General features: G+C 37.2%; 1 protein-coding gene across 7 annotated transcripts; it reads left to right on the top strand.

Moving 5' to 3' along the window:
- Positions 1-31536: 31536 nt before the first annotated feature.
- On the top strand, positions 31537-106641 carry LOC131027408 (BTB/POZ domain-containing protein At1g67900). 7 transcript variants are annotated; one of them, XM_057957457.2, is made up of 8 exons: positions 31539-31994; positions 32081-32195; positions 93072-93141; positions 96067-96515; positions 102091-103353; positions 103502-104748; positions 105367-105429; positions 105837-106641. In XM_057957457.2, the coding sequence occupies exons 4-6, from the start codon at positions 96513-96515 to the stop codon at positions 103988-103990; spliced, it is 1755 nt and encodes a 584-aa protein (XP_057813440.1). In that variant the 5' UTR covers positions 31539-31994; positions 32081-32195; positions 93072-93141; positions 96067-96512; the 3' UTR covers positions 103991-104748; positions 105367-105429; positions 105837-106641. The 7 variants fall into 7 exon arrangements, with proteins under 7 accessions (XP_057813434.2, XP_057813433.2, XP_057813435.2 ...); XM_057957451.2 differs by lacking the exons at positions 32081-32195; positions 96067-96515 and adding an exon at positions 95640-95750 and having other exon boundaries at positions 31537-31994; positions 105842-106641; XM_057957450.2 differs by lacking the exons at positions 32081-32195; positions 96067-96515 and adding an exon at positions 95640-95750 and having other exon boundaries at positions 31537-31994.
- Positions 106642-144179: the final 37538 nt, after the last annotated feature.

Here is a 144179-nt window from a genome sequence, read left to right as displayed (position 1 = left end):
CCGTTGAATCATACTGCATTAAATGCAACAATCTTGAATCGATCTCAAGACATTCTCCATTGTCCATTTTCCACCGATTTCATGGCGGCTGATAACCCATCACGCATTATCACCGTTTGACAAACTTCGCACATTCCCGAGGTAGATAGGAATAGTCTTCTTCATGCAAGATCCTTCACACGCACAGAGCTTACGTGGCAACATGATCTGTTCTCCATTATACTACTAACTCATCACACAAAGATCACCGATTGAGTCACATAGGCTTGAGGTACTCCAACTAGAAATCCTGAAGTGGAAACTACCTACCAACTAATAGTCACGCAATGCTTCCATGTGCCGGTTCCCATAACGACATGTCGTTTCATCTTGAACAAATATGCCGCTTCACTTTGGCATATATATCGGTTCATACATATGTCGGTTCTCTCTTCTCACCTATCACTCACCTATCACATGTGCTAGTTCACATCATGTCACATATTGACATCAATGACAACATACAATATCATTATGTCTTCATGCCGGTTCACATAATGCCAACAATCTCCCCCTTTGGCATTGATGGCAATATACAAAGATATCTTCTCCGCTTCACATCTTCTCCCCCATTTGCTACAGATATCTTTTCCACTTCACTCCTTCTCCCCCTTTGACAACAATGCCAAAGTGGAGGCACAAGCATCTCTATTCCATTATGCTGCTCCCCCTGAGGAGTAGCATCCTTCAACACATCAATCAACAAAAAATTGACTTTGCAATACCTGACTGATGTGGAACAATTACTTTTAGATCACCTCCTAAAGGGGCAATACCCCTAATTCACCTCTTAAGTGCACAAATGTAGTCTTTGGGAGAGGCTTGGTGAATATGTCTGCTAACTGCTCCTTACTAGAAACATGTTCCAATACAATCTCTTTATTCTGAATCTTTTCCCTCAAGAAATGATACTTAAGCTCAAAATGCTTGGTTCTAGAATGTAAAATCGGATTCTTTGATATATTGATAGCACTTGTGTTATCACAGAATATACTTACCGGTTCAGATATAGGGATCTTGAAGCCTTCCAGTACATGCTTCATCCAAATTGTCTGAGTGCAGTTCATGAAGGCAAAACATACTCCACTTCCGTTGTAGACTGAGAGATACAACTCTGCTTTTTACTCATCCATGAGACCAGTCTACCACCGAGAAAGAATGCACCACCGGTTGTGCTTTTCCGGTCATCCACATTACCTGCCCAATCAGCATCTGTGAACACTTTCAGATTGAAATCATTGTTGTATGGGTACCACAATCCATAGTCAATTGTTCCCTTCAAATACCTAAGAATCCGCTTGACTGCAATCAAGTGGGATTCTCTTAGACTCTTTTGGAACCTTGCAGTAATGCCAACTACATGTGCAATATCCGGTCTGCTATGCACTACATAATGTAACTTACCAATCATTGATCGATATTCCTTCTCATCAACAAGTGTAGAATCATCCTCTTTTGTCAATTTGCAACTGGTCACCATCGGTGTACCAACCGGTTTGCTATCTTCCATGCCAAAAGTCTTCAACACCTCTTTGACATATTTGGACCAAGTGATAAAGATTCCATCTTTCATCTACTCGATCTGCAGTCCAATGAAGAACTTAATCTCCCCTATGAGTGACATCTCAAACTCTTTCTTCATCTCATCAGCAAACTCATGACTCATCTTGTCATCTCCTCCAAAGATAATGTCATCAACAAAAACCTCACTAATCAGGATCTAATTTCCTTCAGACTTCAAGTAGATATTGCTATCTTCACTTGTTCTCTCAAATCCAATCTTCACAAGATGGGAATGTAGGCGCTCATACCATGCCCTAGGTGCTTGCTTTAGACCATATAAGGCTTTATGTAGCCTGCACACCATATCACTGTCTTCAAATAGGGAAAACCCATATGGTTGCTCTATATATACCTCCTCTTCAAGTACACCATTTAGGAATGCAGATTTTACATCCATTTGATATACTTTGAACCCTTTAAAAGTTGCATATGCAAGAAGCATACGAACTCCTTCCAATCTAGCTACAGGAGCAAAGGTTTCTCCATAGTCTTCTCCTTCTTCTTGAGCATATCCTTTGCACACCAATCTGGCTTTATTCCTAATCACTGTGCCATCCTCATTCAGCTTGTTTCTAAACACCCATTTGGTGCCAATGACATTTTTATGCTCTGGTCTGGGTACCAAGGACCATGTACCATTTTTCTCTATCTGTTCAAGTTCCTCTTCCATTTCCTTGATCCAGTCTTCATCTTTATGAGCCTCTTTGAATGATTTAGGCTCAAATTCAGAGATCATACATGAGTTTTCTCTGATCTTTCTTCTTGTAAGGATTCCTACATCCTTATCTCCTATGATCTTCTTAGGATCATGATTCAACTTGACATACCGAGGAATGGTCTTAACTAGTTCTTCTTGTTTTTCCTCTTCATCCTCATCTTCATCAGTATCAGTGTTTACCGATTCAAGAACACCGTTACTGGTACTTGGTTGACTAACAACAGGTTCCCAGAAGGTTGCAACCGGTTCATTTATAGCTTTCTCGCTGCCGGTTTCCTCAATTTTCTCAGAGAATTCATCAACTCTTACATTGATACTTTCCATAATTCTCTGAGTCCTATTGTTGTAGCACTTGAAAGCTCTACTCTTGGTGGAATATCCTAGAAATATTCCCTCATCACATTTAGCTTCAAATTTGCCCTGATGTTCATTCCTCTTGATGTGACATTTGCTACCAAATACCCTAAAGTAGCTAACCACAGGTGTCTTACTTGTCCAATACTCATAAGGAGTTTTGTCCTTACCTTTCTTGATGAGTACCCGGTTCATAGTGTAGACTGCAGTGCTCACCGCTTCTCTTCAAAAGGTGTGAGCTACCTTTCCTTGAATCAACATGGTTCTAGCTGCTTCAACCATAGTCCGGTTATTCCTCTCTGCTAGGCCATTCTACTATGGAGTCCGGGGGGCAGACAGCTGTCTCTTGATGCCAAATTCCTCACAGTACTTATTGAATTCATCGGAAGTGAATTCCCCTCCTTGATCAGTTCTGAGACACTTGATCCTTTTACCGCTTTCCTTCTCCACTAATGCTCTGAAAGCTTTGAATTCCTCAAAAGCTTCAGACTTGTCTTTCAAGAATGTGACCCACATCATTCTTGAGCAGTCATAAGTGAGAATCATGAAGTACCTATCACCCTGCACACTTCTAGTTTTCAGAGGACCACACAAGTCAGTATGCACAAGATCAAGCAAGTTGTCAGCAGTGAAAGATTTACCTTTAAAGGTTGAGGAAGACATTTTCCCCAATTGACATTCTCTACACAAGGTATTATCCGGTTTGCTTAGCACCGGCAACCCTCTAACTGCCTTGATCTTCCTAGCCTTCACAATGTTATCAAAGTTTACATGGCAGAGTCTCCTATGCCATATCCAACTATCATCAAGCTTAGCCATAAGACATGTACTTACATTTGCATTCAGATGAAATAGGTTACCTTTGGTCTACATGCCGGTGGCCACCAGTTTATCATCTTTTCCTTTGATTCTGCAAACTCCATTCTTGAATTCCAGAGTGAGGCCACTGTCATTTAGTTGGGCAACACTTAGAAGGTTGTGTCTGAGACCATCAACCCAGTATACATTGTCAGCACTACTCTTTCCATTCAGAGAGATGGACCCTCTGCCTTTGACCATGCATGGTACATCATTGCCAAAGCGAACCAGACCACCATCATACTCCTCCAAGGATAGAAACTTGCTCCGGTCACCAGTCATATGGTGAGAACAGCCACTGTCAATGATCCACTCATTGGAATTATCAAACTGGGAGACAAGAGCCTTCTTTTCTACCACATCTTCCTTTACAACAACAAACACAATGTCTTCATTCTCTTCATCTTTTGATTCCTCATCTGTGACACCTTCATCAACTGCTACAAAATAGTTTCTCCGGTTTCCTTCTTTGAATTTCCTGAACCTTTCTGGTTTGTCCTTGTTTTTTCCATTAGGACAGTTTATAGCAATATGTCCTATTCGGTTACAAGAAAAGCATTTCAAAGGTAGCTTACCTTTGTATTTATCAGTTCCTTTAGGAAGCTTCCTGGCAAGGAGAGCTTCAAATGCCATCAGAATCTCCTCATCATTCATTTCTCTGCTCTGACTAGGTTCCCCACTAGTGCTAGCCTCTTTTCCTTTTCTGGATGGTATAGCAGAGGCTTTAAATACTGATTCAGTCTTTTGAACATTGCCATCAAAACTATTTAGCTCATAGGCTGTTAACTTGGCTATGATGGAGTCCAAGGATACTTTAGACTTGTCTATTGATCTCAGCTCCTGAATAGCAGCAACCCTTATTGCATAGACCGGCAACAGGGATCTCAGGACTTTGCTTACTACAGTGGAATCCTCTATTTTACCACCTACACTCTTGATTTCTCCAACAGCCGTTTTGATTTTTATTCCATACTGCTGAATGGTTTCACCTTCAACCATCCGCATGTCTTCAAACTTCCCTCTCAAGCTTTCTTCCTTAGCCTGTTTTACATGTTCATCACCACCATAGATATTTTCAAGAGCATCCCATACCTCTTTGGGATTTGCCTTGTCCTAAACATCAATAAACTCAATGTCAGATAGACTACTAATGAGGGCTTCCATGACTTGCCCATTTTCTTGTATCTCTCTCTTTTGGTCATCGGTGAGAAACCGGTAGGAACAACATATACATTTTCAACATAACTCCAGTGTTGAACACCCATGCTTCTGATGAATATCTTCATCCTGTCTTTCCATATACCAAAATTTTCCCTGTTAAACGTTGGACCTTCCCTCTTCATCATTTGACTAGGATATTTTCCTCAAGTGGTTAAGCTTACAACACAAAGGACCTGGAGGCGCTCTGATACCAATTGATAACTCAATGATGAACCACTAGTACCAAACCGGTACCGAGAGGGGGGGGTGAATCAATACAAGCACAAATACAGTCCAAAACCGGTTTGACAGCAAATACTCCAACTGACTAGTAAACAGGGATACCAGTTAAAACAGAGTGCAACCGGTAACGCCTAGAACAACTCAAACAATCATAAACCGATCACTCACTAAGCTTTCCTCTTAGCTCAATACTATAGTACCATTTCACTCTCATGCATGAACAGGTAAACTAACATCAGAACTTCATAACAGTAAGTTCAATATGTTTTATAGACAGGCATAAAACATAGAACCATCATATGCTCAATAGGTAATAACAATGCACCACAAGATAAAAGCATTACACATGACACACATATTTTTCACGTGGAAACCCAACTGGGAAAAACCACAGTGGGGATGAATACCCACAAGATGCTTTTGAACTCTTTTGAAGTCTGCTCTGTTAGGAGCCTTGTCCGGTTAAAGACATTACAATAGGTTCTGCTAGGAACCGATCCTGTTAGGGATCACCCGGTTAAGGGATGGCTATAACACCCGATTAAGGGTTAAACCCGGTTATGGTTACCTTGTTAGAGGATTTCAATAACTCAATAGCTAAAGGATCTCCAGAGCTCTATAGCTTCTCAGAACTCATTAACCTCGAGTTACCCTATTAAGGGATTTGAATCAAGCCGGTTAAGACTACCCTGTTAAGGGATTTTGCATCAAGCCCAGTTAAGGCTACCCTGTTAAGGGATTTCACAACTGTTGAAGTGGTTAAAGATCAATAGGAATTACAATGATCTGGTAACAACACTCAATGCTAATGCAGATCCATTTTGGCTCCTCTTCTCCTTCTGCACATTCACTTTGCAGGTATCTCTTCTTTCCTTTGGTCTGGCAAGTATCACGTATCACTTCCCTTGGATACACACTCACAACTTTTTCCAACAACCTTAGAAAGAAACACAACATCGACCTTATAGGAAACATACAGGTCGATAGCAAAAACCCTAAACCCTAAACCTGTCAGGTTAAGCAATTCAAGCGGTTCAATCCTGACCATTGAATCATACTGCATTAAATGCAACAATCTTGAATCAATCTCAAGACATTCTCCATCGTCCATTTTCCACCGATTTCATGGTGGCTGATAACCCATCACGCGTTATCACCGTTTGACAGACTTCGCACATTCTCGAGGTAGATAGGAATAGTCTTCTTCATGCAAGATCCTTCATGTGCACAGAGCTTACGTGGCAACACGATTTGTTCTTCATTATACTGCTAACTCATCACACAAAGATCACCGATTGAGTCACACAGGCTTGAGGTACTCCAACCGGAAATCCTGAAGTAGAAACTACCTACCAATCGGTAGTCACACAATGCTTCCATGTGTCGGTTCCCATAACGACATGTCGGTTCATCTTGAACAAATATGCCGCTTCACTTTGGCATATATACTGGTTCATACATATGCCGGTTCTCTCTTCTCACCAATCACTCACCTATTAAATGTGCCAGTTCACATCATGTCATATATTGACATCAATGACAACATACAATATCATTATGTCTTCATGCCGGTTCACATAATGCCAACATACATACTATATGTTATGGTTGTGGAAACTTGGGATAAAATATTAGCAAAAACTAATTTCCATGGATACTTGTATATGATCTTCATTTTCATTCTCTCTTTTAGGGAGGGATTTTTTCTGAGTGAGTTTTCTCATTTTCTTCATTTATGAGAGAGAATTTGCAAATGAATACCTCACATGGCCTATTAGTTAGGACCCATCTTTACATATTGCATCATTTGCATAATAATTTCATCTCCCTAAGTTGCACTTAAGGGGAGGGGTGTTAGAGTGAATATTGTCCAATACTTAGTAAAGGTATTTGTACCTTGTAATTGCCTAGTGAGGGGAAATAATCAAATGTTAAGTTAACTAAAGTCCTAGGTGTCATTCCAGAAGTTAGTTATGATGGGGTCATGTTTGCCTCATTTACTTTTAGTTACCTAGGCATTTAATATTTTCATTAGCCATTTAATGTTTGTATCAAGGTAGTTGGTCATTTAATATCTCACCTTGCATATATAAGAAAGAATCTTGTACATTTACATAATATATGCCATATTTCATATCTCAATATTCAAGAAAGCTCATTATCTTGCATACTCTCTTGTGGAAGACATCATTGTTTTTTAGGTGATTGTGGAGTTTGCAAAGTTCCTATAACAACAACTCATATTCATGCTAACAAAAAGACAAGCTCAATAATAGATATAAAAATCCATTATAATAGTGAAATTTTTACAAGAGTACTATATCTAGATAAGATATTTATAAGGATTCGACACCTAGATATGTGTAGTATCGTAAATTATATCTGCATACAATTTTATTCTCACCAAGGCCTCACCTTGGTGTTCTATCTTTTAGTTCTCATTGCCCACTTTGATTCTGCTCACACCCTCTAGTATTTTGCATTTTCAACTCCTCTTCTAGCCCTTGTTCAAATTTGAGTCCTGTTTAATAATACTAGGGCACTAGGGGCACCTTGGTCGTCCTAATCAAGACCCAAATTTGGTCCCATCAACAGTCATCTCCAATGGGCAAGAAACAAGGCTCCATGTCGACCTACCTTGAAAATTCAAACATTAAATGCACAATTAGGTATGAATGGAATCCTACCCCCCTCATTTGGTAGTAAAAATAGAACTAGATGGACCTCTTAAGTTGGAAATCAATTACAATCTAGAAAATTCAATTCAAATTCAAGTGAGTAAGCAATCAAGCATTCATCAAGCATTGAAGGAGAGGCCAAGTCAAGTTCAAGAATTCAAGATGACATCCATGCTCAATCTTCCATGAATATATTCTACATGACATCCTAAACCCTTTGCATGAGGATTCAAGATAGCTTCATCCAGGTATCAAATTCAATTACAAGTATTTAAATTCATATCCAACCTTTCCCTCAAAAGGAAAGCAATTCAATTCAATTCAATTTTATTTCCATTTTGATTTCAAGTTTAATTCTTAAATTGGGGTTTGACCCAAGGCAAACACCTATCCAAAACCCTTTCCTCTGTGTGTGTAGGAAATTGATTCAAGTGTTGTGATTGAAGATTCTGACAGAGCAGAAAATGACAAATGAGTTCATATTTTACAGGCACGAAAAGTGGAGGACTAGGTAGCTCCCATCGTCTTGGTCCTAGAAATTCAACTTGATCTTTTGATAGTGGATTCTATGCATCTTCTTGATTTAAAAAACATCCCACTTGTCTACGCTAGAATCTGCAGGACCAAGTTGCTCCCACCATCCTAGTCCTAACACTTTGGCCCAGATTTTTCAGCGACGGGTTCTAATCCACTTTCCCTTCTTAGATTTCTATCTACAACTCTTTTTGAAATCTGGAACATTCTACCATTAATATTTTGGTCCAATTTCTCATTGTTTTCCCTAGAATTCAAATATAATTTTAACTCTTTAAAAAGGGAAACAAAAAATAGTAAATCTAATTAGCATCTCAACTCTCTTCTCTAATTTAAGTGTGGCTAGATCTATTGGGTTTACCTTCATCTTTTAAATGTAAGGTCGAGCTTGTGAAATTGGTGGTTTTACTATCCTAATTGGTGAAACCCTAATTTCACCACCTTACAATTTGGTGAACTCGTCATAATTAAATTTACATTATTTTTATTTATAGTCTCATATCTAATTTGTGTGCGCTTAAAAATTCATATTTGCACTCGTAGATCATATATGCACTTTAATTACATAAATTTAAAGGTTAAATTCATAAAAATCGTAATTTATTCTTCTAAAATTGACTTTTGGGTTGCATAATTTTTCAATTGTATTCTCAAATCTAATTGCTATAACATGTTATGTTTAGGTTTAGATTCATCCAGTGTTCAATATCACAATTCATAGTTCTTAATTCATTAGTTAATCTGCCATTTTATAGAGAAATTGCATTATTTAATCATAGTTTTTACACTCAATATTTCCTCCATTGTGCATTAGTTTTGTTACCCTCGGTTCTACATTCAATATTATAGTGAGAAGAAGTTATAGACTTAAGGCTTCCCAAGGTTTAAATACTAAGGATATGGAGCCTCAGTTGAATAATCTATTCCATATGAATATTGATGCTTCCTCTAATCCCACATATGACATACCCCACAACATGAAGACTCATTACCCTCATACTTCTCATGATGAAGATGACTCACTAACTAGGGTTACTATTGTCCAATTGAAGAATATTGATAATGAGTTTGAAAATCTTCAATAATGGATGGGTTGACAATACTCGTATAGTGAGGCAATCCCCTTGATTGAAGGATTGAAAACAATGGTTCAAAGTGATAAGGTGAGACCTATGGTCGTTGATACCAATATTATGCCAATCAAGGGTTGTGTCTAAGTCCTTGGTTACTCTCAACCTACTAACCAAGTTAACCATTCCATTCCCATGCCTACATCATTGCTTAGTGTGCATACATTTACATATTATATCATGACTAATTCCATACAAAATGTTAATCCTACACATGTTATTCATGGGGGAAATCATATTAATTAATATTCTTACATATCTCCTTTCGTGAATCTTCCATTAGTTTCACAACCATCTCCCATACCAAAATACCATAATGTTCCTCCTCCTTATTCTCAACCTCCACTTACTTATAACAACATTACTCCTCCATAACTATCCAATATCTCCAATTCTAATCCATCCATCAAATCCGCCATCAATAACCTAGCTCAAATTGTTTCATCCTTACCACACCAATTGGTTTCTTTAACTCAATCCAAGTTCAATGTTCCCACATTTGATGTAGTGAGGACATTATCTAATAAGATTGTCTGTGTAGTTCCTCCTAAAAATGTGTAAATTCCTCAATTAGAGTTATACAATGGAAAAGGTGACCCATTGACTCATGTGAAGACATTTCAAACCTTGTATAGGGATTTCTCTCATGATCAAAAACTCATAGCAAAATTATTTACTCAAACTTTTAGAGATAAAGCCTTGAAATGGTATTGTTCATTGTATCCATATTTTATAACTTTTTTTCAACAATTGGCTAATGCTTTCATTCAACAATTTCAAAATAACATTGGTCCTAAGATTACTTTGACTGATTTGATTCATTGTAAGCAAGGAGTTAAAGAAAAAGTGACTGATTTTATTGGTAGATATAAACATTCACATTCACAAATTGTTTATCTTGTGCTTGATCATGATGTTTGAAGAATTTGTATTGCTAATTTACATAAGGATATTAAAGATAAGCTTCTATTTTTTTAGTGAACTTCTTTCACACAATTATGTGTAATGCTTCATAATGATCAGCTTCAAGTGAGCTAGTTTGAATCATCTTCTTTGATTACTCTAGTTGATAAGAATGAGAGTGCTCAACAATTGTTTATGAAGTTCAAACATAACAAAGGTTTCATCAAGATAATTGATATCATCAACACTCAAGTTCTAGTCACAACACCAAGTGTGGTCCCTTTATCTAAATACTTTAGAAAATAATTAACTTCTCTTTTTGAATCTTTGCATACAATGTAATATTGAGGTTGATTAATGCTAATGTGTTGCAACTTCCTCCCATAAAACCAATTGACCCTTCTAAACTATTACCATCATTCCATGATCCTGAGGCCTTTTGTCAATACCATCGACAACTAGGTCATGACACTGAGAACTGCTACTAGTAGATGCATAAGATTCAAGACCTTACTGATAACAATACTATATCCATATATGGTGTGAATGACAAAGGGAATAAATCTGTAGCTCCTCCTAACCAAAATCTCCAAATCATCACCAACCTTTTGCCTTCTCACTCCACTAATTTTGTTGAATCTGAGTCACTTGCCTTATTCCCTAATGACCTTGGTGTAGAATCTAAAAATGTTGTGAACCTCATTGACAAACCTAAACCTACAAAGGACCTATGCATTACCTTCGATCCCAATGAGACTATTGTTGCACCTAATGGCCCATTATATATTACTACGAAGATTAAAGACCAAATCTCATGAGGGATTCTCATTGATCTGATATGTATGGTGAATTCTATTATTGACGAACATATTTTTACTCAACAATGCATTAAGTAACATATGATAAATCTGATGTTATGGTTAAGGTGTATGATGGTTTTTCTTTTCCTACTATTAGTTCTCTTATTCTTCCCATTGAGGCTGGTACTAAGTGCTTAGATGTCAACTTTTCTATTATTCCTACATCAAATCAATGTCATGTGAATTTGGGACATCCTCTCTTCCATGAAACTTATCCCTTCTACAATTCATAAATATTTGAAGTTTACTCATAATAGCATTAGTATAATGATTAATCATAGCCTTTACAAACCCACAACGAAGTGTGGAAATTTTACTCTTGATTACTTTTGGCCTAAACAACCTAAGTCTTTAAAGCCTCAAAATGATATCCTTTTCTTGTCTTACTAAAAATGGAAAAATGAGATGATATCAGCCTTGAGTAAACCTAGAGCCCCTACACCCCATGGATATTCCTCTTCTTCATCTCGGACTTGGTCTTCTTCCTAATCCTATCCCTCCAATATATGTCATGGACCCACCTCCTACATCTCATAAAGGAAAATACTCAACATAATGTATTTCTCAACCTATTGGGGTTTCTTCCATTCCTCCCCCTATAGGGAAGAAAATAAGTCTATGTTGATTGATACTTAACCTTCGAAAGTCTCAAGTAAAACTAAAAGGAATTGTTGTGTGATATAATACTGACGAAGATGTCATGCTAAGGCTTGCGAGATTGCTTCCCAAACCATTTCATTTCCTCCTCGAAGATACCAAATTTTGACTTGGTCCCATTTGTCTATCCTTCACCTAACCCTAGGGAGGAAGTTCAGTTCAAATCACCTAAGTTAAAAATGCTTAAGAAAAATGATGGTTCAGCTTCTTTTCATGTTAAAGATCCTATTATGATTAATTTGGATGATGATATAGATTATGATAATAATATTGATGATGTTAACAATGTTGATCCTAATGATTTTGATGGTATGTATGAGCTTGTTGAGATTAATCACGAGTTATCTTCACATTTTTCACAAGAATTAATCTTGGCTCCTAGTGACAAACAAAGTGACTCATCATTAGAGCATGGCCCTTGTATGGAACTTGCAGTAGCTCCATCTATCATTCTTGTTGTTTCTCCTCTTGCATCTTGTCTATCATCCCTATATGATGTTATGTAAGATTGGGAGGTGGATGATTTGCTTGACTAGCTTCATTTGTGACATGGATTCTCTTTTATGTATTTGATTGCTCGTAATGTGCTTCCCCCGTGATGTGTTTCTTGATATGTCTTTATGTTATATTAGGTTCTCTTGTGATGACCATTGTTACTTAGTTAGTGCAAGGTAATAAAGAGGTTGAAATCATTGTGACAGTTAGGTCCCAAAGACAACTAAGAGGGGGGGGAGCGGGGGGGGTGAATCAGTTGTCAAATAAATTCAAACCAAAACAACTTAACCAACCTTAATGCTTAATACCGGTAAACCAAACTTTATGTCGGTAGACAGTTTATCAATTAATTACAATACCGATAAATATTAATGTATGAAACATAAAGACAATAACATCCACAACACATAACACCAATATTTGTACGTGGAAACCCTGTAAGGGGAAAAACCACGGTGGGAAACCTTACCCACAATCAGATGATACTACTGCAGATTGTATGTGTATACAAATGGGGTCTGCACATGCAGAAAGGCCAAGTGCCTAGAGTTCACTGCTCAAACACAAATAGGAGTCACACTGACTACAATTGGATGGTTAAATCCAATAATGATGTACTGCTCAAAATAGCATCTTCATATGCTGGATTCAGTACCGGTGTAGTTCTGATATGCCTTCACAAAAATCTTGATTCACCTTCAAATGATGTCTGTGTGTATAGCTCTGCTTATTCTCGCATTTACCTTCTTACAATTCCTTTTCCCAATCGCATATCGATCTTACAAATAAGATCTTACATATATACCATAACCTAAGACCAATTTTAGTAGGTCGGCTCTAAAAGATATTACAATAAAATTAATTACAAGTAAATTAATAACCGATTCAATATTCGATTCAACATGTCGGCTTAATACATTTACAATAACAACAAAATCATCTCCAAAGCGTGTCGTGTTGATCTGGAATAGATAAGCCTGTCGGTGCTTATTCTAGACCTATTTGTCGGTAACAACAAATATGCAAATACAAATATATCAATGAACAAATCTCCAAGACAAAGTGTCTAAATGATGTCTTCAACATAACCAAGTGTTTTCTATGTCATTCCAAGTGCCGGTGAACAATATATCCTACCGATGAACCAGATACCGGTGACTGTGCATAAAGTCACTTGCTTGCCGGTGAACATTACCAATCCTCCAAAGTGCTAGAGTTGATAAGTGTTAATAGGTGTTGACATCAATGACAAAACCATATCAACATAACCAAAATACCAACAATCTCCCCCTTTGGCATTGATGGCAACACAAGATGGAAAAAACATCAAAGTGCCAAAATAGAAATGCCAAATACCAAAAACCAACAATCTCCCAAAAGAGATCATAACCAGAAATCAAAATTAAGATACAGAGAGTAATCAATCTCTCCCAAAGTAACAATCTCTCCCCCTGAGAGTAACATGTGTTTTCCTTGTGTTTTTCCATATCAATCTCTCCCCCTTTGACATCAAATGGCAAAGCCAATACAAAAGCCAGGTTCAAGTACAAAATACCAACCAATTCAGTATACCAACTACTCCCCTTGAGAAGTAGCTCTCCTCATCAAAGCCGAAGTAAAATATTTCTCTATTAATTATGTCGGTTGATGACAAACATCAACTATCTAAGTCTCTACCGGTGGGGATATGACCCCAAGCCGATCTCTGAGATATTCAAAAGTCTCCTTAGGCAAAGGCTTAGTGAAAATATCTGCAATCTGTTCTTTAGTATTCACATAAACCAGTTTTACTTCTTTTGCTTCAATAGTCTCTTTTAGAAAATTCAGTTTGATAGAAACATGTTTAGTTTTAGAATTTAGTACTGGATTCTTAGATATATTAATTGCTATAGTGTTATCACAATAGATAGTTATAGGTTCCTTGCATTTTACCTTTATGTCCTTCAACATTTGCTTAAGCCATAATACCTGTGTACAGTTAGTTGCTACTGCAACATATTATGATTCTGCTGTTGATAAAGATGTGCAACTTTGTTTCTTACTCAACTAAGAAATTAATCTGCTTCCAAGAAAAAATGTTCTACCGGTGGTGCTTTTTCTTTCATCTACATCTCCTGCCCAATTTGCATCTGTGTATGCACATAATTCAAAGTTTTCATCTCTAAGGTACCATAAACCAAGATTTGTAGTGCCTTGTAAGTACCGGAAAATCCTTTTTACTGCTGATTCATGATTTTCTCTAGGATTAATCTGAAATCTTGAAACAATACATACTGCATTCATAATATCAGGTCTTGTTTGTGTCAAATACAATAGGCCTCCTATCATAGATTTGTACCTAGTTGGGTTAATAGGTGTAGATTCATCCCTTAGTGATAATTTGTCATTTGTAGTCATAGGTGTGCTTACCGGTTTAGAGTTCTTCATCCCAAATTTCTTTAGTAACTCCTTCAAGTACTTGGATTGACTCAAGAATATACCTTTATCAGTCTGTGAAATCTGCAATCCTAAAAAGAATTTTATCTCTCCAATCATAGACATTCCAAATTCTTTTTTGCATTTCAATAGAAAAGTCTTTACATAATCCATCTTCTCCTCCAAAGATTATATCATCAACAAAAACTTCTATAACCAAGATGTCATCATTAGTCACTTTATAGTATAAGTTGTTGTTAGCATTACCTTTAGAAAATCCAATATTCAAAAGATATTTATCCAATCTAGCATACCAAGCTCTTGGAGCTTGCTTCAACCCATACAAAGCTTTCCTTAACTTGCAAACCATATCTTTGTTATCTGTCAGAGAAAATCCATCAGGTTGCTCAATGTAAACTTCTTCTTCAAGATCTCCATTCAAAAATGCACATTTAATATCCATTTGATATACTTTGTAGTTCGTGTGTGCTGCAAAAGCCAAGAATAATCTGACTACCTCAATTCTAGCTACTGGTGCAAAGGTTTCATTATAATCAATTCCTTCTTTCTGAGAATATCTCTTACACACTAATCTTGCTTTATTTCTGATTACCTTACCATCTTCATTAAGTTTGTTTCTGAATATCCATTTTGTTCCAATCACATTTTTGTCTTTAGGTCGGGGAACTAATGTCCATGTGTTATTCTTCTCAATTTGTTCTAGTTCCTCTTCCATAGCTTTAATCCAATGTTTATCTTCACATGCCTCATTAATTGATGATTGTTCAATTTGAGAAATAAGACATACCTCTTCATTTTCCAGTCTTCCTCTTGTCATAACTCCTTGATACTTGTTCCCAATTATCTGATTTTATGAATGGTTCAATCTTACATACCGGGGTGTCTTCGTTTGCTGTTGTTCCTCAGTTATAGTGGAATTTTCAGATGATACCGGTGTAACTGGATCTTCATTCTGTACTGGTGGAATCAATGTAGGTTCATTTGTCAGTATCTATGTTGCTGGTTCAGAGTCTATATACCTTGAAGTTCCTCTAAATTGTTCATCAATCTTCACATTTGTACTCTCGACAATTTTTTGTAGTCTCTTGTTAAAACATCTATATGCTTTGCTCTTAGATGAATAGCCAAGAAATATTCCTTCATCACTTCTAGGATCAAATTTGCCAATATACTCATCTCTCTTAATATAGCATTTACTTCCAAATATTCTGAAATATTTAAGAGTAAGGGTAATGCCAAACCATAGTTCATGAGGGGTCTTACCGGTTTCACCTTTGATGTGAACTTTGTTGAATGTATAGACCGTTGTGCTTACTGCCTCTCTCTAATATACATGTGGTAGATTTGCTTCTGATAACATACTTCTAGCTACATCCAAGATAGTTTTGTTTTTCCTTTCTACAATTCCATTTTGTTGTGGTGTTCGGGGTGCTAATAGTTGTCTTCTGATTCCATTCACTTCATAGAATGTATTAAATTCCTTAGATGTGACTTCACCTCCTTGATCTAATCTCAGACATTTGATTTTCTTACCGGTTTCATTTTCTACCATTACCTTGAATAGTTTGAACTTCCCAAGTGCTTCTGATTTTTCTCTGAGAAAAGTAACCCAACAAATTCTAGAATAGTCATCAATGATTAGCATGAAATATCTATCACCTTGTAAGCTTTTAGTTCTAGCTGGACCACATAAATTAGTGTGAATTAAGTGAAGAGCATTATTGGATTTTTCTGGAATACTTTTAAAAGATGCTCTAACTTGTTTTCCAAATTGACATTCCTTACATACCGGATTGTGAGGTTTAACAATCTTAGGTAAGTCTCTAACTGCCTTAGTAGTACTGATTTTTACCATGCAATCAAAATTTACATGACAGAGTCTCTTATGCCATAGTCAACTTTCATCAATATGTGCAATCAAGCATGTCTTTTCATTGTTATTCAAATGAAAGATATTACCTCTAGTTTGATTACCGGTTGCAATTTCCAAACCAGTTCTGTTCATAATTTTGCATTTTCCATTCTTGAACTGTAACTGAAATCCTTTCTCAACTAATTGACCAACACTCAAAAGGTTATGCTTTAAACCTTCTACATAGTAAACATTGTTAGTATTATGCTTACCATCAAGAGATACAGTACCTTTTCCTTTGATCAAACAAGCTTTATCATCTCCAAATCTTACCAGACCTCCATTATACTCATGAAAGTTGAAGAATTTACCTTTATCACCAGTCATATGATGTGAACATCCTGAATCAATTATCCATTCATCCTTAACTTCAACTTTAGCTGCTAGGGTCTGCTCTACTAGTTGAATAGTAGGTGTCAGTTGATCTTCTGTTATAGCAAAAAAAACCCGTCCATTGTCTGTCGAATCCTCATCAAAATATTCAGTGACTCCTTCATCAGCAAGATAACAAGATTTATCTTTATTCTTCTTAAATTTGTATCTCTGATATTCAGGGTTAGGCTTGTATGTTCTTCTAGCTTCTTCTCTTAGTCTAGCATGTCTATCAGGGCATCTTGAAGCCATATGACCAATCTTATTATAGTTAAAACATTTAAAGGGTGCTTTACCTTCATACTTACTTCCAACTGGACCTTTAAGCATTTTCCTTGCAAATAGTGCTTCAAGTTCTTCATTTTCTCTCCTGCTTTCTTCAAGTTCTCTTGCATAAAAGGCTTTCCAATCAAATTTGTCAAATGATGGTGTAGATGATGTTGATGCCTTAAAAGCTAAATATGTCCTTATAGTAGCAACAGGACCAAATTCCTCAATTTCAAAAGCTGAAAGTTTTCCAATCAGTGTGTCCCTAGTTACTGATGTTTTAGGCATTGTTCTTAACTCATTTATAGCGATAACTTTCATTTTATATGCTGGTGGCAGTCCTCTTAAAACTTTTGAAACAATTTCATCTTCACTTAAGGTTCCTCCATAACATTTAATACCCAAAACAATTTCATTAACTCTTTCCATAAAAGTAGAAATCCTTTCATCTTCTTCCATTTTCATATTTTCATACCTGACCCAGAAGCTTTCAAGTTTTGCAATTTTGACTGTGGAATCTCCTTCATTCAATGTTTCCAAAAGATGCCAAATAGCTTTAGTAGTAGACCTATCTGATAATCCCATGATTTACTGATCTGATAATGCGCTCAAAAGTGTTTCTCTTGCTTTGCAATCATTTTCCTCATCTTTTCCTAAGGTAGGTGGATTAGGCTGACTTTGAGTAGGAGCAATATAGCCATTCTTTGTAACATCCTAGATGTCCTTTCCAATGCAATTTAGATGTGTCTCCATTCTGATCTTCCATATGCCATAGTTGGTTCCATCAAGTTTAGGTCTGTCCTTCCTAAAATAGTTAGTAGACATTGGATCTCCTCAAGCTGTTAAACTTTTGCAAAAAGAGGACTAAGCTTTGATACCAATTGTTAGGTCCCAGAGACAATTGAGAGGGGGGGGGGGTGAATCAGTTGTCAAATAAATTCAAACCAAAACAACTTAACCAATCTTAATGCTTAATATCGGTAAACCAAACTTTATGTCAGTAGACAGTTTATCAGTTAATTACAGTACCGGTAAAGAATAATGTATGAAACAGAAAGACAATAACATCCACAACACTTAACACCAATATTTGTATGTGGAAACCCTGTAAGGGGAAAAACCACGGTGGGAAACCTTACCCACAATCAGATGATACTACTGCAGATAGTATGTGTATACAAATGGGGTCTGCACATGCAGAAAGGCCAAGCGCCTAGAGCTCACTGCTCAAACACAAATAGGAGTCACACTGACTACAATTGGATGGTTAAATCCAATAATGATGTACTGCTCAAAATATCATCTTCATATGCTGGATTTAGTACTAGTGTAGTTCTAATATGCCTTCACAAAAACCTTGCTTCACCTTCAAATGATGTCTGCGTGTATAGCTCTGCTTATTCTCGCATATACCTTCTTACAATTCCTTTTCCCTATCACATATCGATCTTACAGATAAGATCTTACATATATACCATAACCTAAGATCAATTTTAGTAGGTCGGCTCTAAAAGATATTACAATAAAATTAATTACAAGTAAATTAATAACCGATTCAATATCTGATTCAACATGTCGGCTTAATGCATTTACAATAACAACAAAATCATCTCCAAAACATGTCGTGCTGATCTGGAATAGATAAGCCTGCCAGTGCTTATTCTAGACCTATTTGTCGGTAACAACAAATATGCAAATATGAATATATCAATGAACAAATCTCCAAGACAAAGTGTACAAACGATGTCTTCAACATAACCAAGTGTTTTCTATGTCATTCCAAGTGCCGGTGAACAATATATCCTGCCGGTGAACCAGATACTAGTGACTGTGCATAAAGTCACTTGCTTACCAGTGAACATTGCCAATCCTCCAAAGTGCTAGAGTTGATAAGTGTTAATAGGTGTTGACATCAATGACAAAACCATATCAACATAACCAAAATACCAACAGTGACATTCCTCTATTTATATCTTAATTCTTCTATATGTTCTTCTCTTTGTGCCTTTGTGTTGTCTAATTGGGTATGATGCAAAGTGTTGAGATATCCTTTTGTTCTCTTCCATGTTGACCCTAAAAGACATTTATTTGTTCATCTTATGTGCTCTTCTTCCATTGTGTTCGTAGTTACACTACTATCATAACCCTCTTTCTCAACCTTGATAAAACTTGCTACTATTATTATTGTTATTATTAATATTATTTTTATGAGTAATGTTAGTTAGAAAAGATAAATTGAATATGGTTGGAATTTTAAAATAAAAAGAATTAAATAATAGTGACACATTCATGAAGACGTAAATCTATTTGGAAATTACCTTTTACTCAATATATTAATTAAGCGCATGTTGTAGGAGAAAATGAGAAGATTCTAGAAGAGAATTTCAATTTCAAATTTCTTGCATGTAACCCCCACTATGAGAACAATCATTTTGCATGGAATTAATTTTGGAAAAGAATCTCTAAATCAACTAATTTCTTTTGTAGTGGAAAATGACTCTTTTCTATAAATTGAATTCTAGATTTTTGAAAAGGGGGGGGGGGGGAGTTCATTGTTTTTTCTTGATAAGTAGTTTTTGAATTCTCGCAAGTCATATTAGTTGTAGGAGGAATTTGGTAGACATATTGTATTGTAGGAGATAGGATTCTCTTTCAGGGGTTTTGGAGGAGATCTATACCAGGTTGCAGGACAACGATCGAAGGAAGATAGTTGGGCAACAAAGAGTTGATCTTCAACAACATTGAGTTCACTCATCTAGCAGGTCCAGGTTCCCTCCTTTATTATTGCATGTTTTCTTTTGAAAACAAATGAGGGTGGGGATTCATATTTGCATGCGTGTTACTTTTGATATTTTGTTTAAATCTAAAAAAGGGTGGGATTAATACGTAGGAATTGCATTTTTTTTAATGTAAATACCTCTTCAAATGAATCTCCTTCTCTATTCCATATTTTTTATTAAGAAACCATGTATGCATGTATTCTACTTGTTTCAGATTTTGATTAAAGAAATGTTCCTACATGTTTTCAGATTTTGATAGAATAAGTTTGTACATCTTGCCTTCTTTGGATTATTTAGCCAGTAATTTTCCTTTCAATTAAATGCATAAATGTCTTCATTTTATAAATTTTCTTTGTGAAATTCTCCTCTTGTTTAAACCAGTTATTTTCTATTTTCAAAAAAAAAATTCAATTTGAAAGAAAATACTTTTTCTCCTTATAAATTTCCCATTTTTCTTTATGCTCATATATAATCAAATAAAATCGGATTTAATTAACTTATGAATAAATATATTAAAATAATAATAATAATAATAATTATATATATATATATATATATAATGAAATAATATTAAATAAATAATAATATGCGGGAGGTAAGTGTGGATGAAATCCCTTCCTCGGTTTTGGAATATTTGAAGTAAAGAAGGGCATAGTTGTAGTCTTCATCAACCTCCTTATTTGGTGTGGCTTTTCTTTGGTGTGGGTTCTGCTATGCTTGATCACAATGTTTATTTTGATAGGGTCTTTGATTATGGTTTCATTTCTGCTATGTGGTATCATTCTAACCAGTGGTTTGAAGAATTGTGTTTCATAGATAGGGGTGGTTCAGACTAGTGTTTTTTGGCAACAATAGATATGCATCCTTCGGTGATCATACTTTAATCTTCCTTCTATATGCTTCTGTTGGCGACTTCCTTTATATCTAATGTGGCTTATGTAATTGGGATGGGTTTTTTGATGTACTATGCCAATGGGCATTTGGTATTGGGTAGAATAGGCTTGTGTTAAGCAATACTGAAGGGTTTTCTTACTGGTTCTTTCCCTTCAGTGCTTTTTGAACTAGACACTGTAAAAAACTTTAAAAATTTAATATAGTTCAGTGGTTCTGGGGGGGGGGTTACCCCCCTGCGGACCCTTGCAAGTGCAAGTCCGAGGGCCGCACTTACAAGTGGTCTGCAGGGAGTGGGGCTCATGGACCCCTCCCACCTTACGGTTTCACCAAGCAAAAAAATATATAATATGTCTTTTTTTTTATATTGTTATTAATAATTAAAATTTGAGTAAATATTTATAAATGAAATTTAATTTATTAAAATTTATATATATATATATATATATATATATATATATATATATATATAAAGTTCATTTATATTATTAGAATTAAATTTATATTTTAAGTTTATCAAAAAAATTAAAATTTATTTCTATAAAATTTGGTTTATACTGTTGGAAATTAAAGATTTATTTTAATTTGTTAATTAAAAATTTATTTACTAATTTATATTGTTGAAGGAATAATTTTTAATTTAAAGTTGAATTTAAAATTTACATTCATTACAGAATTGACCAATGCATTAGAAGGACTTTACCAAAGGGGGGTGAAATAAATTAATTTGATTTAATTACTGAATTCTTTAAAATCCATTGTTGTGGAGATTATTAAATGGGAATTTAATTTACAAATTTAGACTATCTTTTCAAAACAAATATTTGCTAAAAGTTTATATGTCTCTTCATGACGAAAAATGAATCCTTTTGGGATTAAAAATAATATATATTTCAATGATACATATAGCTTCAAATGGATAATTAAACATTAAGTAATCCATTACCTTGAATTAACTATTTTTAGGATTTTGAAATAATAGTTAGATCCCATTATGAAATATTAAGAAAATAAAAGAAAAGAAGTGATAATTTGCATCGATTATACACCTTAAAATTGGATAACGCTTTTGCACAAACCAAACTAGAAGTCTTACCCATAGTAGTGGTTCATTTTCAACATACCGCACACATTGTGCTCCTTATACCTTTTAGAATACTTCACTTAATTTAAATTTTAAGAAATAAAAGGGAATTATCTTCCAAGTAAATATGTCTAGATTCTTAGTTTCCATCTCAAAACATTTTATATTTTTTTTAAAGCAATGTGAAATTAATGTATTGTTAAAGATTTCCTTAATAATGTAGTTGAGTATTTGTTTTATTTTCAAAAAGTTAGACTTAATAGCCTTTCTCTTTCAAGAAATATTAATCTCCTAGTAGCAGATTGTTACTTACATTATCAAGCAAGTGATCATTTTCAGTTTTGTAGAATTAAAATCTTAGTTAACTTTTGAATATTTAATCTTTGCATGTAATAGTTTCATTTCCATAGTTGCATTAGAATAATGCTTTCCATTAGTTTTATAGTTGAAATTATTAGTTAGACAACTAAAAAGGAGGAGTTGAAACCAAAAACCTTAGCAGTGTTTGGTATCTATGGTGCCTCTAGGTCAAGCTTACGGGTAATGTTGTCGTGTTGAACTAATGCACTTAACGTCTAATAAAGCTGCAAAAACGACGTCTATGGCATCGTCAGGGATAAATAAGGGTCATTTGGAAGTTAAAATCCAAGGGGTGGGTAATCCCCCTTGGATCGATAATCTAAAAAGATAAATTTTAAAATGAATTTACATCCACTCAGTTAAACCTTAGAAAACCCCATTAGGATTTGGTTGCGTGTGATGGTTTGAAATTTATTTATCTTGATAATTTCGACGGATGATAATGGGTCAATGGTGACGCATATGATAGGAAATAGGACTTAATTGTTTTAGGCCACAAGCAAAGGGCCGCCTTGAGCCTTATTGCTATAGAGCTACCATCATGGGTAGCAACCACAGAGAAAATGTCTGGGACATTAACCCTAGAAAGGGTTGCATACGCACCAAACAATTTATATTAAACCATAGTTAGAAACTAGAACTACATACTTTATGCCTTGATCCAGTGCTGAAATAGGTATGTAGGCAGTTTAGGGATGGAGTTGTCCCTAGTACTCAGACGTTCGGGGATGGGGATTAGGATTTTGGCTAAGGATGAGTAGTTGATTTTCAAAACTCCTTGGCCTTTTAAATCAAAGGGTATAGAAACACTAGTTGGAAGATTAAAAGTATTTCAATGCATACTTGGAAGGAATCCCGTATGGATTTGCTTGACTTATCGAGGCTTTAGGACAAATTACGAGGCATAACTCATGCTTATTTTATTTACTCCTAAGGACGGTGACCTTAGTGCACTCCTAGTAGAGGAGTGTAGTCCTTAGAGAGTGACTCAGGACCCAGATGGTCCTGATGAGTCCAAAGTCTCTGGCTAGAGCATTTCCTATTCTTATGAATAGATGCCTATCCTGAATTGGATAGATGCCTATCCCGAATTGGATAGATGAAACCCCCTATCTCATATGAACAGAATGTCTAACCCGTGTGTTTATATGCCTAACTCGTATGGTTAGATGTCTAGTTTCGTATGGTGAGATGCCCATCCCGGTTGGATGGATGCTTATCCCATTTGGATAGATGAATCTGAGTATGCGATTGAATCAAACACAATTGAATTTAAAAAAAAATAGTCAAAATTTTGGGTTAAGTCAAGTGGGTCATGACAACTACCTTTGGGGAATTAGGTCAATTCAATACAATTATTCATGATATACATTATTTATCAGAATTTCATATTGACTCCAGTTAGTGAATCCCTTATATTCTCTTTTATTCCTATATATTTTGTGAATATTATCCTTTGATTTGTCCTTTCTTGGAGGAATCTCATTGTGGTAACATAGTCGTCTTTTGGATGCATGTATACTACCTTAAATTCATTGCTCCTGATAAGGTGTGCACAATCACTTCAATATGGGTCATACACTCCACTCAATTTTACACTTTATGCATACACCATGACATGTTTTTAATTCGATTCAATATTCAAGCTACTTTGCAAAATGAGCCTTTTGCTTTGTAATTTTGTACGTCAATTTTTTAATTTCAAATTTTTTTCATGACTCATAGTAATCACAAATCTTACCAGGCTAGTATAGTCATACTCTTTCTTCTTCATGTGTTGTTCCTTTATCTCAATATTAGAGTGGTAAGATCCTAAAGTCCCTGGGGGCTTGGTGTGTCTTGTCTCTTTAGCATCTTGGTGAAATTTTTTCAATGCGACTTTGTACTTTACCGTGAGAATGGGCGTATTCTCATACTCCTGCTAAAGTGGGGGCTAAATGTATCACCATAAATTATATCCACATATAATTTCATCCTCACTTAAACCCCACCTTGGAGTTTTGTCTTCCAGTGCTCAATGTCTACTTTGACGCTGTTCACACTCTTTGAGATTCTACATTTTCAACTCCCCTTTTGGCCCTTGTTCAAATCCGAGTCTTGATTAACAGGACCAAGGTGTTGGGGGTGCCCTGGTCATGGCTCATGACTAGGACGCCCCCACAACCCTACTCCTCTTATCAAGACCCAAATTGGGTCCCATCAATGATCATCTCCAATGGGTGGGAAATAAGGCTCTATGTTGGCCTAATCCAAAAATTAAAATATTAAATGCATGGTTAGGTATAAAAGGAAGTCTACCCCCCTCATTTGGTAACGAGAAATAGAACTAGAACTAGATGGACCTCTCAAGCTGGAAATAAATTACACTCAAGCAAATTTAATTTAAATTCAAGTGAGCAAGCAATCAAGTATTCATCAAGTATTGAAGGAGATGTCAAGTCAAGTTCAAGAATTCAAGATGACATCCATGATCACTTTTCATGAATATATTATACATGACATCCTAAACCCTTTGCATGAGGATTCAAGCAAGCTTCATCAAGGATCCAACTTTTCCCTCAAAAGGAAAGCATTTTACTTCAATTAAATTCTATTTCCATTTCAATTTCAAGGTTGATTCCTGAATCAAGGTTTGACCTAAGGAAAACCCCTATCCACAACCCTTTTCTCTCTCTCCATGTGCAAGAAATTGATTTAGGTGTTGTGACTAAAGATTCTGATAGAGCAGACGATGACGAACATGTTTAGATTTTACAAGCACGAAAAGTGAAGGGCTAAGTAGCTCCCACCATCCTAGTTCCAAATTTTTAGCCCTATCTTTTGGTAGTGGATTTTGCACGTCTTCCTGATCCAAAAAATATCCCACTTGTTTGCCCTTGAATTAGCAGGACTAGGTCACTCCCACCCTCCTGGTCTTGACATTTTTAACTACAAGTTCTAATCCATTTTCCCTTCTCATATCTCTATCTACAACTCTGTATGTTTGGAAGATTTTGTCATTACTACTTTGGTCCAATTTCTCATTGTTTTCCCTAGATCTAACATTACAATTCAAATACAATTTCAACTCTCTAAAAGGGGAAATAAAAAACAGTAAATCCAATAAGCAATTCAACCCTCTTCTCTAATTGAATTATGGCTAGATATATTGGGTTTACCTTCCTTTTTTAAATGTAAGGTTGATTTTGTGAAATTGGTGGTTTTACTATCCGAATTGGTGAAACCCTGATTTCACCACCTTACGATATGTAAATAAATCTTTTTTGATACATGCGTTAAATATTTATACAAAAAAAATTGGCTAGTATCTCTCCTAGATTTTAAAACAAATATTACATTAATGAATACTAAACATTAACATGATATTTTAACACAATTTTAGATTAAACATCAAAATCTATTACAAAAAATTACACCTAAAGACTTAGATCTCTACCCAACAACATACACATAAGATTATAAGATATTTTAGATAGTTTACCATTGTAAACATAACATTTATAGCTCAAAATTATTTTTTCACATGGTATACCACACTAATCCAACACCTATAATAAATACAGCAAACCAACAAACTTTAGACTCTACACCTGAGCTTCCTAACCACCAACAAACATAGATTAACTCCATGATACTTGCTACATATAAATCGTCTCTTATTTACAAACAACATTAATAAGTTTTCCTCCTCTAATTAGTATGTCAAAATCAAGAATACAAGTATGACTAAAGTGTAACCCCTACACCCAAGGGTTTTTCATTCACTAACTAATAATATAGCTAGGCGAGATGCCCTCCACACATGTGGTAGACACTCTTCTATAACTCTTCTTACAACCAACTAATAATAGATCAAGTATGGTGCTTTTCTTCTAAGAGCATAGACACTTTTTAAAGATGCCTTTTGAATGTAACTCCTCATATATGACACATAATAGATGCTTTTACGTATCATAAAATGTTGCCATATGTGACACCTATTGAAGAAACCATCATGAATTGTCATTAACCAATTTACAAGTGGAAATAAAGGATCTCCATGATTCTATCAGTGATACATCCCAAAATACATAAGAAATAATATATTAATTTAATCCATATTGAAATCCTTGAGATTTCCTACACCATATGATCCTAAGGTATTTAGTCATGAATAAAATACAAAGAACTTTATTTTTGGTTGATGTTGATTGCTCAAGCCCTAATATTGTCCTGCCTCACTTCCTAACTAAGGTTCCTTGACTATTTAATTGGCTTGGAAAGAGAGATGACATAAAAACAAATCAAGATAATTTAAATATATAAACAAAAATCCTCAAATGAATTAGTGAAATAATTATTTCAACAATTATTTTGTCAATTTTTTTAAAAAAATTTCAAAACCTTATTTACTTGTGTAGACAACAAATCAATTGATTTTTAGATTTAATGAAATCAACAAGCTTTGTTAGATTTTCCTACATTGGAATTTCATGAGCCTAGTTATAATTGCAAACATGACCATGCACATATCTTATGCCATTGCACAACGAGAATTATGATATTACGAAATTATACTATTTAGAAATTAGATTAATCTTTTATTACACAACTCATTTTTTTATCCCACTTGATTTTCTCATGAATCTCTATCTTTTAGTTTTGTTGTGTATCTTATGTAAACTAATTAATAATTTTTAGTTTTAAAACCATAATTTTCATCTTAAACCGTATAATATTATTTAAGTGTTCACAACATTAGAATTATAATAAGATAATCATTAAAATTATTATCTTTTGGAAGGTTTTGTAATACCTTTTTTTCCAATATTTTAACATAGGTCTACATGATAAGAGTGTCATTTCATCATGTATGATCCAAAATTTTAATCATTTATCAATCTTTGTCTAGTATTTTGTACACAAATATTTAATAAGTAGGATTTTTGGGCAATGATAGAAATCTATATTATTTTAGATTTCCCAACTTGTGTTTGTCTAGTATATTTCATTTTAATAATTTAAATTTTAGCATACATTATTCTAAGGCTCCTCTTTTAATGGATAACATATCTTGAGAAGGATAGGGTGAGTGTACTGTACTTTTAGTTTTATAATTATGAATAATTAATTGTTTTAAATTATATTTTTAATTTATTTTAAGTTTTTTATGTGTGAACATTTCTATATTAAAATTCATAATCATAGAGAATCATTATATGTGACATCACTAGAATAGTTTTTAAAATTGAAATGAATTTTTTATTTTTTAAAATATTATTTTTAATACTAAAATTACACTATAATTTGATTAAGAACAATATTTTAATATTTGTAATTCATAGATATAATTATTAAAAAAAATTGCATGCTAAATTTATTTTATATATATATATATATATGAGTTCATTCTCAAGATTATTAAAATATATTTTGTCTTTATTAATATTGTGAACCTCCAAGACCCACAAACTTGAATCTTCATCATCAAATTCCACACAACCTCATTATTCTTAACTTAATATTCCTCTCATCATCATATGGGTAATCATTTACTACATTATTTCTCCCTCCAAACATAAAACACATGTAAACATTTTCTCAATATTGTATAAGTCCTTTGCAAATATTTTAATTCTTTATTATGCAGTTCTTTCATTGTAAAGTATTGTATTATATAATACCTATGGACACCTTGTAATGAACTTGGGAATGCTAGTTTGAGGAGACCTAGAATCTAATAAAAACTTCATAAGACCTCATTAAAATCATCTTTATTTTAAATGCTATAATTTTGACAATACTAGTTTTATGTAGTATAGAACACGTGATCTTCATTTTGGCATACATATTTGTGTTCCTATTTATCTCTATCAAAGAAAAACTATGTTCTTGGGGTACTTCATTTTTTATTAAGGAGGAGTGCATATCCCATATTAACATTAAGGAGGAGTGTTAGAATACAATGTTATTAAGGGTCACACACACACACAACTTTATGTTCATTATGTGCTTTATAAATCATAAATCATAAATCACACACCATTTAATCATTAATAAACTACAAAATTATCAAAATATTAATTATTTTCGAATAGTAGTTTTGAATAGGTACAAAAATCACCCTTTTTGATTATTTTTTCATCCCTCATCTTATAGTTAAGGAGCTTCTCTCTTATTGAGAAGATGTTCAAGTTTTGGAGATTATAGTGAATTGCTATCATTATGCACAAGAGGTATATTCGACCATGTGGAAGTGAGGAGAAGTGAACTTTTCCAAATTCATTCTATTGATTTATAAACATAAATGTAATTATATTTTATAATAGAATAATGTTTTATGTAATTTTTTATTTGTAAAGGTCTTCCCATGCATACATTGTGTTATGGGTTGATTTTGTGCATCATGTAATTCTCATTTTAATTGTAATGATTAGTAACATAAGGTATTAATTTCTAACATCCCTTTCATACCATTTTGTGCTTACACACCTTATCACATTCTTAGAGCTATCCTATTATATTAGAGGTACCATGTCTTTCCCATCCTATTGTGTGCTCACATGCCTTATCATGTTCTTGGAGCCACATTAGGGACACCATGCCTTCCCCATATTATATATTATGTCTCTAGTGCCACCTTATCTTTTTATTTTCCTACACTGGGATAAATTTTATATTAAACACCTTAATGATTATCTCTAGTTTATGTGCTTTACATGCCTATCATTAATATCCTCCTACTTATTTGTTACATAATTTTATATGACACTTATTACTTGACGTGATTTATGTGCTTCTATTCCTACATCTCATTAGATTACCTTAACTATTCATGCATTATTTTCTTCTATCCTCTAATTCCTTACACACTTTGTATGCAATCAGTTGTAGTCTAGCATATATTATCACTAATATTCCTATGTTGAGATCTTTGGTACTAACACATTGAAACCTATCACTCTACCTAGCTCAACCACATTAAATGGTCATGCTTGAAGTGCCATACCATTGGACCATTTTCTATTAGTTGTTGGAAGCCAACTTCATACTACTTTGTGAGACTATTTGTCATGTCTTGTTATTTAAACACATTTATTTGTGTAATTAAACATATAAGTGAACCATTCTAGATCATTTGGAAACAAGAAGAATAAAAGAGTATTCATTTAACATAAATGTCAATTTAGAGCACTAAAATAACACATTAATGCATTCAAAATAGATTATAGATCTTTGTGCTCTTAGTTATTATTTTCAAACATTTGCTTAAGGCTATAAGGTTGGTTTGACAAGGGGGTGATTGATGAGAACTTGACCTTCACAATTTGATAGCTTTCCCGAAGGCATTTCTAAATACTACTTGTTATATAAAAAACTGAGATGAAATAGGTTTTAAAAGTGTATAGTCTACTAGATTGATCTTGGGAATTACATGATAGTTTTGTGCATCAAATCATTTCCATGAAGCTTACATTCAACCTAGAGGGGCTTAGATTCAACCTTTGAAGTATCATGGGACCCTCTTCATTCCAAGTCAATGTGCATCTTGAGAGCATCAAATTTTTAATATTAGTAAAATAACTATGTATATCTCCAACATCTATATTTCATCATCAATTTGAGAGCTAAGTACACATATGTTTTATATTTAATTTCTAAACATAACATCCCAATTTATCATTCATAACTCATTCAATTTACCTAAATTAATTATATCCTTTATTATTCACATTATTTTAATTAACCTAATTTAACTCATAAAGAGATTGATTCCATTACAAAAATATTTGAAAAAAATATTAAAAAAACTTGTAAAATAGTTTTAATTTTTTAAAGGAAACAATTAGATGACATAGGCATCAACATCTTTGTCCTTCAAATAGTTGGATTACAACATGATGCGTAAGTGTAAATCTAAACTACAAGTTGTCCTTTAGCTACATGGATGCAGTTTGCCAAAGTCACTACTTAAGGGGTTGAACCTAGGTTAATTATGTCTCCAAAAATTTGAACTATGGTGGATAAAATAATCAAGAAAACATATCGTTGCCATAAGTAGGGAGATCTAGTTTCTTAAAGTCATCTAGGGATTGAACCTAAACTAATTATATCTCCAAGAATTTGAACCTTATCAAATAGTTGCAAAAACCGATACTTAATATTTTCCAATCGCTTGTGATATTTGCCATCTTCTTCCAACTGGAAACATAAAGAAACAAACTGTAATATAATGCCAAAGTAAAACTTAAGAATTTAAGTTTTCCAATGCAAAATATGATTAGAAAACATGGCCAAACATCTACTTTTCTATATATTAAGTAAGATAGTCTCTCTCATAGTGTCAACAATAACATTATTATGAAGTCCATTGCCCAACAAAGCTTTCTCTTATTTGTAGCTCCTTTTGGATTGCTATTCTTTATGTATTTTATTCAAATTTGTTCAATAATAATAATAATAAATAAAAAAAAAAAAATAAAAAATAAAAAAAATAAAATAAAAATTGAACCTTGGTAAATGACATAATAAAAAAAATACCATTATCCTTACCAATTATACTCAGTCAATTAGATGACAACTTTTCAATGATAATTATAATTCAACTAAGATTTATAATTAACCAAAATCCACCTCAAAGTTAATAAAGAATTAGAATTTGAACCTTGGTAAATCACATAATCAAGAAACATACCATATGACAACTTTTCAATGATAATTATAATTTGACCAACACTTATAATTTATCAAACTCAATCTCAAAATTAATAATAATAATAATAATAAAAGTAAAAAGATTAAATCTATAAACATCAAGCTTCATTATCACTTTCCACACAATCACCAACGTTGCATTGTGCAGCATCCTTTACTCCAAAGGTACACAACCCACAAAAACATAATACATTAGGTATACCAAAAGGTTAAGCCGAATTCTAGATTTTACCCATAGGACCATAAATAAGCCCCGTCCATGGGACCACGCCCTGAGTGAGCAGAGAGTGCATCAGCGCTGGTGAAAAGAGGTGACATGAAAGAAAGGTCAGAAAAAAACTGGCAAAAGTTTTGCGGCGATGATTCCGGCAAGGCGTAGACAGCAGGTACCTATCTTGGCATCCCTGTCGGTTGGGCTTCCGACAAAAGTGGGGCCTATATTACCCACCTCTAGTTAAGCTGCCTTCCCACTCCGAGTTAAAATGTAACACCATTCCGTTACGCTTCATCATCGAACAACATTTCTCCAAAACCGCTCAACCAAAATACGTCGGTTAGTAACAAGCGGTTTTGAGGTCGCTGGAGGCGGTTTGGCGTTTTAAAGGCTCTAGACAACCAAAATGGTTTCATAGGAACCAGAAATGTTAACGGCTTCGCTTTATGCTCATTTAAAATTGGATATGTGTGGGGATGAGGATTTTGAATTTAGCAAAGAATTACAGGGTGAATTTGGCTGTACCACGATTTTTGCCGCTACCGTTGTGCCCAAAAATACAAGCTGATGAGAATCGCTCGCAATTTATTTCCGAGAAATTTGGAGCCGATGAGATTTCTATGTATAAAGAAGAATTTTGAGCATTTGTAATGGCGGAGAGTTGACGAGGAGGAGATATTTTTGGTTGCAAGCATGAAGTTCATGAAGCTTGGATCGAAGCCGGACACCTTTTATACTGAGGATGGTGTCAGGTACGAGGAAATGAATCTTTGAATGTTTTGAATTTTGAAGAAAGTGCCTCGTGATGCTAGACTTTTGTTGTCGTTGTTTTTTTTAGGCTGCTGCTGTTAAAATTGTGGAAATGTTTCTGTATGTATTTATGTTCGCTGCGTGAGTAAATGCTTTTGTTTTGGAAGTGTTGATGCAAAATGACGATAGTACGAGATTGACAGGTCCGTGAAGAGATTTGAAACTTTTTAGGTTTCTATTTCTCGGTGTTATTGTTGAATTTGTGGAACATTTTGCAGTATTTATGTGACAAGCGGCATCAGAAATGATTTGTTGTGTTTGTTTTTGAGGCACACCGCACGTTCGAACTCAAATAGTTTTCTGTATTTGTATGGATTGCTGCATTTCCGAAAATACGAAGAAATCATAATATGCACCATGCGTTTGGACAAATGTTGAGGTGATTCGTTGCCGTATTTATTTTTTCAATTGTTTTAAGGTAGGACATGCAGTTTAGGCGTTTTCAAACGCTATTCTTTTTCGTTATGGCTTTTAATTTTAAAATTCTGACAACTTTTTAAAGGTTAGTTGTTTCTTATAATAAAGATTTAGGCTTAAATTATGGTAATTCTTTAATCGCAATGGATGGAATTGCGATTGCTCTAGTTTTTCTTGTTTAGGAAGAAAGCTTTTCTGTCTTTTAGCACGCTGAGACGCCAACGTCAGACACAAATAAGGGTGGTTTCATGCAGATTGATATGATCTGAAATAGGAAAAGTTAAATTTATATAAATGTCACACAGAATCTTATTTTTCCGTTTTCTCAAGTATGTTTAAGGGATCTATTCAAAACAATCCTTCCTTTCCTGAGTTTGTTTGAGGAATCTTCCGAGTGCTAGGACTCCGTACAATTCGGTAACTCCAGGATTTATTTGGAGTCTCTTTGCAGTAGTCGAGTTGTAAAGAAAGGGCTTTACCATAGCTGATCGCAGGATTTAGTTGTCCTTTCCATTGGTAGTTGACTCCTCCGTGGACCCTGCCTTCTCAGGTTTCATACCTCCCTCACCCATAAAAAACTGATTAATTAACACACGCCGGCCTTCCCCCCGCTCCCCGCCACATCGAAAACAAACCTCTAGGGTATATTCGAGATAACTGATTTGTCGAAGGTCTACTTTATCAGAAGCAGGAAAGGATTAATGTGAAGGATGACGACTCTAATGACTTATCTAAGAAATGCAGATATAATCCAAAACATTGGAAGTGAAGCAAAAAAGAAAGAACATCTCAGAAGGGGTCTCACAGCTTTATAAAACGATAGACCGAAAAAACTGGAATGTAGCTGCAGATCATGATTGCATTCGGAATCCGATCTCATGTACAGGATGCTTTTTAACAATATCTTTTCTCTCGGTGCACATTTTCTTGACAAGGTTCCCTGTTAGGGACTTCTATTAGTGAACAATTGTGCAATCATGAGAGAAACGAAATCAAACTCAAGAGCGTGGAGAATTGAAAGGAGGTTCAATACTTAGTTTGGCAAACTGCCTCTGTTGCTTAGTGGAATTTGTACGGATAAAATTATGTTGCAGGAGTGTACAAATAACAATTAGTGACTTTGTCTAATTAGATGCTCTATCAACAAATGGATACGATGTAAACATGCAACTCAAAAAGTTTCCTTATATTTAATTAATTTATGGAAGGAATGAAAAGAATCATTGAAAGAATATAGAGCACGAGAACTTAAAGCCTAATTCTAAATCCTGTTTGCAAAGCTTAACTTTTTAAATTGTCCTTTAATGAGAAAATTAATCCGCTAACCTTGATAACATCAGAACTGCTTATGTAGACAAGTACAGCAGATTTATGAACTATTACACAAAGTAAAATGATCAAGTGCTTTAGCTACAATATTTTTCCCGTAATAATTGCTGGTGCAGGTGCTAGGCAAGAATTGTGGTACCATATTACAGTGCAGCACTGTGCTGTGGGAGTATTTTAATTGCCGAACAGGTACTAGGCAAGAATTGCTGGTTAAATAAGCCCTGTCCTTTGTTTTTGTATTAATGTTGTGAAGTGCATATATCATCTCTCCATGGTTGCCACATCTCCTATGGCAGCTACCATCGAAGGCATAGTTTTAGTGATGCAATTCTTGTGGACTGCATTGTCGCTTGAACACAATTTTCTCATGGTGGACTCAAAGTTGCCTTGCAGAAGTAGAGTCACATTGATACGAACAACAACATTGCCACCATTCCTTCAGTTGTCTCTATTTGAAAGGGTATGCCAAAATGAGGCATGAACAACATTGTTGTAGTAGTAGCCTTGAAGCTGCAACCACCAAGATCTCTTGCATAGAAAAGAACAATAAAGTAAGGGGCTGACTGTTGATCATTTGTCAGGTAAAATTCTTGTAGCCTCTTGCATGACCAAATGGGGACACCTCACCAAACTTACGGGACTCATTTAAATATAGAGGTAAATTTTTTTCGTTATGAAGGTCTAAGCAATATCACTTTTTCTGCCACTTTTATAGCTGAACAAGATATTTGATTCCGATCCTTTTAAACATTGACAATGAGTGCTTCCCCTTCCTTAGCTGATATTTGTTCTTATTCTATTTGAAATTCCAAACACAACAGATTGTCAATGTACTTAACTGAAAGAGCAAAGGTGATTTTGCTTCTAATGAATTCAAAATTTGAATCCTTATTCAACCATCACAATCAATATGGTCAAGTGTTATATATTCCCAATCCAAGCCTATGCATCAACTCTTAAGCAAACAAATAACTTTGTAAACTAAAATAGAAAATTGCATTGGTTTTTCTTTCTTTCACATTTTGGTATTGTAAGCCTTTCTATCCTCCATTTAATTGTTGTTGCTTTGGCTGCTACTGCTGTCCCCTTTAATGATGAACATGTCACTTATCCATCCATATTGGAAGTATTACCTAGCTCCTTGGATTGGTTTGTTCTTCCTTTTCTTTCCTATGCTACTTTGGCTAAAGTCCATATGTAAATTTTAGCCTTTCATATGACCTTTGATTTCACAAGTGTGCAATATTGCATTTCTGTAAGGAATCTTCTTTCCTTTTCTTGAAGTGAGTTCATCTGGCCTTTTTCTCTCCTTGCTTCCCCTTCTTGTTTGGTTTGATGTAAAGGGCCTTTTTTTCTTTCCCTCATCAACGTTTTCAACATTATGAGAGCTGCAATTGCTTTTGAATATGAGTATGAACCTTCCAATATTCTTCACAACCACCTAGGGTTCATTGGTAGAGAGTACTAACAATATTGGGTTGGTTACACAAATTTGGATGTATACTTTTGGACACTTTGTCTATCCTATATATTGACATTTTATGAGACGCTCTTCCTCTTAGACTATTGGGTAGAACTATGACTTGATTCCTTTATGTGCTTTCATTTTTTATTATTTTAACCATCAGCTTCTTTCTATTTCTTAGGCATCTACATAACTCTCGGCATGTTCTCTTCTAGCAAGAAAACAGTTTCTCTTTCTCATTGAGCTTATGCACGTAATGTATACCTCCAATTTTTTCAACTAATTGTTTAATTTTTTAGGACCACATTTTTCTTCGTTTTAGCTTCAATGTTGAATGATGGACATGATGCTGTCTAATTCAATTGTTCTTCTTTTTCTTTGGAGCTCTAGTTCCCATTCTCTTGGCCACACATCTTTTCTTTTTCATAATTGTAAGTGAATCTCTTTGTTGAACTTTCCATTTCAATTCCTACTTCAATCTTTCCTACTTTTTACTTGTTGGGATAATAAAGTTGAAGTACTACAGAAGTTTGCAATCTGAAATCAAGTACACTTGTTCATGAAAAACCATTCAATTAAGTGTATTTAATTGCAGAATACCATTAATAGCTATAGGAACTGAAATCAGCAGCATAAGAAATCATCAAACCACATGTGAACATCACATTATGCAATATTTACGTGGAATAAACCCTTGCGGCAAGAAAACTCCTCCAAGAAGAGAGCCCAAGTATGTATCAATATTGATTTCTTTAAACAGGATTACAATGCAAAACATTTTCTTCACTCCTTTGTCTTGAATCTAACAACACTTTGTACCCATCAACTCTCAACGAAAAGTATTCAACAAAAGCATATTAGGAAGGCTTATTTGGCATATCTTACCACCATCCCAAGGCTCCAGTTTATAGAGATATAAACCTCTTATAGAAACCAAACATCCCACTCCTTATAATTCCCCTCAAAATGTGTAAAGTCACTCATTTTTGCATTTGAAAGACATCTTTTCCCTCCTTTCCAAGCACCCAACTTGGGGAAGCTAAGAGTCACTTGCATGGAACACTAAAGACACCTTTCTCTCCTTTTTCAATCAACCAACTTGAGGAGTTTATTAATTTTGTCACAAGTAATTATTTTTTGCTATCAATGGACCCCTTCATCCCTAACACCCTAGGCACTTAAAGACACCTTGAGAAGGATGTTGGAACAAATTAAATAACATAAGATTTATAAGGTTAATGGCATCTTAATCCTAACATTCTCCCACTTGAGACATCATAAATTGTAAATACATCCAAAGGATTAACCAACAAAGAAAAAAAACATCCCTGAGTGAATCAAGTGCCACTTGATTCTTCAATATGCTCTTGCGCTCCAACAAAATACCAATTGCTATAGGTCCCAATGTACAACTCCAAATAACCATCTCTTTGTCTCACTATAATATACATACCAAACAATGTGACCAAGAAAGGGAAAGCAAATAGAATCTACATCAAATAATTTACAAGATTTGCACACATGCAACATCTCAAAGGAGTAAAACATGACCAATACTCCAATCTCAAATAATTGACTAAATAGATCAACATTAGATCAAGAACATGCATAATAGAGGCAACCAAAGATAATATGTAGATTTCCAAGACCTAGACCCTAGATCAACATTAGACCTGATTTGCCAAACAATTCTGCACTAGAGTAACCATGCAGATCTGCACCAATCTATACATGAACATAAGCATCAAATCCAAATGGTAACAAATGGCTTCGAGTGGCCACCTTGCTCATACCAGTTGGAATAGCAACCACAACAAGTTGCTAGCTCAAATAGCCTATTCGTACCTCAAGCCAGGGTAGGCAATCCAACATAGGTAGAACTCCATGCCATCAACATATCAACTCAATCCACAATCAAGTCCACCACCCTACAAAAATAATATTCCAAGGCTACTTTATGATGTAGAAAAGAGCGACCTAATCAATTATGAAACAATTAGATCAATCTTTCTAATCACATATTGGAACAAGCCACCAATGACTTGAATTCTTGGTTGTTGTCTCTCAAGAAGAGCCAAGTTGGGTTTGGTGGGGACTTCGTTCCTTTGTTGTAAAGATTGATTCAAATATTGGCAAGATCTAGGGTAACAAGTGATCAAATGGACTAAATGAACAACATGCATGTGTTATGGAACAAATTTACAAAAACAAAAAGCATATTTGGGAAGGTAACAAACAGAGGAACCTGGCACTGAAAATTAGAGCAAAATGTCAAGGACACTAGAGCATTGCTCTAGCATCCAAGCAATCATATAGGATTTATAGAATAGATGTGCAAGAACTAAAAGCAAATCTAGGAAGCCAACAGAGAGAGGAACTTGCCATTGAAAAGGGGGGCCGAATGTTGGAGACACTAGTGTGTTACACTAGCATCCAAATGCCCAAAAAATTGAAACTATTCACTTGTGTAGATCTTATATGACCTAAATGTTTGGGGGATGTCGCACCTTCCTTCTATTACAACCATTTGAGACTTGTTAAATGAAAGGGCAAAAATTGTTGTGTTGTATAAAGGCTTGCCTCAATCAAACCCTGTGTCAGTGTTCCCGTTTCCACAACAACCATGATAATGATAATAGAGAGTGTGTGTTCGCAATGAATAGAGGAAAAACAAATGGTAAGGACTGTAATAAACAAATACCATGAAATAGAGTTACCATAAGTGTGAAATTGTTGTTTGATTGATATTCCAACATGAATCGCCCACAAGGAGTTGATGGAGAAGGAAGAAGCTTCCTTTAATACTTGCAAGAGTTAGTGCATAAAATAATAATATTTCACAACTAGAGAGGTTCAAGATTGTAGATAAGAATAGAGAGCTTGTTTATAGATAGACTTTGTCCCTTTACAATGAGGGAAAAAGGTTTGTTTATATATGCATCCCAAATACTTTTTGAGGGCCTATTTGGGTGAGGTCTACAAGGTGCGTCATACAATGTAATAAGGCTGACATCCAAATTCAAATTCTTTCAGCACTAGTGGATAGGATGCTAGCATGGGGTACTAGTGTCTTGGTGAAATTTGTCCTCAAAAGGCCTTTTAACAAGGGACTAAACCAAGTTTCTTAGAAAAATAGTGAAATATGCACATTATAAGTAGAGACAAACATACATGCTAAACTGAATGCCAAACCTAGCATAAAATTGTAAGCAGCAACAATTTATGACACTACAACTACACATATAGACATGTGACAAAAACCTTCGAAGCATGTACATTTTAGTAAAGTGTAACTAGTCTAAGAGAGGCCCCTAGCACCTTGTAGCTCCATACATAATGTATACATTTTGGGACTCCAACTACATGGGTAATGTCAAGTCTGAAAACTAGATCAAGACATTAACGAGACCACTTATAGCTCTTGCATAGAGTATGTGGATAACTCTATCATATAGTGTCAAGGAAACATATCATGATATGCAAAATACATTGTCTTAAAATATCTCTCATTAAAAATCTTCAAAAAAATCTTCCATGTTCTCCACACCAAATGATAAAAGAGATCAAGGGGTTATTGAACTGTTGCCAAAAATAAAAATGAATTACAAACAACAATTGACTCCATACAAATGTAATGTCCCCTATTTGAATCACCTTATATATTGCCACAAGAGATAAGAGTATCATGGTTCAGGTCTCATCTGATTGCTTAATGAGAACTCCTACTATGCTTCCATTTCCTCATCAAATGAAACCTTCTCCATTTATATCTTCCAATGTGAGGGAGGGTCACACCTCTTCATCATGTCTGCCCTTTGTAATGGTCACAAGCTTTCACAATCACCACCCTTCGAAAGAGTCACAACCCTTCATCATTTATGCTCGTTGAAAGAGTTACAATCTTCCATAATTATGCCCTTTGAAGGAGTCACAACCTTTCATAATTACCACCCTTTCGAAAGAGTCACAACCTTTCATAATTTTCACTCTTTCAAAAGAGTCACAACCCTTCATCATTTTATACCCTTTGAAAGAGTCACAACCTTTCATAATTTCTGCCCTTCTTTGGAAGAGTCACTTACTTATTTACTTCCCATTCCTTCCTTCTTCCATCTATTCGTCCTCGATTCACATGCTCCATCTTTCTTCTCCTCCTCCCTTACAAATGAGGTTCTCTTCTCACTTTTATATCTTATGTTTGAGTTTTCATTTCAGGCCTTTTGACCATTCATTAACTTAATTAAATTTTAATTATATTTAATTTTATTCTTTTTATTTTAATCTAAATTTTATTTTCATTCTTTTGTATTTTAATTTTATTTTTAAATCCCATTTCAAACTGGAAACATTACAACAAACGTCAACTTTATAGACATAAGAACCTTAATGAAGAAGGGAGAAAACAATTTACGAGGGAGGAGATAACTTGCAAATCAAGCCATGTGCTTATAACGACATTAACATGTTGCAAGCTGTGTAAAATAAAATCTCCTTAAACACTCCCAAATTGAAAGGATATCAACATCCAACTATTCAACTCAAAGTGAAAACATGGCAGCAATAGATGTAAAACTTAAACTGAAGGTAAATCAAACAAACAAATTGTTCCCATAACAACTGGTATATGTCCAACACCACAAACCATATCCTATACCTCTCCAAACAAGTCCTTAGAGCTATTACCATGGCTTATTTCCCAAGCACAAGGAAAGCAATTGAAATTCTTTGAACCATGCACCCACTTCTCAACAAGCCCTAAAAAATACAAAGATCAAGACTAATGCACATGAGAAGACATGACACAAATAAAGCACGCATTGGATAACTAGGTGGGCAACACTTCTTAGATCATTTACCTTCCAAGTAGACCAAGAGTGGGATACAAGATTGTCTTGTGCATACAACACCAAGGAATAAAAGCTTTCAATAAATTAGGTTCATAATGGGCTCATGTCCATATCCAGGTGTAGCATCCTTGGTCTATTTGTTGAAACCTCAATAGTGAGTAATCGTTCCAACAGATATCCAACCTCACCCAAGTCTCTCTAGTATCCATGAGCTTCCAATTGATCAATCCATGCCAACTTCAAATGTGAATTACAAAATCATGAATCTCCAAGCAAATGATCTATACTCAAAACCAAAGAGAACTACATCCTTAAAAATTGAAAAGGAAGATCATAAACAACACCTTAATCAAAGACGTCAAGAATCCTCCATGGCAACCATGATGTTAACATTACCAAACAACCCACATGTAGATGAATGAGCAAGGTTGTCTTTAAGCTTTTAGGTCACAAAATGGAACAACTCCATAAACCACATGTAACTATTGGCTAATCATCTAGTGCTTCCATGTTCTCCCATGTGACTAGGGGCTTAAAAGCAACCACCCAACATGAACAATCTTTCATTGCAAATGACCAAATGGTAAAGGAACACAACCACCATGGAAGAGGATAGGTCTTTCCGCTGAACACAATGAAATGAGTGCGATGGATATGGATGTATAGGGACCAGGAATCAGTTGTTGGGCAGTAGGGTGGGATAACAAAATGTAGGGGGTGATTTGTGATTGAATTACCCTACTATTCTAAGGGCCACATCATCACATCAATCAAATAGATCTATTGTATACGTAACACGAATCACTCACTTTGAATATGGATATAGAGCAAGCAGAAATCGATCACTACAAGATAGAGATAGGGGGGCATCGACCTCCTCCCCCTCGGCCTCTAGTCAAGATTGTATATGGTTTAGTCTACAAATATTGCCAAATAGTAGCTCTAGGTCACCATGCAAGAAGTAAACACATGACCAACTTTATAAAATTAAAGATCCACAATCATGAGCTTCTAGTGCCCAACATAGATTCCATTGACAATATCCATCCAAGAAGAATTTTCCCAAAGTTATACCTTCCCACCATCATATGCTTGATATTAGGAGAACCACTCCTTAGAGGAGTCATGTGTTACGAGCATATTGAGTCAACCAAACAATAATCATTAGACATAATATTACAAGAAAGAATTAGGACTTTAGTATCTTCATTTGATGAATTTTCCATGGAGGAATCCCATTGCTTCTTATTTCGCATTCCTTCTTCACGTGTCCCCTTTTATTGCAATTCAAACACTCTGCTCTCTTCTTTCCAAGAGTTTTAGGTTGTCCTCGAGATAGACTTCTATTTAGACCCCGTATTGTCTCCCTTTGATCTTTCTCTTTGCTTGGACTTTCCCTTGACACAAGGAGTATTTGTAACACTATCCATGGTTGATTCTTTCTCATTTCTTATGCCAACCTAGTTGCAATCCAACTTGGGATTTGTTAGATTAGCACTAAAAATGAGAATCATACTCTCCCATCGCTTAGGCAAAGAACATAAAAACATCTATGTTACCCAGGGACGCGTCCTCGGTATTTTTTTTAGGCGTCCCCATCTCGGGGACATCTCGGGGATAGGGGACATCTCGGGGATAGGGGACGTCCCCATAAATTATCCATATTGACAGTGAATTTTGACAATGAATTCTATAAGCAATTTGACTTTCACTCTCAATTTAACACAAATTTGGCATAAGAACTCTGCTAGTTCTGATATGTTAAGGTTCTATAATGTATATGTGCATGCTTTATCCATGTTTTCAAATGAATATTTAAAATTTCCCTATATTTTAATTTTCCCTATTTTTATATAGCTGTCCCCTTTGTCGTCCCCTAGCTGTCCCCAAAATTGGCTAAAAAAACCAGTCCCAGAAACTCATATCGCCGTCCCTTGCCGTCCTCGTCCTGGAAACTCGGGGTAACATAGAAAAACATAAAATAGTTATCTTTTTTTATCTATCTTAACATCTACAAAGGCTAATTGACTCAAAAGTAAATTAAATGAATTTAAATGCTTAGCTATTGATTCACCTTCCTTCATTTTTAAAGAAAACAGCTATATATCCTTTTCCATAAGGAATAAGCGGTAGGCTCTTTTGATACATTTAAAAGGGCAAAGTTTGCAAGATAAAGCTGGATTGCTCCCATGCTTTCTTATCCATCTTGTTCCACAAGTCTTGATCAATACTTTTGGGTTTAAATTCCTTTGTTTTTACAATCCATTGCTCTTTCTCTTCTTGAAGATCTTCTAGCTTCAGCTTCATAATGTCTATTTGAGATGTACATGCAGCCATGTTTCCACACAAATCTATAGCCCAAAAATCCTGTTGAACCATAGGAACCAAAGCTGGCCAAGCTTTGATACCAAATGTTGGGATAAGAAGGGTAAACTACTACAATATGGAAATCTGAAATCAAGTTTGCAAAGTTGACATTAAGAATACTTGTTCATGAAAACCATTCAATTAAGCATGCTTAATTAAAAGACCATGAATATATTAAAGAATTGAAATCAGAAACATAAGAAATCATCAAACCACTTGAGAACATCACATTACACAATATTTACATGGAGAAACCCTTGTGGAAAAGAACTCCACCAAGGAGAGAGTCCAAGTATGTATCGACACACTTCTTCACTCCCTTGTCTCCAGTTCGACAACTTTTGTGTACCTATGAATTCTCAAGAAAAAGCATTCAACAAAAGTATAGTTAGGAAATCATATTTATCATATCTTACCACCATCCCAAGACCTCAATTTATAGAGATATAAAACTTTTGTAGAGACCAAATGTCCCACTCCTTGGAATTCCTCCCAAAATGTGTAAAGTCAATCATTTTGGCATCCCATAAGACATCTTTTTTCTCTTTTTTGTGCCTAACTTGAGGAAACTAAGAGTCACTTGCATGGATAACAAGGAGACACACCTTTCCCTCCCTTTGAAGTGCCCAACTTGAGGAGTTAATTAGTCTTCTCAAAAGTAATTGTTTTCTTATTGATGGATCTCTTCATCCTTTATGAATGCATTTATAAACTATAGGTGGAGTAATATTTCAAATATTTTCCACTAACATCCTAGACACCTAGAGATGCCTTGTCATGCCTTGATCTTGTCATGGCCAATCGAACTATAAGATTGAATAGGGAATTGTCTTACCACAATAAGACTTCACAATTTCCTTGTTCCATCGTTAGCCATGGCACTATGTTCGCAGAACGATAAGCAAACGGGAAAGGTGGAAATCGTTTTTCATAACAAATCGGGGTTTCCTATTTTGTATCACCCTCACTCTCTTGTGGCAGCGATCTCACAAGTGATTAATTAAATAAAGGATTGAGGAGGAAGGACTTTAATGGAATGAGGTGACCATGATCAATGGCTCTAACAATGATGACTATTAAGGTATTTAACGGGGTCATTAATATCCTAACACAACCACATGCATGTAAACATAATTAATAATAATAATAAAGATTACTGTTTAAGAGGGCAGTGATTGAAGGGATGTGCCCATTCATGGAAAGATGGCTACTTCCTAAAGACACCACACTTCATACTTAAGCTATATAGAGGAGACCACGAACAGGGGAAAAGAAAATCAGAAGTGAATATATATAATCTGCAACCATCAAAAGGATCAGAAATTATTATATATAATCTGTGCTCATAAAAGGAGATCGGGTTGCACCATTGGCAATCAATGTCTATAACAGCAGATTGTTATGCTGTATCTACTTGTGAACTAGTGCTTATTTATGTTATGTTACGTCTGCATCCTATTAGGAATAAATGAGAAAATATACATAATAATTAAGTTATTATATTTATTCTGGTATAAATACATAAAAAGGAGTATTGTCAATAAGATTTGCATTTGTGAATAAGAGGGAGATCAGATTTATACTTAATTTCATTTATGTACATATACATCCATAATACATGAAAGACTATTATATTGATGACCTAGTCTTTAATCATTCACTATTGCCTTTGAGAGGATAGGTTGGTGTGTGTAGGGAGAGGCGAGTAATTCCTCACAAGATAGGTAAGCCCAAGATGGGGTATGGACGGAGTCCTGAAACCTTGAGGGAGCCTACTTATAGATTGGTTTCTAAGTGCTTAATGACCGTAAATCACCGTTCTTCGTTAGGGTTAGGAGAGGAGTAAGGATGGGGCCTAAATATAATAATTATTGATTGTATTATGAATAATTAATTGTTCTCTAGTTTTAATAATCCATTTGAAGGCATGATAAGTGTGGTAATATATGGTTTAATTATGAGAAATAGGCTTACTCCTAGTAGGGGACATTACACGCCTTGACAAGGATGTTATAACAATTTAAATAGCATAGGGTTTACAAAGGTTGATGGCACCTTAATCCTAAAATCTCTTTTTATAAAAGTATTACATGTATTAAAAAAAATGGCATTGAGTGGGCACTAATGTCTATTGGATGGCCATGGAAAAGGTTGCAATAGTATATTTATAAACTATAGGTGGAATAATATTACAAATTATTTTCCACTAACATCCTAGACACCTAGAGATGCCTTGACAAGGATGATATAACAAATTAAATAGTATAGGATTTGCAAGGTTGATGGCACCTTAATCCTAACATCTCTTCTTATAAAAGTATTACATGTATTAAAAAAATGGCATTGAGTGGGCCCTAATGTCTATTGGGTGGCCATGGAAAAGGTTGCAATAGTGTATAGGGTAGTTGAGAGGTTGCAATTGGTAGCTTGCAAAAAATGGCGAGAGCTGTAGCAAAGAGGCGCCTTATGAGAGGTGTGAGCAGTAGCACTTGTGAGTTAATCAGCACTAAGGAAAATGTTGGAAATCTCTTGCGCAATAGTTGGAGTGTCACTAGAAATAGAGGCATCTATAAGCCATTTGAAGAGCCATAGAAGACCATAGATCTGCCTACAAGATCGTGAGTAGCAATGAAAAGGTGCAGATTGTGGCTTCCACATTACTACATTGTTTATTGTAGGTCATGAGGATATGTTGTTGTATCTTGTTACATTCTTTCTTCCCTTTGTAGTGAAGTTTAAAGAAACACAGAGAAAGTATGATTTAGGGTAAGGAAAAAGCAACATAGTATCATTCCCAAAATTGAAACAAATTTGAACTTGTTTTTGAAGTCCGCTTAATCTATGTGGTAGGTGAAGGTTGTGCGTGTGAGAGCTGATGCATAGCATGTAATGGAAGTTCTTAAAGAAAACATAGTTAATTGTTGTAGTTTTTTTATAATTTTTAAGTTTTATTAAAGCCTTTTATAGTAGCATTTCTCTTCACAAAGCTTTTTTTCTAAAATCCTTTAAAGCTAAACACAAAACTTTTGAAAGTTGCTTATATTAAAACATTTTTTCTTTTTTGAGTGGGCCCCTCCTTAAGCATAGTCACGTGGATATGGGGAGAAGAATGCTGGTCATGTGGGGATAAAATGAACTTTTTTAGCTGCTTGGTCACATGAACAGTCTTTAAGGGTAGACAAATTTGCCTAATTACTTGTATTTGTTGGACACAAGATACCACGGAGAGGGGGGTGAATCAGTGGTTTCCAATTTCTTAACCCTTAATCTTCTAAGTATGTGTATGGGTTAACAATCTAATACCTAGTGGGCCTACTGGTAAGATAAATCAAGACAATGCAATGCAAGCATACACAAGGGCACATCACATAACACTAGTATATACGAGGAAAACCCAAGATAGGAAAAACCTCGGTGAGAAATGCTGCTGGAGTCTACTGCTCCAATCTAGCCTCACAATGAAAATCTGATTACAATGTTTAGGGCACCAACCCAAGGAGCACCAACCCCTATTGTTTATGGGCACCAACCCAAAGGAGCTACAACCCCTACACGGGCACCAACTCAGTGACCACAATACATGATATCATAACAAAAGTAATAGCCCGGTTATAAAGGAGTTCTATAACCACTAATGCTTAAGTTCTTTGCCGGTTTCCTCTTTGCCGGATCACACTTTGTCCCATTCACTGCTGCCTCCTTCTGTCTCTGTTGCTCTCTTGCCGACTCAGCCTCTACTGGTTATTTATCTGACAGACTTTGCACTTGACTGTCGGTTACTCAACTTACTGGTTTACCCCTGCTGTGTTCTATGCCTGCTGAATCTTCTCTACCACACTCGCACATAGCTGCTTCATCTGAGCTACCTTCGTGCTGGCTCTAACACTATCGGTTGTCTTCATTGATGTACTTTTGCAGTTTACCGGTTGCTCTGGCCTTATCGGTTAAACCTCTGCCAAACCATTCCACCGGTTGCCTCACTCTTGCTGGTTGAACTCTTCAGCTTGATTCTCTCACACACTCAGTCTCTTCTCTGATCGACGTTGAGCACTTGAGTGAAAATGATTCTCTTCACTTCTTCACTCTCTCATACAACAGCAACAACATTCCTATCTTTGGCCTGCGTACATATACATGAGTTTTCCTGCCAAAGCTTCAGTTCAAACTCTGTGCCTTAGGGTTTCTTCTTCAACATGACATATCATATCTAATCAGATCTGATCGGATCTCATCTCCTTGATTGGTGATCTACAACTCATCAATCAGCACTGCCATTATCGTGCCTTCCAGAACACGCCTTCTATATTTAGCAATCTGCATTTAATCTGTTGGCGGATCACTAAGAAAGGTTTGGCGACTTCCTTCACCTACTTCGATCTACTCATTGTCCGTTTGATCCCGAGCCGCAAACCTCTTCTTTTCTTCCTCGAGCTTCGCACTCGCCATTAAATGTTGGACCAGTCACCAACGACCTCACCAAGAAATCTCACCGACTTGTGCAAGTATGCCACTTCACTGTCACGTGGCCCCTTTGTCGACATCCACCTTTGCTAGGTCATTTGTGTCGGTCTGGATAGGATCACCGACCAACCCCATAACCAGGTTCATCTACCGGTTCACAAACCCTACCAGTTATACCCTAACCGGTCTGTCTTCAACCTTGCACTTTTCTTCTCTTCCGATGGAACACCTTCACCGATCATCACACTTGCCAAAACACCTCATGCACATCTTCATCAGATGAGAGCCTAACACCTCTGCACCTTGTCAACTTTACCAGTGGACATAGTTACCGGTAACCACCTTGATGACACCATGTCATCAACCTTCAACAAACTCCATCTTCAATCTAGCAATGTCCTCTATCTGCAGCTGTTCCAAGTTTGCCTTCTTCATCATTTGACTAGTTTGCCAAGATGGCAAACATATCCTTCCTTCTTTGTACCGACAACTCAACATGTCTACCTTTGTAGATCCGGTACACATCTCTGATCTTAAGATCTGGAGGCTTCCTCATCATTCACATTTGTCATCCAGCCTATGCATCCAATCTCCTGCCTTTGCTTCCTCTAACTACCTTCTCTCAAAGGGATGTGATGCATTCTATGCGTATGATGAGACAAGTTACACTTACCGGTGGGAGCGGATCTATGTCACTTGCTGGTATTAATGTGACATCCCTGAGGAGTAGATGCATCTTCAACTTGACATATGACCTAGTAGCTTTCCCATATGGCATCCTTGCTTACGGAAGCAACACATTCTCTGTCAATCTTTTCTTCATCCAGTGGGAGTCCAACTGTGTGACATCCAACTCGTACTGGTGGCCTGCACATGCTTCACCTCCGGTGTTGATGTGATCCTTAGTAACATCCCCCCTCTTCATCACAATCAACAACCCGACATCTTGCCCACTTACAGATGTCATCATTTACCGGTTGTTATATCATACCGGTCTCCTGTCCATATCTTTAACACAAATCAAACACTAACCTGTGTACCGGTGACTCCAATGGCCATTATGCTAGGTGACATTCTCTCCTTTACCGGTGACCTGCTAAGCTAGGTGACATCAAAGACATCACATCCGGTATGCATCAATGACAGTACTGCACATACATCTCCCATACCGGTTGCCTTCCTATACCGGCTGACATCAATGACAACACAATGCCAACAGTATTGGAGTCAAATTTTTTAAGAGTGATATCTTTATCATTTGGAGGATCTTTTCATGCATATTTTTTTGAGGTCTACATAGTGGTGCAGTTGTAAATGAGTTTTCATGCATCCTAATATTCTTTTTACAAGGGTTTTCAGCAAGTGGTCAATTTGATGCAAACAAATGTTTGGATGTCTTTTGGTTTTGAGGATATGGACTATGTGGACATGAGAAACTTCAGATCATGTTTCTATGGGAGTTTTATGCAAGGACATAGTCAATGGTGACACACTGAATTCTAGATAGAAGGTGGTGATCATGGTGTCATGGAAGTTCTTGCATGCATTTTTGAGCTTTGGCATGACATGGTCAAGTGTGTAATTTGTCAATCATCTTCTTTCTTTGGAGATCATGGTTTTTACTTTGCCTTTTGGGAGCCCTTGGTATTGGAATCAAGTTCTTTGATTGTGCAAGGGCCAAAGCTGATCTTTAGTAATATGTTTATGCTTAATCATAATGCCATGAGTAGCACAGTGTCACTTTTTTGGGATCTTTGTTAATAATGTGGGTTTGTTGGTTGGAGATAGATGGTCTTTCTTTGAGGAGATGTAAATCATGATGTCATGGCGAGTTCCTAGGTTCTATATTGATCATGGAAAGGGAGCTTTCGTGATGATACGAGGTATTCATTTGGTATTGAATGCAATGATTTTTCTTTGGGAGGCTTTGGATGTTGCAAATGCAGTTGGAGTTTTGTTGGCGTGGGATGAATTTATTGGGTACTCCTTGTTGTTGGTGGTCTCTAGCAATTGGAGATTGTGTGTTGGAGCAATGAATCTTGATGAGGTTTGAGAAAAAAGACCGAGGATCCTTCACCTAGAGTTGGGCGTGAGTTCAATATGGACTTGTGAGGAGATTGGTATGGAGGAGCAATCTTATTCCCACTCTCGCCCCATAAGGAAAAGAATTGTTTGAGAGGTAATGACCACCTACTACTCAAATGTATTTTACTTTATGCGCTTTGTTTTCTCATGGGAATTAATCTTGAGTTATGGATGTTAGTTCTATAGGGGTTGAGGAGCACATGGCATGGTGTCATTTTCTTTTGCCTTCTCATATGCATGACTTTGTTCAAGAGGATAGCCTTTTTGAGGAGTGTATGGACGAGATTGCTGTTATTGATGTCAAAGAAATCATTAAGGATAAAGGCCACTAAATCGCCCATTCAAATGCATATACACATGCTGGCCGACCTCCTCATGATTAAATTTCACTTGGAGAAATAGCAAATAAAGTATTTATTAATGTCAAAGGTCAACTCATGAAGACATTCCTAAATCCCTGTTATTGCTGGCCGACTGCATTTGCAATGTGAATTAAATTAATAGCCAAAGTTGGTAGACTTCACTCTCATTTATCAAGGAAAAAACCATGTATATTTAACCAAAATTATTGCCCAAGAAAAAAGGATTAGAGTGAGCGATTCTATATGTAAACAAGCAGAGATTAAAATATCAGATAAGGCAGCAATCAATGCAGATTATGTGATTCCAATAAAGGTAGCGATTTAGTTGAAAGCAGCGATTACATGTTGTAAGAGGCAGTGATTACATGTTGTAAGAGGCAGTGATTAAAGTCTTCAAAAAGGAAGTGATAGAAATTTTTAAGGGAAGCATTGGAGATTGACGAAAGGTTGTGTTTTCTTGAAATGCTATCACTTTTCTAAGGGATGCCTCCCTTCATGAAGGGGCATAAGGAAGATATAAATGTATAGATAAGTTGGGAGAAAGTAAGGAGAATGAGAGATTTGAAGATTAAATAAGAAGAGGAAAGAAGTGTTTATGAGATAAAAGGATGTATCATTCAAACACAAGAAAGATTTATGAGGAATAAAGAATAAATCAGTCAAAGCAGAATTTGTGAAGGGAATATATGCAGAATTCTGAAGGGAATATATGCAGAGATTTGTAAAGGAAATATATTCAGATTTGTAAAGGAAATATATTCAGATTTGCGAAGGAACTATAATCAAATTTGAGAATAAACTATGTTCATCATTTGTTGAAGAAGCAACATCCTAAAGGTGATATTCAATTGAGCTAGAGGTTGGTGCCTCGTAAATTAAAGAGATTGGTGTCTCTTATTGAGTTGTTGCTCAGTTGTGGGGATTGGTGTCTCTAGTGGGTTGGTGCCTACAAAGATAAGAGGGGATAAGAGGGGATTGGTGTCTCTAGTAGTTTGATGCCTACAAAGTTTTTATATAAGCAAAAATTATTTTGCCACAGTTTTCTCCCGAAAGGGTTTCCACGTAAATCTTTTTCGTTCTTCTTGTGTTCTTAATTGTTGTTGTTGTGCAATTGATATTGTTGTGGTTGTTAATTTGAAAAAGTAAAAGACTAGCTTATACTGATTCAGCCCCCTCCCACCCTCTTAGTATGAATGTCCAAGATTGCTGTCAATGATGTCAACATTGGGCCAAGAAGAATGTCTTTGATGAGGAAATCATTGGTTCAAGAAGAATTTCTTTGTTGAGGAAATTATTGGTTCAAGAAAAAAATTGCTGATTGTGGTTATGGCCAAAGGCCACTAATCAATCCACTCATTGAGATCATAAATTGACTGATTTACCATCACATGGCAGTGCTTCAACTTCATTCTATTATTTGTTCATGTTGGCCAACCCATGCTTTGGCACCCTCTTTGCTTTATAAAATGTAAAATGAACTAAACGGTTAACTCATATCTGGCCGACTTCCTTTGGTGCTTATGAAGACAGCACGTACATAAATATATTTCAAATCACCCAAGAAGTGTACTAACTAATGAAAGAGGAGGAAACACTTAATGATAATGAGCAGTGATTAATATATAAAGAGAAGCGATTAAGGTGAAACAATAGGCAGCGATCTTTGAAAGTATTAAGGCAGCGCTTGAGTTCAAGAAGGTAGAAAACTCTATTTGAAAGGATATATGATAGCATTTGAAGATAAATAAAAGTATTTTAAAAGGCAATCAGCATAAAGGAATTGTTAACAAAAGGTGATGTCTTTCTAAGGAGTTATCTCAATTCAAAGAGGTGCCTCTCTTCATGGAGGCATAAGGATATAAAAAGAAATAATATTTTGTGGAGAAAGGTGTGTGTGGAGATTAAAGAGATATCACTCAAACATAAGGCAGATTTAGTGAGGAAAGATAGGAGATCATTCAAAGCAAATTTGAAGAGCAGAATAAAAGGATAGATCATTCAAACTCAAGCAGCCTTATATGAAGAAAAGAGTAATTATTTGATAGAAGGCAGATATATGAAGGGAATGCATGCAGATTTATGAAGGAAAGTATATGCAGATTTGAGAAATTATGTATGTGGATAATGTGATGTCATAGTGTGTGTTGAAATTTGATTATCATTCAAAGAAAAGCAGATTTGTGAAGGAGAATAAATGTGTGGAGAATAGAAGATATATCATATATACACCAGTAGTTTTGCATGTGAAGAAAATGATAGAAGATTGTTAGAAGGCAGATTTTTGAAAGAGGTTTATATGAATGCCATTCATTGAAGATATACATATGAGATTAAGATTTTTATAAACAAAGTTGAATTGTCCATCATCCATTGAAGACACAACATTCAGAAGGTAGAACCTTTGTTTCTTTGAAGGTCATTGCCTCCTACTAGAAGAGATTGGTGTCTATCATTGGGTTGGTGCCTACAAAGCTTGTAAGGGAATTTTGTATAGCTGATATTTTGCCATTGTTTTCTCCCAAAAGGGTTTCCATGTAATATTTGTGTTCTTGTGGTTCACGCAATATCACACAGGGTATTGCGCTTGCAAGCTGATCTATAGCAAATTGTTTGCATCCCAATCTTGCTCATCATAAAGAGATGATGGGCAAGATGCTAAAGGGACTACGAAAAATGTAGCATTAGGAGAAGCACCTAGTTCCATGCGTGAAGTGACTCACTAAAGAAAAATCATCACGTATGCCACAAAAATCTAAATTCATTGTTTTTGCAAAGACTATGGATAATTCTACATTATTGTCATCTTTGTCTTACATGCCATTAGATTCATCATATGAATACATCACAAGAGGTGGTGTAACAATGTTGTCAATGGTATCGCGAGCATTATCAACCATTGAAGGGACCTGTTGATGTGTGTTTTATGCACATAACATTCAGAATAAAATACCAAAGCACTTTACCCTCTCTTGAACAAAATCACCTCAGATGCTAAGGATAAGATCAACTAAAATGATTCCAAGGTTTCTACAGTCAAGTCTTGATGAGTGGGTAACTCAATGGTCGATGTGAATTGCTGTTTTCACTTGGGGACTTGCACAATTGTTCGAATTAACTTCATTTATCATGATATGGAATGGGTGTGCTGATAACTTAGGATATGGCAATGTAGTTCTGGACTCAAGACTTACTAAAAAAAGACAAAAGGGAATGGGGTTCAGGAAATCTATTCTAAGCCTAGGAATGTAGGAAATGATGAACAAATTTAGTGGAATCAAACTAGGCAAGGTCTCACTATCAAATTGAACAGATTTTGACACGAGCTTAGTACGATCATCTAGGGTATACTTCATAGATTTTCAGACTATTACCATCAAGCATTGAGACCATCCAAGTTGATGCATAACAATGGATATGTAATAATCGAAGTTAAGTTTGCATAAATTTCCAGTTGATCATGCAAGGTGCACTTACAATTAGCAAGAGGCTAGTGGTGTGGATTCATAGATTCCACACAAATATACTCAACAATTCTTTCATTCAATCCAACAAACATGAAAGCAAATTCTAATCTAAAATTCTAATCTAACTTGGAGGAATTGAAAACCTTGAATGCAAAACAACACTTGAAAGGCAAAATTACCATCAAGTCGAACAATGATTTATATTCAAAAGTTGCAGCATATACCAATAATTCTACAAAAACTCTCTCTTACAAATGAGAGGCAATGAGGTATATATAGAGTCTCATAAAAAATGTATGGCCAAGATTAAAACTAAATCCAAGATCATGCCAACAAAACCGTAGAGTTGCCCTAATTAGGGTTTACATAAAAAATGGAGCCACCAATAAATGGTCCAATAGAAAGACACCTAGTCATCAAATAGGGAATCTTCTAGAAGATTCCTCCCTACATCTCTCTCTCTCCTACCATACTCCAAGAATCTAGCCAATACAAAATCTAACTCCTCCATGGAAATGCTGGGTAAGGTATCCTGCTGTAAATCAATCACGTCCAATGCATTCAAGCAAGCATCCAAAGTGTTCTCCCAATCTGGCATAAGCTTCTTAGAATTTTGAACATGAATCAACAAAGAGACCAAATCATCTATCTGACTCTTCTTCAAAGAGTCCAACTGATTGAAATACATGAATTTCATTTTGTCTCTTAATTCCGCTAAGTGTAAACCACTGGCCTCACGACATTAACCCTCAATAACTCCTCAATTGAGGCAAGGATCTTCAATTGAATATCATGAATTGATCCTTCCATCTCTACACAACTTAGTTGTGCGTTCTCATAAGTTGATTTCTTCATGGCTAATGAACAATACCAACCATGGAAATTGTATCTATCTCCATTGTGCACAACATTCTCCCTGACCAATGTGGACTTAGGAATCTTCTTCAAAGCTTTGAGGCGTGGAATAGTCTTCTCCTGAATAGGTCAGATTTCTTCCCAAACTCCCTCCAAATACTGTATATTGAATATGAGCCCTGTTGTCATGTTCAATGCTTGGACAAACTGAGTAAGGAAATCATCCGCCTGTCTCTTTATATTTTCAATCCATTTCTCCACCTCCGAGAGTGTATCTCTCGCTGCCTCATAATGTGAATGTAGTCCACGATCAATTGCAATAGGGGAAATAAGGGTGGGATTCTCACGCCTTATCCCTACAATGTACTCTCTAAGTCTGATATTCTCTTCTTCGTACTTCTCTCTTTTCTCTATCTCTTCATCCAATCTCGCACTGATTACCTTGAGGTTATCACCAACCTCCTGAAATTCCTGCTCTCTTGTAGTACGACCAAGGGCAACTGAAGTAATCTGGAAATCCATGGGAGTAGCAATGTCTGTCGTCACACCTCGAATAGGAACAAGCACCTGCGCAATCATCTCTAGCTATGTGTGACAAAATCTCGGCTCTCTTAGGTTCTTTCTCCTTATTGCTCCTAGCTAAGTAGTCATCAATGTCATCAATAGGCTGTGCCTCTATCATCTTCTTAGTTTTCTCCATACTTTTCATCAGCCAATTAGGAATAGTGGCTATCTCCATACCATCATCGAGAGACATCTCTCGATCAAGCCCTCTCAATGTCGAGATAACATCATCATCATCATCATCATCATCAGGATTATCCCTGGTCAAATCATATACATTCTTTCCCAAACTAACCTCCAAAATGACAGTAGGGGATCCCAGCTGATCATATTTCTCATTAGGTGGAGCGGATGTCGCCGTGGCATGTAAATCCTGAATATTCTCTGGTAGTATCTTTGTGTTGGAACATTGCTCAGTCCCCTTGTTTTGTTCTGGCACTTCAACTTCCTTGATTGATGAGACACTGAGGGGTGATGAAAGAATGATAGGCGAAGGAATGATAGTCTTTTGCTTCTTCTTCTTAACCTCCTCAATCTTCTTCCCTTTAGCCTTAACTTCTCCTCGTGTGTTCTTCCTTCTCTTGGGAGCTTGACTCTCCTCATCCGCATGAATCCTGATATCACTGACAGTCCTCTGATCATCTTCGGAAGAGGATTCCTCCGGTTTCATCTTTTCATAAGTAAAGGTAACACCCATATCAATTAATCTATTCATCTGAATATCCACCCATGCTCGGGAGAAACTCAAGACCTCTCTCATCAATACATTCAATTCTATTTCTTCTGGTTCTGACCAATTAGGCAATAGAATCGCCTTCTTCATTTCATTTTCATATTGTGGATGCGTATGATCCCTATCATCTAACTCTTGGTCAGGAATGAGGAAAAGTCCACACTTCCTCATGAAATCCACTGACATTTTGGACCAAATTCTTCTCTTTACTGCCTGCTCGTCCATCAGGTTGGCCCAATAATCTTCTATGTCTACCTTGTGGATGAACTTTTCTCCCCTGATCCTTCCAACTTTCTTATCTGGATCAAACCTTTCTCTTCTCTTGTATGTTTCAAATCGATAGAATGCAAGTTCCTCACTTGCTGTGTTGGCTGCTAAGGCGGATTGACAAACCTCCAATGTCTTCCCAACTGAAATAGGAAATGACATGCCCGTTCTGTGCTTTTCCTTCTGGATAGAATCAAATTCCAGAAGCTATCTCACCACTTCCAACAAGATCACTCTGTCAGAGGTACCTAGGAAGCCTGTAGGGTTCGGATTGAAATCCATGAATCCTAAGGTATGTGAAAGTGGGAAACTGTATATACCATGATCCATATTTCTCTATCAGCTCTGTTGTCTCCTTGGACAACCTCCTATGGACTCAACCTTGCAACATTCACGTTATGTACATTGTGAATACATCATTCACTCTCCTATAATCTTCAATTCAATACATGTTCAGCTGTGGTTAGCATTCATAACTCTTGAATTGTCCTTGTCCATTCCCGACTCACCTCTGCATATCAATCCCTTGTAAGTAACAAATCGTGCAAGCAGGTATACCAAATAGGAAGTCATGACGAATGACCTGGATCGCTCCACATTCTTCAGCTGAAAATCCAGATTGTGACTTATGATTCTAAACCAATTTATCAATGTTCCTTTTAGACAATCCTGGATGAAATAGAACATCCATCCATCGTATATTGCACCCTGCGGCATCCCCATCACTCGGTTAAGCAAGAATACTAAATCACTATATTTTTCTTTGAAGTCTGTGCACATGAGTGTCTTGGGAGCCTTGGAATGATGAGTCCTAGGCTCAATCATCCATTCCTTGCTCACTACAGTTTTGAACGCATCCATCTTCTTCTTATATCGGTCTTCATATTCATCCTTAGTTATATCTTTCATGTCCGCTCCATGTGGAATTCCAAACACCTCAGCAATCGCATCCTCAACAAGGTAGGCAATGATGGTACCCTTAGGAATCTTGATCATTCGGGAGCGAGGATCATAACATCTTGCACACTCCAGGATAAGCTCACTGCACTGTATGGATTGCGGAAATCCAGCGGCCTGATAAATGCCACTCTTCATAATGTTCACATAAGCTGGGGAAGGAATCTGGCTCCCAATTCCGAACATCCACTTTCGCATCTGGCTCACGTTCAGGAAATGCATGTTTGTGTCTGTAATCTCCTTCCATCTAGATGACATCTTGGATTCTTGATAGAATCCAATCTCAACTATCTTCTGTTGTTCTCTCCTTTCCTTGAGTCCGGATTTCGACATCGTACCTGTACGAAGCTAGAAGTTAGAACTTTGGAAAATATTCTTGACAAAATTTCGGATTTCCTAATGATTTAGACAAATTTGTGTATGGAAATTAGGAAAATAATCCACACTCTCAATAGATTTCAACAATAGAATGCAAAATGTGACAAGGTTAGGGTATAAAATCCTCATGAAATTCATTACAATCAAAAAACATTCAGACCAAAGTCTGAAAACACCTCCTTTTACTTAGAAATTATATTCAAATTATAGCGCAAATGAGTATACCAGATCAAACAATGACTAAGGAAAGGTGTGAGGTTGTGTTTTCACACAAAACTATGTCTGAAGATACCTTCTGAGGTCAATATTGGCTGCCAACAAATCTGAAGACAACTTGCAACTTCACAAATTAATCTCTAAAAACATGTTGCAATCACCCAAATGTGCACAAACTTGATGAAAATTGACTTTAATGGTGAAAATAATCAATCTCGGGAATGTAAGTATGGCTGGTAAAAAGAATATTTTCTGAGGACAAGTCTGAAAATCAATTGTTTCAGACTTACCAGCACCTTGCAAAGTAGTAAAAATCTCTGAAACTGATAAAAAAGCGCCTTCCAAACAAGATCGCCCAAAAATGACAAGTGGCTGGAAATGGAGTTTTCTGAGGACAGCCTCCCTACAATGAAGTTTCAGACCTGCAACAACTTAGAAAAGCTCTGAAAACTGACTGAAAATGCCTCCAATCAGCCTTTAGTGTTGTTTGTAACTAGGGTTATATAGGGTTCGGATTGCCTTAAGGCAACATCCGAACCCTTTTAGGTCTGGGCCCTAAAGGGTAACGGGACCCCAAGCCTAGGCCCAGCCCTATCTCTCACGCTATCCTAAATAACTCACGCCACAATAATTTTGGCGCCAAAACTTAAAAGAGGCCGACTTGCAAACAAGGGTTAAAGGTGCATATAAATAAAGGACATTTCACAAGTCAAACACATCAATTCAATCTCAAGTAAAAAGCGAATTAGCTCTGCTGCTAAGGCGCGAATTCTAAAAGAAGAGTGCGAACTTAATTCTCAAGGAAGGGTGAGAACCTATCTAGACTTGTGCGAAATTGTCCAAGAGGACATAGGATATTTTGATGCAGCCTTGAAGCATGCAAAAGGTGCAGATCTGATATGTAAAGATCAGATTCAGAAAAGCAAGCTAAGTATTGTACTTATGATTTTAGAGGAGAATATATAATCTGATCTGTGGGTCTTTAATGCTGGGTTTTTCCTCCTTGGAGGTTTTCCTAGGGTATGTGTGTTTGTCTCCTGTTTATTTACTTCATTTATGATTTTACTGAATGTTGGCTTATTAAAATACTACAAATCTGATTACAATCTAGGGCATAATCAAACATATAAATCTGTTTAACGAACCTAGGGTAAAAATTACATGGTATCAGAGCTAAGGTGTCACTAGCTTCTGATTTTTAGCAAATCAATTGTTGCATCTAGCTGCTGTTTGTTTTCAGATTAAAAATGTCAGGTTTGAACGTTGAAGATAGACTTGAGGGAGCCATTGATTTTGCTGCTTGGAAAGTCCGTATTCTATTGATCCTTGAAGAGAATGATCTACTGAAATTTGTAGAAGAAGAAAGGCTGTCTCCTCCAGAAGATGCTGAAGAGCTGAAACTGTTCAAGAAAGATTCCTTCAAGGCTAGAAGGATCATAATTGAGTCCGTCAAGAATCATCTTGTCACTGTCATATCAAAGTTTGTATCTGCCAGAGAAATGATCAAACACTTAGAAGGGATGTATGAAGTCAACAACCTCAACAGGGCTCTTGCTCTAAGATAGCAACTTCTTCACATGAAAATGAAAGAAGACTCAATCATAGCCTACTTCATGAAGATCAATGAACTAAAGGACAAGCTAAGCACTCTTGATTGCCAAATCCTAGATAAAGATCTTGTTATGATTGCATTAAATGGTCTACCTGATGAATGGGAACCATTCATTCGTAGCATTGGTGGAAGAGCCGATCGTCCCAACTTTGAGCGTCTTCAATCTGATTGCATCGAAGAGGAATCTCGAATTGAGGTAAGAGGAAAACTCAAGAACTCTCTCAAAGATAATCATGTTCTCTTAACTAAATCTAGGAAAGGTGGTCATTGGAAGAAAGAGAAGAGAAGCAAAGATTTTAGATCCTCCTCCTATGATCCAAGGAAAAAGTCGAGATTCCTCTCACATTCGTTGCTTCAGATGTGATAAGTATGGTCACTATGCCAAAGATTGTCAGAATGACCCAAAGGAAAAGGAAGCCAATTTAAATGAAGTTGCCGAACAAAGTGAAGATTACCTTCTTATCTCTTCTCTATCCAGCAATGTTCCTACAGACAACAATACGTGGATACTTGACAGTGGTGCCTCCAGACACATCTCAGGATTTCGTGAGCATCTCTCGGATCTGATTGAAAAAGACACCAATCTTCATGTAGTAATCGGTGATGATGCTCGATACTCGGTAAAAGGCTCTGGCACTACCTCTTTAAAACTAGATTCTGGTATTTCCTTGCAACTCTGTGATATTGTCTTTGTACCTGGTATTAAAAGAAATCTTATTTCCATTTCTGCCTTAGAAGATGAGGGTTTGCAAATAGCATTTTCTGAAGGGAAAGTACTCGCTTGGTCTAAGAAATCTAATTTCAAATCTGCTCGTATTATTGGAAATAGATGTGATAGTTTATATAAGCTTGCAGCTAATCCAATTCAAGCTCTCATTCATGAGACCCCTGAATCATGCGAGCTATGGCATAGAAGATTGGGTCACCTACACTTCCAAGCTCTTCCCACTCTCGGTAAAATGGTTAAAGGTATGCCTAAACTCAGTTTATCTCATGATGATGCTTGTAAAGGTTGTGCAATGGGTAAGAATGTAAAGAATCCTTTTCATAAAAGCGATAGTAGGGCTAAAGAAAGGTTAGAGCTTATTCATTCAGATTTATGTGGCCCTATGTCTGTAGCATCTCCTAGCGGTTTCCTATATTATGTTATCTTCATAGATGATTTCTCTAGGAAAACATGGATCTATTTTCTTAAATCTAAAGAGTTTGAAGAAGTCCTAAATAGATTTAAAGAATTCAAAGCCTTAGTTGAAAATACTACAGGAAATCGAATTAAATGTTTGAGGTCTGACAATGGAGGTGAATACATCTCAGGTAGTTTCTATGACTTTTGTGTTAACGCAGGAATTAAGAGGGAGTTCTGTGTTCCTACAATCCTCAGCAAAATGAAGTTGCTGAAAGAAAGAACAAGACTTGCAGCCTTTTCTATGGGCGGAAGCATCCAAAACCGCAGTTTATATTCAGAATAGATGTCCTCATCGTGCCCTAAAGGATGTGACGCTTGAAGAAGCCTTTTTAGGAATCAAACCTGACATCAGTCATCTAAGGATATTCAGAAGCCCTGTGTATGTTCATGTGCTTAAAGAAAAACGAACCAAGTTGGATCCATCTGGAAAGAAAGTCATCTTAGTAGGATACAACGAATCTTCCAAAGCCTTCAGGATCTACATTCCAGGTCAAAGGTATGTTGAGGTAAGTAGAGATGTAACTTTTGAAGAAGATATTGCTTTCAAAAGATCTAAAGGTTCATTAACCAACAATAATGATATGGTGATTGAAAATCAAGATTCAATAGTTGATGCTAACCTTGAGATACAGGAGGAGTCTACTGACCTTCCAGATCAAGAAGTTCAGAATGACTCATCAGAACCTATGCACTCTATCGATATACCTCAGGATATTGTGGTTTGCAAGAAGAGACCACTTTGGGTTATTTGGGTTAGAAACACGATTCAAGATGCTGAAGGGTTTGCTGCTCCCAGAGGAATCTTTAGAGTTAGCAAGAGATTCCAAAATCACGCCAACTACATTTCTGTGATGTGCAATATTATTGAGTCTGAACCTCACAATATCGAAGAAGCTATGTCCCATCATGCTTGGAAATTAGCCATGGATGAAGAGTATGGGTCTATCATCAAGAATGATGTCTGGGACATTGTACCCAGACCCAAAGGTAAGTGTGTTGTTTCCTCTAAATGGTTGTTTAAAATTAAACATAATGCTGATGGTAGTATTGAAAAATATAAAGCTAGGTTTGTAGCTCGTGGTTTTTCTCAAAAGGAAGGAATAGATTATGAAGAAACCTTTGCCCCTGTTGCTAGATATACTTCTATTAGATCTATAATAGCTATTGCTGCAGCCAAAGGTTGGGAGCTGCATCAAATGGACGTTAAGACAACCTTCCTCAATGGTTTCATTGAGGAAGAAGTCTATATTGAGCAACCAGAAGGTTATGTAATCCATAAAAGAGATTCTCATGTTTGCAGGTTAAAAAAAGCCTTATATGGGCTCAAACAGGCTCCTCGTGCTTGGTATGAAAGAATTGATAAGTACTTACTAAGTTTAGGATTTTGCAAGACTGATGCTGATGCTAACATTTACTTGAAAGTTTATAATGATGAGATGCTTATTTTAGTTTTGTATGTGGATGATTTATTTCTCACTGGTGAAAGCAAGTTAATCATAAGATGTAAGAAGGAATTAGCCTCAGAATTTGAAATGAAGGACTTAGGTCTAATGCATTACTTCCTAGGGTTAGAAGTATGGCAAAGAGCTAATGAAATCTTTCTAAGTCAGGGAAAATATACTATTGATATTTTGAAAAGATTTAGAATGATAGATTGTAAACCTATGGGTACCCCTATGGAATCTAACTTAAAGAAGTTAAGTGTTTCTGCAACTAACTCTGATTTTGCAGATCCCTCTGAGTACAGGCAGTTGATTGGCTCCCTGATGTACCTAGTCAATACTAGGCCAGATATCTGTTATGCTGTGAATGCTCTCAGTCAGTTCATGAGCTTACCTAAACGTGTTCACCTGGTTGCTGCCAAGCACATTCTAAGATACCTGCGTGGCACGATTGGTTATGGGCTGAAGTATTCACTTAATACCCCAATCCTCCTGGAAGGCTACTTAGATTCAGATTGGGCGGGAAGTGTCAAGGACAGGAAAAGTACTTCAGGCATCTGCTTCAACATGGGCTTTGCAGTGATCTCTTGGGCATGTAGAAAGCAATCTTCGGTAGCATTAAGCACTGCAGAAGCTGAGTACATTGCCGCATCTGTTGCATCCTTGTTGTATTATTTGGTCAAGCTAGTGATCCTACCACCATTCATTGTGATAATCAAAGCTGTATAAAGATGTCAGTAAATCACTTATTCCATGATCGGTCCAAACATGTGGAAACACAGTATCATTTCATTCGTGACATGGTGCAAAGAGGCGCCATTCATCTAAAGTACATTAGCACAGATGAACAGATTGCGGACATCCTTACCAAACCTTTATCCAGAGTGAAGTTCGAGTACTTCAGAGACAAACTTGGTGTTGTGGAAAACGAAACCCTGATTGAGAGGGAGCTGCAATCTCAGTGACTCTATCTGCAACACTTTGAATCATCTTTTGCTTGTGTGCAAGAATGAACTATGTCCAATCTATGTTTGTGTGCTAGATGGATGATTGTAATTATGTAAAGACCCACTTGTGTATTACACTTTCTATGCTTGTGTGCTAGAACCATCCTATGCTTGTGTGCTAGGTGGAAGATGTAATTCTATGCTTGTTGTGCTAGAACCATCCTATGCTTGTGTGCTAGGTGGAAGATGTAATTCTATGCTTGTTGTTCTAGATCCATTCTATGCTTGTGTGCTAGATGGAACTCTAAAGGTTCAGATTATGTATTCTCCTCTTCCCTAGTTAAGAGGGAGTGTTGTTTGTAACTAGGGTTATATAGGGTTTGGATTGCCTTAAGGCAACATCCAAACCCTTTTAGGTCTGGGCCCTAAAGGGTAACGTGACCCCAAGCCTAGGCCCAGCCCTATCTCTCACACTATCCTAAATAACTCACGCCACAATAATTTTAGCGCCAAAACTTAAAGGAGGCCGACTTGCAAACAAGGGTTAAAGGTGCATATAAATAAAGGACATTTCACAAGTCAAACACATCAATTCAATCTCAAGTAAAAAGCGAATTAGCTCTGCTCCTAAGGTGCGATTCTAAAAGAAGAGTGCGAACTTAATTCTCAAGGAAGGGTGCGAACCTATCTAGACTTGTGCGAAATTGTCCAAGAGGACATAGGATATTTTGATGCAGTCTTGAAGCATGCAAAAGGTGCAGATCTGATATGTAAAGATCAGATTCAGAAAAGCAAGCTAAGTATTGTACTTATGATTTTAGAGGAGAATATATAATCTGACCTGTGGGTCTTTAATGCTGGGTTTTTCCTCCTTGGAGGTTTTCCCAGGGTATGTGTGTTTGTCTCTTGTTTATTTACTTCATTCCTGATTTTAGTGAATGTTGGCTTATTAAAATACTACAAATCTAACTACAATCTAGGGCATAATCAAACATATAAATCTGTTTAACGAACCTAGGGTAAAAATTACATTTAGACAAAATCGCCTAGGCTGGAATTGAGCTGGAAATAAAATGCATGTCTGAAAATCGATTTTCCAGTCAGCAATGGAGGTAAGAAATCTCAATAATGGCCTCACAACTCAGGTCTGAAAGTGTTTGACAACAATCTCCCAGCCAAGGCATCACAAATGATAAAGAAATTCACTAAAAAATGAAGGCAAATCTCCTCCAAACCAAAATCGCCCCTCCTCCAAAAATGGCACCACCTCTAGGAAAATCGTATAAGTCTGAAAATGAAGCTTAAACACTCTCCAATGGCAGCCAAGAAAATCGCCTTGGGCTGGAAATGAGGAAAAATGAGTAAGGAATCAACTTCAAGCTCCAATGGTGTCAACTTGACACTTCACCTAAATTTGCCAGCTGGAGGAAAAATCGCTTTAGCAAGCACACACTTGGCAAATATATTAATGTTGGCCTCCTCCTTTTAAATTTGTTTTCACCTTGAACTTTCACCACACAAGCAATGTGGGATAAAAAAAACTTGGGCTTATACTTGCCTGGCAAAAAAAGGATTTGCTTCTAGAAGGTAAAATCATTAAATGCTCATTGCAAATCATTTATTAATTGTTTTTTATTTTTAAATAATCATTGCACTTTAAAAAAAATAAATAAATTTGGGGCCCATCTATTTTAAATATTTCAAAATATGAATCAAAATGGCCACTTCGGGGAAAATTGATTTCAATTGGGATGAAAATCCCAACAAAAATCATTAAAAATCATTAAATATCCCCTTTGGGGGAAAATCGCCCCAAGTAGGGATAAAAATCACTATCAAAATTCATCAACTTGCACAAAAATTTTCTAGGGGAAAATTGATTTGGGTCTGGAATGAAAATTCCAACTTAAACTCCATCACTTAGCACAAAAATCCTCCTAGGAGAAAATCAACCCCTGTCTAGACATTCATCCGGAAACAAAAATCATCAAAATCATTTCCAGTGGAACTTCGCCTAGGGTTTGGATTAAATATCCGCATAAAATCCCACAAAATCTCACAACAAAAGGTCCTGGTGGAAAATCGATTCATGTCAGGAATCATCATAAAGTCATCCGTAACCTTATCCACAATACCAGTGGAAAAATGAAGGTAGTCAGGAAAAATCCCAACACTTCAAATTCTCAGTCATCTGGTGGAAAATCGATCCTAGTATGGATTCTGAATGGGGGAAAAACAAGGCATGTTTGGATTCCAAGGGAAATCCATGTCTAGTCTGGATTTTGAGTGGGGAAAATCATGGGTAGTCAGGAATATGAGGGGAAAAGCACCTCTAGTGTGGAATTTTGACCTTTTAACCCTTAGAATATGGATTTTCATCCGGAAAATGATGAGTTTTCCACTCAAAATCACTAGGAAACTTCAAAACTCAATAAAACTCATCTGGACTTAGGCAAATTTGCTAAAAATTTGAGCGAAACACAAGGAAACCTATCGGGATAAAGTGCAAAATCAACTTGAATAACTTCCTAGGAGTGAGAAAACAACTCCAAAAGGTCCTAAAATACCTTAGCACTAAAAAATAGTGTTCCAGGGGACGCGCCCCCCCCCCCCCCCTCTTTTTGGCTGCGTCTTGGAGACGGGGACATCTTCGGGATGAGGGGACAGGGACGCGACGTCCCTCGCCATCTTGCCACCGCCACCCAATCGCCGCCGGGGACGTGGAGACGTATCCACGTCTCTCGTTGCCTCCACGTATATGATGCCCCCAAACCCCTGTCGAAAAATATAGGTGGAAACCGCGCCGATAGAAGTAGGGAAAATTTAACCTCTGAGTCTGATTAGACTCCATATAACAAGACAATTAGCATTGAAGAAATCTTGGTATTTAGATTTAGTATTTCAAATTTCCTATAGTTTCATTTGAAATGTAATTCTTATATTGTTATACTGTCATACATCTTTTCAAAACTAGTTTTTCAAGTACTATATGTATATGTATAACTATATCAGTACCACCACCCCACCGCCCCCCCGCTGCCTTCCCCCTGCCATCCCCAAACTTAGGCCCTTGGTCCCCCCGTCCCAGAAACCCGTCCCCAACGCCGGTGGAACATTGCTTAAAAATCACCGACGGGGACGTTCAAAAACACGTTAACGCTCAAAAGCTCTACACTTAGACAAAATTAGGATCATTTAAAATCTCAACTTTGCGCGCTTGATCCTATAACTTCAAAAACCCTAAACGACAATAGGCATGATCAAAATTCCGCGACTTGGGCACGGGAAACTCAAAATTGCCCACTATGCTACCAAAACCCTAAACTAACCAACGCGGAAAGCAGGAAAAGAGGGGGTCCTCGTTTGCAATGGGGCGATGTGTGAAAAGGTCACAACAGGACCTTCAGACTTGATGGAGGGTGTAATGTCCCCTACTAAGTTTAGGCCTGTTTTAACCATAATTAATCCATTTCAACATACTTATGACTTGAACTAAATTGATTAGGAAGCAAAACTATCTTAACATGAATCCAATTAGCGATATTCCACAGTTCAATCAGTAAATTGTTCATCTATCATACATCCATAAGGAAGAAGAGGATATGAATGTTACCCAAGCGCTTAGAGATCAAATACAATAGGTTTCTTCAAAGTTTATAGATCCAAGCCCTTACCTATCTTGGTTCTATACCCTAAAGGTTTATGGGTCGCTAATCCCCACCCTCTCTTGGGACTTAACCTATTGCTTGGATTTAGATTGCCCCTCTTTGGAAACATTGCATTTCCAAATTTCTTAAATATTGATAGTCATAACAGAGAAACATAATCTTCTTTCTGATATTGAATTAATAATTCAATCTGGTTTATAATCTCATATTTACTTGTTCTTTCAAATTAATATTTCTATGTATATATACATATATTTATATAATTTTTATTTATTTTCAGATAGTATTATAATATATATTTTACTGCAGAGCAGTTCTTTTAAAATATTATAATAATTATAATCATTATATTATTTTCTATAATTATATTATTATTAAGTTCTGCATAAGAACATTATCGTGCTTCATATATTAAGCATTCATATTAAGTACATCAGCATACATACCACCGAGAACAAGGATGTTTACTGCCCATCACTTGCTAATATTTCCGATTCCGATCTGATATTTGCTGATATATAAAATATATATTTTATATTCCTTCTTTAATTGTCAATTCCCCCCGAATCACTACCTCCAAACCTTCTAACCGTTCCCCTCCTTTTATCTCCTTCTGATTGCCACATCCCTTCACAAAGGGTCACGTCCGCTTCTTTGCAGAATGGCGTGTCTTTTATAGAGGGCGGAGAGTAATAAAGACACCTGATAAGGGAGTATAACATCAGTTAGCAAATTTTAATATATAAATTATATATTTATTATTTTAAATATATAAATTGTGTTTATATATAATATTAATTTAATTTTATTTGAATATTTCAAGAATATAATTAGTAATAAATATTAATTAAATAATAATATTTAAGGAATAAATAAATTTCAAATAATCATTTGTTGTTAATTATTATATTAATTAATAATAATAATTGCTTCATTTAGGATATATATAATGATCAAGGAGGGGACATGACAGAGGGGAAGGTGACGAGATCTTAAGCCTTTGGATAGTTTGGGAAAGGTAAGGCTCAAGCTTTAGAGAAGGCAAAGATGGTTGAAGGGTTGATTTAGGATCTAATTGCATAGGAAAGGGATTATCAAGAGATGATTTATTCATCTCAGCAAGCTAATTATGAGCTACAACACGACATTGTCTCCTATGTTCTTTCACATTACGATTTTTTCTAGTGCATTAGGGAGCTTGTGAAGGAGAACCAGGGTGTCACCCAATGTCGACTCTTTTTCTTCCTTTGTTGTTGGAATAGGACAAAAGGAATCATTGAAGGTCCTTTCAAATAGGCTGATTTCCTCTAGATTTTGAAGAAATAGGAGGAGGTCTAGGTTGTGTCGGGCATTTGCCTCGTGGGCCTACATAGGATGACAGAGGTAGAATTACAACATAAATACTAAATTTTTGGGGTCGGGGAAGGATAATGTCTTCAAGTTCGGTTTCATTCATTGCCTATGAGATAGGAGAAACTACTGACTTAGTTGCAAAAGATGAATTATCCTTAGGGGTATCAGACGAAAAGGGATCAGGGGAACTAGAGGCAGACAATTGGACAATCTTACTAGCTTTGAACTTTTGGTAGGAAAGAAACAAAAAGTCTTCATGTGGCTTAGGAGGTTCGATTGGACAAGGCCAAAGATAATCAAGTGAAAAGTCCCCACAATGAAATGAGGATCAAAATCCACAATGATAAATGGTATGCACTTTGCCTTCTATTGGAAAGCTTTAGACACTTGTGGATTATGGAAGGGACCTCGTTGATGGACATGAGCCAAGGATGATCCAACTTCTCATAGAATTGATCAAAGGTTGGAATTATGGCAAAGGGTGGGATGAGCGAAACCATCATGTGTTCTAGCCAAGACTTTTGATTTGTCATGCTTGTCTTGGTACATTTCATGCACATAAAGGAATTCTTCTGTAACAATTGTTATCACAATGTGCTTGCACCCTTGCTGAGCTATCAACTCAACAACCTTGTGAAACATGGAAACAACCCCAAAGTGTGGGACCTTGCACAAGGGGGTTGAATCTCCGGAGAAGGCCAACTTCCTTCTCAATCTAGGTGCAAGTGTTGAACTAACTCAACACTTCAAAACTAACTCTTAAGCCTATCCTAACAATTAGCAGAGGTAAAGGGAAGAGAGAATGCTTGAAAGTAAAGGAGGTGATGCACCAAGAAGAGATTGTTTCTCTCCCTACCGAAATGGCATAAGGAACCAACTAAAAAGCCCAAGAGATGCACAACTTCAATTGCATAAGTGACTCCAAACGCATGTATGGAGGTTAGAATTTGCTAAGTGTCAAGAGGGGAGAAGGATTCCCACAAGTCACACTAAGGAAATAATTTAACACAGCATATATGGAGAGAAAAACCACAAGACATACACCTATGATGAAGGTAAGAAAGCATACACTACATAGGTTGAAAGGAGGCAAGAATGGTGATTTCCATTAATCATAAGGCCAAAAGCCAATCTTACAGTTGCAGAAATGCAAAAATAATTACAAGTCTTCAAGAGAAGAGAAAGAGCATAGGAAAGCTCAAGGCAGCAGGGAGAGAACCTCTTACAATGAGGCTTAACAACCTTTATATAGAAAAGAAGGTCACAAGGGTGATCATGACCCCTGCATGTCAGTCTGGGAGTGCATGGAAGTGCATGCACTTGACTTGTACATGCAAGCAACCTAGCCATACCCACAAAGGGCAATTATGAGAAGGTGGATTGACTAACCTTCCAAAGTTAGGCATGACTTAAGTCACCAAGCATGGCCTCGTACCTCCCTTGATGGAAATCTTGCCAAAAACATTTAATGCACCCTTGTGGCTCCACAAAAGAAAGTGCACAAGTCACTAAAACTGTCGGAGCATTAAAAGCCTTGAGTGTCGATCACGCCATTCGGAAGTGTCACCAGTTAGTCGGAAGTTCGGAGACTTCGGAAGTTCGGACTTCCGAAGTGGGAAGACAAGGGAAGAACTTCGGAACCTCGGGGTTTCGGAGTTCCGGGATAAGAGAAAGGAGGGCAGCAAGGGAGGTTCCGGAGTTTCGAAGAATTAGAGGGAGAAGGCAAAGGGGGAAGGAACTTCGGAACCTCGGGGTTCCGGAGTTCGAGGAAGAGAACTTTGGAACCTCGGGGTTCCGGAGTTCCGGGGAAGGCAAAGGAAAGGAACTTCGGAACCTCGAGGTTCCGAAGTTACGGGAAAGGGGAGAAGAAAGAAGGAACTACGGAACCTCGGGGTTCCGGAGTTCCAAAGAGGGAAGAAAAAGGACAAGGAATTTCGGAACCTCGGGGTTTCGGAGGAGGAGGGAGAAAGGCGAAGAAGAGGAGGGGCTAAGCTAGGGAAGGAACTTCGGAACCTAGGGGTTCCAGAGTTTCAGAGAAGGGAAGGGGAAGGGAGAAGAACTTCGGAAGCTCAGGGTTTCGGAGTTCCGGAGAAACTGGTGAAAAGCTAAGGGAAGGAAGGGAACCTCAGAACCTGGAGGTTCCGAAGCAGGAAAGAAAGTGGCTAAGGCAAAGAACCTCGGAACCTCGGGGTTCCGAAGTTTCGGAAGGGAAGAGAAAAAGAGGGTCTAGGAACTTCCGACAAGGCAACACTTCAAACCTTGATTCTACTGCTTTTATCCTTGATCAACTGGGGCAGCGCTGGTCCATGGAACATATCTCTGATCGGTTCTTACTGATGGACCAAGGGTGTCATAAAATGACAACATTTTTGGCGATTTTTGCGGGATGCTTGCCTGCTAAGCATGAAGTCTAGAAGCCTTAAGCATCGATTGGGCACTGAGTCATTGAAAAGACCCAAAATATGTGTGTACCATCACTTGGAGGAAAACTAGAAACTAAAGCGCACACCCTCTTAAGGAGAACGTGGCATGTGCATAAGCACTTATGAAAGCAAAACAACTTCTAGTCTAATATTTACATAGTTATCAACACCCTCTTCAGAAGCAGGGCTTGAGATAAATCCCATTCATCGGGATTGGAAGAACTTCGCCATCAAGCCTGGAGAGATGAAATGCATTGGTCTCCTTGCAACTAGTGATGACATATGGGCCACTCCAGATAGCATCAAACTTGGAGTGTCGCCTAGCTTTGGCTTTGTCTGCATCCCACTTGAGAACTAGGTCTCCTTCTCTGAAGACCCTATTAGTCGCCTTTTTGTCAAAAACCCTTTTGACCTGCTCTTGATGAGTCTCAAGTGTATGCATAGGCTTGCTTCTAACCTCCTCCAACTCCATCAACTCAGCTAGCCTTACTGTCGTGGCATTATCCGTTGTTAAATCCAGTTGATGTGCTAGTTCAAGAGAAGGTAATTCTAGGGAAGTTGGGAGTCTTGCTTCCTTCTCGTATACTATAGCATGAAAGGGGAGTTACCAATCGCCCTCTTAGGTGTGATCCTGTCAACCCATAAGGCTGTCTTCAACTTAATATGTCATGCCCTTTGATTGTATTCAATTGTCCTTTTAACTATCCTGATGAGGTTCTTGTTCTAAGATTCAGCTAAGCCGTTACCCTGAGGATAATAGTTGGATGATGTCTTCAAGTATACACCATGCTTAACTACCCAAGAACTGATTTGGGTTCCAACAAATGCCCTGGCATTGTTTGATATGATGGTGGAGGGGACACCGAATCTTGTCATAATTCCCTCAATGAATTCCAACATTGAGGCCTCAGTGGCATCCCTCAATGCAACTACCTCTGTCCACCTAGTGAAGTAATTTGTTGCAGCCAAGATCCACTTATGGCCAGCACTAGAAGGTGGATGCCAATGAAGTCTAAACCCCATTGGGTGAACGGTTGATCTGCTTGGATGGGATGAAGAGGTAGGGCAGCTAGTCTTTGCTTCCCAGAGAAGAGAGCACACTTCTTGCAATTCTTCACCCATCTATGTGAGTGACTAAATAAGGATGGCCAGTAATAACCAACCCTCATTATTTTGATAGCCGTAGTCCTTGCAGAGAAGTGGCCCCCTGAAGAGCCATCATGAAATTCCTCTAACAGTCTGCTGACTTGGTTTTGCTCGATGCATCTTAGTAAGACTCCATTGGAGTCTTCTCGGAAAAGAGTGCCATTCACTAAGACATAGGGAATGGACTGCAACCTGAAATGCCTTCTTTTGGTCCGGTCCAGACCTTGGGGGTATCTACCTTCCATTAAGAAGGTGGTCATGTCACCTACCCAACTAAATTGAGTGTTGTTGCCAGTTGGTTGATTCTCTTGTAACACAAGGGCGACCTCTGAAGTAGCCTCAGAAGATGAGACAAGTTGTTCACATAGGCCCCTCCCTCTTACAAGCTTTGTGATCTTGATATTGATGTCATACTCCATGACCTTGGTTATCCACCCAACCCTCTTCTCACTGATGCCCTTGTTTAGAAGGAAATCCTTGACACTTGCATGCGGAACTAAGAGCTGGATCTCGTTGTTGGACAACATGTGCCTGAACTTTTTTAATGCCTTTACAACAGCGAGGACTTGCTTTTCTACATAGCTATACTTAAGCTCATAGTCCTTTAGCCCCTCACTAAAGAAAGCAATAGGTTGTTCCAAATTGTCATTGTTCAGCTGTGTTGGGACAACTGAGATACTGGATTCTCCTTCGAAGGTATAGAGGATAAAATCCCTTTCATAATTAGGATTGACAAGGGTAGGGGCTTGAGCAATTGCTTGTTTGATCTCTTCAAAACCGACCCTTCCCTCCTTGGTCCAACTGAAAGCCAAGTTTTTCTTCAACATGGAAGTGAGGGGTTTTACCAGGGTGGCAAGGTTAGGAATGAACACTTGCTCAAGATGACCAAGATGGTCAGCTGCATGTTTCGAATAAACAGTTATGTCATCAAGGTATACAAGCACAAATTTTGCTAATACACCCTTGAAAGCCATGTCCATTGCTCTTTGGAATGTGGCACCTGCATTGGTTAGCCCAAAGGGCGTTTTACAATAAGCATAGGTACCCCAGGGCTTGAGCAATTGCTTGTTTGATCTCTTCAAAACCGACCCTTCCCTCCTTGGTCCAACTGAAAGCCAAGTTTTTCTTCAACATGGAAGTGAGGGGTTTTACCAGGGTGGCAAGGTTAGGAATGAATGCTTGCTCAAGATGACCAAGATGGTCAGCTGCATGCTTCGAATAAACAGTTATGTCATCAAGGTATACAAGCACAAATTTTGCTAATACACCCTTGAAAGCCATGTCCATTGCTCTTTGGAATGTGGCACTTGCATTGGTTAGCCCAAAGGACATTTTACAATAAGCATAGGTACCCCACTTAGTAGTAAATGCAGTCTTGCATTGGTTTGATTCTTGGACCAAGATCTGATTGTACCCTGAATACATGTCCAAGAATGAAAATCTTTTTGAGCCACTGTCTTTCTGGAGAATTTGCTCCATAGAGGGAAGGGGATAGTGGTCTTTGAGGGAGGCTCTATTGAGATCCCTGAAGTCTACACATAGTTTGATCTCCCCATTCTTCTTCCTTATAGGGACAAGGTTGGCCACCCAGGAGGAGTGCTTGATAGGGAAGATGATATTGGCTTCTATGAGCTTGGTCAACTCCTTCCTCATTAGTGGCTCAATTTTGGGATTTATTGGCCTTTGTTTTTGCCTAACTGGCTTTGCATCCGAGTTTAGCTCTATGGTATGCTGGGCTAATCTAGAGTCAAAACCCTTCCAAGTCTTCATAGGTCCAAGCAACTATGTCGTCATACTCTTGGCAAAGCTCAACAAAGGCCTCTTGCTTGGTTGAGGAACACACGTTGCCCAAGTTTAAGGATCTACCCTCAACAACAACAACCGGCTTGTAATCACCCCTTTTTGCAGCCAGGTTCATCTTCTTCTTCGACTGATCATCCGAGTTGAAAATGCCTTTCAAGGTAACTAGACCTTTGGGCAACTTGTTGGAGTTGAGCTGCATGATTTGATCTCCATACTGATTTTTAGTAGAAAACTCTGCTTCATTTTGCAAGAAGTTGACGATCTGCTGATCGCTTTCAAACACTTGCCAATTCACTTGGTTGTCTGGGACAACAGGCCTCACAACAAGCTTGATGTGTTGCTCCTTCTCACTTGCGATATGCGCTGGTATGTCGAATTGAGCACCAACTGCCGCAAGCCTATCAGTATGCCTCTAGGAATGCTCTGGATATTGAAGGCCTCAAATCCTTCAATCAAGTCCCAAATGCTATGTTTGTATGATTTGAGTAGGTTGTTTTTTGCTACACTTTGGGCTCGGATGTGTTTAACAACCAACTCACTATCTCCAAATACTTGCAAAGATCTGATCTTTCTGCTTTGTGCAAGTTGGAGACCTTGGATCAAGGCTTCATACTCAGTGATATTGTTAGTGCAACCAAATTGAAGCCTAAAAGAGAAATATTTCTCCTGCTCAGGAGAAACAAGCATCACATCGGCACATACACCATTCTTGATTCTTGAACCATCAAAAAACATGTTCCATAACCCCTCTAAGTCTCCTTGTGTCTTGATGAGGTTAGGGATAGGAGTATCTTCTTCATGGATACAATAGGTGCCAAGCCTAGTCTCTTCAGTCTCAGCTAATGGATCAAACTGAAAAGCATTGGCCCATTCGTCCAGCAAGCAATCAGGAACCTCTTGCAAAAGAGTGGCAGGCTCATAGGCAATACACTCCTCCCCCTCTTCATGCAAAGTGCAATTCATGTTTATAGGGCTGGGGGTGTAGGGCTCAATGTGGTTTTGGGCAATGGGCTCTGCCCTTATGGTGACCTTGGTACCATACCTTGTTCGAAATAGCATGTGGGACCAATCAAAAGACAGGTACCCACCTATCTTGGCGGTGAAGTCTCTAGACAGGCAAATGGCAAAGAAGGCAGGGAGGTCGATAATTGATACGTCTTGCAAGACAGTGCAACCAGGGCATGCATGCAAGGTTAACTTCAAATTTTTTACCACCCCTACCGTCTTAATAGAAGTGCCATCTAATTGGACCACCCCTTTGGTCACAGGTTCGTATTCTATGCCAAGAAGATCAGCTACCTTCTTAGGCATGACTGAGCTACTAGCTCCTGAATCTATCATGCAATTGTGAACCAAGCTATCTCCTATGATCAAGGAGAGATAGAAGGGGGCAGGTTTGCTGATCTTGCTCGAATCTTCCTCCTCTTTGGGTTGCACCAAACTGGTGGAGACTGCCTTTTCTTTGACTGCTGCCTCATCACCTGACTGATTGACATCCTTCAATGCCTCTTTAAGCAAATCCCTTTGAGATGGGATTGAAAGGGCCTCCCACATAGTGACGTTGAGGTTGGCCTTCTTCATTTGATCAACTATGTTGACGGGAGCACTGACTTTAGAGGCCCCTTTGAGGTTACAAGGTCTACCTTTGCCCTTTGGACGACTTGGGCCTCCTCCTGCCCCTTGTTCCCTTGCATGGTACTTTGGCTTGTATCATGGACGGCTACATTGGGTGTTGGAGCTTGGGTTGATGTTGAAGGTGAGGCAACCTCCATGGCTCTCTTTTTTGACCTTGCATACTGCAGCATGGACTCACCACTTGTTTGGTTCAAACCACAAAATTCTGCCTCCTGCCAATTGACAAAGGTAGAATCCCCTTGTAAGTGAGCCTGAGTGCCAACACTAGGCTGATTAGGGTCATATTGCTGGCCATAAGTGGTTGGCTCATTTTGCACTACTAAAGTTTGGACAAACCCTCCATTTTGGCATGCACTTTGGTTGTGTGGCTGATTGCATGGTTGACACCAATCTTTCTCTTGGGCGAGGTTATTTTGCATTGGAACTATCACCTTTGAGTTGCTTGCGGTTGTGGGGTTCACACTATTCAACGGCCTGACATTGCTCCATTGGTTTTGCTCTTGAAAGGGTGGCCTATTCTGCTGATAATTCTGACCTTGTGCTTGGTAAGGTCTTCTATACTGAGTTTGCTGTCTTTTTAGTGCCACCAATTCATTGCCAAAGTTTTGCAGTAGAGCTTTGACCTCATGGAGCTCATTGGAGGATGTAGAGGGTGTGGATGATTGTCCTGCGAGAGCCATGGGGATAGGAGCCAAGGTGGGTTGTTGAGTAGGAGCTTCTGGGAAGAGAGGCATTGGAGGCCTTGGAGCTATCTTCCCAGCTTGAATCAAACAATTTTCTGCTCTTATGGCTATGTCATATGCACTCGGTAGAGAGGCTCCACCCATTGATTGTACCATGACAGCTATATTGCCGTTGAGAGCTCTAAGATAATACAAGAAGGCATGATTTGGAGATGGCTTCTTATGAAATCTGAAATTGAAATCTCCCATGAACTCGTGGGGTGCCCTCTTGATCGTAGTCAACTGCTCCACAAGTGATAGGTGGTCACTTTTGTCTTCGAAATGGTTGCACAACCTCTCCCCCAATTCGTCCCAATTGTGAATGGAGCTAGACGACAACCCTCTATACCACTGCAAAGCTTTGCCTTCAAAGATGTGGCTAAGAGTCTAACAACAACATTATCCTGAGTGATATTATGGATGGAGCAGATGTTTGCAATGTCTTGAATGTGCTCAATGGGGGTAGTAGCTGTTTCACCAGTGAAGTATGGTATACTCTTCAACGCAGCCACTTGTATGTCACTCCATTGAGTCAAAATAAGGGGACTCCCTCCATTGAAGGTAACAAAAACCTGATTTCTTGCCATGTGAAACAATGGTCTATTGATATGAGTGGTGGGAGCCCTTGATAGTAATGGTCTTGTAAATGGAGGAGTAGAAAGAGACCTGGGAGATGGAGTGTTTACAACCTTGACACCCTTGATTGGTGACAATGAAGGTCTACCTCTCCGCCTTCTAGAGCTTGCAGATGGGAGCTCTATGAATTGGAAACTGCCCCTAGAAGACGCCCTTGTATGAATTCTGAGCATAAAATCCGCAACCGACCTCGAAAGTTCGAAGGCCCGGAGTTGCGGAGTATGACCACTTCGGCACCTTGGAACCTCGGGGTTCCGGGGTGAGGAAGTTCGGGAGTTTGGAACCTGGGGGTTCGGAAGTTGCAAGATTGAGAGAACTCAGGAACTCAGGGCTCCGGGGTTCAGGAATTCAGCGACTAGTAACGGAAAGCTCGGATTTCCGGGGTTCAGCAAGTAAGCAAAGTCACCAAGTGCTTGAAGATGACTGCCTCCAAAGGCTGAGATACTAAGAATAGCACTAAACCCTTAGTATGTAATTATGATGTCCCACCGGGCGTGCCAAAAACTGTTATCACAAAAGCTTGCACCCTTGCTAAGCTATCAACTTAGCAACCTCATGAAACATGGAAACAACCCCGAAGTGTGGGACCTTGCGCAAGGGGGTTGAATCTTCGGAGAAGGTCGACTTCCTTCTCAATCTAGGTGCAAGTGTTGAACTAACTCAACACTTCAAAACTAACTTTTAAGCCTATCCTAACAATTGGCAGAGGTAAAGGGAAGAGAGAATGCTTGAAATGAAAGGAGGTGATGCACCAAGAAGAGGTTGTTTCTCTCCCTACCGAAATGGCACAAGGAACCAACTAAAAAACCCAAGAGATGCACAACTTCAATTGCATAAGTGACCCCAAATGCATGTATGGAGGTTAGAATTTGTTAAGAGGGGAGAAGGATTCCCACAAGTCACACTCAGAAAACAAGTTAACACAACATATATGGAGAGAAAAGCCACAAGACATACACCTATGATGAAGGTAAGAAAGCATACACAACATACATAGGTTGAAAGGAGGCAAGAATGGTGATTTTCAATTGATCATAAGGCCAAAAGCCAATCTTACAGTTGCAGAAATACAAAAATAATTACAAGTCTTCAAGAGAAGAGAAAGAGCATAGGAAAGCTCAAGGCAGCAGGGAGAGAACCCTTTACAATGAGGCTTAACAACCTTTATATAGAAAAAAAAGGTTACAAGGGTGATCATGACCCCTGCATGTCAGTCTGGGAGTACAGAGAAGTGCATGCACTTGACTTGTACATGCAAACAACCTAGCCATACCCACAAAGGGCAGTTCTGAGAAGGTGGATTGACTAACCTTCCAAAGTTAGGCATGACATAAGTCACCAAGCATGGCCCCGTACCTCCCTTGATGGAAATCCTGCCAAAAACATTTAATGCACCCTTGTGGCTCCACAAAAGAAAGTGCACAAGTCACCAAAATTGTCGGAGCATTAAAAGCCTTGAGTTTCGATCACGCCATCCGGAAGTGTCGCCAGTCGGAAGGAAGTCTGGAGACTTTGGAAGTTCGGACTCCCGAAGTGGGAAGACAAGGGAAGAACTTCAGAACCTCGGGGTTTCGGAGTTCCGGGATAGGAGAAAGGAGGGCAGCAAGGAACCTTGGGGTTCCGGAGTTTCGGAGAACTAGAGAGAGAAGGCAAAGGGGGAAGGAACTTCGGAACCTCGGGGTTCCGGAGTTTGAGGAAGAGAACTTCGGAACCTTGGGGTTTCGGAGTTTCGGGAAAGGGGATTAGAAAAGAAGGAACCCCGTTGGGGTTCTGGAGTTCCGAAGAGGGAAGAAAAAGGACAAGGAACTTCGGAACCTCGAGGCTCCGGAGGAGGAGGGAGAAAGGCGAAGAAGAGGAGGGGTTAAGCTAGGGAAGGAACTTCGGAACCTCGGGGTTCCGGAGAAGGGAAGGGGAAGGGAGAAGAACTTTCCGAAGTTCCAGAGAAACTAGAGAAAAGCTAAGGGAAGGAAGGGAACCTCAGAACTTGGAGGTTCTGAAGTTCCCGAGCAGGAAAGAAAGGGGCTAAGGCAAAGAACCTCGGAACCTCAGGGTTCCAGAGGGGAAGAGAAAAAATGGGCCTAGGAACTTTCGACAAGGCAACACTTCAAACCATGATTCTACTGCTTTTATCCTTGATTAACTGGGGCAGCGTTGGTCCATGGAACATATCTCTGATCGGTTCTTATTGATGGACCAAGGGTGTCATAAAATGACAACAACAATATTCACCATGCAAACAAGATCGATGAGTACTACTCGTGTGGGTTTATCATTAATTATGGTAGGAAATAGCGGAGGTTGGCCTACTGTTAGGGTCCTGTAGGTCAACATTGTGGTTTGGGGACCCAACCGACCGGGGGTTGTGGAGCTCAACAGGGAGCTTTATGGGCTTTTTAGATTGGAGTTCTGGGGTTGAATCCATGATCAAAATTGAAATATTAAAGTTGGCCTTAAGGGAATAGTTAAAAGTGAATAGTAACAGAGAAACATAAGAGGAATAGTGAAAAGTGCCCCCCATCCTAATAACTTAAGTTGTTTTTAAAAGGGGGCCAAGTTTACAATGAGGAATTAGACCCTCAATGTTATTTTATGATTTTTAGGCCAAATAGTAACCCCAAAATAGATCAAACTTTCTTGGAGAGGATAAAAAGGCATTTTGTGTATCATTTGGATTCATTCTTATGTCTTCAATTTTTAGAACAGCAACAAGCTGGTTTGAGCAGCTTTGAGCTTCCAGAAGCACAAACTTCTGGGAGAATTTGGAGATTTGGATAAAAACCCATCTCTCCTAGTGACAGGTTTTATCAGTATCCAGCTTCAGTGTGCAGTTGGCAGCCTTAGTTGGTGTTTTGAGAGCAGATTTATCAATTTGAGAGCAGATTTTCTTCAATTAATTGCAGGGCAGACCTTCAGAGGTCAATAACACTCATTTCTAGCTTATTTTCAGCCAGCCGCTCCATTTTGGAAAGAAGGGCATCAGACCCTAGGTTGTATTTGGGGTTTGTAGCTAATATTGGAGCTGATTTTTATATTCCATCTGTTGGAAATTTGTATCAGACCTATATGCTTAGTTAATGGTATGTACACTGGTCTTTTTAAGTGAAAGAAAGTTATCTTATTTATCTTCTTCATGTGTTATGCATTATTTTAGTTTGTATCAACAGTTAGCTTCATTTAGCATTCAAGAATCTTTGAAAAAACACTCAAAAAACCAAACAAAAACAAGAAAACCATTCAAACCCCTTTCATCATACACTGGCCAAAGACTTGATCAACAAACAAACAATAGCAAATAACCTCAGAGATTGGACCAGATTCGGTTAAAATTGGGTTGGGGATCTTTCAATAGGTAATGTTTGGTTCAGTTTGGACGAGCATCTATCACATTGACCATGTTCGCAAATTGCTCATCTCGAGGTTCAAGATCAATGTGCACTATGTTAATGGAAGGTTTTACGAGGTTAGCTCAATGGTATGGTAAAGGATTGGTAAAAATTTGCAAATTTTGGTTTGGAGAAGCTATGCATTTATTTTCTTTGTCATTTACACCAATTGCCTAAATGACATTAGAGTCAATGAGGTCTTGAATTTCATTTTAAGATGCATACATCACTCAACGTCATGTTTAGGAGCACAATGATATTAGCAAAAGGATTTAGCATTAAAGGAAGGAGGTAAAGGCTTTGAGGTATTGTTGTGACCATTTCACACATCGCCCCATTAAAATGGGGACCCCCTCTTTTTGCTCGGTTTTGCTTGTTTCTCTCTCTGCTTTTAGGGTTTTGGGTTAGTGAGTCAGTCGTCTGGATTAGGGTCAAGCCTTAGGGTTTCCTTTTTGATCATTTTAAGCCAGAGTGCAGTCCAATTTTGATAGATTGTTGAGCTTCCTCTCGTAGGATGCAATTTTGAAGTGGGGTAAATTCGTCAGAGGTTGAGTAGGTTGGTCTAGGTTCAGTCGGAATTTTGAATATAAATCCAAATTTTGCCTAAGAGTTGATGATGGAATTGTGGAATTGTGTTTGATTGAATGATTTTGACCAAATTTTGAAAATTTTGATATTTGATTCCAGACATTGGAAGAGTCTTATTGTTGCCTTGTCAAGTGTTTAAAACTCTAAAATCATGATATTTTGGCCTGTGGAAGCAAAATCGCTCCTGTCCCTCAGCCAGGGACCAGGGCGAAAATGATATTTTAGGCATCCTGGTTACTAATTTGTTTCATTTGTCTTGTGCAGGGTCGCCAGGAGATGCGTTTGAACGCGAATTGAAACCTTTGAAGATTTTGAGATTTGAAAATGGCAATTTTTTGAAGTTTGAGGACAAATCGCTCCTGTCCCTCATTGAAGGACCGGAGCTTGTTTCTCAAAATTTCATTGTCCTTGCAGGATCAAGACGATTTTTGGATTGGAAGATATAAAGGAGGGCATGTTCTGTCCATTGAATATAATTTGAAGAAATTTGCAAACAAGGAAATGTGCCAGAAGGACAAAATCGCTCCTGTCCCTCATTGAAGGACCGGAGCTTGAAATCCAAAATTGCCTTGTCCTTGAAAGATTTGAATGATTTCGCGATTTGAGGAAAACAAAAGAAGTACATCTTATCAGTTGAATATAACTTGAAAGTACCATAATGAGGAAAATTGGCCCTAGAAGCAAAATCGCTCCTGTCCCTCTGCCAGGGACTAGGGCGAATTTTAGTGATAGCTCCCGTCCCTCTCCAAGGGACCAGAGCGATTTTTCTTATAAGACAAGTTTTGGGCGAAGATCAAGTGAGTGATAAGTTTGAGGCAAGCAAAGGAGGCGTAACGAATCCATTGAAGATAATTTGAAGATTGCAAGACGCCAAGTGAAGCTCATATTGTCCTAGACGCTCCTGTCCCTCTCCAAGGGACCAGAGCGATTTCTTCCTTAGACAAATTTCTCGCCAAGTTGAGACGAATTCCATGTCAAAGGTGAATGAAGGAGAACATAACGAGCCCATTGAAAATAAGTTTGAAGGTTGGCAAAGCACGAATAAACTTATAAGTGAAAGTTCGCTACTGTCCCTCAGCCAGGGACCAGGGCGGAATCAAGGTTATTTAATATTCCCTCCAAGTTTAAATCACTCCATACTAAGGTACAAGGGGGCAATGATGTTTGGAACGCCTCGAAGAGAAATGAAGTTGCAAAGACCGCAAAATGTGATGAAACTACCCAAGTTCGCTCCTGTCCCTCTCCAAGGAACCAGGGCGAAATAGTCAAATATGCTTAAACTTTGAAGGCCACTTTCGTTTCATACGTTCAAGAAGGAATAAAGGACACCATTTCACGCCTTGAAGACAATTTGATATCAATAGGATGAAGGATTTGCACCATAGACTAAAGTTCGCTCCTGTCCTTCAGTCAAGGACCAGGGCGATATTCATTAAACTAGTCATTTCCTTCAAAAAACGATAGCAAGGCAAGGTCGCACAAGGTCGAAAATGTCTTTGAGAAGATGATAAGCAAGGAACCAAACATCAGAAGGTGACCAACTTGAGGAAAGAAGCAAGTTCGCTCCTGTCCTTCAGTCAAGGACCAGGGCGATATTCATAAAATCAATCATTCTTTCCAAAGATCACATCAAAGCAAAGTTACACAAGGTTGAAAATGTCATTTGAAATGTGATGAACAAGGAGTTAAGGTTAAAAGATGACAAATTTGAGCTAGAATGTAAAGTTCGCTCCTGTCCCTCACCAAGGAACCAGAGCGATATTCACTCAAATATTAAATTTGCTTTGTAAAGGACAAGTGAGTATGCGTGGAATGAAAGAATAAAGTTGTTACTTGCCTTGTGATATAAATTAGTGATTACGGAGGCAAAGACCAAGGAGTAAATGCAAGATCGCTCCTGTCCCTCAGTTAGGGACTAGGGCGATAATGATCTTAAAAGGCATTCATCTACAAAATTGAATAGATCAAGCTCAAGATTCCCAATGTAAATGCCAATTTTGATGTAGAAGAAGTGACTTTGAACGCAAAAGGACGTGAAAATCAAGAGCAAAATGAAGTTCGCTCCTGTCCCTCTCCCAGGGACCAGAGCGATGTGGTTTGTACCCTTTCACCTCTCATGTTTTGGCGCTAACACCATTTTCAAATTATTTCAAATGCTAAATTTCGATAAAATGGGCATTTAATAAGTGCGCACAAGACATTTAATTAATTAATTTTGCCTTTTAAAAAATCGAAATAATTAATTACAAGGCATTCAATTAATTAATTATTAATTTAAATAAAGAAAGAGCGCTTGGGTTTATTTTAAATGTTTTGCAAAGTCGGCCTCTTTTTATTTAAAATTTGTTTTTATTTTGCCTTATTTCCAAAAGTCAGCCTATGTGCAATTAGAGGGTGAGCGCCTATATAATGAAGATGTGATATCTCATTTCAAACCATCATATTCATCCTTTCATATGCGAAATATCAAGAAGACAAGGTGCGAATTTCATCAAGGTAATGCGAAACATCATAAAAGGGATTGCGAACTTAGGTTGGAGTTGAGCGAACTTGCCATCATCACGTTGAAGACCCCTAAGGTTGGCGAAGTTACTAAGGAAGGTGTTCACCTGAGGAAGATCACGTTGAAATCTTCAAAACTCCAAATTTTTGTCTAGACAAATCGCCTTATTTTGCATTTTTTAGCTCGCAAGAGAGGTATGGCGAAGATCCCTTGTCTTAATTTTGAATTTTGATCGTCATGGGTTTAAATTTTGAATTTTGAAAATTTGAAATTCCATTAGCTCAATCGAATTTAGGAAATGATAACTCAAAGACTTATCATGAAGTTTCCTAAATTCAATCTCTAATCTAATCTATGTTATACATTGCAAAATCTATTACTTATTATGAAATGTTATGTAGGTGTTACGATGGCGACCCCGAAGGCGGGAGCATCCACCAGTCGTCCAGCTCTCATGAAGGAAGATCAGAAGAACAAAGAACTGGAGACCAAGATCATGTCTAAGTGGAGCAACATTGGAGATACCAACTTGGGCAACTTCAGTACGAAGAAGTTTCGAGAGGCCCCTTATATTGGCAAGCCATCACCTGTCGCCAGGAGGATAATTGAAAGTGGCATCATTAAGGCGGCCGGCTTCCCTCCAGCAGTCCAGTGCCATGAGTTGATGATCGAGTGTGCTCGCCATTATGATCCTCAGTCCAGAACGATCGTGTCCAAGGAAGGAGACACTTTTGCTTATCTTTCATTGGAGGCTATAAGTGAAGCTCTTCACTTACCAGAACATAAAGATATGATTTATAAAAGCTTAGAAGGAGCCAAGTCCATGTACGAAGATGATCCAGATGCTTGCCTAAGCATCATCAACAAGAATTGGTTACTTAAGAGTCGTCCTCGCCTGAGCAAGATCCCGAACACACCACATAGGATCGATTTCCAGGAGGAGTACAAAGATTTGATAACAATGCTCAACCGAGTCACAGGAGCCCCTCAAGCCTTCTATTTCGAGAAGTGGATGTTCTACTTCATCCAAGTGATAGTTCAGGGAAAAGGAACAATTCATTGGGCTAGAATGATTAGCCATTGCTTGGATGTACAGTTAAGGAGACTGAAGGCTACCAAATCATTCCACATGAGTTCATACGTCATATATGCCTTGATCAGGAGCTTTGAATATGCAGGACTACCTCACAGAGGAGTGATTGGAAGAGGACTCGGTGAGGTCAGAGTTTGTGATTCCTATGTCCACTTGCATCATCCACCAGGAAGTAACTACAAGTTAGTTAATGATACCTTCACGATGAACATCACCAGGACGTTGCAAGGCGGGATTCACAATAGGCTATCACAGGATGCACAAGAGCTAGTAAAGAGGTACGGTGCTTGGTTTATCCAATTTCCGAAATTTACTTATATTAGAGTTCATGGATGTCCTTCACCTCCATACATGTTGCCGAGATATCCGACAGACAGAATAGTGTTACTTGAAGTAACTAGACAGTTGGCAGCTTATGCGAAGGCATTCAGACACAGACATGGAAATGGAGTTCCTGTACCTATCATATTAGGAAATTCAGTTGAGGTATGTCCTAATGCTCTAGCCATGGATGACGCAGAGAAGGAGTTGGCTTTGTATTCATTTCCATTCTTCGCAGCTAGAGAGCTTTGATCCACATGGATATATGGAAGAGACAGTCGGTAGGAAATATAAGCATGAGTTTCAAATAGAAGATTTTATGATGAATCTCTTAGATGATCTTGAAGTGAAAAGAAAGATGCATTCTAGATTGCCTTTGGATTTCATCAGGAAATGCAAGATTTACAGAGTGGCCGACCAAGCTCAGGACAGTGGCAGACATCTTCAATCATCTTATGATCGAGAAAGCAAATCAGTGAGGCTAGATTGGAATGAACCCGAGGTTGTGGATCTAGATGCTTTGATGGCTCCAGTCTTGTCTTGTACTCGCAGATGGGTTGATGTGCAGCATCAAAAGTTGAGAGAGCAGGGCATAGCTATGACTTTCACCTTGGAGGAGAGACCAGTTGAAGGTGGGGCAAGTGTAAGCGAAGGTAATCCTAATCCCAGAAATACAAGTGAAGGCAACCTTCGAAGCGCAAGTGAAGGCAATCTCCATCCTAGAGGCTCGAAGAGGAAAGAAAGACTTGAGAAAAGGGAATCCTCCAAGAAGAAGCAAGAGGCCAACCGAGATCGTTCATCCGGCACATCTTCTCGACAGGAGAAGAGGACATTTGAGATAGAGGAATCCATGGAATCAATGGTACAGAATGATAAAGAAGGACAGGCACCTCGAAGATCACCAGGTGGATCTCTCCAAGATAATGAGTTGCATGAAGATAGGGAAGATAACGAAGTGACATCTCCTCCCAGAAAAGAAGAATTGCTTAAGGAGATTCAGGTTAAAGAAACAAGATCTGCCATCCCAGATTGGTTAAAGGAAAGATTAACGAAGGTAATTGTGGTCGAGGATGAGGACAATGTGATTGATTTGGAGAGTCTCGTTGGACATTCCCAGGAAGTGACAGAGAAGAGGAAGGCTACTAAGATGTCCAAGATGATTAGAGATGAGACTGGATCCAAAATATTGCAGATAGCTACACCGGCCGTGGACAAGTATGAAGATGAGATCCTTGCAGAAGAATATGATGTAGAGACATTTGAGCTTGGTCCACTCACAGCCGAGCAGACACTAGATGATGCCACCGATTCATTTGAGGCATTGAAAGATAAGCTTAGGGAAGAAATGGAGAAAAATAGAAAGCTTGAGAGAGAGGTCGGTGCATGGAGAACATACTTCAGCCATCTCAATCAACCTTTGGGATGTCAGGATCCAGCAAGATCACCCGTACAGGCACTTCCCCTTCAATCAATTGGTGAGGCAGAGAGAGTCAGGAGTTTAGTCCAGCTTATGAGCTCATGGATTGACAAATCTCATACAGTCGCCATGGAATTTGCAACAAGGATGATGCAGACCATTCACCGAGCTATTCAGGTTCTTGAGATTATCCACAACTTGATGATAACGGTAGCCGCTTTTGCTCATACTAAAGATGTTATCATTCCTGTCTTGCAAGTAATCAGACAAACATCAAGGAAGGTCCTGGCACAGGAAAAGATAATGGATGGAGGACCTCATAGTTTGCTTCAGTGGTCAACCTTACTCCAGATGAAGGAAGTTCTCTTCGAGGACATCAGTACTAGGTACAATCATGTTGAGGAGGTTATCCACCCGATCCAGGACAGAGTATTTGAGGTACTACGTACCATTCTTGACAGGAGGATCGAAGTTGAGACAGATGTGGATTTACAGGAATTGGAGGATAAAGTCAAAGTCATCTTTTGCAAGGATGCTAATGTTATCACAGATGAGCAACGGGACCGGATGTTTGCTACCATGCTCTTGATTGAAAAGACTAAGGAACTTGAACCTGATTGGGACGCTGCTCTTCTTTAGGCATTTGATCAGGTCATCCACTTAGAAGAACGAATGAAGAATCTTCCCGAGATTCCCATTGCTGAGATCGAAGGAATCGTATCTAGATTCATTACATATGCTAAAAAGGAGCATTGGAAAGGGAATAAGATTCTAGATGAGAGGTTGCTATAGATGACATGGCACCTTAATTGTCATTGGTCTATGTCTCCTAGATTTTTGTGCCAAATTTAATATTTGGCTATGCATTTAATGTTGTGCAATAAAAGGGGAATTTTTGTAATAAAACCCTAATTAGGGTTTAGGTGTCATAATCTTGGCCATTGATCTTCTTTCGATCTGGACCGTTCATTGTAATTAAGGATGCTATATATACCCTCATTTCTTTTCATTTTGTAACTAGAACTAAAAAATAAAATTAGAGATTAAGGAGAAATTAGAGAGATTAGAAGCAAGTTGTTTTGTAGCAAGATTGAGCTTTGAGGGAAGAATTTCAAACAATTGTTGTACATGATGACTTTGAGATCAATAAAATATTGAAGTTATGGTGTTTTATTGCAATTCTCATGGTTATCTTCATGGTTGTTCATTTTCTTGAATCATTCTCAATCAAAATAGTGTGTTAATTCGAAGGACAAAGTGTTGGACTTGATCTTTGGTAGGATTCGCTTTCCAAACCACTAGCTTCTTGCTGATTGTAGGAACGCCTTGCGTGGTCGACTGGAGATATTTGAATCACTTAAACCTTCAATCGTTGTTGTATCTTGGATATGTACCTTCGTGGTAGTGTCCATGATCCTTGATGTATTGAAAAAAAATCATTTGTTACCTTAGAAGATCGCATCAATTTCAATTGAGTTGTTAATTTATGGCAATATTGGAGTTGGTAGAATCTCGCCAAGTCTCGTCTACATGGAGTCATTCTTAGGGTTAGACTAGATTAGATCCCTTGCAAACCCTGCCCTTTGATATTTTTGAGAGCTTGTTTAGTTTCAGAAAATTCTTCGGAAAACGTAAGGCCCCTTGATGACACAGCAATCACAACGACCACTGGTGCTTATCCACACGTAGAGACCCTACTTAAAAGAACATTGAAGTCACCCTAACTGATCCTTCTTGCGATATCTTCAGCAGTTAGAGACTTTATTCAAGAGAGGATAAGATGCCTTTGGGTATTTTATTCTGTGTATGATTGTGTACAAAATACACGTCAACAGGTATCTACGAGACGGATAGGGAGAAGCTCGATTAGGTTCTATCAAACAATTCCATCATAATGGAATGGAGAGAATCAGAAAGTTGGGTAAAATGTCAAATCCTCAATTTAGGAGAGGGGGCTGCAATAGGTGTCGTGGCTACAACCTGAGTTTGAATATGATAAGAAGAAGGATTTATCTTAATGAAATTCTTATTTTGCTTTCTAAATGACTAGAAATTAGGAGCAACCTCAAACTAACCAACAAGAACCAACAATAAAGAACCCTTGTATTGGCTAATCGATAATTGGTAATCTCAAAGAGCTATGCATAAAGAGCTATGCATAAGTATGTAAACAAAGGATATTTCATTAACATGATCTCACAAATGTGTGGCTGCAAGTTCCCAATGAAAACTTGTTGCACATCAGCATCCAAAAGGGGATAAGAGTTTTGAGAGAAAAGGGCTTGATGACATCCTATAAAGTTGTCATTTTCTCCTTCACCCCTTGCGAGAACCAAATCGGTCAAAGAGACTTGAGGCACAATTTTAGCTTGAAAGTGTTAAAGAATTTGATTGACAAGCTATGAAAATGAATGGATTGAATTGTTGGGTAAAGAGCAAATAATCCAAGAACATGTCTTTCAATGACCTAGGAAAGAGTTTTACAAGAAGAGCATCTTCAAATTTAAAATCACTATAAAGTGCGATAAAGGTCGATACATAGCTATTAGGTCTCCTTTCCCATTGTACTTCTCAAAACAAGGTGTCTCAATGTGAGTAGGTATGGGAGTCTTTAAAATGGTGGATGACAATAGACTACGAGTGCAATATTATGGAAAGTTAGGTTGAGATTGGCTTTGGTTCAAATCAGTTATATGTTGTTGAAGGGAAGTGACATTTTACAAAAGTTGGTTTATAGGGGCTTGCTTAAGTCAAACCTCGTGCTGGTGTTTACACCTCCACAACAACAATGATGGATGATAGACCGTTGCATACTCCCTCAAGAGCAAAGGCATAAAAAGGAAACGAATTCACAATGATTACCTTATGCACAAAACCCTAGCTTGGATCTTATGTGAGATGATGAAGGTTTGCAAGTTCTTAGTGCAACATGATTTCCACACAAGGGATGATGTTTCAATGTACTTGATGTTGATCTTTAGATTTTCCACTTTGATAGGTTTGTAATCTTGCAATAATGGACTTGAATTGCCTTCTTTATAAAAGTGCTATTAAGAATTGAATCAAATTGAGTTGCTAGAGAGCTAGAGAGCTAGAGAGGTAGACTTTCAAATGGAAAAGGGAGTCACATTTATATGTAACTTGAACCTTTTCATTAACAACTTTTGGAGAGAGGTTGACAAAGGGATACAACCATTAAGGGCCCCGAAGCCAACATTCAAATGTTTGAATTTGGAGCCAATTGAAATTATCAAGGGTATACAATTTACAATTCTATAGATAGATTGTGAGATCTTGGCTACACCTATGGAGAAATGGTAGTAGCTTTTAGCCAAAATAGACTCAGGTGATTAATGAGTCAACATTTTGGCAACTAGTGGGCAGCCTTATTGAGTTATTGCAGCCTTATCTATCTTACAATAACTAGACCTAACTTGAGCTATGCTATGAGTTACGTTTCCAAATTCATAACAGACCCTAAGGCAAAACATTGGGTTGTAGGAAAGAGGGGTTGAGATATGTGAAATGGACACTCGACTTTGGCATTCTATATAGCGGAAGCAAAGATCCTTGATTGGTTGGGTTTGCAAACTCAGATTGGGTAGGTTCAGTGGATGACAAGAAGTCCACTTTTGGGCTTGTTTTTAGTCTTGGTATGGGTGCAGACACATGGACTAGAAAGAAGCAATAGGTAGTAGTTCTTTCCTTGACAGAAGTAGAGTATCAAGTAGTAGTCAAAGTAGCATGTGAGGCAACATGGTTACGAGGATGCTTTCAAACATGCAAATGTCACAAGTAGGGCCTTCACCCTTGTTTGTGACAATCAAGGGGTGCTAAAATTGGCCAAGAGTCCAGTCTTCCACGACCATACAAAACATTGGGATCTTCATCGCCATTTCATATGTCAAGTTGTAGAAGACGAATTAGTGATTTTGTAGTATGTTCCAACCAAGGACTAGATTGCAGACATTCTTACCAAGTCCTTGAGTCTTAACAAATTTGTAAAATTTCCATATAAGGTTGGTGTAGCTGATAGATACACCATTAAGGGAGGGTATTCAAATCATATTGTAATATTTAGTTACATAATGGTCAAATAAGTTGTTAGGATAGATTTTAGGAATATTCTTTATTCTTTTTGTAACTCTTATATAAGGAGACTTTTGCTCCTTTGTTAATATTGAATATCTTTGGTAATTATTGTCTCTGTCATTACTTTTCATAATAATGAAAATGCAAAAAAAAAATTTAGTAGTTGGAGTTTTGTTTGTTGGAAAAAAATGAAGTTTAATTGCTTGTATTGGATTTGTTAACGACAAGCACATTTCCACGGATGTGGGGACATCTCCATAATTGCAGGAACCATCCAAGTAAAGAGAATCTTAGAAGAATCATAATAAATGGGTTAAGAATAAGTTCAAAGCCTTTTCTTAGAAACTGTTGAAAGTAATAGGCTTAGAATACAAGCTAAGTGGCTCCTAAAACATCGTAGGGATGTAATCGCTAAGAAATGTTTACTACACAAAATGGAAGTTGCAAAGAGTGCAAGTTTTGTCTTTACCTCCTTTCAATTTCACATGCAAAATTTATGGCTACCAAAAGAATTAGCTCAAAGGAGGTTGATGAAGTAGTGACTTCATCATGGAAGTGGCGAACACATGTTCGCTAGTTTGCAAAAAGTGGTGAAATTGTCATTCACCAGTCTATAGAAACAAACAAACAAACTTGTTTCGTACAATTGTTTCTTTTTTTTACTGATCAAGTTTCTTGATTTTGGGTATTTAGTTCCTCCTTGCCAATTTTTTTAGCTTCCTTCGTGCTTGAGAATTATAACTAACAAGTTTGAGGTTGAATTGGGCATAGACAGAGCTTGTTAATTCTTGTGTCTCTTGTGTTGGGAGCTCGTGGCAAGCTTTGTTCATAGGGAAAGACTTTAGTTGCTTATCAAGGCTCTTAGACAGCGTAAGGGCTAAGATTCATTTGTATATTGCTATTTTGGAATACTTAAGTGAGCATGACACATATTTTGGTGGAACTTTCATCCACTAAGGATTTCTTCAAGTTAATTCTTTTGTGTCTATTGTTATGGCGTTTTATCTCTTTTTAATTTTTGTTCCTTGTTCAAATTAATTTTTGCATGTAATTTGGCTGATTATTGGTTATTTAATTTACTCTAAAATTTTGTTAGTTTGTGACTAAAATAAAGAATACTTTTGGTACCTTATAGATCAAATGGTATTAGGGAGTTTGGTATCATTGCTAGTGATATTTAGGTTCATGCCCACAACATGCTCTAGTGGAAAGAAGTTGTTGCCTTTTGAAGGAGGCATTTACATAGGCAAGTGGAAGAGAAAGTTACATGGCATGGAGGAAGGAGAGGAGTTTGCTGTAGAGGCAAGATTCCTTGATATGGAGCCTTTCTCAATCGTTGGAGGACATGAAAATCCTTATGCAAGTCCTTTTGGCAAGATTGGACAAAGATTCCACTAGAGAGGAAATGACCAACGTATCTCTAACAACCTAGCCCTATCATTATAATCATTAAGTCCATACACAAAATAAAGCTCAAATTGAACATTATTTTTTTGTAAAACAATCCAAGTAAATCTATTACAAGGAGAGCATGTAGGCTTTAACATTTAGTAGTCCATTTCTATTGAATAAAATTGTCGTCCACCCTTTACCTTTCTCGTTCTTAGAGGAAACTTGAATGGAATTAGGCCAAATGAAGTTCACAACCCATCCTAAACTAATGCCTCCCATTTTAACCTCTTGCAATAGACAAATGAATTCTTTTGTGTCTATTATTATGGTGTTTTATCTCTTTTTAATATAATCTTGCTTTTTGGAAAGATCAATGGTTTTTTGTCATAAGATTCGAACTCTCTCAGATTCCAACTAATTAAGCTCATTGATTAATTAGAGTATAGGGGACTTTGGCAGCTCCATCAAGTTGGTACAATCTCTTAACAAAATTAGGAAGCTTTTCTTGTTTCTCCTTCTTGGTACTTGGTTTAGGCATATGGGAGTCCCTTGGTCTTGTTTTTTAGTCCACCTCTCAATCTTTATTCATGGCACCCTCCTTACATAGTCGGTCAACTAAATTATCTCATTGCATTTGTTTAGGTCCTCCTTCATTCTTAGTCTTGTTGATCTCAACTGGGGTTCCCTTTTGAGGCAAATTGAATAGATTGAGAGAAGGAATTATCTCCCTTTCTATCACCTTTTTTAGGGTTAATTGTGGGAGTTTTGAGATTAGTGGACCTATTGACCACGACATATTTATCTGATATGAACCATTTCTCAAGGTTACAAACCTTGTGATAACCTCCTTGTCACTATGTTTCTAATAATCCATCTTAATCTTAATGAAATTAGATCAATTTCTTGTAAACAAGGGATTCATAATAGTAATAGGATTAGATTAAATTGGGAGTTGAATCATTCTAACCTCTGCTTCTATAGTATTTGATTGAACTATGGTGCAAGGAAGCATGTCAAATGTAGTTTGACGATTCTCCTCAAAGGCTAGTGTAGGTGCATCCCTAGGCATCATAGAAATGTGGTATCACGTGTAAGAAAGTGGAAATTGTGGTTTAGTTTGACAATTTGAATGTGTAATTTTGTGGTTAATAATTTGCAGTACAAGAAGTTACCACATTTCACTACATTGAGGAATTAGATCTTCTAGTTGTGATAGTAATTTTGTTAGTATTTTTTGTACCTTTTGTTGGTGATCGAGGTTGATTGGATGAACAAAAGTTGGTAATTTGGATTGAGAAAGTGTTTGTAGGTTGATTGTGTCTCTAGGTAGAGTTGTTTTGGATTTGTGCCAAGGGTGAATATTTGGAAATGTTGGGATAATAGTCGGAGGGGTTTATGTTGTACCACATGGAGATTCACCACCGTTGGAATTTGTAAGTTTGTTATTTTTAGTCAGTGACATGTTTTATGTGGATTCAAGCTTTGCATCACCTTGAGGGTGACACATTGTGTGGGAAGTTGAGGAAGGGTTATATAGGTGGTTTTAAGTCATTTGTAAGAAATGAGAAGAAGATTAAGAGAGAGTAGAGGTGTAATAAGTAAGTACAACAACAAGATAGAAAGGATTGTGAGAGGTAGAGTGAGGCAACAAGGAGTGTGATGTGGAGTGTAATCATGTGAGCAGATAGTGTGAGAATCCCATGGTGTTATTTTGTACTTGAATGTAGCTCATGTAGCGAGTTTGAAAGTGCTGTTTCCAAAAGTTATTTTGCTAGTGTGTGTGGAAAGCCATTACAACCAACTTTAATTATGTTTATGAAATTAATATAATAAGAATTCTTTGGAGGTTTGTTTTTTCTCTCACTAAGGATTCCCCCAGCATATATCTTGTGTCATTTTGTGATGGATTTCTGTTTTATGTGTGTTTATTAGTGTGGGTTGCATAGTTGGACAGTCCTTTGGACCCCCTTGGCCATGATTGCATCAAAGGGTTCCCTCCTCATCACAATCTTAGCTTTTCATTGCTAATATATTTCCTAGTAGATGGGATTGTCTATTAAGCACTCACTTTTAATGATAAACAACATCTAAATTCTCTAGGGATTTAACTAGGAAAGTCCATGATATGAAATCATTAAGTGGGGAGATGAAGCTCCTTAAGATAACCTTCCTAAATCTTCTACTTGGACACTTCTTATCATCTACTCGTCAAGATACAAAGTAAATGAGAGGCCTTTTATGTAAATTGAAGGAGCCTCCTATACATATATTGGGTAGGGAACAATATTTGTTAAGTGCTTTCTCAGTTAAATCATGTAATGACAAGACATATGCCCACTTACCTTCATGATCTTCATGAAGACTTCATGATCAAATGTTCAGTTATTCAAATTTTAATGATTACTTTGTAGTTGTTAATCATATGCCCACTTGATTTTTACATAGAAAACAAGAAAGGCCCTCACTCTTCTGTGTTGATTAACAATTGTGACAACTATGAAGCTAATCTTGAGTGTCAAGTTCAACGCCTTAATACTGATGCAAAAATTTGATTCATATATATACTTGCTGATTCGAATGGATTAGTTATAGTCTGGTTGCAATTGCATGTACTCTTGCTAATTCAAATGGATTAATTATAGTTTGCTTGAATTGCATTAGCACTTCCTGATTCAAATGGATTAAGTATATCTTGGTTGCAAACAATCTAATGCCACCCTTTATGTTTCCTTCTAGACATGTTTGTTTATGCGACATTCTTTTCAGTGTGATTGTAATTTTGTTCCAAAAAAAAACTTCTGAACCTTTTTTTCTTTTCATTGCAGATGTAGTTGATGTTTATGTTAGTGCCATTTATCAGCATATAAGCTCTATTTTTTCCTTGATACAGGTCAGTCATTTCAGAAGTATCAAGTGATGTAGTAATTGAAGTAAAGGATGCACAGTTTTTGTTACACAAAGTAAGTAGATTTACCTTATCATTAGCTAAAGTACCATGTTTTCATATTTCTAGAGTTTAATCTCTCTTCCTCTCTCTTGTAATTGATGTGTACTTCTAGTCTATTTCATGTTTGTGTTATAGCAAAAGTATTTGCAGTTATGCTGTAGAAAGGGATTGCCTGGTATGTTCTCCTCCCTTTCCCTGATCGGTGGTGGATTCTTGTACAACCATGGAATTGCTACTTCATACTATATATGCATTAGGCGCGCAAAACCTGTTTTCTATGTCATCACATTCATGTTTGGATGAAATAGACTATATATTTTTGTTTTTGAAAAATGATTTCAACAGATTAAAGGTAAAGTCAAATACAAATGATATTTTTTCTTGATACATTGCAACCTACACTAATGATTTCTACTATAGTAATTGGGTTTTACAAGATAGCATTTACATATTTTATAAATTCATACATCCCAAATCTGTAAGGTGGTGTTGATGAGCACATGGTTACGTGGAAACTCTTATGGGAGGAAACCACAGAAAATTACTTGCATATATAATAATCTCTTACAAATTTTGTAGGCTCAACATACTAGAGGCACTTGCCCATTAGAGGCACCAACCCACATTCAAATTTCCACCTTATCATTGTTGCTTCTACAACGGATGATGGATAATCTTTTTTTTACATAAATAATTCTCTTTTTCAAACTATTATAATCTCCTTCTCAAATTTGCCATAAATTGATCATAAATATGCCAAGACTATGATCTCAATCTTCTCATGTAAATTTGCTATATACTACTTATCAAATCTGTAATCTATCTTCTCATACTCTTCTTATCAAATCCACTATCTTTCTACTCAATAATGGCCATTGGTGTATATGCTTGATTGTCTTTGCCACACCACACACTCTTCTCCATTTCCAGCCTCTCTATATATCTCTAAGTCATGTATCCAAAAGACATGCCTCCTAACAAATAGACATATCATACAGACAGTCACATCTCGTCAAATATAAATTGCACCTTCTTGACAAATATTTCCTTTCCAACTAAGAAAACTTAACTTTTACCAAACAAATCGTACCTTTGGATATACATTTCTTTTCCTTACCAAATCGTACTTGTTTCTCTTTGCTTATATGTCTAAAATAATCATAATTTAATCTATGTAATCATTGTACATAGCATATCACTATATTTATTCTTTTTATCGCTGTTCTATTGTCTTTAAGTCACTGCTCTCTGATATTTAATGAAACCTCTAAAAAGTCGCTGCTCTCAATGGTAATGAAAGTCTCTTCTTAATGAAATAATCTCCGCTTCTTTTAATAGTCTTCAACCTGATTGGTTAGCATGTAACTTGTGTGACTGGCCAATATATCTGCCGTATTCATAAAAGGTGTCTTGGATAAGTTATATATAAAAATTAACAAATCTTTAACTTCCCATTACAAGTCGCACCATATAATGGTATATTTGCTTCATAAGCAAACCGACTTGTATTTAATTAATCTTCACTGTACTCAATATCATTTCATTTGTTTCATTTATTTAATCTCTCCTCTTGATAAACTCTATTATCAATGTATATTAAATGCTTTGCTTTGGGTGATTTCATATCTTCTCTACTCTTGGTCACTTGATATGTAATTTCTGTTTTTTTCTTTAATACTGATCGCTGCCACTTAATGCTTATTAACATTAATTAAGGGCAGTTGGCTTGCTTTATGTCTGTTGTTCATAATTAATATAAACAATTTTAATTGTTGCTTGACTTGGACGATATATAGTTTTTGATTGCATTGACTTAATATTAATTAATTTTAATTAAATAATAATAAAATATTATTAAATGTCACTTTAGTAAATAAAGTTCTCCAAAATATTATTAATTAAATTGATTTTTATTAAGTTATAAAAAAAAAACAAAAGATATATTCAAATGATGACTTAAAAATTAATTCAATTAAATAATAATAAAAATAATAAAATATTATTAAATATCACTTTTTTTTTATATTGCTTATAAAGAGTGAACTGATACTTAAATGTCACTTTAGTAAATAAAGTTCTTCAAAATATTATTAATTAAATTGATTTTTATTAAGTTATCAAAAAAAGAAGAAGATATATTCAAATGATGACTTAATATTAATTAATTCAATGAAATAATAATAAAAATAATAAAATATTATTAAATTTAACTTTAGTAAATAAAATTCTCCAAAATATTATTAATTAAATTGATTTTTATTAAGTTATAAAAAGATATATTCAAATGATGACTTAATATTAATTAATTTAATTAAATAATAATAAAAATAATAAAATATTATTAAATGTCACTTTAGTAAATAAAGTTCTCCAAAATATTATCTATGTCGGCCAAGTCGGCCTAATGTTCTAAATGTTTCTTGGAGTTCTTTATAGGGAGGTTGAATGAAGGCAGGCATTTTTTTTGGATTTGATAAATGATTTAATATCTTTGGAGACAAAAACCTTCAGGAGTACAGAAGGGCTGGACGAAAACTTGTCTCTTCAGAAGAGGTGGATTCGCCATGGAGTTCACAGCTAGGCAAATTTGTGAAGAGTCCGTTGGAGACAAATTTGTTAGAGGTTGAGAAATAATGATATTTGCTTCTATTTCTTATTTGAAGAACAAAATTACTACTTTCTGAATGTTTTATAATACTGTCTATCAGAGTAATAAGGGATACTGCTGTTAATGTTTGATTCAATTCCCTAGTGACAATATTGGTATTTGCCATTATTCTTATGAGTCGTGGCATGATTAGTCAGCGCAGAGATTAATCAAGGAAGTTAGTTATTATTAATATATATTTCGTGGCTTTCTTTGTTGGGGATGATAGAGATTAATATTTGCCGTAGTGCATCATATTTCTATGAGAATTAATCATTGCCACTGTTGAAGTTTCTATGGATAGTGCCGCCTCTTTCCAAAACCACGGACTATTTCTATTTAGAGCTTTCAGATTATCAATTCCATGGTGAAGCCAGACGTCTGAGGACAGGAACGGATTTTGGCATTGAATATTTCTAGGTAGTGGTATTTGTAATCTTACACGTCATTTTTACTATCGATCTGGCTAGAAGACTGAACTGCAACCTTCATACAGCACACTTGTGATTCCATTTCGTGACCCATATTTCTTATTGAAGCAGTGGTCGGGAGATATTGTGGGAGCAGAGTTTAATAAATGCCAAGCGCTTCTACAACGCTGGCATTTCATCCTTAAATCGCTTGCCCACTATGGTTGCCGATTTTTATAGCTGAGTTCTCATGCAATCTTTTAATTCGTATTTGGTCAGTATACTGTATCGTTGGATCCATTGTAGAAAGCAATTCCAGTACTGAATATGGTATGTTCAAGTCTGGCAACAATTTACTACTGTGTCTTTCACATTGGGTTGCTAGAACTCCTGTGTATTACAGTTTTATGTTTGCTGTTCATTCATTATTATATCCTTGCTATCATTGCTATATCTGATGTGAGCATTAAACAAATCAGTACATCAGACTTGGAATAAACAATAGTGGAGTGCATACACATAATTCAGTTCAGAAATAAGTAATTCATGTTGAGAGCAGGTTTGGGGTTTTTTCATTAACAAATATATCATATAAAATCTCTGCCTTGTAGAACCAGTTCATTGTCTTGCAATAATTATAGAAGCATTGTAAGCTGTCTTATGAGAGTCAGTCAAAACCAATAAGTTTAAATCTTTAATTTAAACTGCATTCATACCTCTATTCATAGCTTTGTTCTTGACTTGCCTTTCTTAGTTTGTTGTTTGTAATATCAATATTGTTCATATCTTGTTCCAATTGTATCAGCCTCATCTCTAAATATAATACAAGGAGCTTTCTCTTTTGTAAGCTGAAAACCGTCTCCAAATGTCTTTCAATTGATCACTGTTGGTCATTAATTTGATCAAACAATTCTGTTTCGTCTTATAAACTTATTGCTGCCTATAAAATGATCTTCAGGAACTTTAGATTTTATCCTTGTAGGCCAACATGAACATTATATGTGTATTTCTCTTAGTAGCCATACTTTTGACATCAATGACAATATCTTTGCCAACAATCTTCACTAAGTGCCTTTGACATCAATGACAATATTTGCAACAGGTGTTATCCTTGTTTTGATGCCACAAAATTTGAACTTTTTGTGTAAAAATGATAATTGTCGTCAGACATTAAAACCTTTATCAAATCAATTCAATTTGTGTATGATAGTGCGACGTGTTATATGCTTTTCATTGCCTTCATCGACCTTTGTAGTGTCACAAGTAATTGGATTCATGTCAAAAGACATGACCCTTTGAAGAAGAATTGTCCTTCATTTTAGTCTAGATCCTGGGAGTAGCCATGACAATTTGACAAATTACAAAAACAATTAAATTTGAAAATCCATCAAAGATGGTGCAAAATCCTTTTATGGGAATGTTTCCGGTAGTATTTCGACCAACATTGCAAGTTTTCAAGCCAGTATACCTTACGGTTCAGGAGATATTAAACTTTTGATTTTTCGTTGAATGATTTACGGAAACAATTAAATTTAAATTTCCATAGCAGCTGGAATAAAATGGTTTGGTAGAGAGGTTTATGGCATCATTTTTTAAAAATGTGGCTACTTTTAAGGTCAACCCACCTCTCGACTTCCAAAATATTAAACCTTCAATTTTGTCGATCAAATTATGGAAACAATTAAATTGAGGGATTTATTTAGTTGAAATTAAATCATATTTTTGGCTTCTGGTTTTAATGATTTTTTTATCAGCCTGGTAAAATTTTGTGCAAAAGTGTTGACCAAGTCAAAAGATATGCCTCTTTTTCTCTCGCAGCCTTTGGATGTTTGTCGGAAAGTTTATTAATTTGTTCTCAAGGTTAATTATATTTTTTCAAAAGGCATAGCTTTATCATTAAATTAATAATTTTCTAAGTTAGTAAGAACATTGGTGAGCCAAAAGAAAGTTATAAAAGACATGACAATAAGATGAAGGGAAAAATGCTCAGATTAAAGGGTTGTGAAGTTGCCAAAACCAAGCAAGTTAGAATTTGGACCTTAATTGTGCACTTTTGCCCTAATTTCTAACTAATGCTACCTTCCTCAGTTTTTTTACAACTTATGAACCTCATGTCTTTTGAGCATTAATGAAGGAGCTTTTATGAAGAAGCTTGCTCCTTTGCTTATTTTTTCACAACTTGTGAACGTCATGGCTTTTGAGCATTAAAGAAGAAGTTTGCTACCTCAACTTTTAGCAAGTTGTGAACTTCATCGTTTCCAAGCACTGTTAAGATGAAGTAGTTTCTATAAATACTCGGACTTGCATCTAATACCAATGTGAGAGCTTTGGAACAGGGTACAAGCATATCAAAACATAATGGAATTGAATTTTTGTCAGATGTTGTAGCCGCAACTACTATGGTAGACATGTTTGCAAATTGTTAAGGCGTAAACAAGGAACTATAAATTGGTTGGCGTAGTTTTTCAAAGAGATACCCATCGAATGGAATGCAATAATTGCAGGTCTGCACAAAATGGATTTGTTGAATATGCTTTAGAAAATTTCTTCAAAGAGATACCCATCGAATGGAATGCAATAATTGCAGGTCTGCACAAAATGGATTTGTTGAATATGCTTTAGAAAATTTCAAAGAAATTTTCTAGGGTTATCTCTTTTAGTTACCCAGCTATAAACATTCAACCAAACTCTTCACTTAAGATGTGTAATTTAAATGAAAAATGGAACAGAATTTTTTTTAATTTTTAACCTTTGTGCTATATAATGATATTAGACTTAATTGCACAGATTTGCAAAATACAACTTAATACATGAAGTTTTGAATCAGGAGAACCAAACGAAGTTTTAGAATTTTATTGTTTAACTCTCACAGAAGCAATCTTCTGAACAAAGTTCAAACCATAGTTCCCAGCCTCGGACTCAGCTCAGACTCGACTCGTGACTCGGCAATGACTCGGCAAAATAAAAAAACCCTTGAAATTAAAAGATTTTTAACGATTTAAAACTTGTTTCATGCACCCATTATTGAATAAAGCCAATTATAATGTGTGCTAGCTTGTTATGCCATGAAAGGCATGTTGGTAGAGTATCTACTTGTTTGGGGCTTCTGTTTAGTATTTTCTTTGGCCAAATTGAAATTCTGGGAGCACCAACATGAGACATCATGAACATATTCACTTGGAAACTTTAAGGAGTGCTTGTGTATGGTAGCATTAAATAGTGTGCTTGTTGAACTTAGGTTTTACCTTGAGACTATAGTTGACCTTGGTCTTTCTTGGACCTCTTAGTTTTTGGGCTATATATAAGTTGGATGGAAGGGGGAATTGTGAGGCTAGAAGGGATTGAAAATTTGCTCCTCAGAGACATGTCTCTTGCCAAAAATAACCTTGTGCCCCATAGGGGGGTTTTTGGGATGTGGGGACAGGTAGGAAATGTCCCCAACTCATCCCCTTTTTTCAAAAATTTAAGAAACATCCCTGTTGTGAGGTACTCACACATCGCCCCATTGCAAATGGGGACCCCTGCTTTTTGCTTTCTAGGGTTATCTCTTTTAGTTTTGTTGTTGGTTGTTTTAGTGTCTTAGCCTTTGCATTGAAGAGATTGAGTTTCTCAAAGGTCATCAAGTTAGGTGGATCTCCTCAAGGTGGAGTGAAGGAGGTCAGGTTAGTTGAGTGATTAGGGGTTATTTAGATCATTCTTAGGGTTTTTGTGTACTATCCAATTACGCTTCAAGTTGCTAAATCAAACCTTGGTTGAATGCATAGTGTCCTCCTAGGTCCCGTCCCTTACATCAAGGTCAGAGCGAACTCGCCTTAGAAGTCTGGAATGTCATCCTAATCCTGAAATGGCCCGAAATTTGACTAAGTTTGGAAATTTGAAGGATCCTCCAAAAACTAGATTTTGCATTATAACTCATGGAGGTCTGAAACCACTCTCAAACATCCTGACAATATATATGGAATATAACTTGAAGTATAAGAAAGAGAAAAGACATAAGGAAATGAATGTTATATTCCATATATGAATCCTGACGGCGAGACTAACTTGTCAAACAATTTCATGTTTTTTTCGTTTTCTGCAAGTCAAAACATTGACCTACCATGGTGCGAGTCTTGGAGCTCGGACTCGGCGAGTTTTTCCATAACTCGCCTAACTCGTGAGTCAGGCGAGTTATGAGAAAAACTCGCTAAGTCCGAGTCACGAGTTGTCAAAACTCGCCGAGCTTGGCTTGACTCGCCAACTCGGCAAACTCGCCAGACTCGCGGCGAGTCTGGGAACTATGGTTCAAACACACTTTGATAGGTCCTATGGACCATGTTAGCCTAGAGAACATTAAAATTTATCATCTCATCCTACAATGCTGGATCTCTACATCTTGTGAAATCTAAGCTTACCATAAAGCCAACACCCAGAAAAAAGGAGTTAGTGTTAATTTTTGGCATGATATGTCCTTTGTTATTTTCTGGAAGATCTAAAAGGCAAAGTTGGCTACAACTCAGTAAAACGTAAAATAGTGCTGATCACACCATCTAGTTTTCTGTCTCAGGGCAAGATTAACTTTCTTTTCATAGGATTAAGGATCAATTCCGAATAAACAGAACTGACCAAACATAATTGCACTTCGACTAAGTGGAAGCTATGGACTTCAGAAGCCATATGCTTTGCAGTTAATAAGAAGAATAAAGCTGGAAATTAGAGTGCCAAGTAAATAAAGCCAAATGCTTTCTTGACCCGTTGTGAGGTAGATCTGGACAAGTTGGTGACTGCACAACCTGCCTGGTTGATCTAGAGCTATTTGCCTGCAGGATTGACCTGTGATGCTGCACAAAGTTGCTTGCTTGTCAGTTTAAGTCTTCTTATTCTTTTACATCCTTCTTGTTGGTTTTACATGTCTGTTATGAGTATTCATGACACTGGCGTGGAATAGGAAACCTTGGTAGACAAATGGCATTCTCAACCATAAGTTGATATATTGCTTCCTGCAATATCCGGTAATATAAATAAGGAAGTAATAATACAGATGACAATGCATACCAGAAACAGGAGTAAAATATATCTTTATTCACACACGAAATTATTATAGAGAAGAAGACCAAAGGTGTTCGGCCAAGGATTACAATTTGATCCAACTCTATCCTCCTCCCTTGACGTACACAAAATATTTAAAGGACCCGACGGTTGCCAAGAGGAACACAACTGTCAACCATCCGACACTTATAACTACCCGAGAGTGACAACGCACTTAATTAAAAAACAATTAATACATTAGCAGATAACCAATATTATCGAACATAACAATAGGCATTTTATGCTGACTACATGTCTACATCTTCATCAGTAATGATTGTAGTTAACAAGTAATAGAATGTTATAAATGATATATATATCTGCTTCACCTTTTCTATTAAAGAAAAATATCAAGGTTAAACATATATAGAATTTAGCCATTTATAAATTTTGTTCCTGCATTCTGCTGTTGCTTGCTCCGATCATTTATGAGCATTGATCAGTCCCATTATTTTGCATCTTTGAAAGAGTGCTTACATGATTGGGAGCAGTTACAAACAATCATCCTGTATGAGAACACCATCATTAATGGCTTGACCATATTTTACTATGCACCTCCAAATTAAGTATATATGTTTAAAATTTTTACTCCCCTGAAATTTCTCTGAAGCCTCCTTCCAGAGTGTGTATATCATGTGTGTGAAACTGTATTGCACATATAATATTTTTTAAGATTAGTTGGTCTCTGTATCTTCAATGTCATGCCTATTCCAAGATTTCTAAACTCAGGTAGATGGAGACATAGTACTCAGCCTTTGATGTGTTGAAAATTGTTTTCAGTTTTCTTTTGTTGGAGTTGTTACTGATGATATCTACATTCAAATTTCTTTTCTTGCAGTTTCCACTTCTTTCCAAATGTGGTAAATTACAAAAGCTAGCTGCAGAAGCTCGTCAATCCAAGAAAGATAAGTTGGAGCTTTTTGATTTTCCTAGTGGTCCAGACGTGTTTGAGATCTGTGCCAAGTTTTGTTACGGTATCACAATTACTTTAAGTGCCTTGAATATAGTGGCAGTTCGATGTGCTGCTGAATATCTTGAGATGAATGAGGATGTAGAAAAAGGGAACCTGATTTTCAAATTAGAGGTCTTTCTAAGTTCTAGCATATTGCGGTCCTGGAAAGATTCTATAATGACACTGAAGACCACCAAAGCATTTATGCCTTGTTCTGAAGATCTCAAACTTGTAAGCCGATGCATTGATGCAATTGCTTATAGGGCATCAGTCAGCGCTTCAAAAGTGGACTGGTCATACACTAATACTAGATCTTCTCCAGCAAAAGAGGAAGGAACATCCCATAATTCTACAACTCCAATAGGGAACGGAATTCAAAGCCGGCGAAGCCATCCTGCTCCTAAAGATTGGTGGGTAGAAGATGTTGCTGAGCTGGAGATTGATTTGTATTGGAGAGTAATGGTGGCAATTAAATCAACAGGAAGAATATCTCATGAGGTGATTGGGGAAGCCCTACGTGTGTATGCCTTTCATTGGTTACCAGGTATGTCAAAGGAAATAACTCATAGCCATTCCTCTGATAATGCTGACATTGCTGCCAAACATGGACTTCTGTTAGAGACTGTTGTCAGTTTGCTACCAGCAGAGAAAGGTTCCACCTCGTGTAGTTTCTTGCTGAAATTACTCAAAGCTGCAACCATACTAGGTGCATCACCTTCTTCAAAGATGGAACTTGCTAGACGTGTAGGAATGCAGTTGGAGGAGGCCTCTTTGAATGACCTGCTAATTCCATCTCTCTCTTATGCCAATGAAACTCTTTATGATGTAGACCTTGTACAGACAATATTAGACCATTTTATAATGCAAAACCAAAGCCTTCCCACAAGCCCTACCCGCACAACACAAGTATATGAGAAACGGCGAACACGATCAACTGAAAATATTGATTTCGTGGAGAGTAGGACATCAACGGCTGCAACAAACAGTGCAAAGTTTAAAGTAGCAAAACTTATAGATGCATATTTGATAGAGATTGCTCGAGATGCAAATCTGCCAATCTCTAAATTTGTAGCCCTTTCAGAGGCTATACCAGATTTTGCACGTCCAGTACATGATGATTTGTACAGAGCCATTGACACATACCTTCAGGTAACTACCAAGGCTTCTGTTTGATCATTTCTATTTAATTTATATTCTTTTTTAGGGTGCACTTGTAAGGATTTTGTTTTATTGCTCCTATTGGATTTATACATAATTGCATAATTCTTGTCAATTATTTGGTGAATGCTTTTTGCAGGAGCATCCTGGATTTACTAAAAGTGAGAGAAAGAGGATATGTCGACTCCTGGATTGCAAGAAACTATCAACAGAAGTTTGCTTGCATGCTGCTCAGAATGACCGCTTACCACTGAGGGTTGTTGTACAGGTCCTATACTTTGAGCAGCTAAGAGCTGCAATGGCAGGAGGTGGAGTGCATGAGTTGCCAAGCAATCTTAAAGCCTTAATATCAGCTGAAGAAAGTGATTGTCAGGATGTTGGACAGTCAAGCTCATTTGATGAAGGATGGGATGCAGTGCAGCAAAATTTCAATGCACTGAAAGGGGATTTAGCAAAAATGAAGCAACGGCTAGCAGAGGCGGAGAAAGAAAGAAATGATTTACGGGAAGAAGTTGCAAAAACCTCAAAGTCAAAAGGCCTGTGTGCTTTCCCATCCAAACCAAGAAAGATTTTGAGTAAACTATGGCCAAGTGCCAAAAGCGGTGCCAGTGTTAATGAAAAGATTTGAGAACATGGTAATGTTCAAAATTTCATTTCATGAACCTTTTGGTGCTAATGGTCTCTGTTACTTGTAATGGGATTCGATGGATGGGTATTTCTTTTATGCCCTTCTAATATTATATTACCAACATTGTCATGAGGGCAAGCAGGCATGGAGAACTCAATATATGTTAAATACCATCTATTCTTGACAGCTAAGAAAATGATCCCAGGAAAAAGCAGAGTGTCTATGATCTAGCTATGTAATGCTGACAAAAATGATCAGGCATATTGTTCAGACTGAAGTCAGTAGCATTAAAACTGCAAAACTTCAATAATCCATTTTCAGTGGAATTAGTAACAGAAATTGCAACCTTAGAAAGGTATGTAGGTTGCATATGTTTCAGTAGGAATGATTCTTGGGAAATTGGAAGAAAACATGGCCGAGTCAGGGTCACTTTATTGGCTGTGGACATGATCCCATTGATTAGCATGTGATTCTATTTGGTGCTTTTTGAAATATCTGGCAACATTACAAGCTGTAAAAAATTTCCACCTATTTTAAGTGAAAATGGTTCTGCCAACTAAGAAAATCTGGCATTACTTATTTTCTTGATGTCCCAAGTTGATATTGTTCCTGGGAGAGGTGGCAGGGGATGTGAGAAATGACATTAATTTTCACTTCCTTGCTAGCAGTGATTCCAGAGGTTTGGTTGATTTTTAACAAGCCATTTCAGCTGTGGGTCCAATTCCACAAAAAGCTGCAATAATTGCATCAATCAACAGGTAAAGAAGAATTTGTCTGGGTGAGAGCAGTTATACTTTCTGCCATATTAACGTAGTAAGAAATTTAAAATGCAATTTTTCTCCATAAAATAGTGGTGTTAGTGATATTAGGACTATCTTCTTGAGGAGGAAAGTGAAAAGCAGGTCAAAATGGATTTTATTGCATTCTCAAGCATGAAACGAGTGTCAAGAAGCATAATAAATATGAATAATATGTTATAAAATTAACTTTGTATTTAATTGTTTCTGTTTAGTTACATTTTTACCCAGCTTTTTTTGTTCACAGTTGAAAGTGGGATCTGTGAATCATAATCACTGCATATAAATTTTATAATATCCTTAATTGTTTGCGAGCATCCAGGCGCATTGAATGATTTTTGGATGTCATAATTAGTCTGAATTTTTTCCACTGACTACACATACAAGTTCATATTTACTGCTTATAATTGCTAGGAAGAGTAGTGACTTTCTTCTTAGCTTTAATTTCATCAGAAAAAATAACTGTGTTTTGTAGATAGATTTGTGTCTAGAGGCCCTGACGCTTGTCGTAATATGGTCATCTATTTATCTTGATAGTATCTGATACTTCCTTTTTCTTTGTTTCAATTGATTATTCAGGTATAGAGTCTAAGCTGCTGGCAGCATATAGATGACAAGAATGATCGGCAGATGCAATTCAAGGTAACTTATTTGTCTTAGCGATGCTGCAAGGTAGGCATATAATACTAACAAAGTGACCTGTGAGGCAACACATTTAAGTAAATCAGAAGGTGTAAAGACTTATACATATCCTTATCTCATTCTGCATGAACTGTTTGCAGTTCACAGATTATGCTAAGCAGAATATAGAAATTATGCTTAGCAGAATATAGAAATTATGCTTAGCATAATAATCTGTGAACTGCATGCTTTTCATGTAGAATGAGATAAGACAATTTATATATACACATAAAAATTAAAGATTAATAAAAATAGCTTATTTTTCTGATCAAGAAAGAAGGAAATTATATATGTCGTTACATTGGAAATACACAAATTTTATAAACAGGAACTATCTATTCATATTCTGTGGTCCTGATATTGTGCAGAACAGATAATACTGGAACCAGAGGCAGTATAGCTGAAATAGAAATAGGAAATCAACATTACAATGACGCTTAATCAGGATGTGTGCACTGCTGGATGCAGAGTATATCCAAAGAAATATGCATTATCTGAACAATAAGTGAAAATAACTGTCAAAATAGGAAACATGTTAGTTTAGAAGACATAGGACCTGCTGTCCGATGTAGCCTTGCCTACTATACGTGTGTGGAAGGGATGTGGCTGGTATGGTGTTTATGTGAGCTCACAGTTGCCTGTTGGAGCACCATTCTTATCTCATTCCTGGCAGCTGAGGCTTGGTGACCTGTATTTCCTGTTGTGGGCAAATACAGCGCAGAAGGGATTCTCAACCAATGTTATACCATGTAATGATTACTTGTAAGCTGTAAGAACTAAGAACTATTGAGATAATAAAGAAAGGACAGAAGAATGAACTCAAATTCACTGTTAGACTTAATGCACTTTCTGTAGCTGAAGTAACGAGTCTCTTATTTGCCTGTCTATGCTTTCCATGCTCAACCATAAACTTGAAGTGATGTCAGTAAATGTTCATTAAAAATGTGGAATTTGCCTCCTGTCATGCCAGGATCTTGAGGGATGTGGCACTATAAAGGGATCAGTAGCTAGCTGAGAATTAATGGGTCTGCAAAAATGTTACGATTGACCTTGAAGCCCTGGGATACACTTCGTGTTGGCTTTAATGCCCAAAACTGGACTGGCAGTCGCTAATTTCTCATTATTGATCACATTTATAGTATTTAAATGAAATTAATTACACATTTGTGACTACTACACGTATGTACTTTTGTTTAAATGAGCAATCTGAAATTATAGAATTAGATGGTGTGTATATGCCAGTGGATTAATAGAATATTACAAGTAATATGTGAACTGTATGAAAAGTCGTGCTTTGTCAAATATGTTACTGCTTTCATGACTTGAAGTAGATGTCACTGTGGGATACACAGCCCTTTTTTTATTGTAATTTCCAATACCTAAAAAATTACTAAGCTGTGCTTTTTTTAAACTAGGTTTCAGATAATAGTAATCTGGACTTCTTTCTATGCTCCTTACGTATGGTTCTGTAATCCACCCCATCTTCACTTATCTCTTATATAATATAAACTTATTTTTATCGAAAAAATACCTCAAAATTTAGTTCTTTGCTATTGTCATGAAAATTGTAGATTTTGACTGATATCTCTGATACGATTTCTTTTTCCCTGAAGTGAATATAGAGCTATCTTTGTTAGCGTATTGAAGATGAGACATTTCCCTTAGTAATTTTTTCTTTTGGCGAATGGAAGATTATGAGGTGTTTTAGCATCACAATCTTTTTAATGAAACAATGGAAATTAATAAAGAAGAGCAACTGGAGAGAGATGACAAAAAACAAAAGGTGATTTTGAATCCGTTCATACCACCATCCTTGACTTTTTGTCTTAAATTTATAGACTACAAGATGGGGGATACAAAGCTGGATGATAGACCAACCCATTAGTTCATAAGCGTGGTCGATAGTAAGTACCAAGAACATATTAAGGTTATATATTTGCTACCCCTAAAGAAGGAACAAGACGTGCCCATGATGTTTTAAGTTCCATATTATCTAGAAGGTGATTTTGCACATATAGTTGTTAAAAACAGTGATTTATGTAAGGGTTTTATTATTTAGTTGGAGGATGCTCCAATGGTGGTATTAGATGGTAAATCTAGGGCCCATTTGAAGTTCAGAAATGATCATGAATGGTGATGAGTGGAATTCAATTCTAAAAGCAACAACATTTAGGATATTCATGGATTGCAAGGATGTCTTTGCATGGTCATACAAAAACTTGAAGGGAGTACCATTAAAGACGTGTTACCTATTTTGTCTACAGATTCCATCATCAAAGAAGTGGCCACACATGGGATTTAATCTTTTAGAGGTAGCTTCTAGATAAACGAAGCAAGCATAGTTGAAGAAGACAAATTGAAGACCAATTTCATGGTGAAAGCTGGATTCTTTGCTTACAACCAAATATCATTTGGACTTTGTTATGATTCAACTATGTTTAAGAGAAACATCCCACATGTCAACATGATGTCTTTAAGAAAATTTGTAGTCTTTTTGGATGACTCGTCAATCTATGTTGACTAAGACACACAAGGGGCATCACTAGGATAAGATCATTCTTGGGCCATATTGGGTATTACAGACATTTCATTAAAACGTCTTTCCCACCTTCTGTGTTAGCAAGGAAGAGAATTTTGCTTGTATGGTCTAATGAATATGAGCAAGTATTTAAAGAATGAAATGTGCATTTGATATGTTCTTGTCCTTGCATATCTAAGCCAAGGAAAATAATTTCACACACAAGTAGACTCTTTCGGCTTACAATTGGATCTATCTTGGCATAGGCAGAAACCCAAGGTTGTATCATCTAGTTTTCTTTACTAGCATGCTATTGTTGAGCACAAAAAGGAATTATAACACTACAAAAAGAGGCTCTTGCTACAATTATATCATTATTTAATGACAACACCTTCCACATTATATGTAGATCATCACGCATTATTGTATTGTGTGAATGAACGAGCCCATGATTTAGTGTTGAGTGTCTAGATGTTGAGTGTTGCTTTGAGAGTTCATATTTAAAATTATCATCACAATGGAGAAGGGCAATGCCATAGTGAACCAACTTTGTGGGCAAGTTTGATTAACCACTTGAAGGGATAAATGAGAACCTCTAATGTACAGGGTTGTTTTTTATTAACACGGTACCTATCTGGTATGGTTATCTTAGGGAGTATTTGTTGAGACTTCTTTTATAAGGAACATGTAGTTGACACAACATAGGAGGTTGGCATTAAAGGCTAAAATATTCCAATTGGTCAATGTGTTATACAAATATGACCCAAGTATTAGTATATGTAATGTGTGACGTGATAAGAGGTATTTAAGAAGCACACAGAGGTCTAGGTAGAGGTCGCATGAGTCCTAATGCCACCACATAAAAAGGTACTTATTGTAGGCATGTGATGGCAAATCTTTCATCATGATTTAAAATTTTTGGTTATGCGATGTGATATATGTCAAAGAGTTGGCATATACTTGAAAAGGGACTTCATGTTACCTTAACCATTTGAACCAAAAGAACCATTGAAACAAAACAGAATGCACTTCGCTAGTGTACTAAAGGTTATGCATCAATGTAAGTATTGTGGTCACTATATAGTGTTTGATCAAGTGGACCAAAGAAAGGAGCCTTCTATATAACAATGCTTAGAGTACACCCTAATTTATCTATGAGCAAGTGGATATTGATTTGGCATCCTAATATAGATAACAAGTTATAAAACGAAGAATTTCAATAACTATGTGATTTGGTTGATGACAAGAGACTTTTGTTTGGTATGTGGCGACTAATCATATAGTTGAGTTTAAATTTTAGTGACTTTGGCAGTCGTGTTTCCCCCCAGATCAATTATGGGGGAGTGTAGGGGGGCAAAGCCCCACCCACAAGGCTCGTGGGGCTATCCCCTATTGGAGACCCAAGGGCGAAGCCCACAATAGGGGTTTGGGGACAACAACCCCTGTGAGAGTTGAGAAATACAACACCACAGGAGCCCAAATGATCTATGCAAGCTGAAATAAACCTGTTACAAGGAGAAGCAAGGAAGCAATAATGAAAAACCAAATACACAAAAGAATGTTCAAAAAGATGAGAGCTCAATATTCACCAAAAATGTGTAATGTAATAATGATACAAAGAAAATAAAAATAACCTCTAATAGGTCAAGAAACCCTAAAAGGGAAAACCTAGGCTTGCACATAATAATTAATAAAAGAATTAATTATTATGCACCTAATATTAGCTTAAGTGTAAAAGAGATAAAGAGAACTTAAATAATTAAACAAATGTTGTTTAATTAATCAAGTAAAGACCCGATTACTCTAACACCCCCCCTTAAGATAGACTTAGGGAGAAGCTAAAACCTAGAACAACTACTGAAAGTGGGAAATATGGGTCTCGACAACAAGGCCTGATCAAGTACCCAAATACAATGAAATCTCTATGAAACAGAGAAAAAGGAGAAAACCCAGTGGGAAAAAACTCCTCTCCAAAAAGAGATAAAAGAACATGCTGAAAGAAATAAGAAGGAAGGCCTCATAAAGACCCCCCAAGGACAACTTCCTTCACCCCAAGCATAGAGTGCAACTGAAGATAGTGCGGTGATGCAAAAGGCTTCGTGAAGATGTCTGCAACCTGCTCGACAGTGGGAATATACTCCAAAATGAGAGAACCATCCTGAATCAACTAGCGGATAAAATGCATGTGAAGCTCAATGTGCTTCGTCCACTGATGCTCTATCGGGTTGCGAGAAATATGAATAGCACTCTGATTGTCACACCAAAGAATAGTGGGACTATCAGGAGGAAAACCAAACTCAGTCATCACCTATCGAAGCCATAAGATCTCCTGACTAGCGAGCACAACAACTCGGTACTAGATGATAATGCATGACCAGTCTGCTTCTTGCAAGACCATGTGATAGGACCAGAACTAAGACAGAAAATGAAGCTACAAGTAGACTTATGATCAGTGACATCACCAGCCCAATTTGAGTCAGTGTAGCCAACAATGTGAGGTTCTCCTGATGTGTAGTGAATGCCATGAGAAATAGTGCCCCGAATGTACCACAAAATGTGTTTGGTAGCTTGCCAATGACTCTCATGAGGATCATGGGAGAATCGAGAGACAAGGCCAACCACAAAGGAAAGATTAGGATGAGTGTGCGTCAGGTACAACAAACTGCCAACCAACTGCCCGTAAAGTGTAGAATCTACTGAAGGAGTGGAGCAAGTAGTAATCAAAACAACTCCTGACTGAAAAGGCATGAGAGCAGGCTTGCAATCAAGCATGCCAAAACGTTGAAGCATGTCAAGAGCATACTTCTGCTGGTAAATGTAGATCCCATCAGAAGACTGAATCACCTGAAGACCAAGAAAATAATGCAGAAGACCGAGATCTGTCATCTCAAACTGGTCCATCAAAGCTTGTTGAACATGCTGAATTGTAGAGGATGAGCTACTTGTGATGAGGAGATCATCAACATATAGCACAAGAATCAGGATCTCACCCTCAAGAAGCTGAATGTACACTGTGTGATCGGAATGACGTCGGGTGAAACCGGTGGAGAGCAAGAAATAGTTCATCTTCTCATACCAAGCCCGAGGGGCCTGTTTGAGACCATACAATGAACGCCGAAGTCTACAAACCAAAGAACTGTCCTGCACAAATCCTTGAGGTTGCTCCATATAGATTTCCTCCTGTAGGTATCCATGCAAGAAGGCACTCTTCACATCCATCTGAAAAACGGGGCATCCCCTAGAAGCTGCAAGGGAGAGTACAAAGTGAATAGAGTTCATCTTGGCAACAGGGGCAAATGTCTCGGAGTAATCAATACCCTCAACCTGCGGAAACCCTTCGCAACAAGACGTGTTGTGTACTTATCAATCGAACCATCAATAGAATACTTAGTGCGATATAGCCAGCGACACCAAACCATCTTTCTGCCCTTAGGAAGAGGACAAAGATCCCAAGTATTATTCCTCATCAAAGAAGAATACTCCTCCTCCATAGCACAATCCCACTTAGGGTGCCTTGTAGCCTCTGAAAACTTTTGAGGATCATCTGAAATGACATGACTCAAAAGAATAGAACCCATAGTATGAGAACGAGTGCGACGAGTATCTGAAGGATCACAAGCTATAGATCCTGCCGCCTCAACAGTAAAGTGAGCCCACTTGGGCATCTGAGGTGGAGCAGGTGGAGGTGGGGATGGTGGATCATCAACAACATCATCAGAATCATCCTCAAAATAATCCCAAAGAGATACAGTGGGAGTAGGCAGAGGAGTAGATATTGGAGATAGGGCATCCATTGTGGGAAGGCACTCATCAAACTGAACATCCCGTCGAAACATGACCTCTTTGGAATCAGGATCAAACTACTTGTATGCCTTACACATCCTCACAGTAGCCAACAAAAATGAGGGGTCGGCTCTTCCGCTCCATTTCTTTCCTCTGAGCATCAAGAATAAATGCCCATGCCTCACAACCAAATACTCGGAAAAAAGAAACATCAGGCTTGTCATGAGACCAAGCCTCCTCAGGAGTCATATGTTGAATCGCCTTGTGAGGCATCCGATTCTGAATGTAGTTGACACAATTGACTGCCTCAGCCCAAAAAGACGAATCCATGGACCTAGATTGAATCATACAATTCGCCATCTCCCATAAAGTTCTGTTCTTTCGCTCAGCAACACCATTCTGCTGAGGGGTGTAGGGAACAGTAAACTAATGATGCAAACCATGCTCAGTGCAAAAATCTCTGAAAGCCTGATTCACATACTCTCCCCCATTATCTGTACGTATCTGCCAAATAGAACAACCAAACCACTTCTCTACAAATGTCTTGAAGATTCGAAATGAATTAAAGACATCAGACTTGTACTTAAGAAAGTACACCCATGTGCGTTTGGAGAAGTCATCAATAAAAGTGAGTAAATACTTGGCCCCAGAAAAAGGAGTAGGGAATGACATGAGGTCACTGTGAATCAACTCCAAAGGTGCCAAAGCACGAGGGGCTCTTCCCTTCAGAAAGGGATCCTTGTGATACTTGCCAAGCACACAACCATGACAAACACCATCAGTGCAGGAAATCTGTGGGAGCCCAAGAACAAGTGCCTGTGTACTCATCTGCTGAAGATATCTGTAATTGACATGGCCCAAGCGCTCATGCCAAAGCTTACTCACTGAATTTGCATGTGCTATAAGAGATGAACCTGCACCCGCAGAGAGCTCAAATCCATCAAATCTGTAAAGGCGAGATGCGGTATCAACACTCCCAGTAGCCACAACCAAATCAAAGTCATGGAGGTCCCAAATAACCACATCATGTGGTGAGAACTCAACTGTCTTACCAGAGCCAGAATGACAAATCTAATAAATGGACAGGAGGTTCGTCGAGATGTCAGGGACAACCAGAACATCCTGTAGAGTACCCCCATCCAAAGAGACAAAACCTGAACCCAAGACTAAAAGCTAAACCGAGTCACCCACTGCAATCTGTGAAGTACCACAAGAGGCAAGAGAAGTAACCAACTACTAAGTGTATTCATATGGTGAGAAGCGCCATAATCTAAAATTCAAGTGGACCCATAGGTCGAAGCTCGAGCAGTGAGAGCATGACCTTTCCCTGTGGAAGGAGAAGACGCCTGAGGTGAGGAGATGTGATGCTGCTACATGGCTTCCTCTAAAGCCTCTAAGCGTTTCCAACACCTGGAAACTAGATGTCCTTCCTTGCCACAAAAACTGCAAGTGTCTCCTGATTTCGTCTTAGTCTTGGAGGAAGACTCACCAAACTGTGAAGATTTCCCATGTTTCGAAGGAAATGGTGGTTTAGAATTAGACTGAGGAGGTGGCTTGGAGGAATGCTCACTGCCTGCAGAAGTCTTCTTTGGCTTCGGTTTTTGCTTTTGCTTCTCCTTAGAGGACTGAGCAACCAATGTTTTGTTCTTGACCATGAGAGCATGTCCAGTTGAGAAAGGTGAGATTGCTCACGAGACAAACACTCACAAAACACATCAAAGGTAGGCATGGTGAAACGAGCACCCAAGCCATCCATGGTGGAGTATAAAGAAGAAGCAAAAAACTGAAAAATGACCCTGAAGCTTCGAAAGGATCAAGTGAATGCACTCTGTGTCTGTCTTGATCTTTCCACACCCCTGGAGAATAGATCTGGTAGTCTGAATTTGTTCAAAAAATCCTCAATGGTGGGAAAGGAATCAGGTGACAAGAAAACCAACTCTGCCTCAATCTGTAATGCCTGGATCTCATTAACCCTCCCGAAGAGAGACTCAAACTTCAACCACATAGCGCGAGGAGTGAGCAACTCATCAAGGTGAAACAAAAGACTGTCAGAAACATGTAAAGAGAGCAAACCCATGGCCTCATCCATCTTGTTTCTGTGCTGAAGAAGCTCATAAGGATGCTGCAATAGAGGCTGAACCTCATCCAAACAAGACCACAACCCTCGTGCTTGGAGAAACCTCGTGATGCGAGGCTTCCAGGTGTGATAGTTGTGTGATGTCAACAAATCAACTGAAGGATCTGCCATGAAACTCTACACCTGCACCTTGTGGTTTTTTTTATTATGTGATCTTTCAGAATAGACAAAAGATGCATAAGGGTTTGTTTGTTTTGAGAGTTTTGGTGTGCTAGATTTTTGATATAAATGATAGAAAGCAAGAAAAAACACCCCCCCACAAGAGATAAACCCAAACCCTAGTACATACTGATGAGAAGGAAGTAGTGCATAAGCAAAAAAAAATCAAACTGAAATCTCATGTACCTGATGAAAAAAATGAGAAACAAGATCACATATCTGAATAGAGCATGCTGAGAGCTTTCCAAAGCCTATTCGTTTTCGAAAAATGGAGTCCGTTTGCTCATTCTACGACCCCAGAAGTGCATAAAAGAGACCCCACTTTGATTGGAAAAAAGTACAGTCAAACAGAAAAATTGGAAAAAAATTCCAACACCACGAGGTCCGCCTCGAAACCAACTTTTCGACACCTATTCGTTTTAAAAAAAATGACTCCGAATGTTCAAGATATGATGAAAAAACCAAGCCCCCCTAAAAATTCAAGAGGGAGACGGCCTGGTGGCAAGTCCGGGCGGAGGTGGCCCGTAGGTGGTGCTCTGGTGGTGGAGCGGCGGCGGCCGACAGGTGGGCAGAGTGGCCGATGGCGGGAAACTGCCGGCGGGCGGGAAGGCGCCGGCGGGCGGGAACGGGGGTCGGCAGGGGCTGACAGGGGCCAGAGGTTGGTGGGTGGGGTCCGCTCTGACAGGGGCGGTAGGGGCCGGACTGTCAAGCCGGCGACAGTGTTGTCAGCCCGGCGGGGACCCCCACCAACCCCTAAAAAAATTTTTTTTTGTTTTTTTACAAAACAACTTTTGCCCTTTTTGAATGATTTTTTTTTGTAAAAAATCAAAATTCGGCCTGCATACCGTAAAAAGGCAAAAAATATTTTTTGGGGGAATTTTTTCTGGAGCTGTGTGCCAAGGCCGTACGACCTGGTACTGAAGAAAAATACCCCCAGAGGCTCAAGAGTAAAAAATGGTCAAGTTTTATATGACCATAGGGGTATTTGGGCCTTTCTGAGCATGATGGTGAGGTCTGTTTAGGCCCAATGTGCTCAGAAAAAAGGCCTATCTCTAGGTGCATAAAAAAACTTCTGAAAAATTCCAAATTTGCTTCCAATGCAAAAAAATCAAAACAAGAACAGGTAGTTGCAGATCTGAAGCTCTGATACCATGTGAGAGTTGAGAAATACAACACCACAGGAGCCCAAATGATCTCTGCAAACTAAAATAAACCTGTTACAAGGAGAAGCAAGGAAGCAATAATGAAAAACCAAATACACAAAATAATGCTCAAAAAGATGAGAGCTCAATATTCACCAAAAATATGTAATGTAATAATGATACAAAGAAAAGAAAAATAACCTCTAATAGGTCATGGAACCCTAAAAGGGAAAACCTAGGCTTACACATAATAATTAATAAAAGAATTAATTATTATGCATCTAATGTGAGCTTAAGTGTCAAAGAGATAAAGGGAACTTAATTAATTAAACAAATGTTGTTTAATTAATCAAGTAAAGACTCGATTACTCTAACACCCCCAAGGGGGTTATTGTGGGCAATGACCTCAAACCAAAAATTGACCATTAACTAATAAAGGAGTAGACTATTATTTTGGTATGTAAACTGACCTTTATAAATAGCCAAAAATGGCTTGATAAATAAGTAATTGTGTAATGTGAAATATCATTATATTGTAATTTTCTCTTCGTTGAATAATATAAAGAAAGTGGACGATTGTTTCTTTGTGGATGTGGCCCACATTGGCAAAATCATGTTGAATTTGTGTTATTGTGATTTGTTATTTTTTCCTCTTTTATTTTGCATTATATTTAATATTGTTTATTGCTCTAGTTTGCCTAAAAGTTAACAATTGGTATGAGAGCCATGTATTGAAGTCATTTGGTAAGAAATCTTAGATTCAAGTGGGAGCAATGGTGGAAGAAGACAAATTTAAATTTGAAAAATTCAACAACCAAAACTATTAGGTGATGGAAAATGTAAATGAAAGATTATCTACATCAAAAGGATCTTTTCTTACTGTTGGGTGTAAAAGAAGTTGATGATTATTATAGATCCAAATTGGGAGGTTCTTGATAGAAAGACATTAGGAACAATATGGTTGTTCCTAACATCATCAGTGGCTTATAATATAACAAAAAACAATGGTGGACCTAACATTGACATTAGACAAACTATATGAAAAACAATCAGCTTCCAATAAGGTATTTCTTTATGAAATGTTTATTTGATATGAAGATGCTAGAAGATGGGTTTGTCGTTGATTGTTTGAATGAGTTAAACATGGTCACTAGTTAGCTAAGTTTTGTGAAAGTATCTTTTGATGATGAGGTTAGGGCTCTCTTGATTTTATGCTCTTTGCCAAAAAGTTGGGGTTGTAAGTAATTATATCTGGTTTAAATACTTTAAAGTTTGATGTTGTTATTAGTGTTATCCTTAGTGACAAAATGCAATGAAAAAGCATAGGTGAGGCATCAAGTAATGCTTTGACTATTGAGAATAAGGGAAGACAAAGGGAAATAGGAAATCTAAGAAGGGTAGATTAAAATCTAGAGAAAGGTTGGAATGTTGGCATTGTGGGAAGAAAGGACACCCGAAGAATGATTGTTGGTTTTGAAAAGGAAAACAAGGAGATGGACAACATGAAAACAACAAAGAAGCAAATGACATTTTGCAAGATGCATTAAACCTTTCTTTACATAATATTACTAATTCTTGGTTGTTAGATTCAAAAGCTTCATTTCATGCCACACCCCATAAGAACTATTTTCTATACTATGTTCAAGGTGATTTTTGATTAGTTTATTTGGGTGATGATGAACCATGCACAATTATTGGAAAGGGCAACATACAAATAAACCAAATGAAAATCAATGGTTGTTGAAAGAGGTGAGGCATGTTCCTGATTTGAGAAGAAATCCAATTTTAATAGGACAACTAGGAAGTGAATGTTGCATAGTTACATTTACAAACGAATGGAAGATCAATAAAGGCTCCTTGATAATAGCAAAAGGGGAAAAGGTAGGTATGTTGTATTTATGTACTAGTAATTCTATTTTTTTTCTATTTCCTTAGCTTCCATGGGAATAGATAAAAATATTATGGCACAATAGGCTTGGACACATGAGTGAGAAGGGTGTGAAGACTCTCCATTCAAGGAACTTACTATTAGGTTTGAAATAAGTTGATTTAAATTTTTATAAAAATTGTGTTTATGGAAAACATAAGTGTCAAATTTATGAGAGTTGGGTAGCAAAATAAGAGTGAAAAGTTAGAGCTTGTGCATTTAAATGTATGGGGACCAACTCAGGTATCGTCTTTTGGTGGCTCTTATTATTATGTTACTTTTATTGATGATGCAACTAAAAGAACTAGTTTATTTCATTCCCCAAAAAATTGATGTATTTGATATTTTTAAGAAATAGAAAGCTTTGGTTGAGAATGAGACAAGAAATAAATTGAAGTGTCTCAAATTAGGTAATGCAGGTGAATACTACAACAAATAGTTTGATAGTTCATACCATAGGATTCATAGGCAAAAGACAGTTCTAGGAACGTCACAAAAAAATAGTGTATCCAAAAGGATGAATAGAACAATCATGGAGCATGCAAGCAGTATGAGATTGCATGCAAGATTTTCATTACAATTTTGAGTGATTTTGTGGGTGATATTATTTATTAAATAAATAGAGGGCCTTCAAGTTCCTTAGATGGTCGTATTCCAAAGGAGGCATGTATGGATAAAAAGGTAAACTACACATTTCTATAGAAATTGGTTGTGAAACATTTCTCCACATTAATATAGAAAATAGAACAAAGCTTGAGGAAAAATTCAAAAGGTGTACTTTTATTGGATATGGAGTTAATGGTTTTGGTTATCATTTATGGGATTATGAGAATCACAAAATCATTGGGAATAGTGATGTCTTATTCAATAAGGTCATGTAAAAAGATTAGTTGCAAGGAAAGAAATGGGAAAAAGAAAACACGTATTATATGATGCTTGATGAAATCCCAGAAAATGTAGCTCCAAAGGTGCCTAAAAATCAAAATGGTCAGCAAACAAAACATGTCCCTCAAAAACTTGTAAGAAGATCTACTAGAATAAGTAAACCCCTTGAATGATACTCTCCTTCATTATATTATGTTTTGTTGACTAATTTTGGTGAACCAAAAAATTATGAAGAAGCAATACAAGTGGAAACCAAAAAGAAGTGGGAGCAATGAGTTGAAGAGGAGATGGACTCTTTGATACAAAACCAATCTTGGGACTTAGTTCAATTACTTGAGGGTAAAAAACCATTGCCTTGAACAAATGGGTTTGCAAGTTGAATGAAGAACATGGAGGCAAGCCAAGATATAAGGCTACACTTGTGGCAAAAGGTTTTGAACAAAAGAAAGGTATAGATTTTGATGAAATATATTTCTCTTGTTAAAATGACCTGAATCAGAACTATTTTAAGTCTTGTGGCTATTAAAGACTTGCATTTTGAACAATTAGATGTAAAAACAACTTTTTTGCATGGAGATCTGGAGGAAAAGATTTATATGCAGCAATCATAAGGATATGAGGTCAAAGGTAAGGAGGATTGAGTGTGTAGGTTAAAGAAGAGCTTGTAGACCTAAAGCAAGCACCCCGACAATGGAATTAGAAATTTTATATTTTTATGGTTGAACAAGGTTACAACAAATGTTTTTGATTAATAAAGCAGTAGAACAAGGGCATTGACCCTTTACAATGACAAGCCAAAAAAGAAATAAACAACTATTTAAGAGTAGAGCTTAGACAACAAAGGCCAAAATAGGTTATTTAAAGCACACTAGTAGAGCATCTAATAATCCACATCAAGGGTGGGTAGAATTTTCACCCACAATTTGTGGAAGAGTTTGGGAAGAAGAAGAAGAATGATCTTTCCTTTGTCGACGGACAACAGTCCACACAACCCTATCAATTGGAGTACCAACACAAGGGGGATTAATACCCTTTGTGGGACTGCCAACACCAAGAGTAGGATGCTGACCAGGTGATAAATCCATTGTTGGAGGCTAGAGTAGAATAGGAGCTGCAGGCGAAGAAGGGTCCACAGGTCCAGATAGGAGAACACTATTAGCATGAGGCGAAGGAAGATCCATAAGGCCTGAGGGGGCCACACCAGTAGCAAGAGGATCATCCTCTTACAACATATGTTATTCTAGTCACTATGCTTATTTTAAGAGATTAGATTATGGTAGTTATATCATCTTGTTATTATATGTTGATAACATGCTTGTTGTTGTATCTAATATGCAACATATAAATAAGCTTAAGTAGAAACTAGAAAAGTTATTTTCTATGGATATGATGGGATGCAATGTGTTATGACTGATGTTTTTTTTTTTATGGATGGATGACTTATGTATTGATGTATGAACATGTATGGATGTATTTTTATGGATTTTTGATGTATTTATGAAATGAAATGGACAAAATGCTTGATGCAATATACGTGATGGAATGCAAATGTACTAACCAAATGGATGCAGGATGCAGCATATGAGGAGTGGATATCGGAGCACTAGACCGAACTGACTATCCGACCGGACGGAAGAAGTGTTAGTAAAAAAAAAATGAGATAGAAGACAGTTAGAGATGATGAAAGCTTGCTTTCAGTAATGCACTTTGTAGGTGAGAACCTTTATTTTTATTTAGCAAAATGGATGCGTAGCATCATGGCATTGAAGGCCAGAGCTGAAATGCAACCCGATTTGCATAAGACAGACACAGCATAAACAAACGACAATCACAATCAAAAAAGAAAAGGATCATGAGCCATCCCGGTCACTCTAAATCACTCAGTGACATCATCGAGCAACATAGGAACATGATCGAAGATAAATCAATAAAAAGATAAGATGCGCAAATTCAAACAAACAAACAAACATCTTGATCTTTATTGTCAAAAGTTGAACGTGCTGATAGGACGATCATGCTGTCTGGTTTCAGGAGATGCGGTACCCCGTCTAAGACAGGACACAGTCTGGTTTCGAGTATACCACACCCTGTATAAGACCCATGATAATGTGACAAGGACAAATAATTTTTAATGCGGATATTCGATTGATAAGACAATTTGGATCAGTTTGAATATTTGGTTTGAGTTGAAAAAGTTCATCTGGTAATGCGTGATTTCATTAAAGCATAGTGTTTGATTGCGATTCGTTGGATGTATACTCAGTGAGCTGTCGATGCATAAAGGGAATACTTTATTGCAAAATGTTTATGTTGGTTTTTGGAGTTTTACAATTTTTTTGTGTTCTTTTTTCAGGACTTTATATGATTTTTAGAGATTTTTTCAGGACATTTTTCGATTTTTATGAATTTTTTCAGGACATTTTTTTGATTTTTTTATGGATTTTTTCAGGACATTATTCGATTTTTATGGATTTTCTTCAGGACTTTTTTCAATTTTTAAGACTTTCTTTAGGACTTTTTTGGATTTTTATGACTTTTTCAAATTTTGCCCCCAGTGTCTAGCAATGCAAGGAATATGACAAATGGATAAATAGGCTTGCTGCAATGATGGTGGATAGAGAGAAGACAAAGGCCTTTTATCATGGAGACAATACGGATGCAATTTCCAAGGACTATGACGTGATGGGACAAGAGACTGGATATGACAATGTATAGCAGTGACATGGCATGAGGGACATGTCAAGAGGTTTTTGAAAAACATGTTTAAATTTTTGTGTCCTTATGTCAAATCAAGATCGAGGAATGAAAAAGAGTGTTTGGATAGTGATAAGATATGGATAGGATAAGCAAGATCAAGAATGGATAAGGGACATGGACTGAAGGTCGGGATTGGCTATGGGATAATGGTAGAAAGTTGCAATAAGACAGGGAATATGGATGAAAGGTTGTAATAAGCAAATGGATAAATGACCAAAAGCTATGATGGACTAAAAGCTGCAAACAAGATGTGTGATGCTCATGATGATCGTCAGCCTTGTCAAGATCAAAGGTGGAAAGGGAAACTGGACATGAGGGACAACAGGATATGAAGGGTAATGACAGGGGTTTGATAGGATAATGGAACAATTAAGGACAAAAGGATATGATAGGAGGAAACCTTCCCCCAAGTGTGGTGTGCAAGAAGTTCATAGATTACACATGACGCCTGTTTGCTAGGTTTTCATCATGGTACTTGCCCAAGGCGCCCGTTTGCCAGGTTTTCACCAATGGATGAATTATTTTTTCTTGACTTTTTTCTTCTTTTTTCTTTGTCTTTTTTTTTTTTTTTTTTTGTATTTTTTCAATAGAAGATGGACACATGATAGGGGATGGAAGAAGGACTCAAGCGTCTTTTTATTTGGATAGTAGCCTTGAAATAAATGGACCATGACCTTTTAAAAGTATGCTCAAAGACGTTGTTAGGATAAAGACATGGAAAATGAGATGACACTAAGGCAATGATTTATGCAAAGGATTGGATCAAAGGGATCGAAGGATGGAAAATATGCATTGGATAATGAATAGGGTATTGGAAGAACTGGGCTTGAGTGGATGAAAATGAAGGCAAGATCAACATTGGCACACACCTTGAGGGGTGATGGATGGATGGAGGAAAGATGTATTTTGGATATTGAGATTTTGACGGAAGAAAGGCTTGGGATTTTGGGACATAAGAGCCCAAAATGGATGATGAAGGTGATGGAGGAACAAATTTGAGAGGGTTGGATGGAGGAATAGCAATTTTGGATGCCAAGTTGGATGGTTCTTTTTGTGCTTCAAGGAGCTTCTTAGGGATCCACATGGTTTTTGATTTTTCATTCTTTTGTGGTTCCTTGGAGTGCATTGCTTGCACAAGGGATTTAGGAACCCATATATATTTTGACTTTGCTTTATTTTGCTCAGTGGGCCTTTGTGGCCTTTTGGATATTTCTTTTTCTTTATAGATCATATTGTTCTTTGTTTTGACATGTCGATTATATTGGACATGTTGATCCTTGAATACGTGTGGATTGCTAGACTTATGACTTTTATGCTTGTACTTGGCATTCAAATTGCTTGGAAGAGGGAATGAATGTCGGTGTGGATGGGAATGATATGGAGGCATGTGGGATGGATGGAAGGTTCTCCAAGATGTGTGCCTTTGCTGATGTTGCATAGGAGATGGAGGGATATAGGGACCTAGAATGGATGGAAGCGATGATGGGGAAGGTGGACATTTGGATTTTGACTTTGAAGGGATACCAACGCCTTGAGTGATTTTATTGAGGCCATGACCCTTAATATTTTCTTTGATATGGAAGGGTTCTTGCTTGTGAAGGTCTACTCCTTTGCCTTTATCAATATCTTGACTTGTAGGATACTCTTTTCTTTGGGAAGAAGACGCGAGTTCATTATGAGGTGGATGTGATATGAGAGAAATAATGAGATCTTGAAGTGGATCGGATTGGACCAAAGTGGAAGAACCCATTGTTAATGTCAGGGGTTCATGAACATCTTGCACTGCCATGTTAGAATCATGAGGGGGATTAGGATCATGAGGGGGACTAGGATTATGTAGTAGACATGGTTCAATGATAGGCTCTTCAAGAGATGGAATGGAAGAAATAATGGGATCGTCAAAAAAAATGCAATCTTGGAGTGGATATGCGGGATTAGGACGTGGAGATGGAGGGACAAGTGGATCTTGTGGAGGATCTGAAGGAATGATTTGATCTTGACAAGGAGGAAGATCATTGGAATCTTCTTTAAAGGTGCTTTGCTCTTGACTTTCAATGGGATCATCGGAAAGGATGGAAGGGATATCTTGATCTTTCTGAGGAAGTGGAATGTCAATGGGATTTGAAAGGACATTTTGCTCATTAAATGGAATGGGATCCTTTGGGATCGAATGGACTGGGATATCTTGATCTTTCCCGGGGAATGGAGTGCCAATAAGACTTTGGATAGGATGTACAAGAATAGGGGAATCATTATGAGTGTCTGGGGAAATGGGATCTTGGTCAACAATTGGATGGGGTAATAAGGTTTCAGGATCTTGATCTTGATTTTCTTTAGGACTCATTTCTTCGTGCTCTAAATTATCCTCTTGACATGAGGTTGGACTTTGGATATGCATGGAGGATTCTGACAAGGAATCAATGCTTTGGCATGAAGGGGATGCACTTTGAACATTTGCAATGGATTCTGGCAAGGAATCAATGCTTGAACATGAGGAAGAGGGACTTCGAATGGGGTCCTCTAAAACAGGTAATGGCAATAAAGTGCATGGTGGCATTGGGTCTTGTATTTCTGAAACATGACAAGGATGTGCATCATGAATTGGATTATCTTGGCAATCAATTATGGATAGTTCTTGGATAATTGCAGCCTTGGGTGTATTGTTTAATGAGGACAATATGGAAGGTTCTTGTGAAATTTTTAAAGGTGTAGGGATAGATGCCACTGGAGAGTCAATTTTCTTGCGGGGGGATGAGGCATTGCTAGACATAAGTGTATTATCTTTATCTTCCTCAAAAGACTCACTTAGTCGTTTCCTTAAGAGCATTGCAATAAGGCCACCCTTCTTTTTAGGTTTTGACATGATTGGACTTGGAATTTGAACTTGTTTTTGATTTGATGTCATGTTTTGATATTGGACTTGATGTTGATCAGATTGGTTTGACATGTTTGAAACTTGGGTTGGTGTGTGTTGCAACCTTTGTTTTTGAATGTTTTGTGGCAGTTGTTGACATTGATATGTTGATTGAACTTGAACTTGTTTTTGATTTGATGTCATTTTCTGATATTGAACTAGATGTTGATCATTTTGGTTTGACATGTTCAAAATTTGGCTTGGTGCATGTTGCAAGTTTTGTTTTTGAATTGGTGATTGTGGTTGTTGACATTGATATTCCACCATTGGTTGAACCATTTGTTGACATTGTATAGTTGGTTGGACATATTGTTGAAATTGAACCATTGGTTGTGTTGGTTGCATATGTTGAACAATTGGTTGTGTCATTGGTTGTGATGGTTGAAAATATGATTGATAGTAAACACCTTCTTGTTCTTGTTGTGGAGGCACATAATGTTGAAATTGATGTTGTCTCCTTTCTTGTAATTGTTTCATCATCTCTATTTGGGAGAGGAGAGCTGGTATGTCTGATCGTTCAAGAAGAGATCTTACATTAATTGGCTCAAAATTTGGATTTTGACCTGGAAATTTTTGAAACATTTTGGACATTTGAGATCTTATCTTCTCACTGTTTATCACTTTTTGCTCCAATATCTCCTTTTCTTGAGCTAGTTTCTCCTCTAGTTTTTGTATTTGGACATTTAAATCATCATGATAAGTTTGACCGATATTGCCTTGTTGTTGGGTTGGATATAATTGTGATTGCCTTGGATTAAAATTTGATTGCATTGTCGGTTGATATGTCAAACTTTGTTGCATCATTGGTGCTTGGAACCTTGTTTCAATAGACATGTCACTATGCAAATGCAATATTTTTGGAATTTTTCAAGGATAATGTATGATATGCAACTAAATGCAAACTAAATAGATGAAAATGCAATCTATGACAAGAATGCAACCTATGTTTTTGGTTGTTTTTCAAGATTTTGACAAACTTTTGGAATGCAAATCTAAGAGAGACCCTTAGGATATTGGAATGATGTCTAGACCTCAAAGGACAAAAGGACTTAAATGGCAAAGGACAAGATGACAATGTCTCCCCTATATGCTTGGATACTAAGCTAGGTTTGATGAAATGATATTGATGACAAAAGGACAAAAGTTTGATAATGTCTAGACTTCCCAACAATGACTTAGGGTTTATCAAAGATTTGGATTACTCAAGTATGACAAGATCTAGGTTTGACACTATATGCAAAAGGATAATTAATATGCAAATGATCTTAATATGATATGACAATGACTTAGGCTTAATGAAGAGATGTAGGGTATGGAAATATGAATGTATGACAATGGTATGACTTTAATGCAAGAGGACATATGCAAATGGATGACTTTTATTGATATGCAAAAGAGTATAACTTAGATGAAACCTAACCTTGATACTTGACAATGACTTTGCTAAATGCAGACTAGGATGAACCTAAACGTAAGTGACATAAGAGTTGAGACAAGTTTTTGACCAATGTTGGATAACCATGCTTGAAGGATGATCTTTGAATCTTGTTGAATGTTTGTTGGATGAATGTCTCTTGTGCTTAACTTTATGTTATATTAATGTGTTTGTTCTTGAAATGGGATTCAACTTTTGACAATCAAAGAATACAAGATATTGCAATTTAGACTCAAGACAATCATGCTCATTTCCACATTCCCTAGGGTAGGCAAAGACATTAGGTACTTGAGAGGTAGACTCATTATGGGATTCAAGGAGAATACATAGATGCTTGACCCCACGGGCTCCCCTCCACGGCACTCACTTCTCAGGGCAGCCAAGCATCAGTCCCCATGGAATCTCCCCATGGCGAACTTAGTATCTCTTCCAAGTATCTGAATTTGTCCTTCTCAAGCAACTAGAAGGGTTTTTGGCCTCTAAAAACAAGGTATGTAGTAAGGATTTCTGTTAAGCATTACTCCTTGATGTCATGCAAGCATGATTTAGACATTAAGCCCATCAAGATACCAAACAAATGTAGTCGCACAAGCGCGATTTAGACCAAGAGGCCCTACTTAGATGTTGATATGAGAAAGAGTTCAAGGGTCATCACTTCCCAAGTAACTGCAATTCCCACGTAACACTTCCTTCAAAGCTTTCGCTTATCGAGTATTTTTTTATAGTGAGTTAGAATGCCCAGGAATTCTAGCCATACTCACTTTGGGTCGTTCCCTTCTCACGATTATCACTTGCTTGCTAAAGCAAAGTGGTCGGGAAGGCAGGCCCTCTAAGGGAGACAAACAATCAACAACACAAGCATGGTATCGAAGATCTAGATTTCTGATCACCCTATGAAGGATGAGAGCATACTCTCCTACTCCAATGTCACACTTAACAAACAAAGCAAACAAAGGTTCATTTCCACCTATTTATAAATCACTAAGTGCCTAATTAAAAATCTCAAACACACAATTTGGTTGTTTCTCCAAGGCAACCTGCAAAACCCAAGTTAGATGTTTGATTTGTTGTCTTTGACCATCGAATCTACATAACACATGTTAGTAGTTTGATTTTTAGTCTTTTTCATGCGTATGCCAAGATCCTGCATAAATAATTAGTACCAAACTCCAAAGCACAGATGATCTGATTTATGAAAACTAGATTACAATTTCAGTCCACTTTGAGAAGGCATAACTTTCTCATCCTAGCTCCGAATTACAAACCGTTTGATGCATTGGAAAGGTATTCAAATAATCTAGAACCAAATTTCAGAAACATCAATGATGTCTCCTCATGTTTCCGACACCATATTTGTCCACAAATGCACCGAAGACCCTCAAAATTGCAATTTACTAAAACATATAAAATTTTTCAAGTAAAAACTGCATTTTTTACCTTTGTTCTAGACTTCACACAGGCGCAGAAGTTAGGACACAAGCGCAGGATGTCAAACACAAGCACAGAAGTCTTCAACACAAGCGCAAGATGCTTCAACACAGGCGCAGAATGCTTCACACAGGCGCAGGATGTGTCCAGAATGCACTGCACGGCCCTGTCTTTGAGTTTTTGACCTGCAAATCAACTTAGAAGCACTCCAAAACATAGTAAGATGGTTAGAAGGTTAGTATTCACGTCGGGTTCACCATTTAATGTAGCGTAGAAATTAGGATTCATCACAAGATAGGTAAATCAATCAAAACACAAGACATGATAACTTAATCAAAAGAACACTCATTGAAATGAACCTAATTCCAAAGCACATTCAATAGAGGTATGAAAACAAAGCATCTAAAAGAAAATATCATGCAAACCATATAACAATTCGGATGCTTCTTCCATGCGGCTCCATTGTTGTTCTTTCCTCTTCACTGGGTTTGTGGATCTCACCTACAAGTGCTCACATAATTGAAAGCAAAAAGCTCAAGAGTACTAGAAACAAAAATTCGGTAGTTTGACAGAAATTCGGGATTCATGAAGGATTTGAAGGATTCGAAGGATTCGAAGGGTTTGATTGAAAATCATCCAATTTATAGAGAAATTGGATAAATGACAAGATTGGCATGATGCAACTCAAATGGAAATTGCAAATCAATATGACAAATTATGACAAATTATGCACTTTCCATGCACAATTTGATTGATTGATAATTGATGACAAATTATGACACATTATATGTCAAAATTGATTGATTGTCAATTATGACAATTTATGACAAATTGAAATGTCATTCCCATAGAATTAGGAGATGAAATAGGAGGGAAAAGAAATTAGAAATTAAGAAAATAGGAAATTGAAATTGATGAAAATTAGGAATTAGAAATTGAAAGAAATTAGAAATTAGGATTTAGTGAATTAATTAATAATTTTTCATTTATTAATCAATTCACAAAGAGGAATAATTAGCCAATTAAATAAAGGTTTAATTGTAATGAGAAGACTTAGGATAAATAAGTAATTTAGTAATCCTAGAGGAAGAAATGGCAAATTAGGTTAAATGACTAAATCATAAAACCCTAGAAGACAAATTAGAAATGCGAAAATGACAATTAGGTCTTGATTGAGGATAATTAATGTCATGATTTTGAATTGATAAATGACCAATGCGACAAAAATGATTTGATTGATAAATGTGCCAATTGACGAGGAACAATGACAAATTGATCCAAATTGACATAATTGAGACAGACAATGATTGATAGTGAAATGATCGCAAAATGACAAAATCAACAAGAGGACAAGAATTAATGACAAAATAGATTGCAAGACGACAAGATTGAAAATGACCACGATCGATGACAAATCGATCGCAAAATGACAAGATTGCACATGACAGCGATCGATGACAAATTGATTGCATGATGACAAGATTGAAGGATTGATGATAAATCGACAAGATTGATAAGAGGACAACGATCGATGACAAATCGATCGCAAGATTGACAGGATTGGAGGATTGATGACAAATGAATACACACATTGATGCGACAGGATAAAATTGATCAAAATCATGACTGGATAATGTTGTCGAGAAGACCAAATTTGAGGACGAGATGATTGAAGAATGTAGAAGAATGACTCGATGTTCACAAATGATAAAGACCAAATGCGTGACATAGGAGAAATGTTAATGCGATGCAAAAACCTAAAATGAGGCAATGCGCAAATGTTAAAGTATGACTTCGCAAGCGTTGACCATTTTTGGGTGTCTACAATATCAATATACATGTCGGCTAAATAACATAAATACATGAATATCAAAATCAATTGCCGATGCCGGATCCAAGAGATGTCGGCCTCCAATACCGATAACCATATTCTAAACCATGTCGGCCTATATTGTCGGTAACCAAAGAAATCCTTCTATCCTATCAATACACAACTGAACCAAAACATGAAGCCGAAACAAGATACCATGTTGCCATCAATGACAACATAGTGAAACCAACCAATTGAGTGTCAATTGCCAACAACAAATCCCTCATGCAATCCAATCCCTGAGTCCTTGTGCAAACTACCTCACATCGGTGCTTTTATCTGCACACTAGAGAGCTCCCACTTTGCTACCACTAATGAAGGGCTAAAAACCCTCTCAAACCACACATGCAAATCATCTAAAGATTTGACTTAAAATCTGATATGGGTATTCTCCTAACCAAAAACACATACAAAATATAGAAAACAAACTTCTCATTAATATTATCCAATTATTTAGGAATTGAACAAATTTCATAGTAAATTTGTAAATACGTTGCATGGTAGTCTTATAGGCTTCAAATAACACTAAAAAATTAGATATAAAACTGATAAAACTAGTCATAATAACTAGAATAAATTATAAGCCAAAACACTTCTTCCCCTCATGCATCCTATTACAAAATTAGTTTCTTAACCTCCAACTTGCAACAAGATTCAACATGGCTTCATATCTGAAGCCTAGAATCTACCCATAATCATACTTCTCCATATTCAAATATGTCATCTCTTCAAAGGCAAATTTCTTCTTCCCCTCAAACTTATCAAAAACCTAAAGAATGGGAATCCTCAAATGAATGTTGAAACTTGCCTTTTAACCACCATAATTACCAAACTTGAGGTTTGGTAAACCCAAAAAAGTCACACCCAAACAAGGGAATGACATCATCCCAAATTAAAAATTGCCTTCAAATCTTTTGGATGCTTTGTCACCTCCATCTCCAAACCTACTAAGAATATCATTCCACTATGCCATCAACTCTACTCAATAGGATCCCAAAATAGAAGCTGCTCAATAACTCATTCTTAGGCACCCATTTTAAAATATTTATAATTAATAAAAGTATCTTTAAGTGAAAGCAATTTGTAAGTTCCATTTCCCACACCCAGAAAGGAATATTTCAAATATGAGGGTAAATATGCCAATTTCAAATCCGAATCTTCTATCCACCATGGATGCTCCTGCATTAAACACTTGAGGTAATATGAAATGTTTCATGAGTTAAACTCATAAACATTTAGTAGATTTTGTGCTTATCATTTTTTGAAAACCCTCAAGTTTACACATGTAAACTACACCATGTTCAATGATCTATTTACAAAACCCTCTTATAACACATGTAAATTTCCTCACATTCAATGATCTATTTACCAAACCCTCTTACAATATTCATAAATATTATTATAAACTACCTCATTCAATGATCTATTTACAACCACATGAAACTCAACTCCTCAAACCCTCTTAAAAATTTCATCTTGTCGGTTGCATATACACATGCAACAAATCTCTCACACAATCCAACCCTTAGTTCCTAGTGCAAACTACATCATATCACCACTTTTGCAAGCACACTTAGGAAATATTTCTTTGATACCATTGACAAAGGGCTGAAAATCCCAAATTAGAATCACAATGTTAATCATTATTGATCTAACTTAAAATTTCATATCAGTATTCTCCTAACGCAAAACACATACAAAATGCAAAACCTCAAAGATCCACTTCTCATTAATCTTATCTAAAAGTTGAGGAAGTGAACAAACTGCATAGTAAATTTGCAAATACATTTCATGGTAGCCTTATAGGCTTCAAATAACACTCCAAAAATAGATACAAGACTAATAAAATCAATCACAATAACTAGAATAAGTTACAAGCCAAAACACTTCTTCCCCTCATGCATCATGTTGCAAAATTGGTTTCTTAACCTTCAACCTACAACAAGATTCAACATGGCTTCATGTAGAGGGGTGTGAGGGCGACGAAGGGGGGGATTCTCTCCCTTTAAATTTGATCTAATATAAATCAGCTAACTCAAATAAAATCAGATCTAGAATATGCAAACATAACAAATATTTCTTGATTGAAATTAAAATATGATTTCTATTACAAATTTGAGTCCACTAGCTTCACATTCAACACAAATAAATCTTATTACAAAGTCTCATAATTTGCAAAAATGAACTACAACAATGAATAGCCTTCAAATCTATTTTATCTTCATCTTCTTTCTTCTTCACCTTCAAACTTCCCAAAAGTCTGAAAATGGGAATCCTCAAATGAATGTTGAAACTTGTCTTTTAACTACCATAGTTACTATGGAGGGATGAAAATAGAATCGGGTACCTTAGGGCCTAATCCCACTTTCATTCATACACTGGAATACAAAAGCACTTAAAGGAGTAATCCTCTTTGAATAACTCTTGTGAAAGAGAGTCAAGGGATACTTCTAGGGTTTCTATTCCTTCACTGATATGAAAGGGAATATGCTAAATATAGGAGAATGCAAAGCTATGCTAATAGGATGAACAAATGTGACTATAATAACAGTAATAATAGACTGGTGTAGTAATTGAACTAAGATAGAAAGTATAGATTTAAGAATGAGAATATAATATATACCTATAATCAGAAATTGAGCTTGAATTGAAAGGACCAAGGCACATGGCGCTTTGGTCCCAGTGACTGAATTGATCTGCAAACTAGAAATCTGCAACCTGAGACTGTCTGCCAAATGTGGAGTTGACTAAGGAGGACCAAGGCATGGGGTGCCTAGGTCCTAGAGGACTAGGGCATTGAACGCTCTGTTCCCTGAGATCTAGGTCCTAATTCTAGTAATGGGTCTATGGAAGATTGCTGAGATCTTCTAAAAATTGTCTGCTCCGACAAAAACTTGTGACTGCACCCATTGTTGGCATTCTACACTCTTATGAGAATAGTTGATGTTGCCATTGATGGAAACCAACTAGAAACCAACTGGAAATCATCTGGCTACCCACCGACAGTTACCGGCACCGAAAATAGACATCTACATACACCGGCGGGCACTTCACCGGTAGCGGCAATAATACATACTAGCACTCAAGCCGACATGGAATAAACTCTATTTATTGTTTTATATTGTAATTATCTTTTGTAAAATCTGACATGGCATATTGTAAAAGACTCATATATATGTGTGAGATCTTATAGGTCATTTGTATAGAGGATAGACAAGAAGATATGATATAGATGAGATTTTTGTATAAGGTGATATAGTTGACAGTGAAGGTTTTGGTAATAGACTGAGCTTAAACCGGTACTGAACTTGGCATAGTTGATGTTGATCTGAAGCAGTACATTGTATTGGATTTTGTTAATCCATTTGTAAGTCAGTGAGACTTATGTTTTGTAATTGAGCAGTGAGCTCTAGGCTACTAGCCTTCCTGCATGTGCAGGCCCCTCATTGTAAGTAATATTTATTCATTGGCTAGTGAGTGAATATTGTGGGTCACAAATCCCACCGAGGTTTTTCCCACACCGGGTTTCCTCATTAAATATCTTGTGTTATGGTGTGTTCTCTATGTTGTCTTTGTTATTCTTATTTACTGCATTAATTCTTATTTACCAGTACACTGTTTTGGGATACAATGTTCTAAATAAGTTTAAATATTCTGCTAACCGGTTAGACACTAATTCACCCCCACCCCTCTCAGTGTCTTTGGGACTGTCATTGATTCTAACACCCACAAGTTAGAAAATGGTGTGTTTGTGTCTATATAGGGTTTTTCCTTAGTCAAACCCCTTGTTTTGGTGATTTCCACATCCACAAATAGTTGATATTGTACTAAAAATGTGTGTGCCCTAGAGTCTCATGTGTTTGTAAGATTCCTACGAGCTAGATGTTAACTAGAGTTCTACCTTGTGTTTTGAGTAAAAACCCTAAAATGAGTGTAATGTAAATGCTTCAAATCACAAATGCAATGTAGATTTAAAGCAATAATGAAAATATGAAAATATGAAAATCAATGATGTGTAGAACTGAAACTCAAACAGAGATATGAAAATAACATGAAACCATACCAAACCCTAAGGAAAGGTACAAGCCAATCAACAATCGGTGATCTCCTTATTATTCTTCAATATCTCCTAAAGCTTTCATGAATGAAAAAATGTTGACAAAGACTTGATAAATGATGAACTTGTTGATTGTAGACTTCACATAAAACTTGTACTTTCAACTCACAAGGATCTCCTTCAATTGCTAGATTTTGATCCCCAAATGAGGGAAAGAAAAGGCTATACATATGAAACCCTAAATTTAATTTTGATAATAGGCTGACTTAGAATTAATAAAAATTGAAACAAAGAATGATTTGAACATTATAATGCCACCAAATTAAGCTCCTGAACTTTGGGAAAAAAGTACAGGACCAGAATGGTAGCTTTTTGGTCCGGTCCACTTTTTTCTTGATTTTCTAGGGATACGAGATATCGTAATTATAAAGTCAAATCCAACACGATAGGTCAATTCAAGGTGTTTAGATATGTGAAAATGTGCCTTGAAGATTGAAAATAGGACATTATTAGGATTAATTAAAATAAAATAAAAAGGGGTGCACCTAAGGTTAAGGACCCAATTTTATGATATGTGAATTGTTGAGAGAGGACTTTTGATTTAATTAAATTAATAATTAAATGCCTAAAGCATCCTTATAAATGCAAACTGCAATGGTACACACTAAGGTGGGTGCTAACCTAAGCATGGAATTGGACAACCCTAATTAAGGATGTACAATTTACAACACTACATTTAACCCCCACTTTAGCAGTCGTCGATAAAATTTCAAATGAATCCCCAACGATTTCCGATGTACAACGTTAGGAGACGCATCCTACAAAACCACATTATTAGTTGAAATCACAAAATCACCTAAAATGCTTACTAAGAATGATGAAATTCGAGGTTAGTTGTATGCCCCCCTATTTCAACTTGCTAATTAGGAGGTTGAAACATGGTATCATGTTTACCACTTCGAATTGTGGAGGAAAATTGATGAAAAATGCTCACAACAAGGTTTTATACAAGATCAAAACTAATGGAGAATTATTTGGTAAGAAAGAGATCTGAATCATGATTCCAACACAATCAACGATGCAAGAATTAGAGTTCTCTAACTCAAGATGTGAAAGATTAAGTGCAAAATGCAAAATTAGAGTTTGGAAAAAGAATTACCTTTTAAATAGTGACAAATATAATGGAAGAAGACAAGTTTTATTGTCTGAAATGGAGAAGTCGACCTCACATGGAAATAAAGTACTCTAGAGAGGCAAAGACTATAGAGAAATGGGTGACCTCATTAGTAATAACTTGTGGTCCACAATGAGAAAATCTGGTTGTTTGTTTCATACTTGTATGATATTTTTTGGATATGCACGAGACATTAGAGATATGCATCCTTCTCACAAACATTCCCTGTGTTATCAATGAAGACTGATTTTATGATCTCATCCCCTATCACTTATGAGAAAGAAAAACGTACTATCTTTCAGCTTGGCCCAAATGAGTTCCCAACACTATTCTATCAAGCATTTTGGGACATTGTGGGCCGAGATGTTTGCACGCTTCATGTAAGGCCAAGAAAATCTTAAAATATTTCAAAAACAAAAATATTGTTCTGATTTTGAAGAAGTTGGATTGTCTCTCCTCATTAATTATGGGCTTCCATATGTAATGCCATCCATAGAATAATAATGGTTGATCACCTGGAAATGTTTCCAATGAGCAAAGTGGTTTTATAAATTATTATTGTTCACAAGGAAACCCTCTCCATCATAAGCTTGAACAAAAAAAAATGATCACTAAATTAGATGTGAGGCTTATGATGAGGTGAGATGGCTCTTTCTCATGTGTATTCTTGAGGATTTCAAGATTTGAAAATTATGGTTAGATTTGATTTTTGAATGTATATCGATTGTCAGATATTCAATCTTAGTCAATGGGACTCCTTATGGTCTATTTGCGTTAGATTTTGCAAGAAATGATAATCTAAGCTATGATCTAGTCTCAATCATATATCAAATATACTCTGGTTGATAGATGATTAAAAAATGAAATAGTGGAATGGAGAGGGGATCCTAACAAGAGACAAATCAAGAGAAAATGCAAGAGAATTTAAAGATTCTCAAATTACACTCTCTAATTAATACATCAAAGAGGTGAGTGTTGTACATTTAACACAAATAGAGGCATATACATCCAAGAGGTGTAATAATTCTAATTTCCCAAATAGGTGAGAGTTTTACCTATTATGTAAATGATAAATTACATGGTTGTACCTAATCAGGTGAAGAAAAACTAATGGTTATGAAAGTAGAATATAAATCTAAAAGAGGGTGTGAGACATAACTACCCATGTGTTGGAGAGAGTGACACATGTAACTAATGGATTATGTTGTGTGTCCTCATAATAACCAAATCTAATTAACCTAAGAAAGCTTAAGAAAATATGTAGGAAAAAAGTGAAAAGCACACAAAAAATACTAAAGGGGTGGGGTGGGGGAGTGAATCAGTATTTTAAAACCTTTTAAAAAACACAAAACTTCATAAAGCATAGAGGCGGCAACCATCAAGACACAAACACCAATTTTCTTGTAGAAAACCCTTTGGGTAAAAAACCATGGCACATAAAGATTTCATTAACAAATGGGCACAAACCTAAATTAAAAAAGTGAACACCAACTCTACTTGAAACATAAACTACAACAATGAAACACCTACTCCACCAAGATGAGGCACCAACCTCAATAACTCTGATTTTTTATATGTTTTACTTCTTCAATTTGTTATACTTACTTTTCACACCCACACACTATTACACATTCCAACACCCTTTTAAAGTATCATTTTTATCTATGAATGTTCCTCGACATAGTTTATACGCTTTGTACCTTGTCATTTTATGATCTACAACCTTTGTCTATGTTCTTTGTGTGCTACAACCAAAACCCAAATGGTTGTACACAAAACTGTAGCGTCGTAAATTGTACGCACTTGCTAAAGCAGTACAATTTCACACCTAGTTTAGCACCCGCCTTGGCGCATTTTGCATTTTGCATTGCATTTCCCCTTTAGCACTTAATTAATTAAATTAATTAGGTCTAGGGTTTTATTTTATCATCTCCCACATCATAAAATTGGGCCCTTTCATTAAAGTGTGCCCTTTTCATCTTATTCCTCCTATACATCATTTAATCAAAAACCCTAATTGGGTCCTATTTTGAACTTGGGGGCTTGATTTCGGGGGTCAAAACATCTCAAAATCACCTATAACTTCAGGATTCGCTCTAAAATCATCATATCCGATGGCCCTAAAAATTTGGTGAAAAGTTGTCAGGACCATGGCGCTCGGCGTGCACATGGTCCCGGACATTTTTCCCAAAATTTTAGGAGCGTGATCCAATCATAAAATAAAGCTTAACCCCAAGAAATTGGCGGGATATTCAATCTCTAGGTCGGCCAAAAGTCAAAATTAAGACCTAGGGTTTCATATATAAGAGCTCTCTTTCTTCATTTGAAAGGATGAGAACTTTGGCTTTCGAGGACCTTCTATGCAGCGAAAGAGCAGATCTTTGAAGACTTCAATAACATTCAACATCCATCCATCAAGTATTCATCAATTTCATTCATTTAAGGGCTTGGGAGACATTGAAGAACAATAGGAGATTACCGACTGAAGATTGGCTTGTACTCCTCCCTTGAGGGTTGGGTATGATTTCATGTTGTTTTCATGTCTTTGCATAAGCTTCAATATATCCTTTATTCATGCTTTAGATCACTTTGCATCTTGATTTAGAGCATTTACATTATCATTTACAAGCAGTTAGGGTTTACTTTCTAGGTTGCTCTAGTTTGCTTTCTTGCATTTAAGGACCTTGCACACACACTAGGTCTGCACACACAATACATTTTACAATACAACTTGGCTATTCGTGGAGGTGGAAATCACCGAAGCGGGGGTTTGACTAAGGCAAAACCCTATATAGCCGCCCACCACACCTTTTTAGATATAAGTGCAGGTTTCAGAATTCGGACGACGCCGCAAGTTACAGATCCGGAAGAAGCAGACGGAGACCGAACTTCACACCAAATCTCAGAGCAAAAGACCAGGACAGGGGCGTGGGGCGCCCTGGTCCTGCCAGGACAGGGGCGCTGGGCGCCCTGGGCCCTGGGATAGGGGCGCTAGGCGCCCTGGTCCTCCTGACAGACAGCATTTTCAGCATTTTTGACAGCTTTTCCAAAGTGCAAAACAGCAGTTTCCGGAGCAGTTTCAGGGGCAGAATCAGGACAGTGGCGCCCGCGCCCCCGTCCCGAACATTTTCAGTCAGATTTTAACTCCGGGTACGCATTTGTATTCTTGTCTTGTCCTTGTGTTTACAACTTTCCATTGTTTAAGTTCAATTCTGCAATCTTGTTATTAGTTCATACTTGCACTTTGGGGTTAGGAATTGAACTTGCATTATTTTATCTTTCAATTACAACAAAGGAATAGAAATCCTAATAGGTAGCCCGTGGCTCTCTCTTCCACAAAAAGAAGTAGCCAATTGTGTGATACCTCTAGGCTCTTTCGTATTCCACAAGTGTGTGGTTGAAAGTGAGATTAGGGCATATTTGCTTAGTGTCACTTTTTCTCCTACACATTTTGGTGAACCCGACGTGAATCTATCATTGCTTCCTCTTGCATTGCATTTGTTAGATCTAGATCTAGATTTAGTGTGTTTTCATTTCAGTTTCATTAAAAAAAGAAAAAAAAAAAAGTGTTTTTCTTTGCATTGTGTGTTTAAATTTTATGCAATTTCAAAATGTCAAATTTTTATTTGCAAGATGTTCCTATTTGTGATGATTATGAGTTAGATGAAGCTTTAGATGAATTTTTGAAACCTAAATATACCAAACCTTCTTTTTACCAAAAACTCATAAACATTGTTACTATCCCATTTCGTTGTGATGAGAAAGATAAGTCGAATGATTCCTCTCAAGGGTACATTCCTATCAGCTCTTCCACTAAATCTAGTAACATGGTTGTTTTCAATGATCCCCTCTATGAAGAGATATCTCCTTTTGAATCAAAAGATAAACCTTTTTATGATCATTCTTTGTTGGATGATGCCCTTGATGACTTTGTGGCTCCTAAAAAATGCTCCCTTCATAAGGATCCTTTTGTGCAAGAAGATGACATTATCCCTATATTTCCTAGGGATGGCATTTCCTTTTCCAACAAAATTCCCACTAGAGATGATGAATTAATGGTAAATGCTTACCCTTCTCCTAAAGTTGGTCTTACCCATAAGCATCCCTTGGAGAAAGAAGATGAAATAATAAGCAATTTCCTTAATTCTCTCTCCCCTAAAGATCATATTGAACATATTTTGAGGAAAGAGGATGAGTTTAACACATCTATTGATGCTCTCCCTCCTAAGGATGAGGAATTAATAAACAATGTTATCTCCTCTCCCGAAATTGACAATACTTCAAACATTCCTTTCAACAACCTCACTATTTGGGATGAACCATTAGAAGAAGGTATAGATTATTCTCTACCCCTAGCCAAAGGGGATGAAATCAAGATTGGAAACTCCCTTGATAGTTTCTCCCCTTCCTTGAATCTCAATTATTCTCCCTCTAAAAATAAAGCATCTCCCTCTCCTCAACTTGGTTCTACTCATAAGGAAACCCTAGTTCAAAGCAAGATGGTTAACATCTCTTTCAAAGATCTCCCTCTCAAAAGTGAGACTTTAGAGAGTAATGTTGATCCTTCTCCTAGAGAGTTTATTCCCCATGTAGATCCTTTGATAGAGGATGATATGACTTTTCCTAGTATTACCCTTCCTACTAGAACATCAATGCCTATCCCTTATCTCTCTCCTAAAATTGATCTAATCTGTGATAAGATTTTAGTGCACGAGAAGACTATCAATAATTCTTCCAACACTTTTGTTCATTCCTCTAAACCATCCTCAATCAATTTGATACATGTGAATGAAACACCTAACAAACCTCTCTTCACTGTCCAAGGTGCTTGTCCTTCTCAAAATTCTCAACCTTTAAATAAGCCTATCTTAGTGGTTCAAGGCGGTTATGCTAATGATTCTTTTTGCACTCCTAAGAAACCTATTATTACTGTGCAAGGAGGTTATTCTACTAAGAGCCCTTATGAGTATGCTAAGCAATTAACTAGAGAGAAATATCATGCGGTTGCCCATACTTATAATACTAGAAATAATAGGCAGCCTAATCTTCCTCCTGTTACTCCAGTGTCTCTTCCTCCTTCCCAGCCTATTCTTCCTCAAGCTCCATGTATTTCACAAGTTCTTGGTAAGGAATATGATCTCATAGAAAAACTTAAAGCTACCCCTGCTAAGATATCCCTTTGGGATCTGATCCAAACTTCTTCCGCTCATCATGGAATGTTACAAGATGCCTTGAAAGATTTGAATGTTCCTCCACCTAATACATCTAGTAATATAGTATCTTTGGTTAACTCTGTGATGAATCATAAAGCTCAAATTGTGTTTACTCAAGATGAGTTGCCTACTAGTGAAATTCAACATCAATATGATCCCTTGATGATTGTGGTTATCATAAATGACACTGCTATAAGACGAACACTGGTAGATAATGGTTCTGGCCTTAATGTGTGTAGCATTAATCTATTGCATAAGATGAATGTGGATACATCCCTTATTGAGCCTGACACTTGTCCCATTCGAGGCTTTGATAATGTGGCTAAGTCTTCATTAGGTATTATCACCTTACCCATCACAGTGGGACCTGTTACTTTGCCTACTCCTATCCATGTTATGTCGGGAAATCTAACATACAACTTGTTATTAGGGAGACCTTGGATTCACGGTATGCAAGCTATCCCCTCTACATTGCATAGACAAGTTAAATTCATTTATAACAATAAGACATATACCTTGATAGGTGATACTAATTTTCAAGCTTGTTTGCAAACATCTAAGCCTTCCTCTTCTAGTAATGACTCTTTGAACAAGATACCTATGGATGAATCCTTACCCTCTGATAATCAAAATTCTTTGGATGAGTCTGAAGCTCCTGAAGAAGATCCTTCTCAACTTGAACATACGCATAAAAAGGCTTTTGATCCTGAGAAGGTTCTCGCAGAAGACGATTGGGGATCTCTTGACTTTAATCCCACCTTTGTAGGTGAGTATAGGGTTCCTCCTAGAGAGTTTAAAGTTAAAAAGAAGGAAGAAACTAGAGATCAATCAGTCTTACCTGAACCTATGAGCAATAATTTTGTGGCCGCTTCTCAAACTTCTTCTCCTCATACCTCTGATTATGAAGAGTTTGATTCTTTGTCTTATGAAAAACCACCTTCTCTTCCTGAAATGGCTGATCGTTATGGTCGTGGTTTTCGCATTTTTGCTAAGCATGGGTATCATGGAAATGGTTGTGGCGCTCATGAACAAGGGATAAAAGTTCCTCTAGAGACTAATTTTCACAATTATGCCTTTGGACTCAGCTATAATCCCTGCAAACGTACCAAAGCATCTAAAAGACCATCTCTCAATGTGAATGCTATATTTAGTAGTGATGATGATCTCACTTCAACTAAATCATCTTCTACTTCTATCAACTCTCATTCCCCTCATAAGGAAATCTTGGCAATGAACAAATCTCTTTATGAATCCCCTCAAATTTCTAAATCCACTTATGAATCTTTATCTCCTATTCATCATAAAGTCCTTTCCTCTAGGGATAAGGCTCTAATAAATTACACTCATCTCTCTTCTAAGATTTCGTGTGACTTTTCTTCTTCAATTTTTATCATTTTATACATGTTTTTGATCTCACTTATAGTTGAGCATTTAACATGTCATATTCAAATACCTCATTTAGTCTATCATGTCTTTAAATAACATTAATGGCTATTATGTTGCTCATCATTATGTGACATTGGTAGCTCATTTACTGGGGGCCCATTGTCATTCATGATGGTACAATTTCAAGTGCAATCATATTTTTGAAGCAACATAATAGCCTAATTTTTCTATGTTATCTCTTGTTCCTATGGAGTAATAGTGTGGAAATATTGATCATCTTTTCTTTAGAATCCTCTTTTCCTAGATATGAGAGAAGATGTGTATTCTCTTTCTTATCCTACCCACTTCTTGTGAGGAGCATTTTACATACACTAATGTCTTGCTTGCATGAACTCATGTGAGTGTGTAGTACATTTCGCTTATGTCTAAATCTCTCCCTAGAAGATTGTGTAAGTCCTTCTCATTGTTCTTATCCTTGGGAGGCAATGATCTTTCCTTATTTTTATCTAAGGATCCACTTTTCCCTATTTCGTGGATGGTGTGAACTTTATTACTTGATGTTATTCCTTGTATGCATTTGTTGTTGTTTGTTCAAGGATTATCTCTTACAAGAGGTGTAAGTCCTTGACTACAATCTCTTTTGCACTTGGTAAAATACATCCATAATGAATTCACTCTCCCAATTGGGTTAAAAAGAGCGTCATCCTTCATTAAGAATCACTTTCACCTCGCAAAAGAAGGAAGTATTGCATTCTTATTCTCTTCTTTGTCTTATTCTAGAAGATGTTATATTTGTCTAAGACAATTCCTCTCAGGGATAGGTGTCTTTTGTACAAAGATCTCTTCTCCTCTAAGGATCTCCTTTACACATACTACAAGATATCCTATCCTTGCTTAAAGAGTGCAAAACTCTCTTGCTTGGATCTATGACATTGTTGCATTTTTGGGGTATCTTCTTTTGTGATGAAGGTAGGTATCCTTGTTCTACTTTGCTTATGACATAAACATTACACTTTTTGAGCAATGGGTCATTCTCGGAACCAGAGCACAGACTCTTAGAGCGAGATGCCTCCATTTTTCTTTTATGCAAGGTGATTATTCTCGGAACTAGAGCACGGACTCTTAGAGCGAGATGTCACGCTTTTGTACTATACATATACAGGTTGTAGCATACTCGGGCATAGACTCCTATGAGGTGCTCCTAACCTCCCTTACACACACATGCACGAGGTTGAGTGGAACTAGCGGCATAAGGCTAGACTTTCTCACTCTCCTCCCTTACATGGATCACCTAGACAGACTCTAGGGGCTAGTTTTCCATGTCCTTTTTCCCATGGATCACCTAGACAAGATCTAGGGGCGAGAAGTCCGTGTTTTCTCTTTCACTATTCTTCTCATGGATCACCAACGTGTGTATTCATGCTTCTTTCCTTTCTTTTCTTCTCTTTGCATTTTATTTCCATTTACATCCTTCATCTTGTGTTAGAGAACTCTCAAATCCTCACACTCTTTATTGTGTTGGAATTGAGATTTAGTCCTCTTTCTTGCCAAATGATTCTCCATTAGTTTTTGATCTCATATCAAATCTTCTTGTGAGCATTTGTCATCAATATTCTTTAACAATTCGAAGTGGTAAACATGATACCCTGTTTCAACTCACTAAAATTAGCAAGCTGAAACAGGGGGGGGCATATAGCTACCCTCGAATTTTCATCACCTTCCTTAGTAAGCATTAGGTGATTTTGTGATCTAACGTGCGTTTTGTAGGGTGCGGTTCCTAACTGTGCACTGCAGATGCCGCTGGGGGCTTCATTCGACAGACTTATGGATATATCCTTTTTCAAATAATGTTTACTTTTCTGTACTTTAGCTTGCATATGCACGTAGTGTTCATATGACCACTAAAGTGGGGGCTAAATGTAGCGTCGTAAATTGTACGCACTTGCTAAAGCAGTACAATTTCACACCTAGTTTAGCACCCGCCTTGGCGCATTTTGCATTTTGCATTGCATTTCCCCTTTAGCACTTAATTAATTAAATTAATTAGGTCTAGGGTTTTATTTTATCATCTCCCACATCATAAAGTTGGGCCCTTTCATTAAAGTGTGCCCTTTTCATTTTATTCCTCCTATACATCATTTAATCAAAAACCCTAATTAGGTCCTATTTTGAACTTGGGGGCTTGATTTCGGGGGTCAAAACATCTCGAAATCACCTGTAACTTCGGGATTCACTCTAAAATCATCATATCCGATGGCCCTAAAAATTTGGTGAAAAGTTGTCGGGACCATGGCGCCCGACGTGCACATGGTCCCGGACATTTTTCTCGAAATTTTAGGAGCGTGATCCAATCATAAAATAAAGCTTAACCCCAAGAAATTGGCGGGATATTCAATCTCTAGGTCGGCCAAAAGTCGAAATTAAGACCTAGGGTTTCATATATAAGAGCTCTCTTTCTTCATTTGAAAGGATGAGAACTTTGGCTTTCGAGGACCTTCTATGCAGCGAAAGAGCAGATCTTTGAAGACTTCAATAACATTCAACATCCATCCATCAAGCATTCATCAATTTCATTCATTTAAGGGCTTGGGAGACATTGAAGAACAATAGGAGATTACCGACTGAAGATTGGCTTGTACTCCTCCCTTGAGGGTTGGGTATGATTTCATGTTGTTTTCATGTCTTTGCATAAGCTTCAATATATCCTTTATTCATGCTTTAGATCACTTTGCATCTTGATTTAGAGCATTTACATTATCATTTACAAGCAATTAGGGTTTACTTTCTAGGTTGCTCTAGTTTGCTTTCTTGCATTTAAGGACCTTGCACACACACTAGGTCTACACACACAATACATTTTACAATACAACTTGGCTATTCATGGAGGTGGAAATCACCGAAGAGGGGGTTTGACTAAGGCAAAACCCTATATAGCCGCCCACCACACCTTTTCAGATATAAGTGCAGGTTTCGGAATTCGGACGACGTCGCAAGTTACAGATCCGGAAGAAGCAGACGAAGACCGAACTTCACACCAAATCTCAGAGCAAAAGACCAGGACAGGGACGTGGGGCGCCCTGGTCTTGCCAGGACAAGGGCACTGGGCACCCTGGTCCCTGGGACAGGGGCGCTGGGCGCCCTGGTCCTCCTGACAGATAGCATTTTCAGCATTTTTGACAGCTTTTCCAAAGTGCAAAACAGTAGTTTTCGGAGCAGTTTCAGGGGCAGAATCAGGACAGTGGCGCCCGCGCCCCCGTCCCGAACATTTTCAGTCAGATTTTAACTCCGGGTACGCATTTGTATTCTTGTCTTGTCCTTGTGTTTACAACTTTCCATTGTTTAAGTTCAATTCTGCAATCTTGTTATTAGTTCATACTTGCACTTTGGGGTTAGGAATTGAACTTGCATTATTTTATCTTTCAATTACAACAAAGGAATAGAAATCCTAATAGGTAGCACGTGGCTCTCTCTTCCACAAAAAGAAGTAGCCAATTGTGTGATACCTCTAGGCTCTTTCGTATTCCACAAGTGTGTGGTTGAAAGTGAGATTAGGGCATATTTGCTTAGTGTCACTTTTTCTCCTACACAAGAACAATCTGCAACAATTTTTAATCCCAATCTTCTTAACTTAAGTGCCAAAACACACAAGAAAGATAGATTTTTTATTGCCTTCAATGCCAACATCCACGTCAAAAAAAAGCTTTTTGACCCCTTCAAGCTCAATACTACACCAACAATAGATATTGTCTTTGTATTTTACTTTGTGCACTGCTGCCATATAATTACACCTAAAATCATTAAAGTAATCTATCAAGTTCTTCCTCCCTTAAAGTCATCTCGGCGAATATATCTTATTCAACCATTTTCCTTGGTGTATATGGAAACAATGAACTGTGTTTCAAAAATTCAAAGAGGAGATACAATTT

Source organism: Cryptomeria japonica, chromosome 1, assembly GCF_030272615.1.
Source record: "Cryptomeria japonica chromosome 1, Sugi_1.0, whole genome shotgun sequence".
NCBI lineage: Eukaryota > Viridiplantae > Streptophyta > Pinopsida > Cupressales > Cupressaceae > Cryptomeria > Cryptomeria japonica.
This window is presented reverse-complemented; position numbering and strand designations above follow the sequence as displayed.

Bases quoted from the DNA above. Each gene is read 5' to 3' on its own strand.
- LOC131027408 (XM_057957451.2), top strand. From the start codon at position 31,936: ATGAAGTTCATGAAGCTTGGATCGAAGCCGGACACCTTTTATACTGAG. The intron at 31,995-93,071 runs GTACGAGGAAAT...TCCTTGATACAG, and splicing joins TATACTGAGGATGGTGTCAG to GTCAGTCATTTCAGAAGTAT. The intron at 95,751-102,090 runs GTTGAGAAATAA...CTTTTCTTGCAG, and splicing joins TGGAGACAAATTTGTTAGAG to TTTCCACTTCTTTCCAAATG.